Source organism: Natrix helvetica (assembly GCF_964273705.1).
Source record: "Natrix helvetica genome assembly, chromosome: 5".
Classification (NCBI taxonomy): Eukaryota; Metazoa; Chordata; class Lepidosauria; order Squamata; family Natricidae; genus Natrix; species Natrix helvetica.
In genome coordinates, this window is record NC_138551.1 from 84279846 (window position 1) to 84424024 (window position 144179).

The 144179-nt window shown below is 41.3% G+C and overlaps 6 protein-coding genes across 11 annotated transcripts in view; 4 read left to right on the forward strand and 2 right to left on the reverse strand.

Moving 5' to 3' along the window:
• Nucleotides 1-3171, reverse strand: part of CISD1 (CDGSH iron sulfur domain 1) — a gene marked incomplete at its 5' end in the record, with an annotated part of 15490 nt that extends 12319 nt beyond the window's left edge. The window contains 2 exon segments of the mRNA XM_081953543.1: nt 3040-3157; nt 3160-3171. Of these exon segments, the coding sequence (XP_081809669.1) occupies nt 3040-3157; nt 3160-3171 (130 nt within the window).
• Nucleotides 3172-9475: 6304 nt separating this feature from the next.
• UBE2D1 (ubiquitin conjugating enzyme E2 D1) lies at nt 9476-41099 on the forward strand. Of its 2 annotated transcripts, XM_081953542.1 has the most exons (8): nt 9517-9654; nt 29353-29488; nt 31075-31138; nt 31236-31267; nt 34451-34528; nt 36424-36529; nt 39025-39118; nt 40259-41099. In XM_081953542.1, exons 4-8 carry the CDS (start codon nt 31259-31261, stop codon nt 40302-40304), a joined length of 333 nt encoding a protein of 110 aa, XP_081809668.1. In that variant the 5' UTR covers nt 9517-9654; nt 29353-29488; nt 31075-31138; nt 31236-31258; the 3' UTR covers nt 40305-41099. The 2 variants fall into 2 exon arrangements, with proteins under 2 accessions (XP_081809667.1, XP_081809668.1); XM_081953541.1 differs by lacking the exon at nt 29353-29488 and having other exon boundaries at nt 9476-9654.
• A 2868-nt stretch (nt 41100-43967) lies between these two features.
• TFAM (transcription factor A, mitochondrial) lies at nt 43968-55064 on the forward strand. The gene is made up of 7 exons (XM_081956316.1): nt 43968-44339; nt 46303-46436; nt 47860-47930; nt 48330-48479; nt 50437-50532; nt 52699-52755; nt 54586-55064. The coding sequence occupies exons 1-7, from the start codon at nt 44272-44274 to the stop codon at nt 54742-54744; spliced, it is 735 nt and encodes a 244-aa protein (XP_081812442.1). The 5' UTR covers nt 43968-44271; the 3' UTR covers nt 54745-55064.
• Nucleotides 55065-57485: 2421 nt separating this feature from the next.
• On the forward strand, nt 57486-65865 carry DNAJC9 (DnaJ heat shock protein family (Hsp40) member C9). Its single transcript, XM_081956192.1, has 5 exons — nt 57486-57737; nt 61306-61446; nt 62765-63019; nt 63494-63580; nt 64702-65865. The coding sequence occupies exons 1-5, from the start codon at nt 57489-57491 to the stop codon at nt 64810-64812; spliced, it is 843 nt and encodes a 280-aa protein (XP_081812318.1). The 5' UTR covers nt 57486-57488; the 3' UTR covers nt 64813-65865.
• A 1189-nt stretch (nt 65866-67054) lies between these two features.
• On the reverse strand, nt 67055-89529 carry FAM149B1 (family with sequence similarity 149 member B1). 5 transcript variants are annotated; one of them, XM_081956190.1, is made up of 15 exons: nt 89338-89529; nt 87398-87493; nt 86567-86687; nt 85328-85467; nt 83818-83937; nt 80705-80872; nt 79712-79899; nt 78674-78780; nt 76320-76432; nt 72785-73009; nt 72331-72448; nt 71155-71280; nt 69958-70039; nt 69304-69435; nt 67055-68199 (listed from the first exon to the last, which is right to left on the reverse strand). In XM_081956190.1, the coding sequence occupies exons 1-15, from the start codon at nt 89385-89387 to the stop codon at nt 68129-68131; spliced, it is 1857 nt and encodes a 618-aa protein (XP_081812316.1). In that variant the 5' UTR covers nt 89388-89529; the 3' UTR covers nt 67055-68128. The 5 variants fall into 5 exon arrangements, with proteins under 5 accessions (XP_081812316.1, XP_081812315.1, XP_081812313.1 ...); XM_081956189.1 differs by having other exon boundaries at nt 67055-68172; nt 78674-78807; XM_081956187.1 differs by having other exon boundaries at nt 67055-68196; nt 78674-78807.
• Nucleotides 89473-107498, forward strand: ECD (ecdysoneless cell cycle regulator). The gene is made up of 14 exons (XM_081956185.1): nt 89473-89605; nt 90789-91008; nt 92925-93042; nt 93258-93345; nt 93550-93728; nt 94380-94572; nt 95751-95879; nt 97733-97858; nt 99369-99454; nt 102169-102275; nt 104018-104198; nt 105792-105859; nt 106039-106256; nt 107009-107498. Exons 2-14 carry the CDS (start codon nt 90807-90809, stop codon nt 107231-107233), a joined length of 1920 nt encoding a protein of 639 aa, XP_081812311.1. The 5' UTR covers nt 89473-89605; nt 90789-90806; the 3' UTR covers nt 107234-107498.
• Nucleotides 107499-144179: the final 36681 nt, after the last annotated feature.

The window sequence follows — 144179 nt, forward strand, 5'->3', positions numbered from 1 at the left end:
AATCTCAGTCAATGAAACTGCAATTGTACTAGTTATTATGTAAATAATTTTATACCATGCCAGATGTTAGATCTATTGGGGGGGGGGATCAGTGCATGTATATACATCTGAGCTTTTCTCAACCCTATAGCTAATATAGTATTTTGCCTGCACTGAAATCAGTCAAAATGATTATTCCTGGTGGTTTTGCTGAGTTAATGTGTCTCTTATACTGCAAAATGCACTTTATTTATTTCTAATAATTCTTAAAATATTTTTTAAAAAAACATCATTTCTTTCAGCAATGTTTATGTAGAATATGTTACAAAGAATACTTAATCTAGAGCATTACCTCACACTTGTATGGCTTGAAAGGCAAACCCCAAAATAAAGGTTGTTTACAAAATCTCATTTTGCTATAGCAGAATACTGAACATATTTTGATTTTTTTGTCCCATCAAAACATTGGAATTGTTTCTTCCTACTGAAGACAGACATCAGTGGAACATTCTGAGTAGGACTGCTTTGTCCTGAGCTTAAAATAAAGTAGTGCATTTTTCTTTTTCACGCACAACCTTATCACAAGGACATTTTATTTGTTGTTGTTTTTACACAAAGGCAATTACAATTATATCTAAAAAGAATTTAGGCAGGTCCAAAGTTATTTACAGCATGACATCCAAATCTTCATAACTGTTAACAGCACACAATGAAAACTTCTGTTCTGCTTTGCTTTATGTGAGCATTTTTTATTGCTTCACCTTTTGTAAGAGAAGGACTGGCAAAGCCACAGAGAGAAATAAAAAGAGGGATCAGTTTAGTTGTTAAGGAGACACAAGCAAACTAAATACAACCCCTACCCCCTTGAGTGCCATTTACTCTTGTCTAACTCTAACCATTGGACATTAGTTGAGAAGATTCCTGTGCATAAGCTTTTAGCAATAAATCGGTTAATCTGAACCTTCACAGGTAGACCTGCAGGTGTTTGGGTTTTTTGCCCAACATGTTCCTTTGTAGTTCAAAGCATGCTTGATTCATGCTCTCTGACAGATATCTAGCTCAGCCTTAGGGAAAGGTATTCCACCTGAGCAGAGCCGTATAGCATCTGCTTTCAGAACTGGAAAGCAGCCCTTGAACATTTAAATATGCAAGCCTGTCACCCTCAGGGCACATGCAAAGCATCCCTTCCACACAACTGTCAACTGACGGTCCTCATATATTTGGGATAGAGAACTCTGGCAGCAATTAGTATTTCTAAGAAAACTGCTCTGAAGATTGTCTCAAAGACAAAACCATTAAAATAGCATGCCACAGGTTGTCCTTGACTTACAACCATTCATTTAGTGACCAACGTTACAATGGCACTCAAAAAAGTGACTTGTGACTGGTTCCCCTACTCATGATTGCAGCATCCCTATAATCAAGTAATCAAAATTCAGGTGCTTGGCAATAGGCATGTATTTAACAGAATAAGAGTTGGAAGGGACCCTGGAGGTCTTCTAGTCCAACCCCTTGCTCAAGCAGGAGACCCTATACCATTTCAAACATATGACTGTCCAGTCTCTTCTTAAAAGCCTCCAGTAATGGAGCACCCACAACTTCTGAAGGCAAAGCATTCTACTGGTTTATTGCTCTCACTGTCAAGAACTTTCTCCTAAATTTAGGACAGTTGCAACGTCCCGGGGGACATAGGATCACCATCCACGATCTTTCCAGCCAGCTTTTGTCAAAGGGGGGGGGGGGAATTCTCTTGACAACCATATGATTTACTTAACAACTATAATGCTTTGCTTAACAAGGTGCCCCCCCCAAAAAAGTCATAAAATGAAGTACCACTCATTTAATTGCCTTGCTTAGCAACAAAAATGTTGTGCTCAATTATGGCCCTAAGTCAAAAATTACCCATAGCTAGTTAAACATTGATTTATGACCTACCCTTTTCCATTTCTAAGACAACATAGTTCAGAGCAAGTGGGCCATATTACTCAACCAGGTTAAAATTTAGAGGAGAAATGGGCAAAGGTGGTTTGAAAGAGAGCTACTTAATAAAGGATAAAGGAGTATAATAATATTAAAAGAGTGTAATAATAATAATAATAAAGGATAAAGGAGCATAATAATAAAGGATAAAGGAGCATACTAATAATAGATAAAGAAGTATAAAGGATAAAGGAGTATAATAATAATAATAATAATAATAATAATAATAATAATAATAATAATAATAATAGATAAAGGAGTATATAATAATAGGAGTGTAATAATAATAAAGGATAAAGGAGCATAATAATAAAGGAGCATACTAATAATAGATAAAGGAGTATAATAATTATAATAATAAAGGAGTAATGGGCAAAGGTGGTTTGAAAGAGAGCCACTTAAGCATCGCGATCTATTGGAAGGCCTCCACTCTGTTTTGAAAACAAAACCAATCCTGCTTAACGAAACCTCTTATTAATTCGACTCTAGTTTCTTTGTTCTCGGTGTATTATTTTTTTTAAAAGTTTCGACAAGAGAGAGCAGCGGCGGGAAAAAATAAACAAGACCCGGAACAAGGGTGCCACTAGGGAAAAGGGGGCGAGGGCTTCATCCTCCGCTGCAAACCAAGTGGGGAGGCCACAATGCGAGGACGCCAACTCCTGGGAAGGTAAGGAGCGGCGTGTGTGTGTGTGTCGGGGGTAAGAAAAAAAACCTGGGCGACCACAACACAATAGCATCAACACAACAATCTTCAGATGCACCCCTAACACGCAAAGAGGAAAGAGATCGTGTGAAGGTCGCAGAGGAAGCCGGGGTAGGCGTTCTCCGCTCGCTCCGACTGCAGCCGGTCTTTTGTCTTCCGAGGGGGGCAGCCGCGCACATGAGGATGAGCGCGAGAAAGACACGTGTAGCCCGTCACTCCCAGGACGGACGAGGTGCAGCCTTTGGGGAAGAAAGAAAACCGGCCCCCAGAGTTGTCGCCGGGGAGAAAGAACTAGTTTCCCCCCCGCTACCGTCCAGTAAAACGACACGAGGCTGCTTCCTCCTCACACAGACACCGCTTTCCCTGCGCGCTCTTACCCCTCACGGAGCAGTTCGATCCGTGCCCCATCGTCTCCGCCCGGCTCCACAGGCGCGCTACTCTCCAAGCAAAGGACACGCGAGGTTGTGCCCAGAGGGCGAGCTGCGCCTGCGCGCGAGCGTCCCGAACATGGCGGCGAGGGAGGGTCCTCTGCTCTTAAAGGGCCAGCTGAGCCCTAACCAATTGAAAACACTCAAACAAACGCACACATACAGGTGCTAAGCTATGGTTTGTTTGGTCCCCGAATAAACCACAGCAGAGCGCCTTAAAGCAAATTAAACGGTCAACTTTGACTCACTAGAGTACCCCTAAATGACTGCACTGAGGGGCAAAGGAGATGGGTTTTGTTATTTGTTAACTAACATAATAATTACTTTGCATTTTAATCTGATTTTTTTTTTCCAAAAAATTTTATTGGTTTTTTAAAAACATTTACTAGGAAAAGGGTATGTGGAATAATATACAAATTTTGGCAGTTGCAAGTATGGCAGACGCCCCCTCCCTCCAAACTCATAGTATACATCTAGATATAAAACATTAATACATAATCATGTAAAATCAGCATATGGGAATAAAAGTTTTCAATCAACTTATACATTATAACATATTTTCTAAATATAATTTCACTATTACTTTCGGTATGTTTATAGCAATGTGGTTTTCTTATTCATTTTTGTGATCTGAGCTTTCTTGGTATTGCCCCTCCCCCCTCCGCTGGCAGAGCTCCGGCCCCTCCCGTGTCCTGTATAACCGGTGTAGAATCTTCTGCTTTTTCTAGGTTTGCTTTATTTTTTTCCATAAAGGCCTGAGCCTCTATGGGTGTATTAATTCTAATTCTTGTCTCCTCCCAGAATATCAACATCCCTTCAGGCATCAACCATCTAAACCACACCCCTTTCTGGTATAATTTATTCGCCAATTGCGAATAACTTTTCCTTTTCTCCCTAATTTTTTTGGGGATCTGCTTCAAGATGGTTATCTCCCTATCGTGGTATGTCAATGTTTGCCCCCTTTGTACACCCAGAATTGTGTCTCTTGTGCTTTTCCTAAGGAATTTAATATGAACCTCCCTGGGTACATTGTGTGTCCTAGCATATGCTGAATTCACTCTATAGGCCAAATCTATCTCCCACTCCATCTGTTGTTTGTCTTTGTGTATGTATTCAGCTAAGATGTTGGTCATAATGTCCCTTATATTTTCCCCATCTGTTTCTATAACATTTTGAAATCTAAGATAAAAGGACATTCTCTCAAACTCTGTTTTCATTTGTTGAATATCAAGTTCTTTGTTACTCTTCTGTAAAACTTCCACCCCCCCCTCGCCTCCGCCACCCCACCCTCCACAAGGTCCAGTCTCTGCGAGTTCTTATAAATTTGGACTTGATTCTCTTTAATTTCTTCCTTCATTTCCTTTAATTGTTTCTTAATTTCTTCCTGGCCCTGTATAAGTTGTTGAAGCATTTGCAGCAAATCCACCTCTGTGCTCTTAGGTTGCATCATTTCTGTAATCTTTGACTGTGTGGCAGGGCTGGACGTTGCAGATGTCGGTGCAGAAGTAGCAAAGCCAGGTTTTCCAGGTGGTGGTCTTTTTGGAGACATAGTTTATAAAACAGAGAAGTCAGTCAGTGTAGAGACTGGACAGCTGGGGAAGTAGAGCAGGCAGATGAGTTCAGGAGGCAGAAAATCTAAACAAGTGAGAGTTTCTTTGGTCAATCTAGCGTTAAGAAAAGGTTTCCTCTCCAGAAGGTTCAGGAAATAGCAATCCACAAGAGATTCCTCTGGGTAGTACGGAGACAAAGACCGGAAGCCTGAGTTTTAAAGGTGGAGTCAGGTTTCACAGTTCATGAAGACAACGGAAGTGTGCCATCTTGCCCTGCCAGCTTTGGGCTCAGAGGCATAGTAAAATTTCAAAAGTTCACAAAGTTCTCAGGTCATCAACAAGTTATAAAACTAAGTCCAGTGAAAATCACTTTTACAGGGGTGAGGCATCAGTAGTTGGCTCTCCCCCCTCCTCCATCCTCCTAGGGGCAAAAGCAGAATTTTTTCAAGCCGCTTGTCCAAGGGGGGGGTAAAATCCCCCCCCTCTAACCGCACCTCCAGCGAAGCTCCGAGAGTTTAACTTATAATCTTGCTGAAAAGTCCATCAATTCAACAAAAAAGGAATGGAGAAAGGAAGCATCTCACCATACCACCGCTGCTTCCTTCAATTTTACGCTGCCCGATTGGCATGGGGCGAGACGCAGGCGCGCCCTCCGAAACTGCTCCCCGGTGCCTAGAGCAAAGCGGAGAAGCCCCCACCAGCCGCCGCCGGGGCCCTCCACGAGCCGCTCCCTCGGCAGGACGCCTCTTCGGGGCGTCCTGTGCCCCCCCAGAAGCGGGGGAAGCCCACCGGGAGAGCGGGAGCGGGCAAAGACTTACCCGTCGCCGTAGCCGCCGGAACCGGAAGTGCATTTTAATCTGATTTTTATTCTTTCTTTTAAAGTGGTGTTCAAGATTTATTAGCTTTTAACATTCCTAAACTGATAAAGAAGTTGGAGACTAGCTCCTGATAAGAAAAGTTTGTTCCTACAAATTGGGGTCTGGCTTATCTCTTGTGAACCCTAAACAACCTTTCTCCTTACAATTTATTCCCCTTCAGACCTCATTTTAATAAAGGTGTATGCTATTATCCTGTCCAATCAACTTTCCTCTTTCAGATTTTTTTGTTATGTTAACTATAAAAGAGGATGTAAGCTAAAGTTCGTGGTTCCCTCTTTGTGAGGAATCCCTTTTGTCTGAATATTCGGGTAACTTGTAATAAAATGATTTTCCTGTCTCTGTTTGTCTCATTGGAAAATATGCACACCGAGGCACGAGCCTGAAAAAACATATTTGGCCTTCAGCACTCACATAAGATATACCAGTGATGGCTAACCTTTTTGTCATTGCGTGCCAAAAGCGGGGGGAGCACGGGAGGAGCATACACGTGCGTGCCCACACCCATAATTCTATGCACCCGCCCCAGTGCATGCGTGTGCAACCCCCTGTGCTCTACCTCCCCCCCCTGCTTTTGGCACGCGATGACACAGTGGACCAGTTTTTCACCCTCCCCAGGCTCCAGACCCTTTCTAAGAGCCTGGGGAGGGTAAAAAAGGCCTTCCCCACCTGAGGCGCTCCGGAGGCCGAAAACAGTCCATTTGCCAACTTCCAGTCGGACTGGAAAGTCTGTTTTTTGCTCTCCCCAGACTCCAGAGGCTTTCTAGGAGCCTGGGGAGGGCGAAAACGGTCTCCCTCCCCCCGGAGGCCCTCCGAAGGCCAGAAATGGCCCATTTTCGGACTTCCAGTTTGTGCGTTGGGTTGGTTTTTGCCCTCCCAAGACTTCAAGGAAGCCTCCTAAAGCCTCTGGAGGGCAAAAAACGGCCCAATACGCAAACCGGAAGTTCGGCGATGGACTTCCGGGTTGCCTGTTGGGCCATTTTCCTTCCTCCAGAGGCTCCAGGAGGCTTCCCTGAAGCCTCCAGAGGGCGAAAAATGGCCCAACGCACAAACTGGAAGTCAGTTTCTGGACTCCTGGTTCGTGTGTTGGGTTGTTTTTCGCCCTCCGGAGGCTTCAGGGAAGCCTCCAGAGGGCGAAAAACAGCTGGAAATCAAGACCAAAATCAGCTTGTCAGTGCACATGTGCACTGGAGCTGATGGGAACTCCTCGCATGCCCTCAAATGGCTCTGCATGCCACCTGTGGCACGCGTGCTATAGATTCGCCATCGTGGGGATATACTATGGGCTTGTCTTATGTATAGATAAACTTTGATTAAGCATATTCCACAAATGAAAAGAGCCCCTAGTCTGGGTTTAATCAATAGTTTTAGTCATACCTCCTTGAATATGCAGCAAGGATTCACATATGGGGCTAATATCTGGGTTTGGGCAGAATGTTGTGCTAATACTTGGGTTTGGACAGAATTGAGTCAAAATCACCCCAGCAGTACTATTGTAAAAGTGGACAGGAAGGGTTGTGTAAAAGGGGGACAGGAAGGGTTGTGTACATATATCCTCACAATGGCACTCTTTGAGATAACTAGGCTTTAGCACAGATTTGTTATATTTGTTTCATTTGATTTATCATGTAACTACATTTGCTGAATGCTAGTTGAATTTCTCATAATTCTTTAGGATGCTACTAAAGCCAACTGATGAGAAATTGAATTGGCAAACTCCAACTTTCACAAACAAAATGCATAAGGCATTTGAATTAGTCTTTTAATACCAGCTATGCAGGTATAGGGGATGGCAGCAGCTATACTGTAGTTACAATAACCAAAAGGCCATTTGAACATGCTCAACTTCATTTCTCATCGTAACAGCATGTTCCAGCTTTGCCACCTCTTTCCGACCTGAGGATCTACTTGGGATCATAGCAAGTTAATGTTTAATGTCTCATTCTATGGAAGGAATACTGTGCTTGTTGATTTTCCATTTATGAGGAAGTTGCTAAACATGCAGAGTTTCTGCCTTCCTCGGTTATTCCAGCAGGCAAATTGAAAACTCATAATTTAATCTAGAACTATTGTGCTTTAACAGATTGCTTACAAAATTAAACTATAGAATGGTTTTAATGCACACTCATTTGTATTTAAGAGAAGGGATCTATTAATATAGTTTCTCTTCTTTCAGGCTAGAAGAATTAATTAAAGCCATACATAATCACTGAAGATCTTTAAAGTTTTATTTCATCACAGGAATTTGGGCTTTGCTGAGAGACATAATTTTACAGAATATTGCAGATTTTATTAACATGTCATTCTATAAAAGGACAATTTGATATGATAATAATAAATAAATTTCAGACCGAAGATAATTACCGGTAGGTACATATAATGCCCCATTTCCCCCTTTTTCCAAGACAAAATCCAGTTCTCCTTTAGGATTAGACAAAGATTTATAGCTTTTATCTGTTTTTCACTTTAAAATGGTAGAATATTGTCCTGTTAACCATGATCGGAAAGGTTTTCCATAAATGTGACTGTCCACATAAGGCTCTGGGGCTAGAGGTTGCTTGCTCACCTGTGTGACATAAATGAATTCAGAAGTTTTAGTCCCATCCAATTTTAATATGGCGCTTTAGTTTGCAAACTAAAAAAACAACAATCCCACAACATTGTCATAGACTCAAATTAGTTGAAGCTCATCCTCCCCCTCTCCCTTAGCTCGGGTAACCCCCACACAGTAGCAAAAATAACTATTTATTAAGGCTGCATTACTATTAGTCTTCTTATCGTTCCTATCACCTCTCCTCCCACTTATGACTGCAGGACTGTAATTTTGTTGCTTGTACCCTTACGATTTATAGTGATACTGACTGTTTCCTGATTGCTTATTTGTATCCTATGACTATCATTAAGTGTTGTAGCTTATGATTCTTGACGAATGCATCTTGTCTTTTTATGTACACGGAGAGCATATGCACCAAAGACAAATTCCTTGTGTGTCCAATCACACTTGGCCAATAAAGAATTCTTTCTTTTCTGTTCTGTTTTACTCTATTCTATTCGGAAGTTTTAGTCGGATTTTAATATGGCACTTTAATTTGCAAACAAAACAAAACAAAAACCCACAACCTTGACATAGACTCAGTTTAGTTGAAGCTCATCCTCCCCCTTCTCCCAGCCCGCACAGTAGCAGAAATAAATTGAAAAGTTTAAAGAGTAGTTGGGAGAATCATCCAGCTATGACCAAAACAGCATCTCCCACTTCCAAAAGAGAGAAATATCAGTCGACATGAAGCAATGCTGCAATTTGCAGAAATACAAACCCTCGATTCCCTAAAATGGAGAAATGTTAAAGTCTTCTTTAATTTTTTTTCTTCCTCTCCATTTTTTCCTTCCATTTCTTTCCTATTTTCCACTGTTCTCTTTACTTCCCACCCCCCTTACATTTCTATTGTTTCTACTTTGCAAAAGAAAAAGAAACCCACCCTTTTTAAAATGGGGGTGTGCATAAGCACACCATCATGCCTACCGTCCCTGTCCTATGGTCCCCGTTTACTTGTATTCATTCCTTGTTCATGTCCATGTTTGTATTATACCTGCTAATCTACTACATGTCCGGCAAATTTTTAAATAAATAATAATAAAATAATAAAATAAACATTAAGAGTGATAACTGTTCAAGCCTCCCCAGATTGCTCCCATATACCGCAGCGAGCTCATATCACCGGGAATCCTCTTCCACCCTGGCAACGAGACCGGCGCTTCGGATCTAGTTACAACCCTTATCGTAAGTGATGTCAAACTGTCGGGAGAAAACTGAAGAGAACAACTCCAGACAGAGGATGCTACTGCCTCGCCCCCCTCCCTCCCTCCCTCACGCCCAGCTGGAACTACGCGTCCCAGAATGCATCTCGGGGCGGCGGGAGGCGGTGGGCGGAGCGTGCCGTCCTACGAGTAGGAGCGGAAACAAAAGACCCGTCGATTGGGAGCGGAGCGCGGCACCTCGGCTCCGGCCTTAACACGCCCCGCGAGCGCACGCCCGCTCTCCCCCTTCCTGGAGTAGCCGACGCTCTCCTCCTCGCAGCTTCCCCCACGCCACGGTCCGCCCGCATTCTCCGCTGCCCATGGCGCTGAAGCGGATACAGAAGGTGAGCGCGCGCCCGAATGGGCCGGGCAGCAACCCCCCTCCCCTCTCTCTCGTCGGTTGGGAACCGGGTGAACTTGGGCCTTGGGAGGGGAGAGGGGGGAGGGGGGAGGGGGAAGGAAGGCAGTTGAGACTGAGAGGACTGAGGGGAGGGGGGGAACCGCTTTGCGTTTCGGGAAAGGGGCGTCTCTCTGAGTTGGGGCGGGGGGGGGAGAGGACACCGGGACCCGGGCCTACCCGAAAGGACTTGATGAGGGCGAAGAGGTGGGAGGGGAGATCTGAAGGAATGACTACTAAGCCCCCTCCCCGCTCTTTTTTATTTATTTTTATTTATTTTCCCTCTGGGGAGGAGGCAGGTTCTGGCAGTGGATTGGGATCATTTGGTGAATGATAGAAACCTCCCCCCCCCCCGAAAAAAGAAACAAATGCTTTTCTTTTTTAAATATATTTTTTATTTTTTTTTTAAAAAATATACATCTGTATTGTGTGTGAATAGAGTTGGTTCTGAGTGTCATTCATATTAGTCCAATTTATGGTAACAGTAAGTCATCTCTATCCCGTTTATCAAATTTAAGTAATCCTCGTTAGAGTGTATATTTGTTCTCCTTTTCTTCTTTTAAATGTAGTTTTTATTATTTTAAAATATATATATACATCTGTATTGTGTGTGAACAGAGTTGGTTCTGAGTATCATTCATATTAGTCCACATCACAATAGCGGTATTAGTCATCTCTATCCCATTTATCAAATTTAAGTAATCCTTGTTGCGCGTTCTCCTTTTTGACAGGCATCCTTATTTATATTAAATCCTCCAGGGCTTTTTAGGGGGAAGGGTCAGATAAGGAGAGGAAAGGATGCACTGGGGCGCAGTTTTTCACCACCCAGGAGAAAAAGAAAGCTTGTCCATAGAAACCCTTAGCACAGGGGTCTCCAATGTTGGCAACTTTAAGCCTGGCGGACTTCAAGTCCCAGGATTCCCCAGCCAGAGATTTAGAATAAAATAGAATGCTTTATTGGCCAAGTGTGATTAGACACACAAGGAATTTGTCTAATAGAGAAATAAATGTTTGTTTAATAGAGCTCTGCTGGGGTCATTTTCCCTCATGGCTAAACATTGAAGCACCCAGACCTGTCATGGTTCCCTCCATCCCAAGCAATGTTGTTCAGGATGCTTTGCGGTAGAAATCGAACTGTTAGTAACAGGGTTATTTTTAATGTTCCACTGCTGTAGGAAATGTCTTGCCCTTCTTGGGTGTTTTCAAAAGCTGCAACTGCTCCCCACATAAAATTACAGGTAGTCCTTGACGTATAGCAGTTTGCTTAGTGGCCGTTCAAAGTTACAACTGCACTGAAAAAAAGTGACTTATGACCCATTTTTCACAGTTAACGACCTTTCCAGCATCCCCATGATCATGTGATCAAAATTCAGATGCTTGTCAACTGACTCATACTTAGGATTGTGTTGCTGTGTCCCAAGATCACATGATCCCCTTCTGTGACCTGCTGAACGAGCAAAGTCAATGGGGAAGCCAGATTCATTTAACAGCAGGGTTACTATCAACTGCAGTGATTTATTTAACAACTGAGCCAGAAAGGGCGTAAAATGGGACATAAGTCATTGAACAAATGTCTCACTTAAGAACAGAAATTTTGGATTCAATTGTCATAACTCAAGGACTACCTGTAGTTTATTGCTGCCAGATATATTTTTAATTTTGGAAGATTTTCCTAACACTTTTCCTGAGTAAGAGAAAAAAGTTATTTCTGTACAGGCTTTAATTGCGTCTTAGTAAACATACATACCAGACCTGACTGGGTTGAAGTGTGTTATAAGAATGCTTTGCTATTATTTTTCAAGCCTTTTGTGATATTCTTGGAAGTGCATATGGGCAAGCAGTTGGTAGATCCCCCCCCCCCCCCCAACTTGGCAGTTTTCTCTGCCTAGCAGGGCAAGAGTAATTGTGGTTTGGCATAAAAGGATGTGATTATGTGTATTCCACTTAAAGGTGAAGACAGTCTGTCTTACTCCAGAATTGGTTGGAATAATTTGCTTCTGAATGCCTTATTTGTCAAGCAGACTTGCTTGTATCAATTCTTGGGAAATTTCTGGATTTAACTGGATCTTTAAAGAAATGACATCCTTTAAGACTACGCTTGATTAGTGTTAATTTTAAAATGTGAGAGGTTGATTCAGATGTTGTAATTTGTTATTTCTGGTGTTAGATTAGGGAAGATGAGAAGGAACATCTAACGTCTTAGCAAAAAAGAAAATGAAATTGTAATTGATGACATTAGCAATAGGTGTCATTTAATGAAATTTTATTTGCAAAAGTAGGCAAGGAAAAATTGCAGAAAACCATAATTACTGTACTTTGTTCCACCCATGGGCACTTAGTTTCATTGTTTTAATTGTTTTAATTGTTGAGAGATATTTTTCGGTGAACACTGTTCATAAAATCACCCTGTCATCTTCTCTTTCTGGAATTCACAGGGAGAGAGCTTTGAGACAAGTTGACTACCATAGGAAATAATATGCTGGTTTAACCATATCTCATTCTTGCAATTCTTCACTTCATGGGAATAATTTATATAGCCACCTTGACTAGTCAGTTAATTAGAAAGGCAAGGTTTAAACCAAATTACTTTTTAAAAATAAAGTGCTTAGGGCATGTTACAAGTTATATCAAGACTGAAATCCTAAGTGCCTTTAAACAAGCCCTATTATAAGTATATTAAGGATTACACATGTTTACATCTGTCATATATTCTAATTAAGGATAAGCAGCACTGCAACTTCTGAATGAATAATAGGAATTAATTTTTTTTTAAATTGAAGCCTAGACAGGGGATACTGGGATAATTTAATATTATAAAAGATTATTTAGAGATATTGAGACCATCTAGTTGGTGGCATGTTTGTTTGAAAATGTAGGTGTCAGAAGTTTCCCTGCACTTGCCTCTATTTTTCAAGTAGTCCACCAAATGGTTAGAAAGTAGCAGTCAAAGGCCCATTCTGGAAATGTTTCCCATACCCCAGATGTGTTTGGAGTTGCATGGGAAGAAAACATTTTGTCAGAGTAACCAACTTATTTACATACACAAAATGTACTTAAGGATTTGATGTGTGAAACAACTATCCTCTTTTCTGCTTTCAGCATTAACTTTGTGTTTCTAAATGTATATATTTTATATATAGATATTGATGAAAGGTTTGATTTAATATCTGATTGATCCAAAAACTTATAGAAACTGAGACTTTAAATCAGCATCCTGAGATCTTTGGTGCTATGATTTTTGTTATCCTTAGAAACAACCAATACCGGGATTATTGTGTTAACTAAGCAGGTAACATTTAAGAATTGGATAACAGTTGTGTCTTTAAGATAGATAGAAATATTTGTAAGGAATTTCAGCTTTATTGAATCAATTGATCTATCTCCCACTTGATTCATGAAATTTACATCAACTAAATAATGATTGGTAAATGAAAAATATCCTTATACATTATGTTAATTAAATGTGTATTATTGTTGTTGCAAGTGTACTAGTATTTCTTCCAGTCATTGATATGGAAGAATCTCCATATAGATGGTTAGAATTTTGTGAAGATTTGGGGAGAGATTAGAATCTGAGACAGTTCCCATTACCCGTCTGATAATTGGTATTTAACCCATATCTGAAGTTTTCTTTTTTCTTTTTCTTTTTCTTTTTTGGGAGGGAAGTCAATGACTGGACAAATGTCAGCCTTCTTGATCACAAAACTGTAACTGCAGTTTGGCCAGGTATCTGTATATACCATGACTAGCATATTTGAAATTGGTGTGAATCTACTGGAGTTCCTAGCTAAACAGTATATTACTGTTTTTTGGTTAACCATTCAAGTTTTTTTTCTCTTCTATCTTAAAAATATTCCCACCTCCAATAGTTTTATGTATTTCAGCTTTCTGAAATAATCTTTATCATACCAGTTTCAGAGACAACAGCTACATTGATGGATGACAAGTGAGCGGGAACACTGATGCTAGGCAGTGAGAGATATAAATATATGTAAATGAGGAAAATGACTTTGGATTGTGGCATAAACTGACAGATCGAGTATCAGATGTGAAAACAGTTTATGAGTCTGCCAGCACTATAACAGTTTAATTCTTGGACCTGACCTATTACCTGCAGCTTGCCAAAGAGATTCCCCTTTCAAATATTGAAATATATATATTGACATTTCTTTCTTTTCTAGCCCTATCTGAAATGGTATAGATTCCCCTGCTTTAGCAGGGGATTGGACAAGAAGACCTCCAAGGTCCCTTTCTTCTCTATTCTGATTGACTGTTCAAAGAGCATGTTTTTCCATATCTAAGTTTTGGGTTTGAACATACGGTATGTATGTTCAGAATCTGTCTTAAATCTTAGTTTTTCATTTAAACAATTGGGATTTCAAAGACTAAGGCAGAGGTAAGTAGGAGAGGCACTGATGATCAGGGCAGGTTAAGGAGAGTGCACAGGGGTGCTTGAGAGGCATATTGTGGATTGGGAAGGGCGCATAGAGATATGTGAGAGGTGTGGCAATCAAGGTGTATATGTGAGTGATGCATGGGTTGGGGAAGGTTGAGAAGCGTGCATGGGTTGGAGTAAAGGGGTGTGCAGGAGGCGCTGTGTAGATTGGTGAGGGTGCATGGGCGTCTGTGAGTGGTGTTATGCAGGTTGGACAGGCGATGTGAGGTTGTGTGCAGACAGTATCCGAGAGGCACTGTACAACTTTGGGAAGAGGCTTGGGGGTGCAGCATGGATTGAAGAGTGTGCACAGGTGACCTGGGTGAATGCAGAGGGGTTGGGGGAGAGTGGATTAGTGGGAGAGTTGTAGCCCAGCAATTTACAGTCTTTCCTGCCAGCTTCCTTTTTACTTTCTAGGGATGCTGGCATGGAAGGTTGCATGGGGTGTTTAGCAAATGATTGTAAGTGTGAATGGGTTACTAAGCATTCACATTGCAATAATGTGACCACCAAGTGCTGGGATGAATTCCAAAGACTAGTTGTATCTGTCATTTAGTGCCATTATAACTTTAAATAGTCATTGAATAATGATTGTAAGTTGAGGAATACCTATAGCTGCTTTGAGAAGGAGTATTTTGCTTGCAGCAATACCATTTAAGAAGTGTCCCTTTCTTAAACATTTGCAGAACATTCAAAAACCTAACAGAAAAAACACTTCTGCTTCTGATAAAGTCTCAAGGTAGTCCAGAGAGCAAGAGTTCTGGATTTGAATTGCCTCCTATGGTGCTTTAAAGTGGAAACAGAGCCAAGGTTCAAAAAAAATGTCATAGCAATTAAATATTTAATTGACATTGAGGGGTCATGGAGGTTGGAAGCTTAAGGAAAAAAATACTAATACATTTTAATATGTGTTTTGGGAAATCAAATGAGATGGATTCTTTGCAGCATTAGGTTTCAAATATTGCAAACAATATTTATAAATTTATTGAATTATATTTCTATTTAAATATTCTATAAAATTAAAATATGTTAAATAGATTTATACAGCATTCAGATTTCAATTAGGAATTAAACTTGTAGATGTATCTAATATATGTAACAAATGACAGATATTTACTTGAAGCATATATATTCAAGTTGTATTGTACTGCAGACCTCAAAGATCTGAGAGTTTTGTGAATATTCATGAGCTTTTAATGACTTGATTTACTTTTATAGAAATTTGAAGATAATGTGTTATATTAAGTCAGAGAGATTTGTTGATTTCTCCTCACAAAATCAGAAATTCAGGAAAAGAAAAACTAACACAGTTTATAACAGTGAAACCTTAGTTGTTGGCTACACATATCCTGAGTTCTGCTATTAAGTAGCTCAGCTACATAAAATCTTATGGCATAGTTTATTTTATATATATATATGTATATGTATATGTATGTATATATATGTGTATGTATGTATGTATATATATATATATATATATAAAATTAAGACCACAATTTAATGAGCCTTCAAAAGCAGGTATCTGTAAAAAATTTGGAATAATTTATGTCTTCAACATTTACTGAGTAATTCTGGTTGGAAGAGATTATTCAGTTGTAAACTAGGTGTGCATATTTGTACTATTATGACAATTCTTTACATATTTTTATATTTAGAGGTTTTAATTCATACAATTTTTATACTAGTTCATAATTCTAGCCAGTTTATGCACTTTTCTTATTTGCTCTCTTCCATATTCATTTTTTCACTGTTGTCCAATAAGGTACTAAAATTTGTATTTTTAATTATTAAATATACATATTTCAACTCATTTTTATTTACGTACAATTTTGAACGCACTGCTCCACTTCATTAATCCTGAGATGACTCACAATCCTCAGTAAAAATGAAAAAAAAGTTAAAAACCAATTCATAACAGCTAATACCGTACCACTCTAGTGACAACATCTAATTTCAATAGATTAACCTGCCATCTGACACTTTGCAAAATGGCTCTGTCTTTAACATTTCCAGAAAGAAAGAAATATAGTGTTATTCCAGAGTTTAGCAGCTGTTACCAAAAATTCTGTCTCTCATCAACCTCTCAGAGGGAAGATACCCATAATATCCTCTTCCAGATTATTAGCAAATAAGAAGGGCAAGTTGAACTTTAACAAGACAGTCCTGGAGATACCTGAGAGTCAAGTCATACAGAGCTTTATATCCCAAAACCAGCACTTTGAACAACCTGGAAAAGGGCGTTGGTACTTACCTGATACGCCTCTTCTCATAGTCGGAGGAGTATCCAGGATGGGTTGACCTTATCCTCCAGCTGATTGGACTGAATCAGATAAGCTCTTGGGACATGCCCCTGGCCCACCAGGCCCTGCCCAGTTATCAGCGAAGAACTCTATCCGACTCTTTATGCCATCCACTCCAGACCTTAGTATGGTTTCAAACATTTTATTGAAGTATAACTTAAACATACCAGTGCAATAAGCATCATAACACGTGTTACATAACCATGTCAGGGGGGGGGGTCTGGATGCTCCTCCCCCAACTATGAGAAGAGGTGTATCAGGTAAGTACCAATGCCCTTTCTCCATAGTGAGGGGGGAGGAGTATCCAGGATGGGACATACCAAAGCTAGCGCGTCCCTAGGGAGGGTCACATGCTTAGGGCACATGGCCAAACTAAGCCTGGTGGGGAGTGTCCCCTGCCCTCTGAACCGCCTGTAAAACCCTGCGACCAAACGAAGCCGCCGAGGCGAAGGTGTCTAACTTGTAGTTCCTCGCGAAGGGTGAGGGGGAAGACCACGTGGCTGCCCTACATATCTCTGTCCATGACGCCTGGGTAGCCCAGGCCGCAGTGGTGGCCGCAGTTCGTGTGGAGTGTGCTGTGATGGGACTCAGTGGCTGAATGCCCTGAGACTGGTAGGCTGTAGCTATGCAGGTTCTCAACCATCTGCCTATGGTAGTGGAGGTCACCTTCTTGCCCAGAGACCCCGGTTGGAATGAGACAAACAGGGCCTCAGATCTTCTATTCTGCCGGTTTCTTCTGAGGTAGATCCTCAGCCCTTCTTACATCTAACGTGTGCCACTTCCTCTCTAGGGAATGAGAAGGGTCCGGGCAAAAATTGGGCAAAATCAGCTCCTATGCCCTGTGAAAGCACGAACATACCTTAGGTATGAAGGAGGGATCCAACCGCAACACCACTCTATCCTGGTGAAAAATGCAGAGGTCCTCCCTGACAGACAGGGCCTGCATATCCGTCTGGCGGATGTGATGGCCACCAGGAACGCCACCTTAAGGGTTAGAAACTTTAGTGACACTGTTCGCAATGGCTCAAATGGCTCCCCCGTCAGAGCATCCAACACCTTGTGTAAGTCCCAGGAGGGGTACCTATGTACTGTGGGTGGTTTGAGGTTGGACACCCACTTGGCTCCATTGTCCCTGCGCTATCTGATCCTGCAGGTGGGCACCCCACCCGAACAGGCTGGCATCTGTGGTCACCGTCACCCGGTCTGGCGTTCTGAAGACTTCGCCCTTTGTAATCGCAGGGGACGTCCACCAGATCAGTGAGCGGGAGACTTCTGCCGGGAGGAGGACCTTGATCTGGGAACAGCTCCTGCACCTTCGCTGGAAAGGCAAAATGAACCATTGTAGGTCTCTGGTGTGGAGGCGAGCCCACGGAACAATGCCAATGGCGGAGACCATGGTGCCTAGCAGTTTGGACAAGGTGGCTAAGGACACCCTACCTCCCGTGACCACCTTTATAGCTAGCCGTCTTAGGGAGATCTATCTGTTGACAGAAAAACCTTGCCTTCCTCTGAATCTGTCAGAGCCCTTAGGTGGATTAGGCTAGTGGAGGGGTGAAGATGGCTTTTGGCCAGGTTTACGGAGAACCCATGGTCCCTCAGTGCTGTCATGGTTGTATCTAGATCCCTTAGAGCCCCCTCAAAGGAGGATGACTGTATCAGCAGGTCATCCAGGTAACGTTGGATCCTGACCGGGACCTGTCTCAGATGGGCTGCCAGGGCAGTCATTACCTTGGTGAACACTCGGGGGGGTGGATGACAACCTGAAGGGCAAAGCCCAGTATTGGAAATGCTGCCCTAAGTAACAGAACCTGAGATACCTCCGGTGATCCCGCAGGATTGGAATATGTAGGTAGGCCTCTGTGAGGTCTATGGAAGTGAGGAGGTCTCCCTGCCTAATCCCCTCCAGAATGGAGTGGAGTGAGTGCATTTTGAACCACCTATAGCGGATGAAGCGGTTTAACCGTTTCAGGTCCAGAATAGCCCTCCAGCCCTTTGAAGCCTTGGGGATTACGAAGAGGATTGAGTAATACCCCTGACCTTGCTGGTCTAGAGGCATGGCTGGATGGCCTCCTGCATCAATAACCTCCTGGCTGGGTTATTGGAAACCGGGCAGATCCGGAAGAACACTGGGGGACTGGAAAGGAACTCCATGTCTGATGGTGTGTTGTACCCACCTATCAAAGGAGGAGCGGTCCCAGTGATCCGCGAAATACGCTAAGCGCCCCCCAATGGGAGGTGAATCTGGTCTGGCATTAGTATTTGCGGAAGGAGCGCCCCCCGCCGCCTCCGTCACCTCGAAAGGGCCGCTTCTGCTGCTTGCCTTTCTGTGGCCTATCTGGGTATCTTTGCCTGGCAGCGAAAACCCCCTGGTACTGCCTGGCCCCTCAATACCCCGCCTCAGATCCCCTGAAAGAGTCCTGACCACGGAAGGAAGTCCCAAAGTCCTGTCCCTCGGAGTAGGACCGTCTGGGGTAAGGCGTCGCTCTGAACTGACCCTTCTTTGCAGCCGTGAGAAGCACCTTCCGCTTATCCTTGTTCTCTACGAGGTACAGGTCCAGAGCTGTCCCAAAAAGGGTATCTCCTGTGAAGGGAGCTGATGCCAGGCGCCACTTGTGTCGTACATCGGCCTGCCACTGCCTCAGCCACAGCAGTCTACGGGATGCGACGGTAGAAGCGATCGCCCTGGAGGCAAACTTGGCTGCGGACAAGGTGGCGTCCGCCGAAAATTGGATGGCTGCCACCAGTTTGTTGATGTCCTGGTGCACTCTGATCTCAGTGACAGGGATCCATTGCTGCAGCTCCTGCAGCCATAGTAAGGAAGTCCGGTTGAAGAAGGAGGCGGTGGTGGCCATCTTCACCGCCCAGGCCGCTGCTTGATGCCCCTTTTGGAGGGTGAGATCCGCCTTCCTGTCCTCCAACTTCAGAGCCTCTTCTGGTTCCTCTGGGAGGTTAGTTCGGGTGTGCAGTGCCCGTACCGGATCATCGATGGAGGGCTGAGATAGTGCCCCAGCCATGTCCTGATCCACATTGAAAAAGATCTTGTCTGTGGATGTGGGCATAGGACCCGCTGTGGGGGCTGCCCACTGGCGCTTGACTGACTCCAGGAAGGCCTTGGGGGTTGGCACTGTGTCGGTCTCAATGGCCTTCTCATCAAAGATGGTTTCTGCAGAGAACCCCTGAAGCTGAGGTGGTGCTTCTGCTGCTCTGTTTCCAAGCTTGGCTGCTGCCTCGGCCTTGAACAGAAGCAACTTGTACAATGAAAGCTGGAACAACCCGGTGAAGGCTGGCTTAGGAGGGGGCATACCTTTGTCCTTGGCAAGTTTATCTTCCCTGACTTCCCCCTCCTCACAATCCAGGTCGCTGTCCTCCTGCGAGGAGACTGAGGAACTGGAGATGTCTTCCTCCTGGTCTACTAGGCCTTTTGGTGCCCTGGGGGATAGTGCCACCTGGGGCTGCACTTGTGGCTGCTGAAAGGCAGCTGTCATACATTGCTGGAAGGCCCGCATCATTAGGTCCTGAAAGTTGGGGACCCCTGAGGGGGGTTGTTGGCTGGGCATCATGCCCACCTGTGCAGGAGGGAGACCCAGAGGTGGAATTGCTGTGGGCAGGGCTGAACCCAGTTAGGCTGTATGTGGGGGGAATGCCACACCTGAGCGAGACCCCAAAGACCTGATGTGTCAATTGGGATCCTTGCTTGCAATGTGGGTTCCTCCCCTGTGGCTCCGCTTGAGGTAGGGGCTCCAGGGGCCTTCCCCTTCTGCCCCAGGCCTGGGGTGGATTTGTGCCCACTTTCCTTCTTGTAGAGCTGCTCCAGCCTCCTTTGCCTTCGTGTTTCATACTTGGAGGCTTTGGCAGGCTTGTGACCATCCTCTTCCAGCTCTGCCCTGGGGGAAAGGTGCTTTCTCTTTTCCTTAGCCTTTCTTTCCCCCCCCTCCCTGGGCAGCCCTTGGGGTGGTCACTAACCCTGGCTGGTCCTCTGCGCCTCTGGCGGGCCTGCTGTCCATCGCTGCAGGTGCTGGACTCCTGCCGGTCTCCTCCTGGTTGCTGGGCGCCACCATCTTGGAACACGTCCCTGCCGGCTTCAAGATGGCGCCCGTGCCAGGAGACAAAAGGCGCTTCTTTTAAACTTGTACTCTGGCGGCTTGTGCTCCAAGGAGCTGCTGCGCGCCTCCACCGCTGATCTCTTCGTTCCCCTCTGCCTCTCTCTGGTGCTAGGGGCTTGGCTCTGCCCGTGGACTCCCTCCGATGATGTGAGCCACGTGGGCGATGGTGCGGATGCTTCGCAGCGTTTGGGAAGCCCGCGGTTTGCTGCTCAACCCGGTGGGGAGCAGCGGAGCGCTCCAGCGGCTAGTAGAGCTTCCAGCAGCGAGGCTCACCTTCTGGCCGGGGATCCTGCGCCGTTCTCGTCTGCCGGTGTTCCAATCGCGCCCCGCGGCGCTTGGACCATCTGCAGCTCGCGCTCCGGCGCCTGTCTCCCACGCGGCAGGGCTTGCCTATGGAAGGCTTGCGCCCTCTGTTTCTTGATTTCCCGGCCGAAATTCCTTTTCTGAGTGATACTTGTCTCACTCAGATGCCTGGGCAGCTTGCTGACCCAAGGGGGCTTTTGGCTATTTTTTTTTCTTTCCTCTCTGGGAGCTTTCCAGCTCACTGGCGGTCATTGCGATGATTTCTCTTTTTTTCCTTTTCTTAAAACTTTTTCAATTTTCTTGGAGCTCCAGGATGGCAAACCGTCCAGTTGAGGACTGAGTCGATAACTGGGCGGGGCCTGGTGGGCCAGGGGAGTGTCCCAAGAGCTTATTTGACTCAGTCCAATCAGCTGGAGGATAAGGTCAAGCCATCCTGGATACTCCTCTCCCCTCACTATGGAGAACATTTGCAGTACTTGCACAATTGGAGCTGCGTGGGTTTAAAATCTTCCATTTCTCAGTAGATGGGCTGCTGCATTCTCCACAAGGGCAGTTCATGTAAAATGTGTTACAGCAACTCACTCTAAAGGTGATAAGGACTTGAGTTGCTGTCACTAAAGGCATGTAGAGCCCCTTCTGGGGCCTCATTTGAAACTGGTTGAAGACATCTCTGGCAGTGGCTTTAACTGAAGATCCAATAACAGCTGTCAGACTAAGAAGTTTGACTTACAGATCTTCTCTTAATGGAGACTTCAAGACTTCAATCCCTTCCAGAGTCAGTACAACAGTTTTAGACAAATAAACATGTCCATCTTGCTTCAGTCAGTTTCTCCTCATACAGTGTCCTGCAGCTTGGATCAGGACTCTGCTGCATCTCCAGCCAGGGATGGAAACAAGATTTACAGTAGGATATTATCAGCATATTGATAATATATAATCCCAGGCAGCAAATTTCCTCTCCCAGCATCTTCGTATAGATATCTCTTAAAAAGCAAAGGTTAAAGTCAAGCTTCAGGTGAGTCCTGCTGCCAACTTGAATGACCCACTCAGGAAGGAATAGTGATCCTACTCCCAGTCCACACAAGTGGCCCAAAAAGATGCTCTCGTCAATGGTATTGACCAGAGTAAATGATGTAACTTCTGTTCCATCCTGAGGCATGAATGCTGGCCAAAAGGATCCAGGTGATCTGCTATATCTAGGAAACTCTGCAACAGGACTTGGACATCCCAATAAACCAGACTCCATTGTTGAACCCCACATGGAGATTGCAGCTCATTTTTTACCATCGCAGAGCCTCTTATGGTCTATTCAGCCCAGCAACTTAGACACCATTCAGCATCCATAGCTTTGTCTGGAAACTCTTTTCTGAAATTCTGTTTTAAACCTTTAGTCTGGAAAGTAATAGTTCTAGAAATACACAGATAACATAACAAGGTTTTTCAGTGCAATCTCCGCTTGTACTTAGCTGACCGTCGTATTGATTTCAGTGGGCTTTGCTGTTTGACTTCAGGTGTTGATAATAGTGTGGGGTATAATAAAATCAACTGGCAGTCAGGTGGAAAAAGGAACATTTTTGAAATGGGTTATCAATAGCTTTCCTTGTTCAAATTTATGGGGTTTTTTCCTTTATCCATTAGGATATCGCTGTATCTTCCATTAAACTACCTGTTGTTTTGGTTTTGTATTGAGAAGTAAATGTTATATTTTATGTTTTGTTTTGCTAATTGTTAGTATATTATTACATTTATTTGCTACACTCTGTGCTGTTGTTTTTTTTGTTGGTCATTTACCAACTAAATATTATTAAATAATATAATCTCGTAATATCGAAGCTACCTTCTGTGGGTTAGCATATGGCGAGAACTCAGTTTAATAGACTGGTTCATACAATATGTGAATTTGTAAACTGTTCAGAGTTATGTAAGTTTGATGGGTGACTATTAGAATTTAAATAAATAATTGACTCTCTTGGTTTTGTGCCAGGAGGGAACAATCTTAGTAATTTTTTAAAAAATAATTACCAATACCAATAGGAACTCCTGAAACAACTCACAAATGTGTTTTCCAATGTAATAAATAATTAAAAATTAACTTTATGGCTTCACAACAAGGAATTGCAAAAGTATGTGGCCTAAAATAAAGTGATTCCAGAAGCAGTGCCCCCTTTTTCAACATTCCTTCCCTTTGTTCCCAGCTGATAATTACATCAGTTTAGTTTTAAACATTCAAATTGCTTTTGGTTACTACCTTAGAAAGAAAAAAAGTTTTATTGTATATCAGGCCTCTAATGTGGCAGTTACATTTGAGAACTTTTCACTAGTTCTACTGTGTTAGTAGTACACTTGCTTTTAAAAATGATGACTGTGGTGAATTTTTGCAATTTAATATTGACCTGATTTCTTTCTTTTTCTTTTTTTTGAAAAAAAAATTATTGGTTTTTACAAATGTTTTAAGGAAAAGGGTAAATAGGTATAGAAAATTTTGACAGCTACATCATGCGAAAGGTAGTAGTCCCCCCAAATCTCACAACTTTTACAAAAAAGAAAACGAAAACATCAAGATTTGAATAAACATTGGCAGCTTTTGATTTTACATTAAATCATCAATATATTCAATCATCTTTTGTATCAGTTCCAACAATTACATTATAACAACAATTGCAATAATCATTTCAACCTCATTTTTGTGACCTGAGTCTTTTCACTGTTGCATCCTCCCCCCTGTCTGCTGGCAGAGCCACGGCCCCTCCCTCCATATCTTGTGTACTGTCCCCTGTTTCGTCTAGGAGGGCACTGTGTTTTTTAATGAAGGCCTCCGCCTCCACAACTGTATTAATTCTAATTCTGCTGCCCTCCCAGAAAATCAGCATTCCTTCTGGCAATAACCATCTGAACCAAATTCCTTTATTATATACTTTCTTTGCTAAAGAGGAATATTTATTCCTCTTATCTCTTACTTTCTTTGGAATTTGTTTAAGAATGGTTATTTCTTTGTCTTTATATTTTAGTGATCCCACCCTTTGAGCTCCTAAGACCTCATCTCTTGTGGTCTTTCTAAGAAATTTAACATGTATTTCCCTTGGAACGTTGTGTGTTCTAGCATATGCTGAGTTGATCCTATAAATCAAGTCAATATCCCACCATAGCTGTTATTTATCTCTTTTAATGTATTCTGCTAAAATTGGGGTCATGATCTCCTTGAGATCTTCATTCTCTGTTTCTGGCAAGTTTTGAAATCTAAGGAAAAAAGTCATTCTTTCAAATTCCACCTTTATCATGTGATTTTCAAATTCTATATTCCCCTTCTGAATTGTCTTAACCTCTTCCCTCAGCCCAGTTGCGCCCTCCTCCAGCACACCTATTCTCTGTTTATTTTGTGTTGCTTGTTGTTGTGTTTCTCTGAGTTGGTCATTTACGTCTGCCAGTTGTTTTTTCAGTTCACCCTGTCCCTTTATAATAGTTTGAAACATTTGGGCAACAGATAAATCCTTTGAACTCTCTTCAGATGCTTTAGGTTGTAGAAATGAAGCCAATTGTGTCTGTTGAGTAATCGGGCTGGACATAGAGGATGTCGGGGCCGAGGATGCCTTACCAGGCGGTAATTTTTTAGGGCCTATATTAAGTTCAGATATAGCTATAAGTCTGTACAAAGAAATGGCGTCTGTGGAAAAACACGACCGGGAGAGATCATGAGGCAAGCAAGCCCAGAAGAGAACGTTAGTCTTCCTATACAGCTCCAAGCCAAGTGATATGAATCAAATGTTCCGAATCCAAGGGAGATACGTGAAAGGAGAGGCTCCTGGAGGTCTCTAGGGTGCAAAATAGTACAAAGCCAGAAATTCTTTCAAAAGGGAAACTTCATTCATCAAGGCAAAGAAGAAGGAGGAAGTTGGCCATCTTGGCTCAGCCTTCACAGGAGGTCAGAAAGCAACAAGTCAAAAGTTCCCATAAAATAGTTTAAAAGAGTCAACTCAGCAGTCATCTCTTGCAATTGTAGCAAAAAAGTCATTCTCCCATTGCTTAGAGGAAGTGAAAGTAAATTTTAACTCTCTCTCTCCTCAGAGAGAGAGAGGTATTCTGAATGCCGCTTTTCCGAGGGGGGGTGAACCCCCCCTCCAGTCTTAACACTTCCAAAGATTGAAACCAAAATTTTAAAAAAACTGCTGTTTATCAATTGAGTAGATTAAAAAGAGATTGAGGGAGACTTCCCACCTCACCACACTTCAGCTGTAGCATACGATTAGTTGTTTCCTTCCAGGCTCCGCTCGGCGAAGGCGTGCAGCGGCATGACAGCACTGCCGCACACCCTCCACGCTCCCCGGCTCCTGGGGCAAAGTTGGAGACCCCCCTGCAGCCGCCGCTGATCTAGGGGGTCCCAACAAGCCGCCTTACGGCAGGGAGCCCCTCCAAGGCCCCCTGTGCTCCTAAAAGGAGCCCACCGAGAAGACGAGCAGCAGACGTGCACGTCTGTTGCCTTCGGGGACCGGAAGTCATCTCTAATGTTGACCTGATTTCTGACCCACCAAGTCAGAAAATTCACAAAGTAATTCCAACAGAGACTGGTTAAAAGTATAGGTTATCCTTGCTTTAAAGACCATTCACTCAGCAAGTTCAAAGCTAGTGATGCTGAATGAATGGTACTTATACTCAGTCCCCGATGTTATGACTGATCAGCACTTACATCAACCACTTCTACTTGCTATCCCCCCCCTCCAAAAAAACTGTGCCCTTTTGACCACCCTGCCCAGTGGCATACCTTGGAAGTAGCGGCAGTGCTGGTGCTGCTGAAGTAGGGCTTTCAGTACTGTCAGCTAGCCATGGACAACCCCAGGCTTCTGAAACTTCATGAGAAGGCTACACACAATTTGGAGAAAGGTGGACCTTCTCAAGAGATTTTGGAGACCTCAGAAGTCTCTTCCAACACATCATGATAGTGGCACATGCAACCTTTGGAAAAAGGCATGGTGCAGATAGCAGCTGCCTGACATAGGGCCAGGATGGGCACACCTCTCAGCAGTGGGAAGAAGGTGGCAGCTGGGTGCAGCACAGCCAGCAGAGCTCGGGTTGGTGAGGCTTTGTGCTGTGATGCTGGGTGGTTGGCTATGGGCTTGAGCTGGTACTCCTTGATGCCGATAGTGGCGCTTGGGGGCGTGAAGTAGGGGGCTTCTACTTCACTTCTGATGCTGCTGGGTGCCCATCACTGCTAAGAGTACAGAGTGGCCACAGGGAGGTTGAGGTGGGTGGTAGGAATTAAAAAAGAGGCAGTCCCCTTCCTTACCAAAATTTGGGGCTGTAGGAGGCCAAGCTGGGAAGGCTTGGATTCAGGCTAGTCCTTGCCTAATGACCAGTGGGATTCAGTTAATGATGGCAATGGGAGCTGCTGGGATTTCTGTTGCTAAACTGCCCAGTGATGTGACTTGCTTTTCAACTATATCAGCAAGCAATGGAAATATTAACTATTGTTAATAAAGGACTAACTGCTATTTCTGTTTGGTCATGATAGGAAAACAAGCAAGTTGCTTGCTTATTTTATTTCTATAATAACCTTTCTCAGGCAAAAATTCCAAAATAATTTTTCAAAAGGAAAAGTTCTAAAATAATAAAACTAACAATTTTTAAGAACAATAATGAAATTAAAAGTAATATTTATTTAAGAAGCAAAGTAACAAGGCAAACCTAAAAGCAGTCAAGTAGTCTCAGGGATTTTAGCATCAGCATTTTAATTTCTTACGTAGACAAAGGACCATTGACACATACAATTTTCTGTATAATTAAGGATATCTCTGTGTTTCAGTTAAGTAGATTTCTAGGAAGATTTTAGGCTAGTCAGCATTTTAAAGTTCTTTTTATTTCATCTGGAATTGAACATTGTAAAGAGATCAACAAGTTTCCCACTGCCTGCAGTTCAGTACCTTTGTTATATGCCTTGTGCTGTATTCAGTTTCATGACACTTGGAAATTGGACACTTGTGGGTTCTCCTTTGGACTGGTAGTATCAGCACTTTGCATAAATAAGTTATTTTCTCTTCTCCCTGAAACCTGAGCTCTTGGATTTAAAAAGACACTGTACTTGGAAAGATTTTGCCTTTGATTTCTTTGGACAAGTACACACTGAAATGACCTTTCAAGAGTGACATGCAGCTAGTTTTTCAGAATAAAATGAATTGCAAATAACCTTAATAGTTTTTCTAAAAGGTCAGGGGGATTATGAGATGAACAACAAACATTTGGCTTTGTATCAGAATGACTATTCATTTTAATGTAATTTAAAGACTAATAAATGAATGTTGATGACTATGATTGGTTATAACCATTTTAAATGTGATGAAATAGAAGGTCGGTTAAAAATCAGATGTTTGTGGCTAATTTAAATTGTTGAATAATCATAATGCCTGGTTCATAGTAATATTAAGCCAGAAACCATGATTCACAAACCATAATAGCTAGGTTTACACATTGTGCTAATTTAAACTACGTTTTACATTAATATAATGTGAGAAATCCAACTACCATCATGTTTGTAAATAGCCACCCTCTAGAGATGGGATGCCCCAGGAAGAAAAAGAAGTGGAAAACATTTTAGACACCTCAGTTTCCCTAAGAAATACATGGGAAATTCTAAGAAGACCAAAGGAAAAAATTCCAAAGATTTTTTTTCTTCTGAAGTTGATGCTTTTTCAAAAATGTGTACGGTAGAAGGAAGGCTATGTAAGATTATAATAAGATAGACATTCATGGCTATAGTGTATTTAGTTCTTACTGTGTTTAAGAACTGCTATTAGTCCTTAATATCATGATTATAATACTAGTTTTGCTTCAATATTTTTTGCATATTAATTAATTTCAGCTGTTTGTTACATCTGAACGATAGATAATTAAATTAGTTAGTCTACTGCAAAATGATTTATAGTATTGTTATATTTGAGTATTTTAGGCATTTATTTTAAATAAAGATATTTAAACTTCTAAAATTGTAATTATAGTCATCTTTAACTCAAGGTGATTTCATTTCACAAAATGGTTTCATGGATAACTATGTGTATGATATAATGTAAGCCATTATGAAAATACCTTGAAAATATTGATTAGTTGATTAAGTATGAATAGCCTCTTGATAATGAAGCTAGGAATTTTGCAAACTATTTATGATCTAGTCAAAAATTAATACTATTCTGACTATGGAATTCAGTTAGCTTATTCTCTTGAAATAATAACATCAATCACGTTTCCCAATGCAACGTCACTTCCACCCACCCAATTTGGGTGAGCTTCCAGAACAGATGGGTGTGATGAAGATATGAAATCCATCAGTTCCTGTGAGATTCTCCAGTGTAAATAGCATTTGAAAGCGTTAACATTTGGCTTTAATGTATAACCTGAGTATAATTTTAACGTCTGACTACTTAAGGGCATGTATTTTTTAATATTCCAGTTTTAAAGAATCTTCACTAATTCTGGTGGTTAGAATGGTTCTTACCAAGTTTCTATTTGTACCAGTAGTAGTGACTGAAACTCAGTCTTGATGCTTTATAAATAAACTCAAAACTTTACTATGCTATTAATATTTTTCTAAGTTAGTCTTGTCTTTAGGCAAGAATTAATTAACTGCTAAAAATACAGTTCTTAACAATTTGTGTAACTGACAGTGAACCCCACTCCTTACTAGCACTGATGTTACCTAGTTTGGGTAATGAAATGTCTGCCAGAAAATACAGTTTATCACCCAAGACATTGCTTTTGTTTTTATATTGGATTTAAATTTTATTTTATTAAAAGAGATACATTATGCATACTGTATACTATATCTGGAATTGAGGGCCAGAACTGAAATATATAGATCAAACTCATGATTGTCCTGGAGCTGGATTTAATAATAATATGTTTTGCTAGGTACTAATTCCCTGTTCAAGGAAATTGCTTCTGTGACACTATATACATTTCAACACATATTCCAACTATTTGGGCCATCAAATCTAACCCCATGTTTCATGCAGGTATCCAGATTAAAACATCTTTGACAGATAGTTGTCTAACTTCTAATTGAACACATCTAATAAATTGTCTTTCCTCAGTAACTGGATTCACAGTCAAGCTATCGTTACTGATAGAGATTTGTTTTCTAAGATTCAGTTCAAGTCTGCCTTTATGTAATTTAAATCTATTAATTTTGATTCCTGTTACCTTAGAGCTCCCTGAGATCAGATCAAGTCCCAGCCATCTTCTATGTCATCTTTGTAGGTATTTTAGATATTTATGTAGAGTTTAGACATATATTCTCTCAAGTTTCTCTTTTCTGGCTAAATATTCCCAGATATTTAGTCATGGGACATACTTTCTAGATCACCCTGTGTCCTCCCCTACCACCTGTTCCAGTTTCTCTAAATCATTATTGCTACTTAATGTTGAGAATTGCACATAATACTTGAGAGTTGGTAGATTACTTAGAGAAATCTATTTTTCTTACTTACCAAGATAATATTGAATTTTATTTCTGTTTTCTACAGTATTAACCTACCCAATTTTATGCCTGAAAATTTGAGAAGCATTTCCTTCACATCAGAGTCATGAAAAAAAAAATACTGAAGAGTACCAGATTCAGGACTGATTTCATTTCATCACTCCACTTGATATCACTCTCAGGTAGAAGAATTATTGAGCAGGCTTCAGATACATTTCTTGGACCAGCTATGTGCAGTATTCATTGTCTTACTTTAACTGGTAATCTTGCTAAACAGGATAGTTGGGGTTCTTTGTCAAATACGTCAGTTAAATTAAGGTCTAGTCCCTAATTCTACTCAATCCATGATAACTACTGGTAATCACAGTTTTATTTTTAAGGTTGTTTAGATCATCCTTTTTACAATATGGTCTGGAATCTTCCCAAGTACCTTTTTCTCTCTTCTTGAAGATAAAGACAATATTTGTTCTCCAGTTTTCTGGAATTTCATCGTTTCTCCAAGAATTGTCAAAGACATTATGTCACACCTGATAATCAGCATATTCCTTCATACTGTAAAATAGTTTATCTGATTCTGGAGATTTCATCTCACTGCAACTGAGCAGGTGTTCCATGACTACATTTCATCCTGCCCCTTCGTCCTGCTCTTTACACTTGCCAAATGGAACATCTACAAGCATAGGTTCTGCTTTTCCTGTATTAACCTGCTAGCATTTTGCCATTTTCACTTAGCAGGTGTTTCTTTACCTTTTGTTATGAATATAACTTGGGAAGCTCTTGTTATTAATTCATTGATTTTTGCATCCTTCGCCAATATCAGCTCATTTGGAGCTGTAGCTTTTCTGACAATATCTCCGCAATTCTAGGCTGAATAAATTGTGTTTATTTAAAACATATGCAAACCATATCTGTAGCCACCATATAAACTGAGCTGCTTTGCTTTCAAAAATGAAGAAGATGGGCATGAAAAATTGAATCTTTTTAGTCATAGTAAATTCCTTACAAAATTCTTTCACAAACCCCTTTGGCCCAATCATTGGCACCTCTGGAAGCCTGGATTTTCAGGCAGTTGGAGAGCTGATGCATTTATGACTTTATTATGTTAGGATTTTATTATGTAAATACTTTTAATATACTTTATTAGTATAGTATATGGAAGTTCATTTCTGTTGCAATATAAATTTTGAAAAATAATTGAAGTACAACATATATTAATATTTGTATGCTCAGTTAGAATTAAAGTTTTTAGACTTACTGAATCTTTCTATATATTTTGTATGTCTGAAAATCTTATCTTTATCTCCTTGAAACTTGTTAATGAAATTGTGCAATAATCAATAAAGCAATAACTTCAGAACATGGTAATATGAATTATCACTGGCTCTTTCTTTGAGGGTTTTGACTTAATTCATTGCAGAATTCTACTCAGATAAATAATGCTCAACTTTTGTCATAATTCTATTTAATCAGGGTGTTTGGAAGCCTGCATTTATGTCTTTCCACACAGGCTAACAACTTTAAAATTGAAATAATATGGGAGTCATTGATTGTATTAATGATAAATGTATAACGTGCATTAAATATGTGGAGATCACTTATCTCGCAGTAGTGCTCAATACTAATTATTTTAATTCCACTGTGCATTCATTAATTTTTTTAGTTGTAAATTTTGAACATGTTTAATCAAATCAATAAATTGGATCCAAATTTGGATAATTAATCTTGAGTTTGCTTATAACCTTCCAAATGTTTTTTATGTTTCTTACAGGAGCTAAGTGATCTGCAGCGTGATCCACCTGCACATTGTTCAGCTGGACCTGTTGGAGATGACTGTAAGATCTTTATTGTTAATGGCAAAATAGTTTATATATTTCTAATTTATAGTGTCGTCAAATACTTAATAAGAAATAATATTTTTGTGTTTTTCAGTGTTTCACTGGCAAGCAACTATTATGGGACCTGTAAGTATGTAATTTTTATGACTGAGTTCATTTATTTTGTTTACTTTATTAATAATAAACTAAGCTTTAATGCAATTGATTTCTGTATGTATCTCAACCTAAATTCTAATGCATATTGTTTAGGTTTAGCATAGAGTGATGTGCGCATGAAGTCATAAATCTTGGTTAGCTCTAAATAGTAATAGTAAAGTATAGGAATGAGGTGTTGCATCTATTCTGCGCTCCAGCACCTCCTACATTGCCACTTACTGGTTATCAAACATTATACAGTCCTGGACATGCGTAATATTAGGTTGGCCTCTAATAAAACTCATCTGGGATGTGATCCTGGATGAGTGGAGCAGCATGCTATGTATTACTGAGATCCATCTTAGCAAATAAGAAAATGCAAACTAATTTTATATTCTAGGAAGTTGCTATGTGGCTTGTAAAACATTCTGAAGTTTGAGAAGCCATATTGTATAAAATCTTTCTTAAATACCTTTAACGATTAAATAGAAGGAATACCATTTCTCACTGATTAAACAAGGATAACTTCTGATTACAGAACATACATTGATTCTGTTTAACATACAGTACTGTGCAAAAGTGTTAGTTATGTAAAAATGATGTAAATTAAGAATATTTTCAGAAATAGAAGTGTTCGTAGGTGATTTTGATCTATTAACAAAATGGAAAGTAAATGAACAGAAGAGAAATCCAAATCAATATTTGATGATTAAATGACAGAATGTGTTTGTCAGGACTTATTACATACATTTGATGGTGGACTCTGATCTATGAACACTTATATAATAATAAATTTGTTAGTATTGTACATGGTACCATAAGTAAGTAACTAATTGCAGTTACCCTTAACCCAAGGTAAAAAGAGGAAATATGGAAAACAGGTGATGTTCTAGATCTTAGGTGTGAAAATGAAATGGGATAGAAGATATAAAAGAAAACAAAAGAATTGAAGTCTCTTTAGTCTACAACAGAGGTCTTCAAACTTGGCAACTTTAAGACTTGTGGACCTCAACTCCCAGAATTCTCCAGCCAGCTGGCTGGAGAATTCTGGGAGTTGAAGTCCACAAGTCTTAAAGTTGCCAAGTTTGCGGACCCCTGGTCTACAATATCACAAGTTGATTAAACAAATACTCATCTTCCTTGTGGTTAGAGGTGACAGAGCAGAGAGAATTTGTTCCAGGGAAAAGAAGGAGAAACAACAACGTATAATAATAAGTATTGAAGTAGAAGTAGGGAGAGCCAGATTTAAATATATCTTCAGCCTTGGAGTAGATATTTCATAACATTGGTCCAGAAATATTCTCTTAGGCCAGGCTAATTCAAAAGGGGATGCTGTGTACATGAATTTATTATTTTAAGGGCTTATGATATTGCATAATTGTTTTCAACCACTAATTTATTTATAATGCATCTTACTACTTTGTTCCTGGACCTAAGCAGATTAGTTCAATCCTATATTTATTTTTAAGTATATTTTTTATTTCTACATGCATGACTGTTCATGATTGTGAGCAATTTTTAATGATTAGAAATTCATTTTAAATAAATATTTTAAGAATTCATTCATTGTTTTACTGTGTTGACAGACCTTAATGGTTCTGCTCTCCACCTTCTGGTTCAGATTCATAATGATGCAGTTTATATGGCTATAGAATTCTCAATTCAGTCTTAATAATTATTCTTTTGCCAGTCTCTATACTGGCTGAGTCTGGGATTGTAATCAGGGTAACTGTCAGGCCATATATCCTACATCCTGCTATCTGAAGACTATAATTTATGTTATACCCTCGGCTCCATCATGCAGTCAAGGTTGATTGGTTTTTTCCTCAGTAATTACTGTGTCACATCTTAGGGATTTTTCTAGATTCTACCTTCTGAAAAATATTCCTCCTTGAATTATGTCTGGCATCTAAACATTTGAAGTTTAAAAGCCCTTAAAATACTGCTTTTAGCAAAATATTTGTGAAGTCAGAAGAACTTTATCATATTCAGTATAAATGTACATTTTGGTTGTATTGATATTAGGAAATTATATTATATTGCTTTACTGCTAATGTTTTATATTGTGTTATATATTTATTTTGTCTATACTACATTTAGCTGTTATGGCTGCTATTCTGTTACTGCTTTTGCATTAATCTGGAATGATGCAATCCTTCCTGTGTTGCTTTGCCTTTGGTTCTGCATCGTTTGATTGCTTTTCTGTAGTAGGGATAAGAACAGCAGAGTAGATGACTTAACAGTACCAGGGCAGGAGAAGCAGGGAGTTTGTCTGCTAGCTCTGTCAAAAACCTCCTATCAGCCTCTTTTTAAAACAACAAGTAAGAGCAAAGAAGCACAACAGAGAAGTAGGGTAAAAAATAATATGTGGCTCAACCACAGGATTTCGGATAAAGCAGAAAAGGCAAAAACCACCTCCCCCACAGATCAGGCACTGAGATTGCTACATTCATGGGTTTAGCCAACTGTCGGAATTTCCTTTTATCCCTACCTAAGATGTTGAGCTTGTCGATCAGAAGGTCGGCAGTTCAACGGAGTGAGCTCCCGTTACTTGTTCCAGCTTCTGCCAACCTAGCAGTTCGAAAGCATGTAAAAAATACAAATAGAAAAATAGGGACCACTTTGGTGGGAAGGTAACAGCGTTCCGTGCGCCTTCAGCATTTAGTCATGCTGGCCACATGACCACAGAGACGTCTTCAGACAGCTCTGGCTCTTCGACTTTGAAACTGAGATGAGCACCAATTCCTAGAGTTGGGAACGACTAGCACATATGTGGGAGGGAAACCTCTACCTTTACCTTTTTAACCCCACTTTAGGGAGAGCAATTAATGGATGTTTTTACACTAGCAAGAAATCTAGCATCGCTTTCCTTAACATATACTTTAAAGCTGTAAGAAAATCACCATTCGCCAGCCTTCTTACTGAAATAGATTAGAGTTTAGCTGTCAGCATAAAGTGCTGTCTGGACGATTTCTCTCTAAAATGATATAAATATTAAAACAGTGGTCATAATCAAATATTATTTTAGGAAAAAAGATAATCAAGATTTTCTGCATGTTTGGATGAAAATTGGCTTTAAAAAATGACAGCAACCTACAATCTGCACTCCGAATTAAGTAGAAATTTCATGTAAACGATGGCAAGCTTTATTTTTTTATTTTGTTTGTTTTCCAGCCTGACAGTGCTTATCAAGGAGGAGTCTTTTTTCTTACAGTCCATTTTCCAACAGACTACCCATTCAAACCACCAAAGGTAAATGCTTACTTTTAAAAATGCCGTTTGTTCATTTGAATATCAGGGCTTGGCCTTATGTTCTGATGGGGAAATTTGCTGGGCATAGATATTTTATTAAAATAAGAATAGAATAAATAGATAAGAGGAGAGAGCACTTTGAGACAAGCACAAAAGAATTCAAAAAACAAATTAGTTTGCAACATTTTAAATTTGGCATGGCAACTTCAGACGTTCCTGTGCTTTTTTTTTAAAAAAAAATCAATTTTAAATGTACGTCTTTTACAAGAGACTCGAGTTGATAGATATTTGAGGTCCTACCTAAAGAATAGGAAACAGATCCTACTAGCTTGAGGTCAGCTTTTCCACCCTCACATTTAAAAGGATGCAGATTACCAGCTGTCTGCAAGGAATATAAATCCTTCCATTCCCTACTATCCTGTCGGAGCTGAAGAAGCTTCTTGGATAAGAAGCGAAACGTCTTCAAAAGGAAAACATGAAAGTCCAGTTGCCTCCTGAAAAAGCACCTTTGGGACACTCTCACATATGTTTGCATTTTAGAGGAAATCTAATGGCCAATCTCCTATCAGGCAGGAAGGCAGGAATTGATACATTGAACTGAATGTTTTGGCTGTCCAAGAGCAATAGTCTGAACCTACATCTCGTGGCACTCTTGCTAACATAATGTGATTTAAATGTTTCCGTGGATTTGGAAATTAGTCTGATAACATGCTTTGGTAGAAAGCTATATAAAGATCCAAGGGATGGCTTAAAGCTCCAATCATTTTATCTGGTAGTGCATTTTACCCAGATAATTTGGTTATGACTGTTGTTGTATGAACAACAGAGTGAAGAAAAAGTATCGGATTCATTCCCTACTAAATTAGCAGGAGGGAAAAAAACAAAACATCTTCATCACAGAAACTGAATTTCTTGACATTTTTACATAAACATTTTATATTAGGATTGTATGAAATCTCAAAGGGGCACTTTGCTTCAATTGTTAGTTTTAGGCAAAAGATACTTGATTTTAATTGAATTGATTGTATGTGTGTGTGTGTGTGTGTATGTGTGTGTGTATACACACAAACATATAAAATATGTATATATGTGTGTATGTATGTATACACACACACATATTATAACTATTTTACCCAAATGTATAATAAAATACCTTATTTCATTATAATCAGCTATACATATTCTACATCTAAAAGCAACTCATTCATAATTTACAACTAACACCAAGACTTTACTCTATTGAGTAACTAGGGCCATAAATTTATATTTCTAATGTTAAATTGCCCAGCTATGAACTTCAATGTAATAAATATGCAACAAGAATATGGACATCCAAAAATATTAAGATATTAATATCTCAGAATCAAATTAATACACATACTGATTTCTTCTGAGAACATAATTTTAAGACATTGTAAAGATGTGTATTTGAATAAATTCATTACACTTAGATTAATTCATTTTGCCAGATGCAATAACTCTTAAGAGATAATTGGGAGCTACCAGAGTTAGTAATAAAGTGGGTGGCTATATAAATGTTTTAAATTAATAAATTTCACCACTTATGATATCTTAGAGTCTGGAAAAATGAATGAGTATGTGTTTTATGAAAACAAGACCGTGATCAGAATTGGGCAGGAGGATAGCTCTGTCCTTCCAACAATAGGTTTAGCTATTAGATATTACTTAGCATATATAATGACTGACAAACTTTCTTAAAAAAAAACCCATCTAACAAATAGTCTTATTTGTTGATTTGGCATGGAATGGTTCTTTATTGCTCATTCATAAAAGGATTTTTATTTGAAAAAAAGTCTGATGAAACAATAAAATGGAAGTTATCTAGTGTATGTGGTACTAGCTATTGAATTTTATTTTGCACTCTTATGTTGCAGATTGCATTCACTACAAAAATATATCATCCAAACATAAATAGTAATGGAAGTATTTGTCTTGATATCCTGAGGTCACAGTGGTCACCAGCACTGACTGTATCTAAAGGTAATTCTATTTGTGAAGCATACCAACAACATACTGTTTTATGTGCATATTGTATGAAGTTTATATTTTGTGAAAATCCCCTAATTAAGATAATTAAATAACCAAGCCTGAATTTGTTACTATGTATTGGGCGTAAGACTATTGCCGTTGTCTTGGGTGGAGATTTTAAACTATGATCAAAGTTGGTGACAGTAGGGATCAGATTAGAGCTTCAGAGGAAGGAAGCTTGCATAGATTGAGAGCGCTCTTCTGGAAAAAGATCTGAAAATCAGGAGACCATTATATAGTAATTATGAAACTTCACTTAGACAGCAAAACTCATTGTAAAAAGCTTGAGCATATAGCAATTTAAAAAAATCAGTTTGATAGCATATTTTTGCTTGACATTTTTAAATCTGCACACAGCTCACAAACACTTGTGTCTTTTAATAAAATTTGTAAGTTGGACCACATTCCTGAGGTGGGTTTTTTTGCAGCAAAATTCAGTATCAGACAAAAAATAATAATAAAATTAAAAGGGACTTTAACAAATAAGTTTCTGAAGTTTCCAAATCATATTTGATGCCAGAAGCAGTAGGAAAAACTGGAGATAGAGGAATACTGCTCCATGTCATTTGTTCTAGGTTCTGGGGGATTAGTTGGAATAAACATTAGGAAGATCTAACTGAGAGACAAAGCCATAAGCCAGTGATGGCGAAACTATGGCACACGTGCCATGGGTGCACATGGAGCCATTTGTCAGGGCACGCGAGGCGCTGACCTGTCAGCTGGCCAGTACGCATGTGTGCGCTGGCCAGCTGAGTTCACCCTTTTTTAAAGCCATTTTTCGCCCTCCCCAGGCTCCAGAGGCTTTATAGGAGCCTGGGGAGGGCGAAAACAGCCTCCCCCACCCCCTCGGATGCCCTCCGGAGGCATCAGTGAAGCCTCCGGACAGTCCCTGAAGCCTTTGGAGCACTCAAAACGATCCTCTGAGCAAACCAGAAGTGACTTTCGGATTGCTCGGAGGGTCGTTTTGAGCGCTCCGAAGGTGTCAGGGAAGCCTCCGGGCGGTCCCTGAAGCCTTTGGAGTGCTCAAAACGACCCTCCGAGCAAACCGGAAGTGACTTCTGGTTTGCTCGGAGGATCGTTTTGAGTGCTCCAAAGGCTTCAGGGACTGTCCGGAGGCTTCACTGATGCCTCCGGAGGGGGTCCGAGGGGGTGGGGGAGGCTGTTTACGCCCTCCCCAGGCTCATATAAAGCCTCTGGAGCCTGGGGAGGGCGAAAAAAGCATGTAAAAATGGGAGGGGGAGCGCCTGTAGTGCATTGCATTATGGGTGCGGCACGCCTGCACACGACCCCCCTGCGCTTCCCCCACTTATGGCATGCGAGCCAAAAAAGGTTCGCCATCGCTGCCATAAGCTATGACAGTTTAGCCATGTTCTTTATCTACAAGGAAACACATCTTAATTGAATGGAGCAATTCCAGAGTTATTTAAAATCTGCACAACTTTCCAAAATATGCCTCTCAGATAAAAGCGCTGTATTGAATATAGATAAGGCTGCCTTCAGTTTAAATATCTTTTGCCTATGGAAATCTAATTTCAAGTGGCCACTCATATACTGTGTAGAATTTTTCCCCCAACTTCAGTACTATGGATTTTAGATGCCTCACTTATTCTTTAAAAAATACTTAAAGTATTGTAAGTATTGAAGTATCTTAAATACTTAAAATATTTAAAAAAATACTTTCTAATGGCCATATGCATGCTGTTAAAAAAATCAGCTGAGAAGAGGGGGACTAGTCTCACTAGAAGTATAATGTTATTTGTATTTCTCAAACTGCTGTGCTTAAGCAGTTTTTAAAATGTTTGGGAAAGGGAGGCACTCTAGCCAAAAAAAGGCGATACAGAAACAGCCTATTTTAAATTAGTTGCATATTTTAAGATACTTACTCTTGTATTAAGTGTTTTGTTCTTAAAAATGAAAGGATTGCCAAAATCAGTTTCGTTGTTAACTCTTGGTTTTTTCTTTAATTGAAAAGAAGTAAAATGTTTCCCTAAAGCATGTTGTGGCCTAATATAGATATTTGGTATCTACTTGTCCACATTTACTTATGGGACTTGAATTCTAATGGAGTTAACTTGGACCTGCTGCCTTGTTTTTAAGCTTGAGAGTGGGATAAAAGGAGACTATTGCATGCTTATTTTGGTAATAGTTCTTTAAAAAGTAAAGACTGGGGATGCATTGAAATTGTATTGTGCTTTCCCTTAGATTAAGGAAGTGAAATTTCTTTCAGAAGTAGGAAGCACCTCTGGAATTGGGCAGAGTTAAAATTATGTTAGAATATCCAAATATTAATGTGCAGGAGCTAATAAAGCTGAGAACTAGTTTCCTCAAATATTGGAAAACAGGAACTATTGAATTATAAAACAGATGAAAAATGAGTCGCTACTCTTGAGGCCTAATTAGTATCTTACATCATGAAAACACTGATTTTTTTTTTACTTTCCCTCTAGTGCTTTTGTCCATATGCTCTCTACTTTGTGACCCTAATCCAGATGACCCTTTAGTACCAGATATTGCACAAATCTACAAGTCAGACAAGGAAAAGTACGTATAAATATTATTTCAAAAATTGTAAGCCACTAGTTTGTTCTTTTCTGTTTTTTTTTCTTGCACCCCAAAGATTTTGATAAAATCATTTCAGTTATTTTAGTAGACATTTTCCCCCCAATCACGTTACCTTTTGTTTTAAAACCACACTCATGGTTTTCAAGTCCAGTTTCCCTTAATACAGTATATGTTCAACATGTAAGTTGAAGGGGAAAGGATACAGTCTTATCTGATATATTTCTCATACTGGTCTGAACTATGGCTTTAAACTCTGTCCTGGAACTATTGTCTATTATACTTTGGAGTGGTGAGACAATTTTATTGTGTTCTTAATTTTAAAAAGGTAAAGCAAATTGAATGTGCACTTCGATTTACAAAGCTTGGAAAATGTTTCACATGGTAAACTAGCTGGTTTATTTTTAAACATCTCCTTAACTGTCCTAAGATAAGAAGAGGAGAAACGACATGAAAGCACAACGCAATGACAGTACTTCATGGCATTGATTGTCATCCTTTAGTTATTACAGGAGTGAACCTCATGTATTTCTTGCAGTGTGGTACCACATGCTTGCTGATATGTGCCTGTAAAACTCCCTCTTTATCAGAAAAAGTTGCTGCACAAATATTTAATCTATTTAATTCATGTTTTATATCTGAGGCAGCACCACCCCCTTGAGATCATTATGAGTCTGGGGGTTTTTCCCCATCCAATTCCCTGTTTGTCCATGGAGATCATCAACACATTTTGTATTCCAGCTGTTACAAATCAATCCAGTTAAAATGGCTCCTCCAAAACACTTGATTTTTTTATTCCATAATGACCGGACAGGCTGGTACAAACCAATCTTGTGCTCTTTAAATTTCTACAATACCTAACAGATACAGTTTCCCCCCACTAGAATAGAAGATCATGACTATTCTAAGCCAGCATTCCCAGTTGTGTGCCTTCAATGTGTGTTAGAATTACAGCTCCCAGAATCTCTCTGTGTGATTTTTTTCATGAGAATTCTGGATGTTGCAATAGGACTGAAGAAGGCCTTTCTAAGCACTTGTATCTTGTAGTTGATTGTATTTGAAATGTGATAACACAACTGTGAATCATAAGCTTGTATATTTTCACATTTTTTTCCTGGACAGATATAACAGACATGCAAGAGAATGGACACAGAAATATGCAATGTAAACTTTGAAGACATTTTCTTATATACCAGAGTACTGTAAATTTTAGGGTTTTTCAAAATTAGAAGTAAATGGAGCACAGTTTACTGTTTTCAGTGTACCATGAAGCCCTTTTTGATTTTTACCCATATAAGTGTGTTTCTGGAACAAGGAAATTAACTACAGAAATTAACCTGAAGACTGTGACGAGAGTATTTATCCTTTCTGTATGCTTTGCAAAAGACATTTATTATGTTTTTTAAAGATACTTGGACATCTGCATCTCCAGCCTACAAGATTCATAGTGCAGTTGTAGAGCAACCAAACTATTTTTGCTGAAAACTAGGTGGTACATAATAAATATTCTGTGTCTTTGAGATGTCAGTCTTGTAAGTCTGTTTGAATGTCATTCTTTGTTAGCTCATTGTATAATTTGTATTTTTTTACTGTATAGACTATATTTTATTTACCATATATTTCAACTCATTTTAGACTTTCTGCACAGTATTGAAAAATACAACTGCTACTAAATGAGTGAACTATTCCTTCCCAAAGGAATATTCTATAAACTGATAGACTTCTAAAAACAAACTTTGCACTCTAATCTTCAGTATGCTGATTATGGGGAAACACATGGTTTTGATTTTGTTGCATACTTTTATTGCAATGTGAACTAATTGCACTGCTCTGTAGAAAGAAATGTAACTAATTTTGTTCTATTCACAGCTGACTTTTTATCCCATATGGGCAATATAATCTCTGACATGTTAACAAGATTGACTTGAAGCTTTTCCGTATAAATAAAACATGTTTTTTACTACTTGTCTTGGCTGTTCTTTAAATCTAGCACATTCTTTACATGTGCATGCTCTGAAAAGATCAAAATATTGTTCAATATATAAAGTACCATTGGGAATAACTGACCTATGTGCTTGAAAATGCTCCTGAGAGCATTATTGTAGCTTTTAAACAAATTACTTACTCATTGTATTCTATTGATCTAAGCGGATCAAACTTTTATCCAGTATAAACAATGTACCTTCAAGCTTGCAAAGTAGTTTGGAAAATGTGCTTATTATGAAAACAGTTGATTTTAGAAAATCACAAACGCTTCTTCCCCCAGCTGTACAACAATATTTTGATCTGATATTTCTACACACAAACTAATGCTAAAGCCAGTATATGTATACTGCATGTTTGGGAAAAACAGCCTTTGGTTCCTTACAGATAAGTGCATTATTTTTGTAATGTAGATTTTGTGGTACTAAACCAGAATGAAATGCATTTTAATTTGTAGCTGAAATAATTCTTAAAAAAAACCAATTTAGCTAGAAGATTTTGCTGCCATAGAAAAAAGTTAACACTTTATTATCTTAATGCTTTGGGACCCAAAAAGTATTCAAACAAAAGCCCATAATTGGAATGCATCAAAATGTGGCAAACATCCCAGAGGCTATTTTTCTGTTTACTTGGCTTTACTCATAACCTTTTTAGCATTTTAATCTCAGCATTTTTGCATCATGCTAACTGCCTATGAAAAAGTCTTTACTGAGCAATTTATGCATAATAATCAGCTAGGCTTCAGAGTTTTGTTTGTTTATTTTGTTTTACCTCAGTACAATCTAAAGATGGAAGCTTTATAAGATAGCACTGAAACTTCATTGCATTAGTGTCATTGCTTACTGTGAAACAGGCCATCTCTGCAAATAGCCAATACATGTTTCCATGCAGTAAATGAATCCTTTGCTATACTTGAAAAAAAAGGGATGCCATTGCTTGTGAAGCTATTAACATTGTCATCAGCATTTAAAAGTGGTGGTAAAGGACCCTGACTTTCCACATTTTACCTGTATTAAATGTTTAAAATAGGTTTGTCCCAAAATATCCCATATCTCTTCTTATAATAGGCTCTGTGAAATTTGGTAGTTTGATTTGCATGGCTGTTAAGTGAAAGAGTATTTAATCTGCTTTACTGAAATTATATGGAAGATGGTTTGAAATTATTTAGATGTTGTTATGCTTTGAAGTATACTTAATCGGAGGAATTTACTAACCATAATGCAAAATCTTCAGGCTGAGCAAAAGGTGCAAATGAGGTTGCTGCTTATTCTTCATGGGGTTCTATGAAGTACCGTTTAAGTACCACAAATGTCTTCAGTTGACATTTAAAACTGAAGTTCAGAGGCTGGTTTCATCAACTGAACTTCCAGACTAACCTTAAGAACAGTAACATCTTTTAAGCAGACATCTGGACCAGAGATTCAGTTAACTAAAAGGTGTTAAGAATTCTCTGTAATTTTTTTTTTTTTTGCATTTTCTAGAAATTGGTCATTTTCTGTTTTTAAGTGAATCATGATGGTTGGTTTTTATCACCCCCCCACCCCCATCTCAATATTTGCTCAGTCCTGGTGCATCCATTATGGTGGCATAAATGTGTCTGAACTTCAGTCCCTCCACCAAATGCCAGTTTATACTGTACAGTGCCTTAGCGAGGGCACTAACTGAGCCATCCCATTTTCTGTATAATCCTCACTTGGCATTATTGGTATGACTAAAGCAAAGGATCTCTGTATCAGTGAAATTCTTAAAATGTTAATCTTTAGTCATTCTAGTTAATGTTAAATAAGGCGTGCTTTCTAGCTACTTCTGATGTGGTATTTTTCTGCCTGAAGATGTCAGCTGAGGCTTGAATGAAAATAAAATTTTGATTTGAACTTCGAATTTGTAAAGTTGTATTTTTAACCCAGCAGTTTCACCTTTATGAATGAAAAAAAGCAGCGCGGTAATACTGTCCAAATGTCAATTTGATGCTATGAATAAAACTAGAACTTTGGTTATTATATTACACAAATTCAGTAGGGCTGCTTTGAGCAAAGTATTTCCCCAAAGTATTCTTCCAAAGGGGGATATAATGGCTCCTATAATCCGCAGAAATATTGAAAGAATCCTGTGTCCACTTCTTGAACATAATTCACAGAAATAAAAAATATTTACGCTCTTGCATTAAAGAACTAGAAACATAAAGGTACAGAGGCAAACTTAATATTCCATTGTTAATTCACCATTAGCAAAACAAGCAAAAGCCCTCTTCAATGTTTCATGATCTTGAGCAAAATTAGTCAATTTATGCTGCTTTCGAGAGATTATATATATATATATATATAAATATATATATATTTAACATACAGTAAATTTTAGAAGGGTGTACAGCACCAGGAGGCCCAAGTGAAAAAAAATTCTCCAGAAACGAAAGAGCACAAGCTGTTGAAAGACACCACCGTCTACTATGCAGAGTATCATCATTTGTTAAATGGATACACCCCTTGGTCCTCCAAAGGCTCTGGGCGGCTTTCTTGGCACCCATAGCCTTCAATTCCACCCCCACCCCACCCCACCCCCAAGCCTTCATTCCCCTACTGTCGCCGCTTTCAGACAGTAGTACGCATGCGCCATCCTTTCCTTTCCCCACCCAGTTCCGTCTCTGGGAGGACTTGACAGGCATGTGGCCCATTGAGACCGCCTCCATTTTTACCACACTTACTCCGGCGTGGGCGGGAATAAAGTCTCCCTGTTCCCTGATTGGTTTTGCCATAGAGAATGAATTTCCCGCCAAAACGATCGAATGCACGTGTGTCACCAAAGGGCTTTTGGGGGCGGGGTCACGGCTGGCTCCCAACGTTATCCGGGATATCGGCAACAAAACCTACTTCTTTGTCGGTGGCCAATAATAATAATCCCCCGCCTTCTCTTTCCTTTCCATATTGTAGACTTTATGGACTAGGGACATAGAAACCGGAACTTGGCCTAACCCCAAAGAGTATGTCCCTCAACTCTCGGGCTGCCTGGGCGCATGTGCCGAGCGGAGTCCCGCCTCCCTTTATGTCGGCGGTAAAGGAACATCCGGGTTGCCCTTGGGCTGTCTCGGTTGCGCGCGGAGCTTGGGGGGGTGGGAGGGCTGAGGCGCGAGGGTCGCCTAAGGGGAAAAGAGCGCGATGGCGGTAACGCTGCTCGCTCGTCTGATAGCCTCGGTATCCGTGTCTGAGCCACGCGGCGTCCTCAGGTAAAGTAAACCCCGCTTTCCTTCTCCCCCATCGTGTCTCTGCGTCCGTCCCGCTGACCTTCGTTCGGGCTGGTTCTCAAAGGGTCGTAACTCGACGCCGCTTTGAAAAAAAACGACCCTCCCGACCGATTCGGGGTTTCCAACGTCCCCGGCCGTTTGGAGGCCCGTAAAGATGCGGCTCGTACCCACCGCCTCATGGCCACCTTTCTCCGTTGTTTTTCTTATCCTTGGAGGTCGGTTTGTGTGGCTAAGACCTGAGGGGGCCGAAGCACCGACGCCTGTTTCAGAAGCGGAGGTTGGGGGTGCGTGGGATATATAGTAATTCTGTACTAAGAATGGGGGCGGGAGGCACTTTTTAAAAATCACGAGCTTTTTAAGAAGAGCGACTTTATGCTCTCTGGCAGTAAGAATCCTCCCCCTGGATTACAGGAGCAGAACATCCACCAATATAAGACTTGTGCCATTTAGGCTTAGAATAGAGGCAGGAATTAGAAAGGGGGGAATATTATTATGTATATTACAGAATAATAAGAGATGGAAGAGACCTTGGAGGGGTCTTCTAATTGGAAAGTCTTCTAGTCCAACCCCCTGTTTAGGCTGGAAACCCTACACCACTTCAGACAAATGGTCGCCCAATTCCAGACTTCACCTCCCTGCCTTTTCCTAATCTGGACCTCCAGAGAAGAAAGGACCCTATTGAATACAGATTACTATTATTTAAGATAAAATGTGCTAAATTACTGAACTTCTTTTTCTGAGCCCCAGGACTGTTTAGTTTTTCATCCCGTGTCATTTTATTGGGAATCTCTTCATCCGGTTCCTTCCTGCCCTTCTTTTGAATTATAAATAAGCATTTACGTAAAGAAGCTTTTATTAGAGCATGTGTACTGTTTTTAATACACTTAAGGGATTTGAGAAGGGTGTATATATATCTCTATTTAGTATCCAGCTTATTGTTTATGTTTTTTAATTTGTGTTTATAAACTAAGAATGGGTTAAGTGTTTTGGCTAGAGGGCAAAGCCAAAGCACACTAAAGCAGCACCTTGCACCATTCCGATCAATAAGCCAACAAAAACCCACGTTTTCCAACTGTGATTTATACTCTTGTAAAGTTTTTTGCTATAATGGGCACATACTGCTAAGACAGAAATAAGCCATCTGACATATGAGTCCCTGCATATTATGGATTTTGTGGGCTTTAGGTTTCTGTCAGAGGTTGAAAAACAGAAAGATTCTCTTTTGAATTTTGCGCGCTTCCCAGTATTAGCACTCGCGGTGGTAGGAATTTCCAGCTGCTGTGATTCTCCTTCCTGGCTATTTATTGCTTTGCAATTTTTAAATGTTGTAAAATGTGGATTTTCTAGGTTTGATCTGATTTGTGAAGCTTTTTGTATGTTTTTTGCAATTTTAATGCAACATCTGAAAATTGTTTAAAGAGCTCTTCCAGATTGAGAAAGGCTGGCTTAGTGCAGCCTGTGAACTTTTAACGTTGTGATTAATTTTATATAGAATTCAGACAAATGTGTTCTATGTAATATTTATTTCTTACTGTTTGTTTTCCTCCTGTTTTCGCTTTGATGTTCCATAACTACCTTGGAAAAAGTTAAGGTGCAATTTTAAAACCTTGGTGATTTTGTTCTAGGCTTAGGTTAAAATGTTTTAATTAGGACATTGTTTCTAATTTTGTAATTAGGATATGTTATAACTGACTCATTTTTTTGCACTGATGATATAACCAGGGTAATAAAACGTCTGCAAAAAACCCCAATCAAGTTCAGAAAGCACCAAGGACCCTTCATTTCAATCCTGAATTACAAATATTCTCCTTTATTAGTGACTGCTTTTTCTTAGACTCTTCAGTTTGTGCCTTTTTTAAACAATGCCTAGTTTCCCATTATTTATATACTACTGTTACAGTTTAGATGTATTAATAATTGATATTTTTGTTTCTGTCTACCATAGATGTGCTGCCACTCCTTCACTGGAAAAATGTTTTTCAAAATATTTTAGTTCTGACAGTTGTCCAAAGCGTCCTCAGTCAGCATACCTTACTTTTCTAAATAAACAGCGTGACATTTACAAGAAAAAATATCCAGGTAAGTTTGTCTATAAAGTTAAGAAATTAGTTTACTTGATATCTATTTAATTTACTTTTATTGAATTTAGTTGTAATCAGTTCAGAGTTGGGCAGGTTATAAATATTGTAAAAATATTTAAGTTAGTAAACTAAAATAAATTCCACAAAAATCTGTTATATGTTATGCATAGACCATTTCCCCCCTAAAATAAGACCCCTATGCCTCTGCCTGGTTGCTGGACCTGCAGCACCTCCTGCTGCTGGTCTCGCAGGGATTCTTTGCTCTTCTGTCCATGCTGCTCTCAGCTGCCCTGCTGGGCTGCTCCTGCCTGGCTCAGGGTAACTCGGCCCAGATCCCTCCCCTGTGCAAGCTCCGTAACAGCCCTACAGTGGGTTGGGGGGGGGAGATTGCTCCTTTCTCCTTTGCGCCCCAAAACCCCAACTTCCCTAGTTGTTGAGCCCCCAGCCTGTACCCCTCGCTGGAGTAAGATGCAAGGCTGGAGGCCAGACAGGAGCTCCTGCCCACTGAAGTGTGGCTGCATCCCTCCTTGGAGGCCCTGCAGCAAGACAGACAGATGGAAGAAGGAGGGGATGTTGCCCCTTCCTCCTTTGTGCCCTAAAACCCCATTTTCCCTGGCTGCTGAGCTAGCCCAGTGGGACGGGGTTGGTCAGCAAAAGTCTCCAACCTTGCAATCCTGCAGAGGGAAGGCAGAGGTGGCCAGTGAGGCTGTAGAGGCCTCCAGCCTTGCAGTCCTATGCAGGGAAGGTGGAGATTTGCTCTGGAGCTGCAGCAGAGCATTGCACTGAGAGGCCTCCATAGGTAATACTGAGTTACATGTCTTGCTCCAACGAGAAGGCTGCAGGACCGCGATGGAGTTCACGCAGGACAGAGAGTGACACAGCCCAAAGGCAATGGTGGGTGAGGCACTCCGGAGTTTGTAGGTCTGGGCTGAATTGCCCTGCGCCAGACAGGAGCAACCCAGCATGGCAGCCAAGAGCAGCGCAGCCAGGAGAGCGAAGAGCCCCCACAAAGCCAGCAGTGGCAGGTGCAGTAGGCCCAGCAGCTGGGCAGAGGCATGGGGCGGGGAGCCAATTCCAATGCACTACACGGCCTTCTGTCTTTTTTTATTTTTCCAGTAATGACACCATTGGAATCTACTGTTATGATTTTTCCCCCAACAGGACAATCTCCTTAAAAAGCCATTATCCCTTTTTTCTTGTTATGTAAAAGAACTATGAGTGATTGTCATGTTTTCATAGTTAAGAAATATAGTTTGCTCATTAAATCTCGTTTAGATTTCTCAGATAATCGGGGTAAATGTGAATGGTATGGATACTAGTTTGATTTAATGTGCCACTTCTCTGATATACATGTGTCATGTAAACTTTAAATCTTTATAGATTATTATTACTATTATAGTCATATTATTGTTATTATCTAGATCTGAGCAGTCGGCAGTTGATGAAAGAGATAGGGCAGATCTGGAGGGAATTACCACAACATGAAAAAAATGTATGTATAATTTTGTCCTATATTATTTTTTTGCTTAGAAATAGAATGTTTTTTTCATGGAGCATGGTGACTAATGTGGTTAGGATGCTGGGTTGGAGATTAGCAAGCCCACATTCAAGAACTTAGTGCTGCGTTGGAGCAGGGCGATTTCCCATCCTTCGCTCCAGCTTCTGTGAAAGGAGCCCCCAAGTGGGCAATGGTAATGTCACTGGCTAATCCTTTCAACCCAGAAACATTGCTTCCAACATGAGTGCAATTCAGATTAGGAATCATGAATTCTAGAACTGACAAGAAATGCTTCTTGTATTCATAAAAATATAGTATTTCTTTAATATTTGACCTTTCAGTGTTGCTAAATTTGTACATTTTATTGCAAAATTTAGTTTTCTTTATTTTTAGCATTATGAAGCAATTGTGAAACCTGAATGGGATAAATATAAAGAACAAATGGACAAATATAGATCTCAACTAAATCCGGTAGAGGATGCAGCTTTGAAAGAGGAAAAAAGGATAAAGAGGGAAATAAGAAAACAAGCAAAAATAAAGAAGGTTAGTGTTTACTATTTTCATTATCCAAATATTTGAGGACATTGTTGTTGTACAAAATACATTTGTCTTAATTTTGTTTGTTTTCCTTTCAAAATATCTCTAGCTGTGACCCACTGTGTATACTTATGATTTTTTAAAATAAAGAAACCTCTAAATTGTGTTTATCCACACTAACAATAAATGACATGGGTCACACCTTTTGATCAAGATATACAGTATGTCATCAAAGGATATATTTCACATATTAATATCAGAGTTAATTTCTAACTCAAATTATATAGTTGCTCATTCACAATTGTGACTCTGGGCTGTGAACATAGAATTAAAAATCAAACAAAAGTAACCAAAATAATGGTACCAAAAGTCAAGCCCTATTTAACCATATGAAAACTCAGGATCAAATTGATGGACCTTCCCAATTTCCAAGCCTATTATTATTGTTCGTTGCACAGTCAGCCTGATGTTCAGGCTGAATTTAGCATTTGTATTCACCTATTCAGTCCTTCCCAAGGACCTGCTATAGGCAGATGTTGATGTTTGATGGTATCAAAGGATGTAAGCTGTTCCATGTAAAACTGCCTTTTACAATTGACGGTAACTTTCATCAATGCCAATAATAAAAATAATTGTATGTGTGTGTGTAACGCCTCGAGCAATTTCAACCAAACTTGGTACACAGATGACTTACTCTCTGGAAACAAATACTGTGGGGGTAAGATACCTCTAACACTCCTCAGTGTGTGTGTTCTGTACATGCTGCTGTGCCTTAAAACGGCTTCTGTACTGCTATAAAATTCCTTCTACTGTACAGCGCAGTAGAGTTGCCATAGTAAAGGCTTCACAGTACTCCACAAGGGGGCTCCCTCTGGAAAGGGGGGAAATCCAACATTAGAAATTACATTTGGTCCAGGCATTTCCCCCCTATAAATAAATACCCGGGCAATGCCAGGTTATCAGCTAGTTAACTATAAAGCCAGTATGCTTATTTTCAGATTATTCCTTTCTGTTCTTTACAATTTTCTGAATCTTTGCAATAAAATGTCTTTTAATAAAGTGCTTAAAGTGCCTCATAATGGAATGTTGTACTAGTAAAACTGGAGTGTCTAGTACAGTGATGGCGAACCTTTTTTGGCTCGCGTGCCACAAGGGGGAGGAGCGCAGGGGGGTCGAGTGCGGGTGTGCCGCACCCATAATGCAATGCGCGACCCCCCCAGTGCGCATGCGCGCACAACGCGCGACCCCCCCATTTTTACATGCTTTTCTCGCCCTCCCCAGGCTCCAGGGGCTTTATAGGAGCCTGGGGAGGGCGAAAAGAGCCTCCCCGACCCCCTCCGGAGGCTTCAGGGACCGTCCGGAGGCTTCCCTGAAGCCTTCGGAGCGCTTAAAACCACCCTCCGATCAAACCGGAAGTGACTTCCAGGTTGCTCGGAGGGTCATTTTAAGCGCTCCGAAGGCATCAGGGAAGCCTCGGACGGTCCCTGAAGCCTTCGGAATGCTTAAAACGACCCTCCGAGCAACCCGGAAGTCACTTCCGGTTTGATCGGAGGGTGGTTTTAAACGTTCCGAAGGCTTCAGGGACGGTCCCTGAAGCCTCCGGGGGGGGGGGGACACTCTTTTCGCCCTCCTCAGGCTCCTATAAAGCCTCTGGAGCCTGGGGAAGGCAAAAATAGCTTTTAAAATGGTGAACTCAGGTGGCCAGCGCGCACATGCGCGCTGGCCAGCTGACAGGGCAGCACCTCGTGTGCCCTGACAAATGGCTCCGCGTGCCACTTGTGGCACGCGTGCCATAGGTTTGCCATCACTGCTCTAGTAGGACTGGAATTCAGAGCAGGCTCTGAGATACAGGATACTTTTAAATTGCATTAATGTACACAGTCTCTTATTGACTTTCCTTGAATGGGTTCTGTATCATTAAACACATCTGTTTTACAAAAGTCCTGTCCATTTGTTATTGTAGGAATTAACAGCATTTGGGAAACCAAAAAAAAGTCGGAATTCCTTCAATATTTTTGTTTCTGAACATTTCCAAGAAGCCAAAGCCCCCTCAAATAAGGTAAACAAAATGAGATGGCAAGTAACATAAAGAAAAAAGTGCTAAACTTCGTATTACTCCAAATTCCTGAAATGAATTGGTATACTGTACCCCCACTCCCCCAGTGAATAAAATTAATGGTGACAAAAAATAATATACAGATAGTCCTCAAGTTATGAACACAATTGATCACACAAATTTATGTTGCTAGTGAAATATTTGTTAAGGGTGTTTGCCCTATTTTACAACTTTTCTTCCCACAGTTGTTAAAGTGAATCATTGCATTTGTTAAATTAGTAACATGGTTGTTACTATGTCAGAAGGTCGCAAAAGCTGTTCACGTGACCCCAGGTAACTGCAACCGTCATATATATGAACCATTTGCCAAGCCCCCAAATTTTGATAGTGTGACTATGGGAATGCTACAACGGTTGTGTGAAAAATAGTCATAAGTCCCTTTTTTCAGTGCTGTTGTAACTTAGAACGGTCACTAAATGAACTGTTATAAGTTGAAGGCTACCTGTATCACCTAATTTTAATGACTGAGTTTTAATTTTGTTACCCTAGGGGCACCTGGACTGTCTGGGCTTGTGCAGTCAAAGAAGGGACTAAGCCCCTGAATGAGTTTTGGCACAACCCGGGTTTTGCATGATCTGGTTTTAAAACTTTCAGATTTGTTTTAAGGTGATAACTTTCCCCCACGTTTTTCATGTCCTGTAGTTTGAGAATTCTTGACCTAAAGGATATATTATAGGGGGGATAGAAAAGATTTTATTTTATAACATTTTATACATGAAATTTCACAAAAGTGCTGGTCTAAGTTTAAAACATTATATTTCATGCAAAGCACATAAAGAGGCTGTGCCCAATCTGTTAGGCTTCAAGGAAAAGAGAAAAGCCCCCAGAGTTAGGGAGAACTTTTCTGTTCAACACTTAACATTTCTGCCAACTTATTAGCTCTTAATGATAGAAATCATTCAAAATTCACACATCAATTAGAACAGTTAATATACAGGGCAGAATTTATGATGAATTACATGAAATTACTGTTTTGTAGCTAGCAAAATAGAATCACTGTTAAGTACAAATGGGAAGCTGTAAACTAATGAGTTACATACTTGGCTTTGCATGAAGTCCAAAGTAAGAAATTTCTTTTACAACCAAAATTGGAAGATCTTCTGTATCTTAGAATTCATACTGAAATTTAATCTTGTGTCATCAGAAATGGGCAACAACTAATTTTGTTTTAAATCTAATATCTAGAGCTAATCAGTGTAAAATATATGGGTGCACAAAACATTTCACTTTGAAATGTGTCAAGTGCAAAAAAATAAGACGATGATTTCAGCTTAAAGTTGGCTATTTTGAACATTACAGAAAGCTGTGAATTTGAAACATTCTAAAATGCCTGAAATGACTCATTTAAAATTCCCAGATGGTCATGTCAATAATGACCCTTAATAGCCAAAAAGTAAGTTTATTCACTAAAGATTTATTTCTGAGGTCTATCCTTAAGATTTGAAAGCCATACTTTCCACATAAACATACAATGGTTAGACCCAATATACGACATAATACATTAAAAACTAGATTATGTTCAGGGAATTAATAGGATCTTTTTATATTTTGACTGCATCTTGAGTTGGTTTTCAGACAATATCATAGTGACAATTTTATCTCTGAATTTTTTTCTTGCTAATTTTCCTTTTTTAGCAGCTAGTTTAAAGTTTTAGATATTATTTCCAGTTTCAACAATAGGTTATTCTCTGGCTTTGGAAATCTGCAGAGAAGAAACCACTTATTTCTTTAAGCAATGTTAGTGTCCTTTAGTTATTAAATTAGCTAGCAAGTAAGAATTAAGGAAGGTTCTTTATAATTTATCAACTCTTCTTTTGCCATTCCACTTTTCATTCCTGGTTCATCCATAATTCTCAACAAAAATTAATTTTGCTGACTTTGTAATTTTATTAATTGTGAATCATTTAAAATTTATAACTATACTTGTAGATTCTCACAAGTACTATAAATTGACTGAAGAGTATAAAATTAATTATAATGTATTTACCTTGGATCATTTGGTAATCTCATTTTAGAGTAATGCATATTGTCCAATATAAGTACAGAACAAATAAAGTGACTAAGGGATTTCCACATAATTTTAGTGAATTATTCTTTTTTTTCATGTAGGAAAGGTTTAAAATTTTATGTGAAGAATGGAAAAATCTGCCCAGTCCTCAAAAGCAGGTACATCATAAAACTGGTATTGATGCCAAGTTTAACCGTATATCTAAATTAGGAATCTATCATATTTAATTCTGTAGCCAAGAATATTAGAATGTTGATAATTGAATGCCCTATTGTGAAAGGAATTTTTGTCTATTTCATAGCTCTAATTATTGAAACAGAACTGTATATGAACCTAGGGCTATCGGCCTAATGTCTGAATTATGATTTTTTTATCAGATGAAAAAAGATCAGGGAAAATGTATTAGTGAAATGTTTAAATCTGCTCATTCATAAAGCAGCTCCTTGCATGAGATGAAATAAGCTATATCTCATGAAAGTTATGCCATTCCATAAAATTTGTTATTTGAAAAAGGTATACCAGCCACTTTATTTTTGTCTGTCCTAAGAGTAACATGGCTGTCCTACTACAATTCATAGAGAACTGATTTCTTCTCTCCTCTGAATGAAATTATATATGTATACTGATGCACAGGTATGATGGATATCCGGTTTGAAATTCAGCATAGGTCGTTCTCAGCCTACAGTCATTTTGTCATCAATCATTCTTACACCACCATTGAATGAGTGGTAGTTAGGACTGATCATCAGTTCCAGCCATCCAGCACCCCCACAGTCATATGATATTGATTATGACTTGTGATTGGTTGCAATATTCACATGATTACCATTTGCAACCTTCCCTAGAAAATCAGTGGGCAAACTAGCATAGAAGGTCACAAGTTGCTGAGATAAGTCTCCGTACCCTGCACACCTTTTCTTCTCTGTGCTTTTGGTGCACTGTGGCCTCACGCACACTCCTGCGGACTCTCTTGCGCCCTCCCTCATCCGACAGCAACCAGTTACCTGCCTGCTGACATGGGATTTGCAGCTTCCTGCCAGCAAGACATTGTCTTACCTAACAATCATTGGGCTTAGTTTACAACCACTTTAGATAGCGATGGAAATCCCAGTTCCAATTGCCCTTGTAAATTGAGTACTACTTGTACCCCAGACCATAGCTTTCCTCCAAATAACTGGGGAAATGGGTTCAATAATTTCAGGCTAAGACCTGATACTCAAGGGAATCAGATTTTCCTATTGCTTAAAAATACAATTATGAAGCCTCATTTTATTGATTATTAAATAATATACGTAGCTATTTAAAAGGAGCTCTTATATGACCATTAAATTCATCAACAAATTCTTCACCAATGCCTGCTTTGTTCATACAGACAGTACTTTTTTAAAATGCAAGCAGTATCTTAATGGTAGATATTACAAAATTCAATAATATTGAAAAGCTGAAACAATATTTGTAGTTTTGACAACATCTGTTATTTTAAGTTAATAGTATGAGCAAATTTGCCTTAAGGTCCATTTTTTTCACCTTAAGATACTGATTAATGCATAATTCCATTTGCCAAATATGAGGGCTTGTCTGTTTCAAACAGAAAAAAGATCATAGCTAACCAAGCTCTCATCCCCCCCCCTCATAGGAATTTGCATAATTTGTATAAACAGCTCCTATATGTTAAATCCTGTGAAACATTACAGATGACTGAGGTTTTGCATAGAAATGCTTCATTTGTTTTTTGACAATTTGTGCAGAGAAATTCACCATTTTTGGAACCCCATTTCTTTGTAACTGCTTCATACATGAAGCTAAATCATAATGAGGTTCATTTGATTTTGGTTTAGAAAATTATGCAGACGAAGCCATAAAGGTTTGTAAATTTTGGTTTATACCTTTGCACAATTCATATGAATTGCTTTCAATTTGGGATTAATCAAAATGCGGTTAAAGATTGTGACTTAATATGTGTGACTAGCTTATATACTGCTTTACAGGTCTACAGCCAGCTTGCAGAAGATGATAAGATTCGCTACGCAAATGAAATGAGATCATGGGAACAGCAAATGAAAGCAAGTGGGCGTGGAGATGTTCTAAATTATAAATTCACAATGATACGAAAACGAAAAAAGCCTGTAACAGAACCTTTAAGCTGAAAATAAATATTTGGAAAGCAGTATTGTTTCATCAGCAACAAATAAAACCAGTGCAAGAGTAAAGCCATCTGAGGAATAAGTTTAAAAATGTCTTAAGTTATTCCTGACTGCAAGTGAAAATCATTTGTCATTTATTGAGGGTTATTCCCTATAAATACAAGTATTTTAATTTTTTTGTAAACAGTCAAGCATTTATAATCAAGTTTGTGGAAATTTAAGTGATTGCTAATCATGAGAACGGTTGTTTTTTTTTTTTTCAAAAATGTCTAAATAACTATTGGACATAGATTTTTTTTAATTAAAACACCTTGAAGTACAAACTTGTGTCTTGTGATTTAGAGGAATTTAATTGAAATATTTATTGCAGTGAAATATTTATTTATATATATATATATATATATATATATATATATATATATATATATATATATATATATATATATATATATATATATATATATATATATATATATATATATATATATATATATATATATATATATATATATATATTACAAATTTCAATCATGTAATTAAACCATTGGTTCACAAATTTTCAGTAGTATTTTGAAGATGCATTTTAATGTGTCTAGTAACAACACATATGAATATACACATAAAACAATTGCAAAAAATAAAGAACTATAATAAGGTTTATGCAAAATATATTAGTATTGCTGTTTAGATCTGGCAGAGTGATTAGTACTGCAATAGCACTTAGCACTTAGACATATATACCACTTCACAGTGCTTTTCAGCCCTCTAAGAGGTTTTATAGAGTCAGTACATTACCCCCGACAGTCTGGGTCCTCATTTTACCGAAGGATGGAAGGCTGAGTCAATCTTGAGCCTGGTGAAAGTCAAACTGTCTTTTGCCAGTGATCAGCAGAAGTAGCCTGCAGTACTGCATTCTAACCACCACGCCACCACAGCTCTTGTGGCATAGTTTATGTCAGCTGAATGAATCCTAACATATTTCTTCCACTCCAGAATTTTGGAGATATTGGAACAGATTTGAGATTTGGGCTGTTGTGTGGGGGAGAGAAATTCCAATGAATAGAATGAAGGATCATACAATTTGAATGTTGCTGATAGGCCTCTGCCTAGCTAGGTGGAAACAATAGTATTGAATTGAATTCAATTCTTTATTGGCCAAGTGGGATTGGACACACAAGGAATTTGTCTTTGATGCATATGCTCTCAATGTACATAAAAAGACAAGATACATTCGTCAAGAATCATAAAATACAACACTTAATGATAGTCATGAGGTACAAATAATCAGGAAACAATATCAATATAAAGCAAGGATACAAGCAACAAGGTTACAGTTCTGCAGTCATAAGTGGGAGGAGATAGGTGATAGGAACCATGAGAAGACTAATAGTAATGCAGCCTTAGTGAATAATTTGACAGCTTAGGGAATTATTTGTTTAGCAGAGTGATGGCATTCGGGGAAAAACTGTTCTTGTGTCTAGTAGCGTTTTGAGAGCAGGAATTGAAACAGTTTATGTCCAGGATATGTGAGGGGTCTGTAGACATTTTATAGTATAGTATAGTTCATTGTCATTGTACAAAATAAATACAATGAAATTGGTTTCACAACCCTCTTTTTGACTCGTGCAGTGCACAGGTCCTCAATGGAAGGGCGGTTGGTAGTAATTGTTTTTTTCTGCAGTTCTGATTATCCTCTGAAGTCTGTCTGTCTGTCTTGGGTTGCAGAATCAAATGAGACTTACAGAGTTGTAGATGACAGACGCTACAGCAGGGGTGTCAAAACTCAAGACCTGTGGGTCAGTTGCCAAGTGTCTGAATTTTGTTCACGAGACCATAGGGATGCTGCAATGGTCGTAAGTGTGAAAAATGGTTCTAAGTCACTTTTTTTCCATGTGTTGTAACTTCGGTCACTAAATGAACTGCTTTCAGTGCCATTGTAACTTCCAACGGCTCCTAATAAACTTGTAACTGGAGGACTGTGTACTGAATACTTAGGAAATAACTAAGCTGTGATATACAAAGCACCAGCAGGGCTCCCTGGACAGCCCCAGGCTGCAAAGCAGAGCACATCACTCGGGATCCGTTGAATACAGGTAGTCCTCAACTTATAACAGTTCATTTAGTGACCGTTCCAAGTTAACTGACAAAAAATGACTTATGACCGTCATTCACAGTTACAACCTTTGCAAGCATCCCCAGGATCCTGCACTCAAAATTCAGCTGCTTGGCCAACTGGTTCATATTTATGACGGTCGCTGCTGTGGATCCCATGGTTGTGTAAATCCCCTTTTACAATCTTCTGACAAGCGAAGTCAAGGGGGAAGGCAGATTCACTCAACAAGTGTGGCAAGAAAGGCGGTAAAATGGGAAAAACAACACCCACGTAACAAAGGTCTAAAACAGTGTTTCTCAAACTTGGCGACTTTAAGTCCTGTGGACTTCAACTCCCAGAATCCCCCAGCCAGCATAGCAAGTTTGAGAAACACTGGTCTAAAACATACGTTTGGGCTCAGTGGCGGTCGTAAGCCGAGGGCTGTGGCTGGCGCGCGTCTCTACCCATTTTACGGTTTTACGCTTCCCCGGCTCCTTCGGTTTCCTTGACTCCCTTTGTTTGCGACACCGCCTGACCCGCGCCGTAAAGTAAAAGTTGGAGGGAAACGACAGGCGGGAAAGCCGGGCGCCTGCGCGCTGCCGAGCAGGGGGGGGAGGAGGAGGAGGAGAAAGAGGCGGCGGGGCCGCATTGGCGCATGCGCACAAGCGACTCCGAGTCTCTATCGCGGGAAAAAAACACACCACCTAACCACCACCACAACAAGATGGGTTTGCTGGAGTTGTGCCGGGAGGCCTTCGGGGCGGGTGACCTGTACCAGGTGCTGGGCGTGAGGCCTGAGGCGTCGGCCAATGAGATCCGCCGGGGCTACCACAGGGTCTCCCTCCGGGTGCATCCGGACCGCGCTGAGCCGGCGGATAAGGAGCGCTCCACCCGGCATTTCCAGGTAGAGTCCAGCACCCTCCCGGGGCGGTTTATTTTCCCATAGGGCCCCTGGACTGCGGAGAAGGCGGAGGGGGGGGGGGACACGACTAGCAGGGGGATGGGAGACCACCAGGAAATCCCAGACTGGGAAGTTAAACAAGACAGAAAGAGGAAGGATGGAAGGGGGAATAAAAGAGAAAGAAAGAGAGAGAGAGACGAAAGAAAGAAGAAATGAAGAAGAAAGAAAGAAAGAAGAGGAAGGGAGGGAGGGGGCGAGAGAGAGAGAAGAAAGAAAGAAGAAAAAGAAAATGAACTTATGGCCACAATTCAGACTAGCAGGGGGATGGGAGACCACCAGGAAATCCCAGACTGGGAAGTTAAGCCAAACACACACACACAAACACACACAACCCTTGGAAGAAGCAGGGGGAGATTGTTTTGAAGAAAGCTGCAGAAGAAAGGCTTCATTTGGTCGGTCCCTTGAAGTTGAACTCGGGGAAAACTCTTTAAAGAGGTGACACAGCCTTTCTTAATCTCAATGAAAGCTAACTTGGAACGGAGCTGGTGGTTGTTAAGCGAAGGAGACTGGATTGGAAAGTTAACACTCCTTCCCCTTCTGTGCTGAGGACATTTGGAAAAAAGGCAGGTGTAAAATACAAGAAAACCCATGTTAGTTAGCCAGGGCAATTGTACTACAAAACCCAATAATTCCCTCGCCACTGTCAAACTATTCACTAAGGCTGCATTACTATTACTATTAGTCTTCTCATCCTTCCTATCACCCATCTCCCACTTATGACTGCAGGACTGTAATTTTGTTGCTTGTATCCTTATGATTTATGTTGATATTGTTTCCTGATTGCTTATTTGTACCCTATGGCTATATTAAGTGGTGTACCTTTTGATTCTTGATGAATGTATCTTGTCTTTTATGTACACTGAGAGTATAGGCACCAAAGACAAATTCCTTGTGTGTCCAATCACACTTGGCCAATAAAGAATTCTATTCCATTCCATTCTATATTCTATTTTCTATTCTATTCTATTCTCTACTACCGTGATGGCAAACCTATGGCCCGCACAGAGGCCTCTCTGGGCACACGCACTGGCCAGATGGTGTTTGGGTTTCCAGCACACGCATGCGCGCCAGCCAGCTGGTCTTCACAGGCACCAAAGCGCCAGAAAACAGCCAAAAAAAACGGCCTGAAAACTGGCCCAGAAACAGGCTTAAAAATGCCCCCCAAATAGGCTCGCATGTGTCGGCCAGCTGGTCTTCAGGTTTCCGGTGCTCCGGCATGTGCCACAACCAAATGGCCGGTGCGCATGCATGTGCTGGAAACCCGAATACCAGCAGGCCAGCACGTGCATGCCAACTGGTCTTCGGGTTTCTGGACCTACAGCACACACACTCATGCACACGCATTCTGGTTTGGGTGCTTGGTGCCGAAAAGGTTCACTCACTGCTCTATTCTATTCTATTCTATTCTGTATTCTATTCTATACTATTCTCTGTTCTATTGTATTCTCTGTTCTGTTCTATTCTATTTTCTATTCTATTCTGTATTCGATTCTCTATTCTGTTCTTTATTCTATTCTATACTACTCTCTGTTCTATTGTATTATCTGTTCTATTGTATTATCTGTTCTGTTCTGTTCTATTCTCTATTCTATTCTCCATTCTATTTCCTATTCTATTCTATATTGGCGAGGATTGCAAAGGCCATACTGGGTGACCCTCCCGTACCTTAACCTGAGACAGAGAAAACTAGCAAGTGGAAGCCTTTCCAGTCATAGCATCTTGGGGGGTAGTCAGAAAGAGGACACCCATGACAAATATAAGGTAGAGAATATAAATATTGGAAGTGTAAGATAGTGTGACAACAAGCCTGGATGAGATTCTGGAGTATAACTTTTAACTGACATTCTCTGGCTAGCTTTTGGCTTTGTGTCAGTCCAAGGTTGTGACATAAAAGAGATGGACAAAGCATCCCAGATGATGCTCAAATTTGTGGCGGGATATTCTCAGACCCATAAAAGCCACCTTATTTGAATTTGAAATAGGAAGCATGTCATTTAATTTCATTTAGTTTGTCAAACATGTAAAAGATAACAGGTATAAGTATAAACATAAATATGAACACAGTGGGTATGAATTAATGGAGACAGTAGGACAGGGACAGTAGGCACGCTGGTGCGCTTATGCACACCTTGCCTGCCAATTCCCACGAGTTAATTTTAAAGACAAAAGTTTTGGTAACTTGGCTTGCATCCTGTTTTGGACTTCTTATTAGTATTATTAGTATATTCTTATTAGTATTGGTACCTCTGGTTAAGAACTACTGTGCTATAATGATACAGAGGGCTCTGCCTCTCAATCATAAAATAAATGTGGCCATTTATGCCTCCTGACACCCCCCCACCCCCATATAAGAAGCAAGGGGAAATATAAATTGACCTCACCAGGAACTTTTTGCAAGATTCTTATAGTGGCCTGGCCTATCTAATTACAGGACAGTTAGTCCTTGACTTACAGCAGTTTGTTTAGTGACCGTTCAAAGTAACAATGGCACTGAAAAATGTGACTTACGATTGTTACATCCCTATGGTCCTGTGAAGAAAATTCAGGTGGTTGGCAACTGGTTCCTATTTATGACGGTTGCTATGTCCCAAGGTCATATGATCCCCTTTTGCGGCTTTCGGACCAGCAAAGTCAGTGGGGAAGTCAGATTCACTTAACAAGTGAATGCCAACTTATCAGCTGCAATGATTCACTTAAAAACAGTGACAAGAAAGGTCATAAAATGGAGCAAAACTCACTTAACAAATGTTTTACTTAACAGAAATTTTGGGCTCGACTGTGGTTATAAGCCAAGGACTACCTGCATTACTATTCTGTGGTTTTGAGGTTTGGCTTTGAATTTGTAGGCTGCTTAAGAGTTAAACGAAGCACCATAAATGTGCTTGCAGTAAATATATTAAATTGTTATTTTTATAAAAAGCTTTTACATCTAAAGAGCAAACCATCCATATATTTTGAAGAGTCCATTGTTTTGTTTTAAAAAGAGTTTAAAAGTTATTATTTTAAATTCTGCTTACTTAGGGTGACCACAATTACAGATTGATAAGTCTTCAGCAGTAGATTTATTATTAAAAAAATGATGATAATGTAAAATTATTTATTATTTATTTATTGAATTTATATTGCCGCCTATTCACCCATAGCGACTCAAGGCACCATACAGAAAAATCACATTTAAAACAATAAAAACTAACAAAAAGAATCAAATAAATTAATATGGTACTCTATAACAAAATCACCTCCCATCCCCCTGCCCCGGCAACAGCAGATCACACGAGCCATTTAATGGGCTCCATCCTGTTATGGGTTCCCCAGGCCTGCTGGCAGAACCAGGTCTTTATATAATCTTCCAGAAGAGTATTGGAGTGGGGGCCATTCTAATCTCTGGGGTAATGATGTTCCAGAGCGAGGGAGCCACCACGGAGAAGGCCCTAAAATAGGCCCTTTGGAAGAGGGAAAGGGAAGGGAGCAGGCCATTTTGAATTATTAAGGTTTGTCTGTATTCTCCTAGATCCTGGGCAAGGTGTATGCAGTACTAAGTGATGAGGAACAGCGGGCGCTGTATGATCAACAAGGGATCGTGGATGAGGAATCAACAGTGTTGACTCAAGATTGTAACTGGGAAGAATATTGGAGGTTGCTGTTTAAAAAAGTGGGTTTTTTTTAACTGTATATGAACTATATAATTGAATTGCCAGAATTAGTATTTCCAGGATAACATTTTTTATATATTATTATTGTGTAAGTTTTGTATACTACATCGTTTTAACATAGACTTTTATCATAGCTAAAGTCAGTTGCCAAGTTTCTTTTTCTTTTTATCATTACTTCATTGTTCCCAACATGGGCAGCAAACAAACTTAATAAAGAAGGCTTAGTGAACGCTATAATTAAAGAGAAGCAGTTCTGATCATTCTGGAATTTTATATAAACATCAGAAATTATTAATTTTTAAATCCTTTTGCTAAAATGCAAGTAGCTTATACTTTTTTACTCTGAACCCTAAAAATCCTGAAGTTATTAATGAACGTGGGCCTTGCATGTGAATTTCCCAGACTTATAACTCTAGAATCTCCAAATAGAACAGGAAAATATTCAGCTCAAAGCTCCCAGGAGCTGCTGCCAACCAGTGATTACACTGCTGAACTAGAGCCAGCAGTGTGCAGCAGCTGCCAAAAAAGCCAACACAGTTCTAGGCTGCATCAACAGAGGGATAGAATCAAGATCACGTGAAGTGTTAATACCACTTTATAATGCCTTGGTAAGGCCACACTTGGAATACTGCATTCAGTTTTGGTCGCCACGATGTAGAAAAAATGTGCAGAGAAGAGCAACAAAGATGATTAGGGGACTGGAGACTAAAACATATCAAGAACGGTTGCAGGAACTGGGCATGTCTAGTTTAATAGAAAGAAGGGCTAGGGGAGACATGATAGCAGTGTTCTGATATCTCAGGGGCTGCCACAAAGAAGAGGGAGTCAAACTATTCTCCAAAGTACCTGAGGGTAGAGCAAGAAGCAGTGGGTGGAAACTAATCAAGGAGAGAAGCAACTTAGAACTCAGGAGAAATTTCCTGACAGTGAGAACAATTAATCAGTAGAACAACTTGCCTCCAGAAGTTTTGAATACTCCAACACCGGAATTTTGTAAGATGATGTTGAATAATCATTTATCTGCAGTGGTGTAGGGTTTCCTGCCTAGGCAGGGAGTTGGACTAGAAGACCTCCAAGGTCCCTTCCAACTCTGTTATTATATTATATTAATTACATTACATTACATTAATTGCTGATTTTGCTTAAATTGAAACTCTCTTCTCTGGTTCTAGACTCCGCATACAGAATTCCTTCTTATGTCAGAAAGATTTGGTTCAGATGAGCTTGAATGATTAGAAGAGGAAAACAGTGAATGTAGAAAATATTTCTAACTTGAGCTTGTTTAAAAAAAAGTTTTAATTTTTTTTAATCCATTAGATAACTGTAAAAAATATTAAAGATTTTGAAAAGAAATACAAACATTCCACAGAAGAGCTGGAGGATATTAAAACCGCATATGAAGACTTTGAAGGTGACATGGACAAAATCATGGAGTCTGTCCTATGTGTTGATTATACAGATGAACCAAGAATAAGAGAGATTATTCAACATGCCATTGATTCTGGAGAACTTCCATCTTATAAATCTTTTGTAAATGAGTCTAAGAGAAACAGAAATGCAAGAAAAAGGAAGGTACGTTTAACTGGTGACAAGATTTATTAATAAAGCTTGTAACACTAAATATAATTCTAAATGTCTCAGTGTATGCAGCGTACATCATTTATCTTTAGATTATAATCCTCAGGTTTTTAAATCAAGGTAGAATTGTTGAAAGTGACTCATCCCCTTATCTTTTTTTTATCTTATATTCTAGTGATTTTTTCAGAAAACATTTCTAAAGCTATGAACATAATATAAAGTTATAGTCAATGACATGTACAGAATATACATATGTGTTTTTTTGAAGATTACTAAAAACAGTTATTAAGGTTTTGGATTTATTCCTGGGGATTCACTTTACCGTAAATTCATGTGCGGCTTTGGCCAGTTTGACTCAAAGAATGGTTGCTGAGGGAATATTTCCTTAAAAGCTAAATAAATTGCAGTTGGTGATTCCGGTTAGGAAAGAAATGGATAGTTCATTTCAGTATTGTTTTGCTGTTTCAGGCAGAAAAGGAAGCAAAAGAGGCAGAAGAAGCCAGAGAACAAATGGGACTTGGTGAAGGAGATGATGATCTAAAAGTATTAATTCAAGTAAGGTTATGAAAAGACGCTTAAAGATCATGGGGAAAAAATAATTTCTAAACTGATTAAAGAGTTCATAAAATGTCAAAATGAAATTTAGTCCACAGTGACTCACATTGGGACAAAGAATTTTACTTCTCGATAGTAGAATAGAATAACAGAGTTGGAAGGGACCTTGGAGGTCTTCTAGTCCAACCCCCTGCCTAGACAGGAAACTTTGTATCATTTCAGACAAATGGTTGTCCAACATCTTCTTAAAGACTTCCAGTGTTGGGGCATTCACAACTTCTGGAGGCAAGTTGTTCCACTGATTAATTGTTCTGTCAGGAAAATTCTCCTCAGTTCTAAATTGCTTCTCTCCTTGATTAGTTTCCACCCATTGCTAGTATATGGTAGAGGATCTGAATTGAAGTGTAATTTTCCTATACAGAACACAGCAATAATCTCCTGGGAATCTGTTTCTGATCTTTGTAGCATATTTAATTAACAGGCATCTTGATAACAAGTAGCTCGTGGATGTTTTATCATTTTTAAACAGTAGTTTTGATTCTTCCAGCAATCCTATTTTAAATCTGCATATTTTAAATGCTTTTGACGTTGATGCTATTGTACAGTTTCTGAATTATTTTGATAAAATGTACACTTGTACTCGTGTAATGACCCCAATCTGTTCAATGAACTTTGTCATTAAGCAAAATGGTAGCAAAGCAAATCCGTGACTGAGAGAGATACTGCAAAAATTGCTGGTTGCTGCTGACTCCTTCAGATAAAGTTCTCTAGTGCAGGCCTGTCAAACTGGTGGTCCGCCCAGGCTACACTCACCCTGTCTCCGCAGAGGCAAAAAACATCGCGATATATCGCAATACGACCTGCGATGTGAGCGGGTTTGACACGCCTGCTCTAATGCATTATGCCAGCATTATTCTAAATTCAGAGCATACTCTCAGGTGCAAAAATTTAGTGCAAGTGTGTGCATTACTAAGAATTTTGTTTACTGTCATTTATTGCCATATTTGCAAATGGCCACTACCTGAGGTAGTTGCTAAATGAGGAGAAACGGTAATGCTTTTTTATAACCGAAGCTAATATTTTGCTTTTTTAACCAACTTTGTTTTTATTCCATGTAACAGAGTAGAATGGGTAATAGAAAAAAGGAAATGGAAGATTTTGTGGCCCAGATGGAAGCAAAGTATGCAAAGAAATCCAAAAAAGGAGGAAAGAAAGCAACTGCTAAAAAATGACTGGTATTATAAATGATCTTCATTTATCCCTAATTTGCAGCACACTTTCAGCAAATAATTGATGTGAAAGAAACACAGCAGGATTTTAGATACAATTAGCAAATTTCCAGCAAAACAGCTGTGAATGTTTTAGAGGAACAGCTTTTCTGCACACAGAAAACCTGATCAAAAACTTACTATATTTCTGTAAAATAACATTGTTCACCTGTTAAGTTGAATGTAAAACCTTTAAAATTAAAAAAGAGCAAATTGTTAAACTTAAATGTGTTTTCAGAAGTGTATCAGAAACACTAAGTCAAGCTTACAGGTATTTGGAAACACTTAGAAATGATTGTTAAGTCAACTTTCCAGATACAGTAGGTAAGCTATTATCAGGACAGTGCCTTGAGTCCAAAATGATTATCGTTTGTATGCATACATAAGGATTCTATATTTTAAACATTTCTAACAACTCTACAAGTAATTTTAACAGTTGATGTGCATACATAAGGCCTTTATATTTTTGTTGTGGACTTGGACAGTGAGGAGGTTGGGGAGGAACATGGGCCAGTCCTAGTCTGGGGAAGCCTCTGATGGGTGCTCTGCGTCGGAGGCAGAAAGGGGGCCAGGGCTGTCTGACATTTATCAGCTGCCTTCGGAGTTGGAGATGAGCAGGGAAAAGGAACAGCTGTAGCCTGTTCCAGATGTGCATATGCGCAGAGCTGTCAAGAGGAGTGAACAACTAAGGAACAGGGGTCGCCTAGGAAGTAAAGGCACAAGTGGACCCTAATATGGCCCGTCCTTAGGAATAAATAGGAGGAAAAGGGGAGTGGTGTTTGCAGGAAACAATTCGTTTACATATTATTGTGAAGAGTTGCTTATCTGAGTTCGTGTCTCACAAAAGCTCTTTGCCAGATATTTTCATTTTAAGCGTTGTGACTGGAAGTTCGGCCTGGCAACTATCCAAGGACTGATAAGGTCTGTTTTTAAAGGCTTATTGCCGGGACTTTTCTGGATGTGAATGCCAGGAATTCACATTAATCAAATAAAAATGGGTTCTTTTCGGCACAAGGAGTCTGTTTCGTGAGTCTGTTAATCCTGTGTCAGAACAATTTTAAACTTTTCTAACAATTCTACAAGTAATTTTAACGGTGCTGCATGAACTGAAATCTTTACTGGTATTAAATGCAGTGAAATTGAAATCTTGAAGAGAAAGTTTCTTAAAAGCAATTAATATGCAATCGTATCAATGTTTGTGAGGGTTTGAATTCTCTGGATATGTCTGATGTAAAGAGTGGTGGGAATCAATCTTTGAGTATCTTATCTCTCAAATTTCATTCTAGAAGAGACGCTGGCTGTGGCAAACCCATATCCAATCAGTTTGACAGGCTCAAACCTAGGCTGGCCGGGATGGGGAAAGTAATACTTACCTTTCTAATATCTCTTATAACCATGATGGCGAACCTATGGCACAGGTGGCACGCGGAGCCATATTTGCTGGCATGTGAACTGTCAGCTCTGGTGCACATGCGCCAGCTGAGTTTTGGCATTCCGGAGGGCCTGGGAAGGCCATTTTTGCCCTCTCCAGGCCATGCAAACAACACAAAGTGAGGAGGCGAGGCTGGAGGGGGGGGGGAAAGGGAGGGGAGAACATGCCCCGGACACCCCACATGCCCTTACCTAACGGCCGCTTCTGCAACCCTAGCCACTGCGCCCCTTTTCTCACGTTAATGGCCGCTGAAAAAGAGTGGCAGGCTGAGCAACGCGCAACACAGCAGCTATCGTGAGATGACCACGCTCACCACCTCCTGCACCTCAAAAAAAAAGACCTTCCCAAAAATAAGGCCAAGCGCTTATTTCGGGGGTCAAAAGAAAATAAGACCCTGTCTTATTTTCAAGAAAACACGGTGTTTAAAGCTTTTATTGATTTTTGTTATGATTTTTGGTTATTGTCTGATATTGTTTTGTGCTTTTTAACTCTAAGCTGCTCAGTCACATATGTGAGTGGCTATATAATTTTACCAAATAAATAAATTTCTGAGTGACCCCGAGCCGGCGGTTTTCAGCCTACCCTGTTACACAGGATTTGCCTTGAGGTTAAAACGACACAGCATACTTAACCAACCTTGAGCTTTTTGGTGGAAAAAAAAATAGAATGAAAAATTGTAAAGTATTCTGGAAATTCATTTTTCCATTTCCAATTTCTGCCATTTTTGAATCCAGGAGGTGGACCCAACCCTGATATTTAATTTCAACTCAAATATAGTCTAGAAAATGTTTTTATTTGCATACAAAATAGTCTCCATTTTACAACTTAATAAGACCCTTTCTCTATCTTGTTTCTTTTACATCGCTCACATAGGATAAGGGAAAATGCAAAGTTACCTTTATTGTATACATAGCTTCAGCAGTTAATGGCTGGCATTTACTAGTTCATCTTACTAGTTAGTCTTTGTTGAATTATATTAAAATTATGTTAAACATTAAACAAAATATTCAGGCTTGCTATGTTTTTATCTATTTCTAACTTAATACTTCACCGTGCGGGTCTCCTACAAAAGGTAGAACGTGTTCTGTCTTCCCAACGAAAAAACCCTAAACTGTTAAATCTAAGTACCTGGTGGAAAAGTTTCTTAAAAGTTTTCATCAAAATTTTTCATTTACTTAAAAAGGATATTATAGACCGACTACAGTTGAAGAATACACAACTAAAGCCGTGCTTTACAATCTTAGCCAAAGTTAGCATCGTTGAAAAGTGATTAAACATGTATGGATTTAATTGGGAAATAATGGCATCCTGCATTTAAATACATAAATGAATTCATATACTGTATACTGTGTTTAATCCTGGTCACCTTTCAAATACCAACTTTTTCCAAATATGTGAACTAGCAATGACAACCTTTCACGTGTTTAAACATTTAGGGAAACTACTGGAGGTGCAGGCTAAACAATAATTGAATTTAATACCATTATAAATCATATTGCTAAACATATTGCTATTAAGTATCAGCAACCAGCAAGCCTTTGAATCGTAACCAGTATTGCCACTGCATTCTTCAGCCAGATATTTTGGTAACGGAACGTACCAACAACATGATAGCGGAGTTCCTCAGGACACAAACTTTTAGTGCTCCCTCAAAAAAAGAGGGCGACAGTTTCTGCTGGCACAAAATTCTCACACAGCCACGTAGTCTTTGGCAGTTGTTATACAAAAATAAGACTTTTCTAAAGAAAAAAAATTCAAATTCTTCTGTAAACGGATTTGGTATTGCTGTCGTTGAATACTGCTTCTAAAAGCTTCAGTAGAGTCTCCCTCCTCTTGGAGATGGATGGCTTACAATCCCTGTTTATTTCGTGATCCAGCTCGGCTGTGAGTTCCTACAGAACCATATAACCGAAGACCTACTAAGCAACAATGAAATAAGGCTTGAAAGTAACTTTACAATTCCAGTCTACTTTGTTACCTGTAAAAAAAACATCATTATTGCCTGCAAGACATCGAGACAATAAGCCTGTTGTACATTTTTCAAACATGCACCTTTGGCACAAGGGCGCTGTTCTGACGCAGCTCCCCAAACACGACAAACCCTCTAAAGTTAACTCATTCCTTTATTAGAAGCGCCAGCAGCCCCGGCAAAATGTTTCTCTCTCAATGCAGGCTAACAAGTCCGTCAGAAGATGAATAGTTGTCTGCTACATCTATTCATCTCCACCCCCTGCCTTTTATCCCCAGAGCTAGCATGGTGCTTTGCTAGCAGGAGCGTCTGTTCCTTCCCAAGGATCAGCCCAGGGATTTCCACTGCTCTCCTCTGCCTTCTGTGCATACGCACGTCAGGCACTGGACCCAGCTGTTCCTCTTCCTCATCAGCTACCTCCAGACCTGGGGGCTGTTGAGTCTTCATTTGAGGGCTGACGGATGGCCCAGGCGCCTCCTCTGTCTCTCTCTCTCTGCCAACTCCATTCCCTCTTCCCCCCTCGGAGCTCTCAGGTTGCCTTGATGCTGACCCTGACTCCCATGCCACCACCTCCTCTGATTTGGCTGCTGGAGGGACAGGCCACAACAGGAATATCTTGTGTGAACCAAGTTTCTCTGCAAAACTACGCGGTTGCATTGCATCAAGAATTAAAACCAGAACTAGTTGTGATTGGATAAGAATCGTATCAGTTATTAAGGTTCCAGAGACTGAGCCAAGTCTATCTATCTGTAGTTTTTATTCTTAATGTGGCAAAAAACATAACCCAGCAGGATGTTTACAATTTGTCTTTTTTGAAATCACTGTGACACAATCTGGCGGCTCCCCTCTTTTGTTAAACTTGATTGAATAAACTGAATGGGAACAAACCCTGGAGGGTATCCTGAACGAGATTTAGAATGTTATTCCGGCTTAAGAAATAAAACTTTAGGCAAAAACGACAAAACACATTGCAAAAAAAAGATGCCAAATTTTTTTTATGGCTTGCAACCAAACAGATGATGTACATTCTCAAATCGGTTCCTTTACTTCTTACCCAGAGGGGGATGATCATTATCTTCCTCATCTTCATCAAGAAAATGACCAAGAGGCTGGTGGTGGAAAGAATTAATATAGGAAGAGCTAGATATCCCTAAACTGGTACCCATGACACCTACGTTGACAGGATCTGTAAAATAATAAAAGATTTCAGTGTTGAAGTCGGTTTCTGTTGCTCGCTCTATATTTCTAAATCAGTCATTTTTTAAAAGGGTTCAATTATCAACATTGATAGGGTTCCAAATAACTTCCAAAAGTAAATCAGAGTCCAAGGCAAAGTATTGCTCAAAGTTCCAATTTATTAAAGAGAGACATGTTGGCACATCTGGGAAAACCTGGATCTGAAGGCTTCCCGGTTTTCCCACCCAGTTGAAAGTTCAAGATCTTCCTCACACCCACAAGTCCATCACATGGTCCAATCTCCCACTGCCATGCTGGCAGCTTCCACCCATCCAGTTCCGGCCAGGTGCAGGGGTGCAAAGAGAAAGGATGACCTTGGCTTTCTAGGAAGAATTTTGTTATGGCTACATAACATCTAACTCCGTGCAATCCTCCCTCTCATTTTCCAACAATAGAAAATGCATAGTAGAATAGAAAGTGTGGCAGGTCAAAGATCCAAAAGAAATAATGGCTGCAGGCCTAACAAACGTACCTGTACCAGCAGATCCTTTATTATTTCGTGGCTGATTAGCATAATCAATAACAGTGCACGAACGACGATATTGCGATTCTGCCTAAAGGTTCAAATAAAATTATTGCATCAGGTCTTGGATCAAATCGTATAAATCCAAAATATTCAGCACAGTTTTCATGGTTCCAAACCATCCTAAATGCACCTAGTATGGAGCAAAGTCGATCTCCAGGTTACTCTCTGAAGGGAACACATACTGGTATTTCTTTGGAAGCAAACAAATCTCTCTGCTTGATCCGGGACCTTTCCTGTTAAGGTTGCATGCAGAGATATACAAGTCCTCGACTTATAGCGCTTCATTTAGTGACCATTCAAAATTACAACGGAACTGAAAAAAGTGACCTACATGACAGTTTTTTTTCACACTTATGACTTTTGTAGCACCCCAGTGGTCACATGATCAAAACTCAGGTGCTTGGCAACTGACTCATATCTATGACGGCTGTAGTATCCTGTGATCACCGTTTTGAGACCTTCTGACAAGCAAAGTCAACGGGGAAGCTGGATTCACTTAACAGCTGGGGCACAGAAGTCATAGAATGTGGCGAAACTCACCTAGGGAAAATGTCTCACTTAGCAACAGAAACTTTGGGCTCAATTGTGGTCATAGGTCAAGGACGGCCTATACTTCAATTTTAAATTGCACATATTCTCCCTTCAGATCTCTGTTTCAGTTTTTCTGGTTTCAGGCAAAACCAGAAAAGGTCTTTGGGGCCTACTTTCTATATTAAAAGGTAAAGGTTCCCCTTGCACATATGTGCTAGTCGTTTCCAACTCTAGGGGGCAGTGCTCATCTTCATTTCAAGGCCAAAGAGCCAGCGCTGTCCAAAGATGTCTCTGTGATCATGTGGCCGGCATGACTAAACGCCGAAGGCGCACAGAACGCTGTTACCTTCCCACCAACTTTTCTACTTGCATTTTTTACGTGCTTTCGAATTGCTAGGTTGACAGAAGCTGGGGACAAGTAACAGGAGCTCACTCCATTACACGGCACTAGGGATTCGAACCACCGAACTTTCTGATCGACAAGCTCAGCGTCTTAGCCACTTAGCCACCGAGTCCCAACAATCTATACACCTTGCCAATTTCCTGAGTGGTTTCCAAAAGAAAGAACTCTGTGTAATATTCTAGTACGAGTGGAATTTTGTTACACCTTACCCAAAATGCGTGCGACGTGTTAGGCCTGGAAAAACTCTCAGGTAATAAAAATCTCTCATGAACTGGTTGATGGCTGACATCATCTGCTACCGCACTTCGAGCACGGTTAACATTTACCCGGGATTTCTGCAACATGAAGATAAAGAAATAGTTTTATGTTCAAAAGAGCTATTTAAAACATTGGAGAAAAGCATCAAATATATGCAAGTTCTAACTCTCTTGGCTAAAGAGAGGGTTGCATAGGAATATTTAGTGCAGCTTTCCTCCCAATTCCCTAAGTTTGGATTTAACCCCAAATATAGAATTTGATTTGGTTCAGTGATGGCTACAGGTTTAGGAGCCTTATTTAAGAGATATTGTAATTCTACAAGAAGAGAAAAGTTGGAGGTGTTCTGTACACATAATACAAGAAATACAAGCGTTGTCGTGAACCACAACAATCAGCCTTACGGGACCGCTGAGTTGAACGTCACCTAATTCACAAAGAAAGAGCAATATTATTGTTCAGTCTCTAGATCACCTACATCAGGGGTGTCCAAACTTGGGAACTTTAAGACTTGTGGACTTCAACTCCCAGAATTCCCCAGCCAGCCATGCTGGCTGGGGAATTCTGGGAGTTGAAGTCCACAAGTCTTCAAGTTCCCAAGTTTGGACACCCCTGACCTACATCATATAGCTGTGATGGCGAACCTATGGCACAAACTTCCGGTTGGCCCGCTGGACCCATTTTTCGCCCTCCCCAGGTTCCAGAACTTTTCCTGAAATGATCCCATTCCGCCTTCTGGAGGGCCGCGGGGGGGATTTCTGCCCTCCCCAGGCTTCAGGAAAGCCTCCGGAGCCTGAGGTGGGTGGGGGGGCGCACGTGCATGCGCAGGTGGATTGGGCTCATGAGTGTGATAACACGCGTGAACACAATTTTGACACGCCTTTAGAAAAAGGTGAGCCGTCACTGTCCTATAGCATCTCTCATTGATTACACATCCTATTATTTCAGGTTTTCCTTAGCATATTTCAATGAGTGTTTGTAGAAAATAAATTAGCCTGAAAGCCAGTAATGAAAACCTCTAATTTAAAACTCAAAAATAATTTTGAAAATGTTACATCTTTTTTTTTTTTTTAAAATCGGGGATAATCTACAGGGGCATCCGGAAACTAAAAAAAAAGCAGTTGACTTACCGTTTGCTTTTGGGATACTACGTGTTCTGTCCCTTCTATGGTACTAATAGGAGGCAGGAGATTATTTCTGCTTAATGGCATCGGAGAAGTGGATGACAGCTGCTCGTTTGCAGCAGAGCTGGAAGAAAAAAGACAGTTCTTACAAACTCTCAAGTTACATTCATTTCACACACACCCCTTTCCTCTCCCCCTCCCCATTTTTTTCCTGATATTTTCTTGTTCATCTACACCGTTTCCAATTTCTACATATTTTAGTTCCATATCTTTTTTTAAATGATTTTTAAAAGCTTTTATTGATTATTGTTGGTGGTGTTTTGGCTATTTGGTTGTCTGATAACTCTGTACGCCACTCCGAGTCATGTACGTGAAGGTAGGTGGCTCTATGAATTTACCAAATCAGTCAACAAATAATGGTGGAAGGAAGGGATTCAGTTCATCTTGTATGTCAACCTACAGTCGAGTTCCCCTGATGACGTCATCTAAGGGTCGTGGGGTTCCTGAGCGAGAAAGGCTGGCATTGATAGGATGCAGAGTACGTGGTGGGGGATTACGCCTCCTTGCTGACTGTGCACAGTAGGACACAGAAGATGCACTGAGCTCAAGGGGACGATTTGGCCGAACTCTGGTTGACAAGATAGAACTGGATCCTGGTCTCATAAGCATTCTTTCATCATAGTCTCTAAAACCAAGAGAGGGAGAAAAGGCACAAAAATGCAATGAACCATCAATCCACTTTTACAGCATTTGGGTAAATTGTCTAGATATAGGAAGAAAACAATATATCGTTACAAATGATTCATCTTACTGCTCCATAAACAGGGGCCACCAACCCTTGCCTGGACTACTGCAATGCTCTCTACATGGGGCTGCCCTTGAAGAGCACCCGGAGGCTTCAGCTGGACCAGAATGCGGCCGCGCGGGTTATCATGGGGGTACCTAGGTGCTCCCAGGTTACACCCCTTTTAGGCGGCCTGCACTGGTTGCTGGTTGTTTTCTGGGTGCGATTCAAGGTACTAATTATGACCTTTAAAGCACTCTATGGCTTAGGTCAGGGTACCTGCAAGACCACCTACTGCCACCAGTAGCCTCCCACTGTTCAGTGCGATCCCACAGAGTTGGCCTCCTCAGGGTGCCGTCGGCCAGACAGTGTCGGCTAGCGACTCCCAGGGGGAGAGCCTTCTCTGTGGGAGCGCCTTCCCTCTGGAATGAGCTGTCCCCAGTGCTTCGCATAATCCCCGACCTCCGGTCCTTCCGACGCACCCTAAAAAGTTGGCTTTTCCAGCAAGCCAGCCTGGTCTGAACAAAATAAAATAAATGATTGATTTAATTGTTAATTTTAATCTAATTTTTAAAATGTTATTGTTAATATTAATTGGGTTTGTTTTTGGATACTCTAATTTCCTTTTTAACTTTTGTAATATGTGTTTTTTTTAATGTTGTATGCCGCCCTGAGTCCTTTGGGAGAAGGGCGGCATATAAATCCAATAAACAAACAAACCCCCCAGGCCAAGGCCCACTACCGGATTGTGGTCTATTCAGAATTGGGTTGTGTAAGAGCCTGGCCAGAGTGTGTGTGCATGCAGCTCAACTTGTGTGCGTGCCAGCCCCACCACTCGTGCAAGATGAACCGCGTGCATCGCGCCAGCCCACCATTCGCGCAGCCCACTTCCCCTCACATACACACCCCAGCTGGGCCATCAAATCACAAAGGTTGAGGACTGTTGCCATAAAGCATACAGATATAAACGGCTGACAAATATTGGTCCTTTCCCAACTAAGACTGTATTAAAAAAAATAATGTTAATGAAAGACTATTCTGGCTTAACTGCCATGTCATCGAACAACCCTATTAAATAAGACACTTAAAAACAAAAGGATTTTATTGATAAATAGGTAGCTGTTCCTATAAATTGTTTATACAGCCAACAACTGTGAAGTTTGTTCCACAGGTTTGCTTAAGAAAAAGCACTCTGTTCCTAGCCAGGAAGGGGAAAGTATTATTTCCACCAAGACATAATGGACATCTACAAGAATTGAATGGATACCCATTTTCATAATGTTGAGATAAGCTTATTATTTATTATGTCTCATATCTTCTACTTTCGGCTTTGTGAGACTGAATGGTACTGTATTTCCCCAAAAATAAGACGGTCTTATTTTCTTTCGACCCCCCCAAATAAGCACTTGTTTTTGAGGTGCAGGAGGCAGCAAGCGTGGTCACCTCATGGCTGCTGCTGTGTTGTAGTATTTTTGGGCAGGGCTTATTTTTGGGGCAGGGCTTATTTTAGCGCATGCGCTGAAAAGCTCAATTGGACTTATTATCCGGGGAGATCTTATTTTCAGAGAAACAGGGTAGTATACATCGTTTAGGGTTTCTGTACTATGACAGACCAAATAGCAAAGCGTATCTGATGAAGAAGAATGTGTGTAGTTTAGGATTGACATGAGGGGTCCTTGGTACTCTCTGAGCTTGTTTGTTTGTTGTTAATGTCTATGTCAATATTAACAACAACTGTGCAAAAGAGACTATCACCCAGCCCAAAAAGGAACAAAAAGACTCAACCATCTCGCCACCAGCAATCAGCACCCAGATCAGCATAGATTAACTCCAAGGTTAATACATGACCAACGATCAAGTAAACAATTCCCCAATCAAGAAATTGTCAAAGAGTCAACAGCAAACCAACCAACCAACCAACCAAAGAATCTCTAAGGTCGCCCCCACCAACACTGACAGGCAAGCCACTAGAACATAAACTGGCAGAAAACTGCACTCCTTACTAACACTGATTACCATATTTTTCGGACTATAAGAGTATAAGATGCACCAAGATTTTGAAGAGGTAAATAAAAAAAAAAAAAGGTTTTTGCCCTCCCCGGCCCTCAGGAGCAATCTGCAGACCTCCCAAACCCTCTGCACGCCCCATTTTTGTGAAAAACGGGGCATGCAGAAGGTGTGGGAGGCCTGTACAGTGCTCCTGGTGGCTGGAGAGGTTAAAAAATGAGCAAAAGAAGCCCGTTTTCATGAAAACGGGCCCATTTTTTTGCAATGAATAGAGCATAAAGAGAGTTTGGAAGGTCTGCAAAGTGCTACTGGGGGCTTGGAAGGGCAAAATCAGCACCGTTTATATGAAAAAATGGGCCCATTTTTCATTCATTTTTGCCCTCCCCAGTCCCCAGGAGGACTCTGCAGGCCTCCCAAACCCTTTGTGCATCCATTTTTAAAAGAAAAACGGGACGGGCGGGGCGGGGTTTCGGGAGGCCAAAAATGCTGTATTCAGTGTATAAGACGCACCCAGATTTTCACCCTCTTTTGGGGGGGAAGGTGCGTCTTATACTCCGGAAAATACGGTATGTTACCTAGTGAAAAATCTGCAAGAAAACAAGCAGGCTCAGAGAGCACCCAAGGACCCCTCAAACCTGTCTCATCTTGGCTGATCCTAAAGCTAAGCAACATCAGACCAATAGCTGGAGTTTGGAGGGAAGATCAGCAAGAAATGACATCCTAGAAGACAACCCTGCCAACTCCCTTCTCCACCAAGAAAATTGTACCGACACATCCATATAGCCACCAGCAACCAAGCCCAAAGCAAGGGGGTATTTATCTTCACGCCATCTTATAAAATTTTATTTTTGTATCTAAATTTTAGCTCCTGTCCGTTATAAGTATCTAATTTATATTTCAGGATCCTAATTCTACAATGTAATCAGTTGTGCTTTTAAACTACAAGCAACTTACATCCTTACAGGTTTAATATGATCGAATATAAAAAAGGCATTAAAGTTACACACGTTTTAACTAGTTATTTGACTAATTATTTGTAGAAGTATTCTGTAGTTTCCATAGGCTACAAAAGAAAATATATATATTCAAAAGTCAACTCTAAAATATCTGTCGGAACCAAGACTGAACCTTGAATACTTCCGATTCATCTCTATAATCAGAAAGCCAGCTATACGCAGAACCAATAAATTTTGTAAATTCTTACAGTATTTTGTCCATCAAGGGCAAGTTTCTCGGATGTAAGGGAATCCCATGAATTACCATCAAGCCATTCAAATTACGTTGCGGGCCAGCATTTGCACCTTGAGAAACATTTACCTGTAGATTAGAAGAAATTAAATTAGGTCATTAAACAACAGCAGCAATTTAATTTGCAATAGACCATTCCCAATGGCCATTTCTATTAAAAAGGGTAAGAGAAGAGAATGTTATTTTCTGTAATTGTAAAGGAAATGTTCCCAATTATTATGCAATAAGCCACAAAGAGAGAAAATGCTTTAATTTTGGACACAACTAAGCACATGTAACATCAATGACTAATTTTAAGCTCATTTTTTTGTTAGAATATTCATGACTGGGAGAGACATATTAACAGCCAATGAATAGGCATGGCAACTAAGTCAGCCAATGGGAGCTTAAACAGATCTGGGTCTGTGCTGAGAATCAAAACTGAAACTACTCTGTCTGCTCTGAACTCTGATGAAACTAACTTGTTCTCTCCTGTTTCTGTTCTGCTTGTAACTTCTACCACGTTGAAAGAATCTACTATTGGAGAGGGGGAGGAGCCGAAGTCGTGACGAGATGCAACAATACTTTTATCGCCGAGTGGTCCAAACAGACCTAAACCGTCCCGCAGAGACGGTGAACATGAAGACTACGTCTTGCTGATCTCAGGCACAATGGGTGGAAACTAATCAAGGAGAGAAGCAACTTAGAACTGAGGAGAAATTTCCTGACAGTTAGAACAATTAATTAGTGGAACAGCTTGCCTCCAGAAGTTGTGAATGCCCCAACACTGGAAGTCTTTAAGAAGATGTTGGATAGCTATTTGTCTGAAACGGTATAGGGTTTCCTGCCTAGGCAGGGGGTTGGACTAGAAGACCTCCAAGGTCCCTTCCAACTCTACTATTGTATTATATATATGGGTACAACATAAGGAAATGGGATGTAAATTGTAAACAGTGATTTGGAAAGAAGGATTAGAAAACTTTATTAAATATTATGGCTGTTTAGCTAGAATAGGACATAAGGATTCAGTGTTATTGGAGGATTTTAGAAATAATAAATGAAATGCCAGTATGTGGTTATGTATTAAATCTTGGTATATTTTATGATGAAGGACGTTTAAACAATTATAGTCAAATGAAAATGGAGGTATGATGATGGTAACATGTATAAATATCTGAGTTAAAATACTTGAGTTAATATGAATTATGTTTGTTGACTGTGGAAGAGATGCACGTAAGCCTTTTTGTAATCAACTGATACACTTTCTACAGTATGTAAAGAAGGATGTGTTGTGTTTGTTTTGAAAATAAAAAATAAAAAACCTTTTATAAAAAAAGAAAGAATCTACTATTGGTATTGTACATTTATTCACCTGTTATTATGTATATAAAGAAGTTAATGAATCCAGCTGAATCAGTTATCCGTGTGTGCTTTCTGGATTTGATTTTTCCTACAACAAACTCTGACATTTTTTTGTGCCACCTTTGTAAGTAAATATTCATAACAACACTGTTAAATTCTACTCTTTGTAAGTACTGTCAACCCATTCCCAAGCAATGGGCATCGGAGGAGCAACTGGGACTGGCTGGATCTGCCTTTTAAGTACCATACATATGATAAGTTATACAAGAGGATTATATAGAAAATGAAAGGAAGAAAAAAGGAAAGAAACTGAATTAAAACATGAAACAGACTGAACCACTAATACAGTATTGTTACAGAATGTACCTCACTTGCACAGTATGCACAATGAGAATCGGAATATATTTTAAAAACTCAAAGAATATTACTATTAGTCTTCTCATCGTTCCTATCAGCCATCTTCTCCCACTTATGACTGCAGGACTGTAACTTTGTTTCTTGTATCCTTACAATTTATATTGATATTGTTTTCTGATTGCTTATTTGTACCCTATGACTATCATTAAATGTTGTACCTGATGATTCTTGACGAATGTATCTTGTCTTTTTATGTATTTGAGAGCATATGCACCAAAGACAAATTCCTTGTGTGTCCAATGACACTTGGCTAATAAAGAATTATATTCTATTCTATTCTCCTTCTATATTAACTCATTTAAGTTTAAAGTAAAGAAATCACATTCCTTTCTGATCTCCATTAAGCTGAGTAGAATCAACATTAACATCTTCTATGCTTAATCAAAACCTCACACAGTATTTTCAAAGAAATGAATGCTTATGTTCCAACTCCAATCTCAAAATATACGAACATTTGCAGCACGAAGAAAAGACTTCTAAAAGGTGTGATAACATATGACCAACAAAAAAAAAACCATTTTGGAAGGACAATTTATCAATTGTTAAACTTACCAGATTTGAAGAGATAGTGGGCATCTTGGTTTGTGGCATCCGAGGTAATACCAAAGGCAAAGGTTCAAACTGCATAAAAGGACTCCCGGAATCTGTCCGGTTTGCTTCTACAGAAATGACATTCTTCCCATTATCTACCAATATCCCAAACAAATAACAAGAGGCATTATTTGTCCGAAATCCTTATAAGCAAGTTTTTCAGATATTTAAAAAAACCTACAGCCTGATTTCTCTCATAATTGCTTAAAGAGCTACAGCAATACTTGGTTAACACTTGAACATTTATTTAATACTTGATAATTGAACAAGCATCAACAGATTAAAGAAATTAAATGTAGCACAGTATTCTTGCTAAATTTGATTAGGGATCATTCATGCAGTAACTATTTTTATCATTTTTTTTCAAAGCCCACTATTAGGAGAAGCTGCACGCACAGAGCTGCTTGTGAAACGAAATAACAAGATCTGAAGAGTTGTTCCTCATATTTTAAGCATGTGCACTAAATTGAATCTGTGTTTTCTTTCAACTCCCAAACAAATGCTACCCTGCCTTGTGAGCAGAAACATCTTCAAAGGAAAATACGCACACAGTTCTAGTCCAATAATAAAAATTTAGAAGAACAGAATATAAATACAATTAATTTGTCAAGCATAGCCTAAAACCTTACAGTAATACTAAGCATTAGTAGGAGACAAAGCTCCAAATATAGCATCAAAAAGCCCAATGCTATTTTAACACCTGTGTGAACACTATCAAGAGACACGATTTACTCAAACTATCAGGTCCATGACACATTACAAAAGCACATAATTTACTAATGCTATATTAAAATTGTTTTTGGGAAAAGAGTTTTTAGAAGAGACATCCATTTTACCAGCGGTGTCCAAGTTTGGCAACTTGAAGATTTGTGGACTTCAACTCCCAGAATTCCCCAGTCAGCTATACTGGTTTAGGAATTCGGGGACTTGGAAGTCCACAAGTCTTCAAGTTGCCAAGCTTGGTCACCTCTGCATTATACAGACAGCCTAAAAACAAACCTGAGGATGAACCTTCCCAATGTCTGCAGATCAACTGCTCCATGTAGCCCAAGACTTCGCTCCACACATCATCAAATACGAAGGAAAGAACCGCATCTCTCATGCAGCACGACGGTGAGATTGGAGGAAACCCTAATTTCCGTCTGGCTGGTGAAAGTCCCATTTTCCATTCGTGCAATTCTTCTTCCCTTTGAAAAAAGCATGTAAACCTTACAGCTGTTCAATGCTTAAAACTGTTGACCCAACGGCTTCTCACAAAGCTCCATCTTATCTACCGAACTGGGATTTGGAAACAGAAATGGAAAAACAACAACTATTAGAGCTCTTTTCCACGTTGCAGGAGGAACTGATTGAATTCCTGCCTTTATCAGCCTCTGCTCTGTTAAAGCATCTCTGATGGGAGAAGAGCAAGTCAAGCAATCACCAAAGTTATTCACGACGGGCTTTGCTGCTAGAGAATATCTACTGCCCCTTATCATCCAATCAGAACTAAAAAAAAAATCTTATAGGTTTATAATGTTGAGCGCAGTGTATCTTTTTATTGTTACAAAGAAACATAAAATTCTAGATCATTATAAAGTAGGGGTATCAAACTCAAGGCCCGGGAGACGGATCCGGCCCACGGGGTACTTAGATCTGGCCCATGGGGCTACCCCGGAAACAGCAAAGGACCAGCCCCGCAGTGCCTCTGCCAGTGAAAACAGAGCTTGGGAGGGCTGCGGGCAGCCCTAGCAAGCTCTGTTTTCACTGGCGGAGGGTTGCAGGAGGCTGTCGCAGGCAAAAACGGAACTCAGATGCTCGTTTTTGCTGGCAGATCACCCGGCCACCACAGGCACCTCCGACACAAGTGATGTCAAGCTGACCACGCCCACCCTGGCCCCCTGAGGTCAAACACACCCCTGATGCGGCTCTTCATGAAATCAAGTTTGACACACACACACACCCATTATAAAGGCACTAAATATGTTGTTGTGAAATGTATTCAATACCTACACATCTCTGCGGTCAAATGCTAAGTATTCCTCCATTATTCCTTCAGAGACAATCACAGTATCTTCTAGTTCTTCACTCTCAAACATCTTCAGCTCAGACATTTTGGAAAAGTTGTCTTCTTTGCCAAGAGAAATAGAAAGGGGAACCTTTTTGCCCCAGATGGTAAACCTGAACAACAAACAAGGCTTTTTAATGTCAATAATAACATTGGCTTCTTTCTCTTTAAGATCAAACATGCAGAGAATCTGTTGTTTGTTTGTTTGCATTTAAAATGTTTATACCCTGGCTTGGTTTTAGAACAAGGCACTCAAGCGGCTTACAGATTTAAAAATATTGTCTTTGCATACAGTTACAAGTTTAGACTTGATGCAATGGAAAAAAGGAAGAAAAGCAGAAAATTCTATAGAGTGTATCTACTTCCATACAGTGCATCTGCACCGCATGATTAGTTTTAAAAATAAACAAAAGATTGTAGTTCCATAGAGTTTGTAAAACAAAAATCAAGGTACAGGTTGTCCTCATTTAGCAACTGCCTTGGATAGTGACTATTCATAAATGACAGTAACAAATGGTAATAAAGATTTCACTTTCCAACCAATAGCATGCATTTATGATAATAAAAGACTCCAGTGTGAAACTAATTTAAGATCTGGTCAGCTTCAGGCAGCAGAGTCCAAGGGAGAGTTCTAATCAACTAATATTAAGGTAAAAGAGGTGAACTTGCTAATTTGAGGTTATTGGGGAAAAATGGGTCAGGCACAGGACACAGAAAACGTTATCTAAAGGAGATGGCAGCAACTAAGTAGTCTTTGCAGTCTCTCTGTCATGTGGCTTGCTTAGTGACCATGTCACTTAGAGACCGCTTCGCTGGCGCCAACTGCAATCCCTAAATGAGAACTACTTCTACACATAAGCCTGCAGTATTAAGAATTCTGAATGACTAAATCCTGAATGGGATACAAAGAATGGGATCTGTTGATAGTTCATTCTCACGTATGGAAGATCTTATTTCTCCCTTTCTAATTGTACTGGAGAGGGGAAACATAGAAGCAGTCATAATATGAAAATAGAAAAAAATATATGCATAACCAATAAAGGAGAATATCTGTAGCTCAGGGTTGAAATGAGGGGTCCTTGGTGCTCTCTGAGCTTGGTTGTTTTCTTACAGACGTTTGGTTACCCAAACTAGGTAACATCATCAGTGCTAGTAAGGAGTGGGGTTTGCTCTCGGTTTATGTTCTAGTGGTTTGCCCTGTCAGTGTTAGTGACGGGGGTCTTCTTAGGTTGGCCTGTTTACTGTTGGCTTGTTTGACCAACTAAAGCCCTTCAAAACATCCTAAGCAAATCAAAAGTCCCAGAAGAAAAAACAGGAGTCATTGAGAACATACAATGTAATGATTGCAACAGCCACTGCATAGACAAACAGGCAGAAGACTGGTAGAATGCATCCACGAACACCAACTAGCAGTCAGAAGACATGATGAAAACTTTTATTTCAATTGTGACCATTCTAGACCAAGCCAAGTCCAAAAATGTTAGGGAATTTCTAGGAGCTCAGCACTCTGACAAATTAGCCATCAACAGACACATAGACAGAAACAATGTCTACATACTACACAAAAGAGAATAAGCAAATCAAAAAGAGAACAAAAAGACCAAAACACCACCAACAATCAGCACAGATGCACTCCAAGATTAAACATCAGACCAACAATCAAGTAAACAATGCCTCAATCAAGAAACTGTCAAACAAGCCAACAGTAAACAGCCCAACCCAAGAACCTCTAAGACCTCCCTCACTAACACTGAGAGGACAAGCCGCTAGAATATAAACTGAGAGCAAACCCCACTCCTTACTAGCACTGATGATGTTACCTAGTTTGAAACGTCTGCAAGACGTTCAAACGTTCAACAACCAAACTAAAAAACCAAGGACTCCTCACATTCCTAACCATTTTTGAAAATATTTGGCCTTGAAATTGAATACAGATTCAATTTGGACAACTACCACTCTCAAAATACTTTCACCACCTTTAACCCAATTTTATACTCTCCTTTCCTCAAAGGCAGGTTTCTTAATTTATCCAAAAAACATTTGTCCTTCACAGATTGCCCAAATTTTTTGCTCAGATTGAAATAATTAGTCTGAGTCAAAATAACCTGTGGTTACTGTGCTGACCTCTTCATTAATTCATTAGGTTTTATACAGTTTCTATATAACCAAGTATATGATGTTTGATTATCCATTGGCATGGAAACAACTACCACTCTATCAATATTTCAGCTATTATTGTCCAGAGCTCAGATCTAAACAGAAAATTAAGCAGTAGCTTTTTCCCTTTCAGCAGCAACTTGTAAAGAGTAACTGAACTTTTTTTTTCATATAGTTTCTAGTGAAATTATCTCCAATTTAAAAACTTATAATGTAGAAAGTGAGGGACACGGTGGCTCAGTGGCTAAGATGCTGAGTTTGTCGATCAGAAAGGTCGGCACTTCGCCGGTTCGAATCCCTAGTGCCACATAAGGGAGTGAGCTCCCATTACTTCTCCCAGCTTCGGCCAACCTAGCAGCTCGAAAGCATGTAAAAATGCAAGTAGAAAAATAGGGACCACTTTGGTGGGAAGGTAACAGCGTTCTGTGCGCCTTCGGCATTTAGCCATGCTGGCCACATGACCACGGAGACGTCTTCGGACAATGCTGGCTCTTCAGCTTTGAAACAGAGATGAGCACCTCACCCTAGTCAGGAACAACTTGCATATATGTGCAAGGGGAGCCTTTACCATTTAATATAGAAAATAGGCACAAAGACCTTTCTTGTTTTTGTAGAGCCAGACCAATAATGTCAACGCTTCTTAGGAATATAGCTTGTATAGGGAAGAGATGCATTATTGATACTACAGCTGTTTACTTAACAAAACAAAAATAAAAACCCTGGTTTGTATAGAAAACTTCTCAAGATATAAATGGACTGAACGGTTGAATATTCACCTCTTAAAATGAAAATAAGGCTGTAATTTTAAAAAGTTCACTTTCTGCTGCAGATGACAAGGGCTTAGTTGGTCAAAAATAATAACTGTAATCCTTGTGAAGAGTTAGTGATCGCAGGCACTTACTCACTAGGATCTTTCTCTTGCATGGGACTCATGCCTGATGAAGCTAAAGTGCTGCACGCTGAACTAATATACCATCCATAGCCTTCATCACTGGGCACCATTATTTGCTTCCCCACAATCCTGAGGTTAAAGAGAAAATTATGAGATATTAATTGCTTTGAATAAACTTGTTAAACATGATCTGCTCTAAAAAAACACACACATATATTAGGCCTGTGATGGTGAACTTATGGCACGCGTGCCACAGGTGGCACACTGAACCCTCTATGTGGGCACATGTGCCGTCCTCCCAGCCCAGATCCACCGCGCATGTGTGCGCACCTTCCACTGGCCAGATGCTTTTGGGGTCTCTGCTGCGCATGTGGGGGTGGGGCGCATGCTAGAGAAACACGTGCATGAGTGGGGGTGGGCGCACAGGGGGGGTCATGTGCACATGCATGGGGGTTGCATGGGGGTTATGCGCACATGCGTACAGTTGCGCCTTCCTCCCAGCCCAGATCCACCACGCATGCGTGCGCACCTTCCACTGGCCAGATGCTTTTGGGGTCTCTGCTGCGCATGCGGGGGTGGGGCGCATGCTGGAGAAACACGTGCATGAGTGGAAGTGGGCGCACAGGGGGGTCATGTGCACCTGCAGGGGGTTGCATGGGGGTTATGCGTGCATGCGCATGGTTGCACGCACATGTGCGGGGGCCACACATTAATTGCATTATGGGTGCATGCGTGCACGCTTTCGGCATGCAACGACAAAAAGGTTGGCCATCACTGTATTAGGCCAATCCTAGAATACAGTTCAACTATCTGGAATCCTTACTGCATCTCAGACATTAATACAATTAAGTGAGTTCAGAAGTATTTTAAAAGAAAAGTCTTGCATTCTTCTGTCCATAACTCTGTCCCTATTCTACAAGGCTTGAAGTTCTTGGTTTGGATAGTTTAGAACTGTGACGCTTGCGGTCAGACTAAGGTATGGAATACAAAATTGTACCTACTAATGCTTTACCTGTAAACGATTTTTTCAGCTTTAATTGTAATGTCACACATGCAAACAACTGCTTTAAACTTAATGGGAACCGCTCTAAACTCGATCATTAAAAAAATTCCATTTTTGTAACAGAGCTGTCAAAGTCTAGAATATCTTACCGGCTTCGGTGGTCTCAGTCATTAACTTTCACAGTTTTAATTCTAACTTAACCTGTGTGGCTAACCTCACTCCATATTTAAGAGGCCCCCTAAGGGAACGTGCGTAAATGCACTGGCATGCCTATGGCGTACAGACCCTGTCACATTTTGATTTTCATATTTTCTTTACTTGAATTTGTGATTTTTGTCTGACGAATAAAATAAATAAATTAAAATAAGCATGTCCCAAAGACATTCAGCAAATATGCAGGGGTTGAAGTAGGCGAAAGAGTAGATGGCTTACCATACATAAAGGACACCACCCATGTAAACAGAATAGCTCTGTAGTACTCTGAAGTACGTAGTAGTCATATATTTTTGACTATACCTGAGGTGAGGAAACCTTGACATCCATTGTTCACATTCCTCCTCTAGGCTAACATATAAACATGGTTTTTGTTCATAAAGGAGCTCATCAATGTGTCTGAATATTTGCTGAACTTGCCGGGTAGCAGCCTTATCAAATTCCTAGGGGAGGAAAAGGCAAAAAAATTAGTTATGTCACATTAAACATATTCTCAAAAGGCTTTTTACAATATTTTTTTTACAATAGAAAGATAACATTAATATATTATAATACTATGCAAAAAAGACTGATTTAAGAAATGACACTACTTGCTTAGAAAATCCCAAAGAAGATCCTTCCGGGGATATCTATAATAAAGTCAACTAAAATAGATGAGAAAATAAACCAAGGCATCCTAGGCTTAATAGAATCTTCAGGTTTACCAAATTAGAAAAATAATACTCAGGAGGAAAGCGGATGAAAAATAAAACAATTACATTTGGAAATTATAATAATTATCAAGGCCATTAAATTCTGGTTTTGATTTTTTAAAACAAATATTTCTAAATTTGTAGAGGCTCTCTAACAAAGTCATTCGTGAACTCATTCTTCAAGCTCAAAATGAGAAAGCATACAGATTCGTATGAGAGTTTCAACTTATTCAACCAAATGTTATAATTCAGTGGTTCTCAACCGTGGTCCATGGACCCCTGGGGGACTGTGATCTCATTACAGGAGATCTGCAAAGGTTTGAAGAAATGTTATGATTTAATGAACAAGGACACACGTCCAATTTTGCAGCTACAAGATTTTTGGACGAGCAGGCACAAAAACAGCCAAGAAAGTGATTGAAGCCTGGGAAACAAGCCACTCAGTCAATAGGAGTGCTGATTTACCACCAATCTATCAAGTACTTAGAAGGCGAGGGCTGGGCTGCAGAAGCAAAAGACAGCTATTGACTTAAAAGCCAGCCATCAACACACCCTAATCAACATGTAAAATCCATATACAACAGGCACCGTAAATACCACAGAGAACAGCACACATTTTGCTAGAGAGAAATTCCCTGAAGATAGGCTCAAGCAAGAGCCTGAAAGCTCTGAAGACAAAATGTCAGGTCCCAGTGACCAACCCAGGTTGAATCCTGCAATATCTATCAACATTAAGTCTTGGGAGTCCCACGGCCATGGTCTGTGGCCACAAAAGCCATTTAAGGGGATCTGTGGTGAAGAAAAGGTGAAGAACCACTGCTGCAATTTAAAGTTAAAGGACAATACTCACATCGTAGCCCCAAGAAAAAACAGAACTGTCTTCAGTGGAGGTGCCTGTGAAGCTCTGACAAGCAGACCATGAGTTTGCATTGTCTGCTTTATAGTTTGACTCTTTCGTACTTTCAGACTCACTAAAATGCATATTTTGGAGGGAAGAGAAAAACGGTAAAAATCAATCTTGACAGAAAATAATATGCATACTGATGACTTAATTTTTTCAAATGAGTGTGTGTGTGCAAAATGTCAGATGCAAAGAGTCAGGACCACTGGTAAGGTTGCAACACGGAATTCTCCCCCGCCCCCAAACCTATATACCCAAGAATCTGGCCAACTAAAGTTCAGCAGTTAAATTGGCGTCAGAAAAGGATCAATGGAAATCGGGAGGGTTGGACTTGGGAGTGTTTGTGGGAATGCAACTCCGCTCCCCCCACCCCCAGGTCTGCCTGCTCTTTTCCTTCATTATAAATGCGCGCACACAGGTTTTATCTTTGTAATTGCCCAAAGTCACTGATACTGAGTTGGGCAGCCATATAAATTGAATGAAAAAAATGTGTTTCTCATGCTTCTGCTCTCTAATGTGTCTATTTAAAACTGATTTTGCTTTGTACAAACACTCATTGTTGGTTTCCAGAATGGTTGTGCTCTATCATCATGACCAAATACAGTCACTGATTGTTTAGTATGGCTTGTTCCTTTTGATCCTAGCCTCATGTCCAAAACACAGCTTTTCAATATAGCTTTTGAACAGAGGTTTTAAAAAAGGAAAATGGATATAAGAATGCTTCTTTTATAACTTTCTTGTTCCTAACCCTCCACCACAATTAATTATATATCCTAATACCTTGAAATATCTTCTTGACTTTCAGTGGATGGGTAACTGTCATCCAGTGAGTCCGGCAGGGGATGATGTTCTAAGGTATTCTTTGTAAGTCCTCGACTAAAAATAATAAACATGTCATTTGCTGAATTTCTTCAAATCAATAAACAGACAGCATTAAAATCATTAAAATTCTCATTAACGTCAACAGGAAATTCCTAGTTTATGAGCCACAAACCTTTTTGCCAATTATCTCTCTTAAAAGCATCCTGATCAATTCACAACCATAGTTCATGAATCTGAAACAGCTGAGGTTCACTCCAGCTCTGTAGAAAAATCAATCAGCCTATGAAATCTTGACAAGGGAAATTTACTGTAGTCTTACAAGGTCCCAATTTTCCTATTAACTTTTGGTATTTTTCCACATTTGATTTATCCTTAGAATATTTGAACAAGAAGTCAATGGATGTCCCAGCACTGTTGTATAAATGTATATAATGCAGTGTTATTTAATGCCTTGCTGAAATATATTAAAAACAAAGATCTGGTTTAAACAAGGTGGAAATTACAGATAGTCCTCACAACCAATTGTTTAATGATCCATTTAAAGTTACAACAGTACTGAAAAAAGGGACTTATGCTTCGTTTTCACACTTATGATAGTTGGCAACATCACTATAGTCACATGATCAAAATTCAGATGCTTGGAAACTGGCATGTATTTACGACAGTTACAGCATAATGGAGGCAAGTGATCACTATCTGTAAACTTTCCAGCTAGCTTCCGACAAGCAGTCAATGGGGAAGCCAGATTCATTTAACAATTGCATGATTCACTTAACAACTGGAGTGATTCATTTAACATCTGTATAAAATAGGTGGTAAAATGGGGCTAAACTCTATTAGCAACTGCCTTGCTTAGCAACAGATATTTTGGGCCTCATTGTGGTTGCAAATCAAGGACTGCTTGTACTGTACTAGTTTTTATTTAGCATGTGAGAGTCCAGTTACTAATTATGGCTGCACAAACCCAGAGATGACTAGTGAACTCTCTGCTTTTCTTTGCATATTGTGCAAATGCAACAAATGCCTCAACAAATCAAGCCAAGGTCTCTCAATTGGATTTAGTGAAGCTGCTGTGGCCTAGAGGTGGAGCTCTCACCTCACAATCAGGAGGTTGTGAGTTCGATCCTAGGTAGAGGCAGATGTAGGGTCTCCTGCTTGGGCAGGGGGTTGGACTAGATCAGGGGTCAGCAACCCACATGTGGCTCTTTCATCCCTCTGCTGCGGCTCCCTGTCACTCAAAATATGTGTCACAACGGCACACTATTTATTGGGCTTTTCAATCCCCAGTATAAATTTAGCCACGGATAAATCCAAGAAAAGAAAAATTTCAGAAGAAAACAGAAACTTTCATTAATATATATTAATGAAATACTCAGGCACAGGAATCGTTTTGTGGCTCCCAGTGTTTTCTTTTGTGTGGGAAATAATGGGTCCAAATGGCTCTTTGAGTGTTTAAGGTCGACCCTTGGACTAGACGGCCTGTAAGGTCCCTTCCAACTCTGTTAATCTGATCGGATTTATTGATTATTGATTGATTGGAGCACTTCCCAACGAAGCCCAGAGCTCACTCCTCTCACAGGCCCTGGTCCCGGGATTGGACTGACCTCCCGCCCGCCCAAGGATGCGCCCGCTTGTCTCTTAAATAAATCTGCAGCAGAGGCGGGTGCAGTGCTGCCTCGAACCGCTAGGGGGAGCCCTCCTCCGGCAGCCCCTCGAGCCAAAGAACGTGGGAACAACGCAGAGGAATTCAGAGCAAGAGGCGGCGGCAAAGAGAGCCTCGTCAGGCCGCCGCAGGGCTCCCTGGAAGGCAGACCGCTTCTCCGGAAGGGCTGGCAGACGCCTGGGAAAGGCTCCGAGGGACCCGCGCCTCGGGTTTGGCCCACGAGAACGTCACTCACATCCCCTGGACGTCGGGGGGCACCGGCTTCCGGGTGTATCGCGAGATCATCCTCCCGCCTCAGCGACTCATCTCGGTCCTCGTCGGCGCAGCCGGCTGGCCGGCTCGGCCCCGGCCGCCATGGCGACGCCCCCTCCTTCTCCTGCCTCTCCGGCCGAGCGGAAGTCCCTTCTCTATGGTGGCGAGAGTGGGGACGCGCAGGCCCGCGGCGCGCGGCGATGACGTAAGAGGCTTAGGGCGCCCAGGCGGTGGATTTAGGCGGATCTGCGGTGAGTCGTTTGCTTTGGGAGCGGAGCTGGTTCTTCTTGGCGGGCGTCCATTTTTTATCCCCTCTGGTTTATCGGCAACAGTATGAGGATATCCATATTTATCTAGAAAGAGAAAGAGGCGTGGATGTTTAATAAAAGTTTGCCACCAGAAGACGAGAAACAATGGATGGAAACTAATCAAGGAGAGAAGCAACTTGGAACTGAGGAGAAATTTACTGACAGTGAGAAGAATTAATCAGTGGAAAAGCTTGCCTCCATTAGTTTTGGGTGCTCCATCACCGGAGGTTTTTAAGAAGAGACCGGACAGCCACTTGTCTGAAATGGTGTAGGAACTCCTGCTTGAGCTGGGGGCTGGACTAGAAGACCTCTAAGGTCCCTTCCAGCTCTATTCTATTCTGACTTTCCTTTCTCCCTTTGCAAAGACTAAAGCAACTTCAAAGCCAATGAATAAATTATTTATGTAGATCTTTAGTTGAACTGAAAATAGTGCCTGAGAGGAAATCAGAAAGTCAGAACAGAGCTGGAAGGGACCTTTTGGAGGTCTTCTAGTCCAGCCCCCTGCTCAAGCAGGAGATCCTATACCATTTCAGACAAGTGGCTGTCCAGTCTCTTCTTAAAAGCTTCCAGTGATGGAGCACCCAAAACTAATGGAGGCAAGCTTTTCCACTGATTGATTGTTCTAACTGTCAGGAAATTTCGTCTTAGTTCTAGGTTGCTTCTCTCCTTGATTTGTTTCCATCCATTATTTATTGTCTTTTGGTAGTTTGGAAAAGAAGTTGACCCCCCCCCCCCTTCTGTGTGGCAGCCCCTCAAATAGAGAATAGAATAGGAAATGGAATAGGAATAGAATACCAGTCCTTCTTTTCTCTAGAGTAGACTAGCCAAACCCAAATTCTGCAACCATTCTTTATATGTATTAGTCTCCAGGCCTTTAATCATCTTTGTTGCTCTTCTCTGCGCTTTTCCAAAGTCTCAACATCTTTTTTATGATGATGTGACCAAAACTTGATGCAGTATTCCAAGCATTTATAAAAATTGATAAAAAGGATTCTTTTTAGAGGATGATTCATTCTAAGATTGACAAATCAGTTGGGTAGCAAATAGTTCCTTTGTTTCCATACTGGCATTTTAATATTGGGGCAGAGTTTGTAGAAATGGCTTTAAAATCTTTCTCTTTGTAAAGGGGCCTATGTGATGCAGAATGGAGGAGGAGTTAGGTTTTGTGACTGTTGAGGATGCAGTCCATTACCAGTTATTCCTGATACAGGAATCAGAAGACCCAGAACATCATCAGGACATCCTCCAGCAATATATTGAAAAAATACTAGCACATTTTGCCCCTATCCTGGTTTCCTACATCTGGCAAAATGAGTCATTTAATCTAAAGTATAAACCTGCAAAAGGTAAAACAATTGTATCTAATTCTCTTTTTATGCACTGTAACATTATCTTCCCCCTTAAGTAGCTAAAAAGTCATGTTTTGGAAAATGAGAGGGAAAGTGGTATTCTCACTGTGCTAGTGGCAGTGTTCTTCACAGTTTATATTCCCAAGAAACAACATGGTTATTATTGTTTACGTTTCAAATTGAGATAGCTTGAAACTGTTTTAAGGTTTAATAGTCATACAAAGCTTTTTAAATATAAAAAACAGCCTTATGTTAAGTGTTAGATACCAGAATCAGTTACAATGGTTTACACAAAGGTCCTCTGTTCTGGCGGGACAGAGATTCAACCTGATTGGTCGAAGGGTCTGACAGCTCCCTATAAAAGGGCTGCTGTCAGACTGAACCTTCGCTGGATTGTACATAGTTGACTTTTGTTAATAAAGAGCTGTTGCTGCCTAAGCCTGAGTGTGCCTTTCCTTTACCCGATTTAACATTAAGTTTTTATATTATATAGTTATCTGTTGTAAAATTACAAACATGATTAAACCATGGATGGCAAACAGTTTGCCAGCTCCCATTTTTCTGCACCCATAACATCCCCAAATCACATGCCAAAATTGGTGACAAAATTGCCAACTTTCAGTAATGCAGTTTTCCACAGCAAAGCTATCATTTTTGGCAGCATACAAAATTGAGAAAAACGGGAAAAATGTAATATTTCTCCAGTGATTTCAGTGATACATGCTCCTAAACCCTTTGAAGGGCAGTCGGGCAAAAGGATTGCCCATCGTTCAGTTGTTTATCCTAATTGTGAGGAAATTGTACTATTCCTTTCTCTTTCTCTTACCCCTGCTGTTTCCTTGCTTTATCTTGATTACCTTCTTGCCAATCTTTAGTACTGAATACAGGATTTTAAAAAAATATTAATTATTTAAAATAAGTTCTAACAAAGTGTTACCCCCCCCAAAAAAATTAAATGCTTAAAGCAGACAGAGTGTAGTACGAAGGGAAAAAAATGAAGCAGCTGTCATATGGCATGACATGTATATGTGAAAAATTTATAGTTATTCCACTAACAGTTATTTTGACATGATTACAATAAGATAATCCATTTTTTTACAGGTAGTCTTTGTGTTAAAGCTACAATTGGGCCTAAAATTTCTATTGCTAAGACAGACAGTTGTTAAGTGAGTTTTCCCCATGACCTTTCTTGCCATAGTGAATCACTGCAGTTGTTAAGTTAGTAACACAATGGTTAAGTGAATCTGGCTTCCCCATTGACTTTGCTTGTCAGAAAATCGCAAAAGGTGATCACATGACCTGGGACATAGCAATGGTCATAAATATGAACCAGTTTCCAAGCATCTAAATTTTGATCACGTGACCGTGGGGATAAGTGTGAACAATTTTGATCCCATATCATGTGGAGGCTGAAAAATGGACATAAGTCACTCTTTTCAGTGCCATTGTAATTTTGAATGGTCTCTAAACAAACGGTTGTAAGCCAAGGACTACCTGTATTTAAAAGTTGTCAGACTGCTCTGGGAATCTATTTACAGTGTTTGTTAAGACACAAAGAGTAAGTTATTACTCTAAAAATAGCAAAAATTTGCTAATTGTATATGTTTGTCTCACAAATTATTGCTAATTATAGCTAGGGGGATCGGTTTGTGTTGTTTTATTGATTGTACTTTTATTGGCTAACTGATTTAAATCAAATTCTTCTGTCTGTCACTTTGTTATGTTTTTGTATGGATGGATTGAATATTTTAGGCCCAGGCATATGCTGTTTAAATTTTGGTATTAAATTTCATTGCTTTTAATGTTTTATGATCTATCCTGACTTCCTGTAAATTGATAAATAAGATACTGGTTCTAGGATTGACTGCCAATTGGTTTTTTGGAAATAATCTGATAACTTCTGTTCTTTCTAGGAAATCTACCTGCTCATATTGCTGGTCACACAAAGTTCGGAGATAACATTGAAGATGAATGGTTTATTGTTTACCTCATAAAGGAAATTACAAAGGAATTTCCAGAATTATTAGCTAGGTATTTTTATTTGCTGATTACATAGACAATGATTTTAATTGTTCTTTGTAAAGCATCTGCAAAGCATTCTTTGCAGACGCTTTACTGAAATAAAATTTACGGGGAGGATTTTTTCTGTGAATAAAGACTGCATTACAGCATGGTATCCATGTGTATTGAATTAAATTAGGACACACTAATTCCATATTATGAGTGAATACTCTTTATTTGAATAGAGTGGATGATAACGATGGTGAATTCCTTCTGATAGAAGCAGCTGATTACCTTCCAAAATGGTTGAGTCCTGAAAACAGCATCCATCGGGTAAGAGAGTTAAGAATGTCAAATACCTAATAATCTAATTTTTTAGGAATTTATATTGTAATCTTATTTTGAATTTCTTCATTATTTTTTTCTGTGAGATCTGGGAAGACTTTACCCTTACAGTCATAGACTTGATGATAATTTCTGAGAGAATGTCAAAAAACTTTCAGATTTAATAAAATTGTATATGTATCTATTTGTTAGGTATTCTTTCATAGTGGAGAATTATGCATAATTCCATTACCAAAGACTCCTGAAAGGAAGAAATTACTACCTGGAATAAACCCTACAATTCCCCAGGTCCTGAAATTGTTTTCTGGCCATTCTGAGGATTTTGTGGCTTCAAAAGCTATTAAAGCAGCAGTATATAAACGCATCAATGGGTAAGTGACGGAATCTGAATATACATATATACTGCTACAATTGTATATACCAGTGATAGCGAACCTTTTCAGCACTGAGTGTCCAAACCAAAACGTCCATGCATGTGCACTGGTGCGCATGCTAGAGCACCAAAACCTCAAAGATCAGCTGACCGGCACGCACATGCCTGCTTTTTGGGCATTTTCTGGCTGTTTTCAGACCGTTTTTGGGGTGCTTTTCATGCCAAGAATGGCCCGGAAAACGGCCTGTTTTTTGGCCGGTTTTGGCCATTTTTCGGGGCATTTTCAGACTGTTTTCTGCCAGTCTGGCACCCATGAAGACCAGAAACCAGAAGAGCAGCTGGTGACAGACCGCGTGCCCACAGAGAGGGATCTGCGTGCCATATCTGGCATGCGTGCCATAGGTTTGCCATCACGGGTGTATACAATACCCGATATGCTGGTTCAAACACATTCATTTATAGTTGTTATTTTTCTTCCATATTGGAAAGTAACATCATGCAAAATTTTACTGAAACAAAAATAAATAAAATGTTGCAGATTATCCAGTTCTTCCCTTTATATTCTAACCTATAAGAAGAGTTGCCTTTGCCAGGATTATGTTTCTTATTTTTATTTTATTTTTTTCCTCATTGCAATTTTGTGCCATAGGTATCCTGAGAAGATCCAGACCTTTCGTCATCGAGCTCACTGTTATCTTCCAGCAGGCATTGCGGTAATTCTGAGGCAACGCCCTGCGTTAGTGTCGGCAGCAGTCCAAGCTTTTTACCTTCGAGATCCCATTGACTTAAAAGCATGCTGCATTTTCAAAAACTTCCCCCCTGAAACACGTGTGATGGCATCAGTAAGTGCGGATTAAGCTTCTGAGTTAGTCTTCAACTAATTCACCTTATCGCATGTGGTTTACGAATGATTTATTTGGGGGTTTAATTCTGTTCTTTTTAGGGACAAATCTATCCTAACTTGTCTAATCTCCCATCTCTTCTACAAGAGATGGGAGATTAGGCAAGTTAGGTTAGTCTTGTACTGTAGAATTATCATTATACTATAATTACTATATAGTATAATTACAATATAGTATAATTAGTATAATAGAATTATACTATAATTCTATAATCTCTTGCTTGCTCTTTCTTGTATAATTCTTCAAGTAATGTCACAAAGGTGCTTTTTGTGGAGGCAACTGGACTTTCTTGTTTTTTTCTTTTGAAGACGTTTCGCTTCTCAGCCAAGAAGCTTCTTCAGTTCTGACAGAATAGTGGGGAATGGAAGGTTTATATCCTTGCAGATATCTGGCCATTTGCATCCTTTGAAAGGGTTATTGAAGTACTTGGAGGTTTATCAGTGTCCTCAGGGTCACCTGAGTAGTGCTCCTGGTCCAGTGCATTTTTTTCCTCTGGAAATCCATTCCCACACCATTCAAAGGGTGCTCATCCCAAATTGTATAGCTAAAAGTCTGTAGAGATTCTCAGTCATCCAGGTGAGGTTGTCCCAAAGGTGCTTTTTCTGGAGGCAACTGGACTTTCTTATATTTTCTTTGAAGACATTTCGCTTCTCATCCAAGAAGCTTCTTCAGCTCTGACAGGATAATGGGAAACGGAAGGATTTATCTCTCTTGCAGACAGCTGGTGTTTATTAAAAGCGAAACATCTTCAAAGAAAAAATGAAGCCCAGTTTGCCTTAGGAAAAAGCACCTTTGGGACAACCAGGACACGGAGGACTGAAAATCTCTACAGACTTCTTCAAGTCATATTACCAGTAGTTCTCACTTGGCAACTACCTTGGATGGCGGCTATTCACGTAGACCTTTGTGACCAATGCCCTCATTTACAACCCTTGCAGGTCTGTAAAGCAAAGGAGAGCCGAAATAAAATCACAATGTTGCACTTAGCCACTGCTTCACTTAATGTCGGCCCTGACTGTGGTTGCCAAACAAGGACTAACTGTAATAGGCCGAAGCAGATTCAAGTAAGTTTTGAATCTGGAAAGTGAATCTTTAATGAAATATTCTGGTATTTTCAGGTTACTTTGACAAAGTGTCTATATGCACAACTGGTTCAACAGACATTTGTACCAGACAAACGGAGTGGCTACGCGTTACCTCCTCGTTCACACCCTCAATACAAAGCCTATGAATTAGGCATGAAATTGGTAAGTATCTGCCTTGACCCTTGATATTTTTACAACAAAATATTAATTTCAAGATACACACACGTATACACACAAACAATGTAGAGGCACACAAGCAAACACAGGCAATCAAAGAACCAGAATCCATACACAAACTAAATTCATTAAAAAAATACATATAATAGAACTAGATAAGACCAATATGATCACGGCAGTATTCTGCAATTGCATATGTCCCCTTTGGCTGCCAGTCAAATATTATTAAATATATGTAATAGGATTTATTCAGGTAGCCAGGTGCTTCTGGCCTCAAGACGGTAATTGTCATACCGGAGTATCAACGTAAAACCAAGTGTTTTATTAATTTCACTTCCCCTGCTTTGCAAGAGGGAAGAGCTTTGCATGGTTACAATGGCCTGAGGATCTGCCTAAGGGAGGGCATTAATATAGGATCTAGAGAAGTATTTAAAGTGGGTAAGTTATTTTAAGTAATTTGTAAGGAAATCTCTTTTAGTTGGATATAAACATTTGGTTGTTTTAAAATAAAGTGTTTTGTTAGCTAATGTTAAATCAAAATCTTATTAAGATAATGTTCAATTTATCCCATTATTCAGCCTCTTTAAGTTGACAGCAACATACACATCATTCTCTAATACCCTGTTTCCCTGAAAATAAGACCTCCCTGGATAATAAGCGCAATCGGGCTTTTGAGCGCATGCACTAAAATAAGCCCTTTCCCGAAAATAAGCCCTCCCCTACAATATTTAAACACATATGCAGCCGGTCTCTGCCATTTCCAGGAAGGGGGAGGAACATGCCCCACAAGCACCTGCCATCCTTCCAGAATGCCCTCACAGAGGCCACTCCCGCAAATCCTAGCTACCACACCCCTTCTCTTAGTGGTGGCCGCAAAAAGAGCGGCAGGCCCAGCGACACTAGGGCTGGCAAGAGTGTGCCAGAAACAGAGACAGAACTCCTGGCCTCTCTGGGTCAGCTGATCTGCGGGCCAAGGTTAAAAGGCCTCCTGCAACTCAAAAATAATAAGACATCCTTGAAAATAAGGCCAAACGTTTATTTCAGGGATCAAAAAAAAAATAAGACCCTGTCTTATTTTTGAGGAAACACGGTATTCTATATTAATTCTACATCAAAAGAATGTAATAATAACTATAAATTTTCCCCTAAATATAGCAGGGCACCTCCCTTTGCAGTCATTTGGATTTTGACTCTAGTTTTCCCTAATTTATTCCAAATCATATTTTAAGGTATTTCATCTAAAGATTGTTCTCTAGCAGGTGGCAGCCCTAGCTGAGTTTAGTTAATTTTGACAAATAAGCCAGGTTAGACCTAGTTAATATTTGGATATGAGACCACCAGCTAGTTTTAGGGCTGTACATTGGATTAGGACTAAAAAGGAAAAGAAATCCATCGCAGAAAATGGCCACAGTAAACTACTTCTTTGTACTCTGTATAATTGCTAATCAAAGGTGGTGTTTCCACAGAGTGACCAGATATTAAAATACAATACAAAGCAAATGTCTTTACTTTGAAAATGTATTGCAACAATTCTAACATTAAGATGCGATTATTATGAGCTGGGATGGTGCACTGGTTAGAGTGCTGTACTGCAGGCTACTTCTGCTGACTTCTAGCTACCTGCAATTTGGCAGTTCAAATCTCACCAGGCTCAAGGTTGACTCAGCCTTCCATCCTTCTGAGGTGGGTAAAATGAGGACCCAAATTGTTGGGGGCAATAGGCTGATTCTGTAAACCGCTGAGAGCGGGCTGTAAAGCACTTTAAAGCGGTATATAAGTCTAAGTGCTATTGCTATTATACAATATTATACTATTTTTTCCCCCTCTATTGTTCACAGGCTCATGGCTTTGAAATTTTATGCTCAAAGTATAGTTCAGCTTCTCCTGATTCCAAGAAACAAATACTGAATATCCCATTATGGGAAAGCTTTCTCAGAGCTCTCCAGAAGAACAATTATTTTAAGGTGAGATGTGTATTATTTGGAAGAAAACAAACCTGCCTTAGCTCTTCAGTGAAATGGTCTGTTGTTCGTATAATGTTGCCACACTTTAAGCCATAGTCTAAATTTATATTTTAAAAGGAGCAATGTCCACACTACTCTGGGCTGTTAATATAATGGTGGGATATAAATCAAATAAAGAAATATTTATTCATTGCATATTCATAAACAAAATACCTTCATCTTTGCTATTCAAACAGGATAGTTTGCAATTCTCTCAGATGTTAGGATTCATTCTTCTAGGTCCGTGATGGCGAAAGTATGGCATGCGTGCCACAGGTGACATGCGGAGCCGTCTCTGCAGGCACGCAAGCCGTTACCCCAGCTGAGCTGTACCACGCATGCGTGCGCACCTCCCGCCAGCCAGCTGGTTTTTGGGTCTCTGCCATATATGCATGGGGGGTGGGGTGCATGCACTGGAGTCATGTGCACATGCGCAGGGAGGAGCACGGAGGGGTCCTCCCCCACAGCCCGTTTTTGGTCCCAGGAGGTTGCAGGGAGGCCTGCTAGGCCAAAAATGGGGCTCAGGGATGTCCGTGCATGCATGGGGGTGAGGGAAGCACAGGGCACCCATGTGGGGGGTGTCATGCACATTGCATTATGGGGGTGGGGACGTGCACGGCTGTTGCACACACATGTGCTTTTGGCACCCGACAACAAACAGGTTAGCCATCACTGTTCTAAGGTGTTTCTGAGCTTTAAAGGTGATTGTTAGGGGTATAACGAAACCATCCGGCTTCATGGAATGAAGCCATTTTTGGACTGTTTGGATTGTTAAATGTCTGTCTGCTTTCTGTTGACTGTAAGCATACGTGTTATTCCTTATATATGCATACACTCACAAACAAAGTTGGAGAAGTTCCAACTACTGAAATTTTTGATTGAAAGGTATTTTGGAATATTTTTTCCTAATAACCCAGTTCAACCCTTGTTTATATCACGAATGTTTATTAACTCCATTCAATCATGCCTTTGACAGGTTTATATCATTGTGATATGTACCATCACCTTCTTTAAAAAAAAACAATAGTTGGGTTGTAAACATGTCACAACAAAGTAGTAATGATTAGGGTTATGCAAAACCACTGAGTGGTTTGGTTTGACAAAGCTCATTTGTTTTCTTGTTGCAGGCATTTCATTATCAAACTATGCAATATCACTAGCACTGATAATGTTACCTAGTTTGGTAATGAAATGTCTAAAAGCCATCATACTCAGAGAGCATCAAGGACCCCACAGTTCAACCCTAAGCTACAAATGATCTCTTATATGTCTGATTTAATTGCAAACAGAAAAATATGTAGCTTCCTCAGGCCTTTTAGCAGCAAAACAACAACTTTTGTGCTTTTGCAGAAAGTGTTTCACCATCTTGGTATAATATATTGTAATTGTAGGTGAACAGATTTTTGTATATTCCTTTGTGGGTCTCTGACTTAAGAAGCCTACATTGACTATTGTTTTGTTTTTTTCAAAGGGCGAAATAGAAGGGTCAGCTCAGTATCTTCTTCAGTTGCAAATGGCAGAAAACTATTTTCTACAGACTCTAGCAGGCTCAGAAAGGTGAGATAAAGTCGGTTGCATTTTAATTTTCTTGGATTGGTATTGCTAATCTCTGTGAATGATTAAATGTGGAAACATAAGAAAGTATTACTCCTGCTGGCTTAATACACTACCTATGGGTGTTTCTAGATTGTATTGTTATCTGATCAATGTTTCTCCCCCAAAGGAAGATGTGTGGTCTTCTAGAAATCAAGGTAAACAGTAAAAAAAAAAAACACTGACATTTTGAATTTGACTCCGATGCAGAACACAGTTACTTTTGTAACCGTCTGAGAGAAAGCCATACGAAACTCAATTGAGTTTATTCATTTGAAATATAATACTGTATTTGAAAAGATATAGAATTAAAATGAATAAATGTATTAAAGCCATGCTATAATCTGTTATATTTATCTGTTGTGATTTATAAGTCCTGAAACGATTAGAAATGTGGTTCAGAAAGGATATTTTCATAGATAACCCTCAATTGGGACAATGTCCAATCCCAGTCAAAAAGGAACACAGAATACAGAATAACAGAGTTGGAAAGGACCTTGTAGGGCATCTATTCGAGCCCCCTGCTCATACAGGAGACCCTATGCCATTTCTGACAAATGGCAGTCCAGTCTCTTCTTGAAAGCCTGCAGTGATGAAGCTCCTACAACTTCTGAAGGCAACATCTGTTCCATTGGTTGACTGTTCTCACTGTCAGAAAATTTCTCCTTATTTCTAGGTTGAATCTCTCCCTGATCATTTGCCTTCATTGTACCTTGTCAGGCCTCAGGTGCTTTGGAAAATAGGTTGTCCCTCTCCTCTCTGTGACATTTATATTTATAGAGAGGCCATAAAATAATTCTACATCATGTTACAATTACAATCATAGGAGTAATAGTACGTTTATAGCTATAAAAATCCTAAACCTCCTATCTAATTTTATTAATCAGGTTTACACAAAAGAGTCCTACCATCTATCTTTTCTAACTCCTGTTCTCATAACTATTTCAGTCAGTCAGTCTTAGATCTATTGAATTCTATCAATTATTTTAAACTATTCTTGAGCCATGTGGTGGCCTAGAGGTGGAGCTCTCACCTCACAATCAGAAGCAAATATTTCTCTCTGGATGCAATGAGTAATTGCTTGTGAATTCCATGTAGGTGTCAGGAAGGGGATCAGGGCAGTAAATGCTCAGCTATAGGCGCCCTGACCCCACCCTAAAGCAAGGGATTGCAGGGTCACAAAGAAAAATCCTAAGCTATTCTTAGTGTTGTTTTCAGTAACTAATTATAATGTTACTGTGTTTCCCCCAAAATAAGACACGGTCTTATTTTCTTTTGCCCCACGAAATATGGCTTTGGGCTTATTATGGGGGGGGGGGGGGGCTTATTGTTTTGGGGTTGCCGGGCAGCTGCTCCCTTGCAAACTGGCTCCCAAAGAACCAGGCACAGCCACGGGCGAAGCAACCATAAGGTGACCACGCTCACGAGCAGCTGCCTGGCAAACCCCCTCTCCAGCCAGGCAGAGTGCCATTCACTAACCTAGGGGGTATCTCTAAGACGCCAAGGCACGTGGCGCTCTGCCTGCTCCCCAGCTCCCGCAACTTGGCACATTAGGGGTACCCCCTAGGTCAGTGCATGGAGCTCTGCCCGGCTGGAGAGGGGGGTTGCACGAGTGCCTGTTCTGCCCCCAGCAAGCAGGCCTCCCACCCTCACCATGCCCTGGGCCAGCTCTCCCTGCAACCGCCGCCACCGCCACACTCCGAGCATAACTACTTCTCCAGCTTCCAAACTTCAAAACCCAGCTGCTGAGTCTTCTAGCAGCGGCCGCTCTTAGAGTGCACTCTATGGTTGTGGGCAGTCTTCTAGCAGCCAGCTCACAACCATAGAGCGCACTCCTAGAGCGGCCGCTGCTGGAAGGCTCAGCATCCAGGTTTTGGAGTTTGGAAGCTGGAAAAGAAGTTATGCTCGGAGCACAGTGGCGGTGGCACCCTGGCCCTGCAGGGAGATCAGGGAGAAGTGCTCGCGCAACCCCCCTCTCCAGCCAGGCAGAGTTCCATGCACTGACCTAGGGGGTATCCCTAATGTGCCAAGCCGCAGGAGCTGGGGGGCGGGCAGAGTGCCACGTCACTTGACGCCTTAGGGATACCCCCTAGGTCAGTGAATGGCGCTCTGCCCAGCTGGAGAGGGGTTTGCCGGGCGGCTGCTCATGAGCGTGGTCACCTCATGGCTGCTTCACCCCTGAGGCTGTGCCCGGCTCTTTGGGAGGCCGCTCGCAAGGGAGCAGCCGCCCGGCAATTCCCCCCTCCGGCGAGGCAGAATGCCACTCTCCAACCTAGTGGTATCCTGAAGGCTCCAAGCAACGTGAGCGCCTTTCTCCCTCCCCCCCGGCTCCCGTGGCTTGGCGCCTTCGGGATACTGCTAGGTCGGTGAGCAGTGCTCTGTCTGGCCGGAGGGGGGGGGGTTGTCCAGGGGGCTTATTTTCGGGGGTGGGCTTATATTTTTGCCCACCCGAAAAATGTGGCAAGGCATTAGTTTCAGGACAGGTCGTATTTTGGGGGAAACACGGTATAACCCAAATTACAGCATTAGAAACTATAACAACGTTTATAGCAAATTATGATCCTGGTCGTGAAAATGATATTAAGTTTATGATTGGATCAGTTGTGGAAAAGTAATTCTAAACATGGCTGGTTCAATACTTTTCATTCTGTATTTCGGTGTTGTGTTTCTTTTAATAGCTCAGTTGCCGTTAGCCCAGGAGAAGAAATTCTGACGATATTAAAACAAAATTCCTTTAATTTGGAGGATTTGAAAAAGAGCTCAGACGTTCTACCTCCAGAGGATGGTAAGTAGTGGGAGAGGTTTAAAAATAATGATGAGAGTTCCAGAAACATGTAGATGTTTTTTATTTTATTCATTGATTTTTATTTTTCTTCCTCTTTTGGCCATCCTAAAGGAATGAAAATGACATTTCATTAAGTACTTTGAGGCAGGGCCCCCCCAATTCGCAGCCTGGTACTAGGCCGCAGGCTATTAGGAATTGGGACGCGCAAGAAGCAGGCAAGCGCACAAAGCTCCATTCGTGCAAGTGATCCCCACGCCTGCTGCTACCAGTCCACAGAGCCTAAAAGCTTGGGAACAGCTGCCTTAAGGGTATAACCGTATTTTTCAGACTATAAGACGCATCAAGATTTTGAAGAGGTAAATTTTTAAAGAAGGTTTTTGCACTCTGCAAGCCTCCCAAACCCTCTGCATGCCTCATCTTTTGTGAAAGTGCTTCTGGGGGCTGAAAGTGCTTCTGGGGGCTGGGGGGGCAAAAACAAGCAAAAAACGCCCCATTTTTGCTGGTTTTTGCCCTTCCCAGCACCCAGGAACACTTTGCAGGCCTCCCAAACCTCTTCACGTCCATTTTTGTGAAGGGAACGGGGTTTCAGGAGGCCAAAAATTCTGTATTCAGTGTATAAGATGCACTCAGAATTTCACCCTCCTTTTTGGGGGGGAAAGGTGCATCTTATACTCTGAAAAATACGGTAAATACCTTTCTTCTTAGTGAATAATGAGAATAGTGTTTGAAGCGCTACAGCTGAGATTAATCAAACGTATGGGATAGTGATTTTTTTTAAAGTATCTAATTACAATCCCAGGACCATCCTATATTGTAATTGAGAGTTAGTTGCCAAGGACCCACATCATGATTGCATGATTGTGTGGCAGTTTCAGTAGCATATGAGGACCTAATAGTAGGAAACTTGTGTTCAGTATAAGACAGATATGCAAACTCTGGAGAGTATTCTGACGATTCCGAATTTGGCATTTAGCAACATGGCTTCATTCAGACTTATCGTATTTTTCGGAGTATAAGATGCATCTTTTTCTCTCAAAAGAGAGGCTGAAAATCTGGGTGCGTCTTATACACTGAATGCAGCATTTTTTTGCCTCCTGAAACCCCGCCTCTTCACCAAAATGGCCACGCAGAGCCTGTATGAGGCTTTTAGAGAGCTCCTGGGGGCTGGGGAGGGCAGAAAGGAGCAAAAGACGGCCTCTTTTTTGCTCAATTTTACAAAACAAAAAAACAAAAAACCCAGCCCCCCAGGAGCACTCTAAGCTTCCTAAAGGCTATCCATGCCCCCCCTTTTTAAACAAAAAACGGGCCGGTTTTTGCCCCACCCCCACCAGGAGCACTCTGCAAGCTCCCTAAAGACTACTCATGCCTTTGGAGGGGGAAACGGGTTCGTTTTTGCAAAAAATGGGCCGTTTTTGGGAGGTTTGCAGCGTGCAAAAACTCCCCCCCCCCCACTTTCAAAATCTTGCTGAGTCTTATACTCCGGTGCATCTTATACTCCAAAAAATATGGTGTCAGCTCTCTCACAATTTCTGCAAAAAATTAAAAGCTCTTTTGGACATTTCATCTTTTCCTAATATATAGGCAGCTGTTTGCAACTTTCACATATGTTTTCTTTTTTACAGGCAGTATTATTAATTATGTGTTTATTATCTATAAGCCACTCAGAGTCACAGCAGGCAGCTTTATAAATTTGTTTACTAAATAAATAAATCAAAAGCTCACACTACATGCTTCTCTCTTAGATGACACTTGGCTGGAGATTTCTCCAGATGCTCTGGATCAGATTCTGAAGGAGACATCTGGCACAAATAAATCTGCATGTGCCTCAGAGGAAAAGCAGAACTATGACTTGACTGAGGTTGCTGAAAGCATGAAGGCTTTCATATCCAAAGTCTCAACATACGAAGGAGCAGAAATGCCACGGTAGGTTAGTTATATAACATGCTTCCATATAATGTAATAATTTCTGTATGGGTCAATCATTTTCAAATAATGTAAGCCAAATTTGTGAAAAGATCAAATTTGTACAGTATCTGTCAAAAACAATGTTACTTGGTAAAACAACTTTTTAAGTATTCACAAAATCATTGGCATAAATTGCAAATGCAACTTTTCCTTAGTTTCCTGAAACGGAACTTCATTTGAACCTGCAAATTTCTGGCAGAAAATCAGTGGTAAAACTCATTCGACATAACATGTAGAAAATAACCAGAATAAAATAATTTGATACAGAACAGTGGTCCCCAACCTTTCCACCTTGGCAGCCAAACCCGGCGTGGGGGAGTGTGCGAGTAGCAGGTGCACCCACACAGCTCCATTGGTGTAAGCGGTGGGCACACCCTCCACTTACGTGAATGGAGCTTTGTGGGCAGAGGGCACTTGCGCGTGGCAGCACTTGTGTTCACATGCGAAACTCCCCTCATGTGAGTGTGCTTGTGCTTTCAGGCGAAGCTCCATTCACATGACCGAAGACCGAAGACTGCTTGCATGTGAGTGCCCTCCACTCACACGAGTGGAGCTTCACACTTGCCCATCACTTGTGCAACCCAGTTTCGATCAGGCTACAGCCTGGTACTGGGAGAGGGCTTGGGGGCTTCTGATGTAGAAGATCTATACATCTGCCTGATTCAGGCAAATTATATAACAGCAAAGAATTACTGCATGTTTACTTTAATTAAATCTTTAAATATCTCTCTCTCTCTCTATGTATAAAATGTGTGTGTGTTCCAGCATAACTCTGGAACGCCTTGAGCAATTTCAACCAAATTTGGTACACTGATGACTTACCCTCTGGAAACAAATATTGTGGGGGTAAGGCACCCCTCGGGGAGAGATGTTCTGTTAAGATACAGCCTGTTGTGCCTTAAAATGGCTTCTGCCGTACTGCCGTAAAATGGCTTCCACTGTACAGCGCAGGGGAGTTGACATAGTAACGGCTTCACAGTACTCCACAAGGGGGATCCCTCTAGTAAGGGGGAAAATCCAACATTAAAAATTACGCTTGGTCCGGGATTATTTTTGAGGACAAATGTATGGATAAATAAATACCCGGGCAACGCCAGGTTATCAACTAGTAGCAATTAAATAATGTATCTGTTCTAAATGCAAGTTTGCTCAATCCTACTGCCACAATGATAGTGATGATTAACCCTTATTTTTAATTGTGGCTTATATTTAAACATAATATTTAATATTTAAAAATAATATTTATGTGATCAATATTTATTTATAAAAATCTTTTCTCATCTGCATAAGGAAAACATGCTGCAGTTCCATGCTGATTATTTTGTTAGAGGCCTATCTAGACATTCAAAAGAAAAGGGGGGGAATTTTCACCAAATCAAAAGTGCATTTTGATTACTCTGTTCTAGAAAGGAGAGGCAAAGGGGTGAAGAAGTCATTCTGTCCACAGAAATTGCTGCTGATTCTAAAAAATCATTTCTAAAGTCTTCTGCATTATATCATTATTTCGAAAACCAACAATATAAAATATAATGACGAATTCTTAACTTTCAGGTCTTCCGCTAAGGGCCCTGTCAGTTTTGATGTTGACTCCTTCGCAGAGGCTTTGGATAATATCCTGGGTGAGTTGCCTGGATCAGGCCAAGGGGATTAGCAGAATCAAGTGGTTTGAGATTAAAGTTTCCCTTCCATCTGTCCCGGAGTGACACATACGCACTGGTTTTGGATACCTCCCTTTCTCTCTGCCCAAGTATCACTTGCTTTTAGTCTTATTCTGACACCATTACTGTGTTGCTTCTAGGGCCAAATTTAGAGGAGCTGGACTCTGATGACTTAGAAGAAGAAGAAGAATTTGAATTCTTAGATAGCGACGAAGAGAGTGATTTAAAAGCTGATTCTCAAGGAGATACAGCATCTTGGAATGAAACCACCGAAAATCTCCAAACATACATGAATGAAATGGATAACGAATTGTCATCCACTACTATTGGCAGAAGCTTTACCAGTCAGAAGAAAGGGGTACGTTTAAACTTATACCATCTTTCTGGTGACTTAAGAGGTTGCGGCCTGCGGAGCTGGCAGCAGATTCGGACAGCAAGGAGGCTGGGGAGGAACATGGGCCAGTCCTGGAGACTAGGGAAGGCTCTGATGAGGGTTCTGTGTCGGAGGCAGAGAGGGGGGCAGAGTCATATGCCAGTTATCAGCTGCCTTCAGAGGCAAATATCAGTGAGGAAAACGAACAGCTGGAGCCTGTTCCCATTGTGTGCATGCACAAAATTGCCAGACGAAGGGAACAGCTAAAGAACAGGGGTTGACTTGGGAGTAAGGCCACAGGTGGGCGATGAATGGCCCCTCCCAGAGGAAGTAAAAGAGGAGCAAAAGGGGAGTGGAGTTTGCAGGAGACAATTAGTTCACTTAATTGGTTCGTGACTCTCTGAGACTCTTTGCCAAGTTTTGCAGGTATCAGCCTGCCAGCTCCCCAGGCCAGATAAGGTCTGTGACTGTAAATCCTCCCTTGAGGATTTGAATGAGCAGAATTCACAGTAAATTAATAAAAGGAGTTTTTGTCAGAATGAGTTTGCTTCATGCTCTTGGGAAGCCTCAGTCAGAACAGAAGGAATGGCTGTTAGGATTATTATTTTTTTCCTGTAAGTCAGCTATAATATGAAAACACATAGCATTTGAGGGTTTTTTTTTCATTCTAAATGACATCTGAGTCTAGTGTTAACAAAAATGCCTTACATTTTCTTATATTGTTTTATTTAACATAGGAGAGATCTGGTAAAGTATTTCCACATGAAGACCCTAACCCAGATTTGAAAGGCAATCAAAATAAAGAAGATCCTGATACAACACCTGTGGACATTGATGTGAACCTTGTAACTAACTTGTTGGAATCCTATCATGCTCAAGTTGGATTAGCAGGACCTGCTTCTAACATTCTGCAGAGCATGGGAGTGCATTTGCCAGATAATACTGACCAAAAACCTCACTAGCAATTCATTGATGCAATACATTGGTTTCCTCGTTTAAAGGATACATTGCTAAGTAAAAGCATTATTATTTTTTAACAAAAACACCCTTCTCCGAAGATGCTTTTGCAGGCAGATTTGAATCATTTGGAATATCCTTCTCAACGACTTAACCATCTGGTGGAATCTGTTTTCTGAAATAATTGTAAAGCGCCGAGAAAATGGACTCTTGCAAATATTTTTGAAATCCATTTTATATTCATTAAAATACTTGGAATTTTCTTGCAAACATCTTGATTTTTTTTTAAAACAACAATGTCTAATGAACAACTTTTCAGCAATCGGAATATGTTGAAGTAATATACAGGGTGTGATACATATTGTGAGATATATTAAAATGAAGCGATACAGCAAAACAAGTATAAATATAAACAGTTCAACATACAGGGAAGCAAATGAGTGTTTTAAATGCCTGAAACACAATGCTCAGCATTCAAGAAGGGAAAGGTATTAAATATTTTACAGATGCCTCCAAATTAGCAGTATTCCAAATAGCACCATCAGGAAGAGACTGCTTTTTAGCCTTCTGCGCCATTTTTCTTTAAGCGCCAAATTTCCTGTTGTGTGTTAGGGACCCACATTGCATTAATTTTGCAATTAACCATGGCCTCTAATCAAGTGAAGGGTGGTAATATTGGTGTGAAGAAGGTTTTAAAGGAAATTGAAATTGAAGTGAAGGAGGAAATTATTGAGAAATGTGAGCATGGTGTGCATGTTATGGATCTTGCTGCAGATTACAAGAAATAGAAGTCTATGATCTTGACTATTTTGAAGCAGAAAGTTTTGAAGCAGAGGCTATTAAAGCAGCTAACGTTGCAAGGAGAGTGACAATTATAACCAAGCAGAAGCCTCAGGTGCTGGAAGAGGTGGAAAAACTATTGTTAGTATGGTTGAACAAAAAGCAACTTGCAGGTGATAGCATAAGCAAGGTGATCATATGCGAGAAGGCTTGGAAGATATATGGTAATTCTCCATGGTATCGACGGGAGAGTCCAGGATGGGTTATTCTAGCCTGATAGCTCATTGCCTGAATTGAAGGTCTGAAGACATGCCTCCCTGGTAACAGTCCTCAGTCTTTCAATTCAGTCTCAGCTCTCAGGAAGGCTTTTTCTTGAGCTCCAGTTCAGCTAAGTGTGTTTATTATCAAACTTCTCCTTTACTCCCTGGATAGGATTCTAATTAGAGACCTTTGTAAAAGCCCTGGGAGAGGCAGTTTGTTGTGCTGCGCGCTTAGCACCATTGGTGCCTTAGACGGGCTTTCACAGCCTCATTTCCAAGCACCAACAGTTTCTCGCTTGCTTTGACAGCTCTCACCGTTTTACACCATCGGCAAGAGGCAAGGTTTTTATGACTAGTGATAAAGGGCACCTTAGAATTGTCAGCGGATGGGGGTTTCCAGCAGTGATGTCATAGCAGAGCAAGTGAAGGAATGATAGCTCCGTACACTTTGCTCAATTTTTTTGTTGGAGATCCTGAAAAGGACGACGTCAGAGCCGGACGGTGCGACAGGAGAGGGGAAACTCGGGGGATGTTATGGAGATAGGCAATCTCCCAAACGGATGAGAGAAACCCCTTGAAGCCAACGGAAAAGAAATCGGTGCCTATGGCCAATTCAGAGCTATGATGACCGCAAATGAGGAAGAGAATATAAAGCAACAGGATAACATCAGAGAAGGAAACAATGGTAAAAGATTTATAGACAAGCAGGTGAGCTAGAAATTTGAGGCTCATAGGAGTCGAGCTGAGACGCAGCCCAAATTCAGCAGCGATGAGAGAAAGAGCACACAAGGATATCTTTTAGCAGCGGAAAAGATCAGGAGTAAAAAGACAAGAGAGAAGGAGGGAATGACCGTTGGCTTACCTGAATGGTTGTTATCTAGGCACTAAGGGAATGTCCAAGCATGGTTAACTTCAGCTTGCTGCCCAAGGACTGAGTTTAAATTTTTAGTGTAGCCACGCCTCCTGCTCCCTTTGGAGGTCAGTTTGAAAAACGAGGTGAAGTCCAGAAGGATGTCGAAGAAAGTGAACTACTGTGTTTCCCCGAAAATAAGACATGCCCTGCTAATAAGCCCAATCGGGCTTTTCAGAGTATGCACCATAATAAGCCACTCCCCCGAAAATAAGCCCACCCCAAACTATTTTAAGTGCATGTGCAACCGGTCCCCGCCATTACCACCGATTGCTTTATATGCAAACAACCAAGGTGAGGAGGAGAGACCAGAGTGAGGAAAGGGGGGACATGCCACACACACCCCACAGCCCTTGCCGTACCTACCGGTACAGTTTGCCAGGCAAAAAAAGGGCCCACCGCAAAAAGAGCGGCAGGCCAGCAATGCACTTCAAAAAAACCTGTTCCCTCCCATGCAAAAAGAGCCCAACACGCTTAGCACTCTGTTCCCTCCCACACAAAGAGCCTGCCGCAAAAAGAGCGGCAGCGCAAGCAATGTGCTTCAAAAAAACGCTCCCACCCATGCAAAAACAGCCCGTTCCCTCCCACACAAAAAAGAGTGGCAGGCCAGCAATGCGCTTCAAAAAAAACCTGATCCCTCCCGTGCAAAAAGAACCCAATGCGCTTCGCACCCTGTTCTCTACCACACAAAAAGAGCTTGCCGCAAAAAGAGCGGCAGCACAAGCAATGCGCTTCAAATAACCGCTGCTCCCTCCCATGCAATAACAGCCCACCTTTCCCTCCCGCGCAAAAAGAACCTGCCACAAAAAGAGCAGCTGCGCAAGAAATGCGCTTCAAAAAACCCATGTTCCGAACTTCCGGCGGATGCCACCAGGGCAAAGGACGCTCCCTTTAGAGCGTCCGATCTACAGCTGATTGTTTCGCCGATTTCCAGGGGCGAAAATCCTCTGCTCCGAGCAAAGAGGCGGAGGAGAGCTTTTTCGGGCTGGGTTGAGCCCGTTTGGACCCTCCAGGAAGGAGGTAGAAGCGGTGCTCCCCAGGTAGCCCGAGAGGAAGCTCCAACAGCTGGATCCCCCTGCTTTGCAGGGCAAGCTCTGGAAGGCACGTCTCCGTTTACATTGTTGATTGGTGCTGAATTGTAACGGACAGACTGAGACTGAAGCGGTGGCTGCAAGTATTTCTGGGTTTTTTTTTTCTGCTTTCTCTTATTATTCTACAGCTTTATAACAAAGACTTTCACTTTGGGGGGGGAAAAAAACGGAGAACTTTTTCCTTTTAAAATGGCTACTTTTCTTTTTCTGCTTCTTCTCCTTAATTGACTCTTACTGAAACCTTATACAACAGTGCCATCTGGTGGTAGGAATTGAAAAGAAAAGAGGATTTTTTTTTTTTGACTTGCTTGGCGCCTTGGCAAGTTATGGCTGTACAGAGAGGTACCAAGCCTAAGGGCACCTCCTCTCCTTTACAACAATCTCAGTTGTCCTTATTGACACAACCTCAATCTCAATCCCAAAATCCACCACCTGCAGCAATTACCAATAAAGAAATATTGGATACTTTGAACATTAAGTTTGGTAATGTGGAGAAAAATATGTTGGATTTGAAACAACAAATGAGAAGCCAACAGGACCAAATGGATCAAATGAACCAAACTATGGAAGAGATGAGGGATCAGGCAGCTCGGGCTAATCAAGATATTAGAAATGATGTTGCTTCTGCCCTTTCTGGACTGGCTGTAAATTTGGAATTCCTGGATGATGAGGTTAAAGAGACTCAGAAGGATGTTGGAAAATTGGAATACCGGGCAGACAAGTTGGAAGAGAGGGCGGATAGAATTGAGCTTGAGCAGTTGCTATTCCAGTACAAGCAGTTAGAGGCTGTTTTGCGGGTAAGGGGTTTGCCAGAGGATAAAGACAGCGGGAAAGGAGAAGATTTGAGGGTGATTTGCGCGGAGGCTTTTGCCCCCCTTCTATAAGTGGATCCAAAAGAGATTCCGGTTCCGGCGGCAGCGGCGACGGGCAGCTCTTTGCCCGCTCCGGCTCTCCGGTGGGCTTCCCCACTCCTTGGGGGGCACAGGACACCCCACAGAGGGGTCCTGCCGGAGGGGCGGCATCGCGGGGAGCTCCTGCAGCGGCGGCGGCCGGCGGGAGATCTCTCGCGCGCCCAAGGCACCGGGGAGCTAGCTCGGAGGGCGCCTCGCGTTTCTGCGCCTCGCGCCTCGCTAAAGCCGTCTGGAGAATGAAGCAATTGAAGGAAGCAGCTGCGGTGCGGTGAGGTTGCTTCTCTCTTCATGCCCTATTTTGCACGAAGAATTAGTTATAAATTAACTTTAAAATAACTTTCGGAGTATTCTGGAGGCGCGGCTGGAGGGAGGGGGGTTTCCCCCCCCCTTGGACAAGCGGCTAGGAATAATTTTGCTCTCAGCCCCCGGGGAAGGAGGAGGGGGGAGAGCCAATGAATGAAGCCTCACCCAGGCTGAGATGATTTTCTTTTCAACTTAATTTTACTTTCTACTGTGATTTGTGGACTTTTGGAACTTTTTAAAAACTTTGTTATGCCTCTGTGCCCAAAACTGGCAGGGCAAGATGGCACACTTCCGTTGTCTTTATGAATTGTGAAACCTGACTCCACCTTTAAAATTCAGGCTTCCGGTCTTTGTCTCCGTGTCTCCCAGAGGAATCTCTTGTGGATTGGTATTTTTTTGAACTTTCTAGGGGAAACCTTTCATCTATTGCCAGACTTATTAGAGAGATTCTCTTCTGCCTGGTTCTTCTGCTCCCGGACCCCACCTGGCTACCCTTCTTTTCTAACTGTTTATCTTATATATGGACTGAATTTCTAATGTTATAAAGGATGGCATCCAAAAGACCACCTCCTGGGAAACCTGGCTTTGCCACGTCTGCTCCAACATCTGTAACATCCAGTCCAGCTACACAGTCAAAGATAACAGAACTGATGCAACCTAAGACTATAGAGATGGACTTTCAACAAATGCTTCAACAAATTTTACAGGGCCAGGAGGAAATCAAGAAACAGCTAAGGGAAATGAAAGATGAAATTAAAGAAAATCAAGCCCAAATTTATAAGAACTCACAGAGACTGGATCTTGTGGAAGGGGGGGTGGAGGAGGTGAGGGGGGGGGGTGGAAGCTGTGCAGAAAGGGAACAAAGATCTTGACATCCAACAGATGAAATTAGAATTTGAGAGAATGTCCTATTATCTTAGATTTCAAAATGTTATAGAAGAAGATGGGGAAAATATAAGGGACATCATGACAAATATTCTGGCTGATTACACACACAAAGAAAAACAACAGATGGGGTGGGATATAGACCTGGTTTATAGAGTGAACTCAGCTTATGCTAGAACACACAATGTACCCAGGGAGGTTCACATTAAATTCCTTAGAAAAAGCACAAGAGATGAAATTCTGGGTGTACAAAGGGGGCAAGCATTGACATATCATGATATGGAGATAACCATTCTGAAGCAGATCCCTAAGAAGATTAGAGAAAAAAGAAAAAAATATTCGCAATTAGCAAATAAATTATACCAGAAAGGGGTGTGGTTTAGATGGTTGATGCCTGAAGGTATGCTGATATTCTGGGAGGAGACAAGAATTAGAATCAATTCACCCATAGAGGCGCAGGCCTTTATGGAAAAAAACAAAACACTCCTAGAAAAAACACAAGACACTACAACGGACACGCAGGACACGGGAGGGGCCAGAGCTCTGCCAGTGGAGGGAGATGGGGCAATAGCAAGAAGACTCAGATCACAAAAATAAACAAGAAAATCACATTATTATAAATTGACCGAAAGTGAAAATGGAATTATATTTGGATTTTATACTGTAATGTTTAATTTGATTGAATTTAATAATAGAACTAATATGTTGATTGTAATCAATTATATACTAATGCATTATATATAAATGTATACTATGGGTATGGAGGGAGGGGGGCCTCACACATTTTGCAACTGCCAAAATTTGTATACCTGTCCATTTACCCTTTTCCCTATAAATCTTGAAAAACCAATAAAATTTTATTATAAAAAAAAAAAAAAAAATAGAGATAGCAGCCTCGGCACTTGCGTCAGTTGATAAACAGCTTGTGGAGAGACTGGAAGAAGCAGTAGGCTTGGGATTGGAATTTAAAGAACAGAGAATTACCAGAGCAACGGCAAAGAAAATGGAGAAGACTATACAGCAAACTTCGAGTACCTCTGTTGATGTACCTACACAATCAGAAGCCGTGGGAGGAGCAAGGCCTAAGAGATTTCCTACTGATATGAGGGCTATGCTTCAGAAGCTTCAAACTAAGCTTGACGATGGTCAGGCTGCTGACCTGGAATGTTAATGGACTTAATTCCCCACAAAAAAGAAGAAAGGTTTTCTATTATTTGAAACAGCATAAAAATGATGTAATTTGCCTTCAGGAGACGCATATTAAGTCTAGTGATCAAAAATTTTTGGACAATTGGAAATTGGGACAATGTTTTGTAGCCTCAGCTCCTGAAAAAAAGAATGGTTTGGTGCTGTATGTTAATAAAAGCTTGTCAGCTAATTTATTGGAAGCAGATCTGCAAGGGAGATATATTTTAGTGGAACTTATGGTACTGGATCAGAAAATACTACTTGTTGGGATTTATGCCCCTAATCAACAGCAGATGAAGTACTTTAAGGATTTGCAGAGGAGAATATCGGACTTGGACTACAAATCATTTGTTTTTATGGGGGATTGGAATGGGGTTATAGACACACAGATGGATAGATCTGGAGCTTCAACCTCAACTTGTAGAGGGCGGTTGCCTTCAGCTTTTTTTGATCTGAAGGATGAATTGGAATTAATGGATGTCTGGAGGCTCCGCAATGAGAAGGAAAGAGACTATACGTTTTTCTCGGACAGACATCAGTCTTTTTCTAGAATTGATTTTATGTTAATATCAAACGATTTGCTTTCTAGGATTAAAGATGTTAAGATTTTCCCGAGAACTATTTCAGACCACAGCCCGGTGATGATGGAGATACAGGACTTGATGACTCAACGAAGATCTTGGAGGCTTAATGAGGGATTATTTAAATATGATGTGAATGTGTTGGAGTGTAAGAAACAATTGAAAGAATTTTTTGTGCTTAACATGGATAAAGGCACCTCAACAGAGATAGTTTGGGACGCTAGTAAGGCTTATATGAGGGGCATATTGATCTATTTGAATAATAAGATTAAAAGGGATAGAGAAGCTAAATTGAAAGAATTGGAGAAGGAGATTAAGATTAAAGAGAAATTGCTGATATCAAGCCCTCAAGATAGGTCAATTTATACTACTATTAAATTGTTGAAAGGGCAGCTGAACATGTTAGTGGCAGAACGGACTACAATACAGTTGAGATACCTTAAGCATAATACATTCTGTAATGCCAATAAGCCTGGGAGGTGGCTAGCTTATCATCTACGGAAAAGGAGAACTCAAAATATCATAGATAAGGTTGAGGATAAGGGTAAAATGGTTTATCTACAAAAAGATATTCAGAGGGTGTTCGTAGATTTTTATTCTAAGTTATATGCTAAGGATAAGATTACATTATCTGGTATAGTTAATTATTTATGACGGGCTAAAGTTCCACAACTTACATTAGAACAGAAGGAAGGGTTAGACCAGCCAATAACAACTGAGGAGATAAGGGAGGCTATTACTCAATTGAAGACTGGGAAGGAGCCTGGGACGGATGGTCTTACAGCTGTTTACTACAAGACCTTAATGGCAGAGATGGTGGAACCTCTTAAAAAACTTTTCATGGAAGTGATGGTCAATGGAAAGATTCCCCCATCTTGGAAAACAGCTTTTATTTCTCTGATACTTAAAGAAGGTCAGGAGGGATCACAACCAAAGAATTATAGACCTATTTCTTTACTTAATGTAGATTATAAGATATTTGCAAAGGTATTGGCTAATAGATTAATGCCGATACTACAGCAAATTATTCATCCAGACCAGACTGGATTTATATCAGGTAGATTTATGAAGTATAATGTAAGATATGTACTGGACCTTATGGAATATTTAGAAAAGAATAGCCAATACCCAGCGGCTTTGATATTTTTGGATGCTGAAAAAGCTTTTGATCAAGTACACTGGCAATTTTTGATTGAGGTACTGAAGAAGATGGGTATGGGTAGGTATTTTTTACAAGCTATTAGAGCTATATATCAAGAACAGACAGCTCGGTTGATAATAAATAATACTTTAACTACAGATTGTAAAATAGAGAAAGGAACTAGACAAGGATGTCCCCTATCTCCACTTATATTTGTATTAGTATTGGAAATATTGTTGAATAGGATATGTCAATCTACAGAGATTCAAGGTGTTCGGATTAGGCATCATGAATATAAATTGAGAGCTTTTGCTGATGACCTAGTTCTTACTATCTCGAAACCTATACAATCTATTGAACCGTTATTACACGAGATTCTGGATTATGGGGCGGTTTCGGGGTTTAAGGTGAATTATTCTAAGACAAAAATGTTGCTTAAGAATATGTCTAGTACTCAAGCTGAACGACTCCAGCAGTTATCGGGTTTTGAAGTAGTTAAAAAAGTTAAATATCTGGGGGTTTATTTAACAAACTCTAATACAAAACTTTATAAAAATAATTATGAGCTGCTTTGGCATAAGGTTCAACAAGAAATGGCCTCGTGGAGGAAACTGAAGCTGTCTTTCTTAGGAAGGATAGCTGCGGTTAAGATGAATATACTTCCGAGGTTTTTATTTTTGTTTCAGATGATACCAATAATTAAAAGAGAGGCTACTTTGTTAGAGTGGCAAGGGGACATAAATAAGTTTATATGGGATGGGAAAAAACCCAGAGTTAAGTTGAAGATTATACAAGATGTGCGGGAGAGAGGAGGATTGAAAATGCCTAATCTGATGTTGTATTATGATGCAGCTGTCCTGGGAGCAATTAGTAACTGGATAAATATGACGGAGGAGAGAATTCTTAATCTAGAAGGATATGATCTGCTTTATGGTTGACATGCGTATTTAATGTATGGTAAAAAGCAGGATTTTGTTTTTAGAACGCATATATACAGGTCTGCGTTGTTAAGAGTCTGGAAGAAGTATCAGCCAAATATGCAATGTAAGATTCCTGACTTTCATCTACTGCTAGACTGACTAAAGAAATCCCCATCTGTTTGGATCCTCTGCCTTCTGGATTCGCCTGCCTGCTCTACTTCTCCAGCTGCCCAGTCTCTATTTTGACAGACTTCCTTGTTTTAAAAACCATGCCTCCAAAAAGACCACCTCCTGGAAAGCCTGGATTTGCTACTTCTGCCCCAACGTCTGCAACGTCTAGCCCAGCTACACAGTCAAAGATAACAGAACTGATGCAACCCAAGACTACAGAGATAGACTTCCAACAAATGCTTCAACAAATTCTACAGGGCCAGGAGGAAATTAAGAAACAGTTAAGGGAAATGAAAGATGAAATCAAACAGAACCAAGCCCAAATCTTTAAGAACTCACAGAGACTGGACCTTGTGGAGGGTGGGGTGGCGGAGGCGAGGGGGGGGGTAGAGGCTTTACAGAAGGGGAACAAAGAACTTGACATCCAACAAATGAAAATAGAGTTTGAGAGAATGTCCTTTTATCTTAGATTTCAAAATGTAATAGAAGCAGACGGGGAAAACATAAGGGACATTATGACTAATATTTTAGCTGAATACCTACACAAAGATAAACAGCAGATGGATTGGGAGATAGACCTAGCTTATAGAGTGAATTCAGCATATGCCAGAACACATAATGTACCCAGAGAGGTTCACATTAAATTTCTCAGGAAAACCACAAGAGATGAAATACTGGGTGTGCAAAGGGGGCAAACATTGACATACTGTGATAGGGAGATAACCATTCTAAAGCAGATTCCCAAAAAAATTAGGGAAAAAAGGAAAAATTATTCGCAATTGGCGAATAAATTATACCAGAAGGGGGTGTGGTTTAGATGGTTGATGCCTGAAGGTATGCTAATATTCTGGGAGGAGACAAGAATCAGAATTAATACACCCATAGAGGCACAGGCCTTTATGGAAAAAAACAAAGCCAACCTAGAAAAAACAGAAGATACTACAACGGTCATACAGGACACGGGAGGGGCCGGAGCTCTGCCAGCGGGGGGTGAAGGGGCAACACCAAGAAAACTCAGATCACAAAAATAAATAAGGAAATCACAATGTTATAAACAGACCGAAAGTAAATATGAATTTATAACTAGACTATATATTATAATTATATAAATTGATTGAAAATTATTTTTTCTAGAATTAAGATGCTGACTTTTTATGATTATATATTAAGATTTGATATTTTGATGTAACATAGGAGTTTGGAGGGAGGGGGCGTCTGCCACATTTGCAACTGCCAAAATTTGTAATTCCACCTACCCCTTTTCCACATAAATGTTTTTAAAAAAACCAATAAAACTTTTTTGAAAAAAAAAAAAAAAAAGATTCCTGACTGGGTAATACCAAGGCATATGATAGAAAATATTAGTATAACACAGAGGCACGATGAAACTACATATGCTCAACTGTTGGATTGGGTAGATAATCATTGGGAGCTAAAGTTGATAGATGAACTACAAGATAAAAAGATTGTACAGACTTGGTTTCAATATCAACAGTTACAATTTAGGTTTAAGGAAGATATGAGGATAGGTATTGAGAATACGTATGATGAGTTGACTGAGCAAATTAGGGACCAAGGACAATTTCATATTAAAAGAATATATAATATTTTGATAAAGAGAGACTCTGCTTCTGAGTTAGTTAAGGATTGTATGGTAAAGTGGGCACAGAATATAGAGGAACCTATAATGTTAGATACATGGGAGAAGATCTGGATTAGAAATGGGAAGTTTACGCAAGCCCAGAATTTAAGGGAAAATTTTTACAAGATGTTTTATAGATGGCATTTAGATCCAGCTAAGCTGTCTAAAATGTATCCAAATTACAATCCTAAGTGCTGGAGGTGTGATTGTTCAAACGCTTCTTACTTTCATATTTGGTGGTCCTGTAAGAAAGTTAAGGCTTTATGGATTAAAATATGGTGGATAATGCAGAAGAAGATTCTTAAAAGAAAAATTAAATTTGCTCCCCAATTTTTTCTATTGGGCATAGTACCTGACTGCACTGTTGCTGAAACTAAATTAATATTGTATATGATTACAGCAGCTAGACTGCTGATAGCACAATATTGGAAGAAAGCAGAATTATGCTCTATAGAAGAATGGATACTTAAGGTAGCGAATCTTGCCGAAATGGATAAAATTTCTGTATACCTAAAAGATCACTCTTACGATAAGTATACTATAGATTGGTATCCCTGGATTGATTTTGTAAAATTAAGGTACGGTTCAAAGGAAGTGTCTATGGGATTTGGTTGAGAAATGTTTCATAAATATGTAGTAATGGTTTTGGAAAGGAGGTTATGATGGTTTTTCTCCTTTTTTGTCTTTTTTGTATTATCTTGTTCTTATTCTGATATATGCATATTATTATTGGGATATTTGTTTTTCAGATTTGCTGGTAATTATGCTTCTGACTCTATCTGGGAAGTCAGGGGTTGGGTTAGGGAGGGTTAGGGTGGGGAAATGGGGGGGGAGGGGGAGGGGAGGGAGAAAATGTTACTCCTAATAAGATAACCTGTATATGTCTGTTACATAAATAAATAAATGTTTATATAAAAAAAAAAAACATGTTCCCTCCCGCGCAAAAACAGACTGCCGCAAAAAGAGGAGCAGATGAAGCATAGTGCTTCTTGCCCCATTCCCTCCCATGAAAAAAAGAGCCCGTCGCAAAAAGAGGCCAGCAATGTGATCACCCCCTCCCCCGCCTGTTCCCTCTCGCACCTCATTCCCTCCCGAGCAAAAAGAACACCTCCTACCAAGCCCCAATGATTACGGCTGCCTGGCTGTTTCTCTTCCTCAACCTCCCTTTAGTGAGGGGTAGCAGTGGTGGCAGAAGTGAGACGCATGTCTTAGTGCTACCAGAGATTGACAGCTCCGCTGCATTCCTTACAGTTTCGTCCAGGGAAGCCCCATGTAAAAAAAATATGAGTTCAACTAGCAAGGTTCTTTTTACAAGGGGCTTCCATGGACGAAAGAACGCAGCGGAGCTGTCAATCTCCAGTAGCTCTACCTCCCCCCCCCCGCCACCCTCCTCTACATCAGTAAACATTGCTAGAAATGATTCTTTCTGAGACTCCAAACAAATGACAGAATAGGGGGAGGAAACGAAGGCAGAGGAAAGAGAAAAGAAGAGGAAAGGAAGATAATGGGGGGAGGGAAGAAAGGGAAAGGAAGGCAGAGGACAGAGAAAGAAATAGGAAAGAAAGAGAAGGGGAGAGAAAGGGAAAGGACAGGAAACAGAAAGAAACAGGAAAGGAAGAGAATGGGGGGAGGGAAGGGAAGGGAAAGGACAGAAAGAAAAAGGAAAGGAAGAGAATGGGGGGAAGAAAGGGAAAGGAAGACAAAGGACAGAGAAAGGAAGAGAATGGGGGAGAGAAAGAGAAAGGAAGGCAAAAGACAGAGAAAGAAACAGGAAAGGGAGAGAATGGGGGGAGGGAAAGGAAGGCAGAGGAAAGAGAGAGCAACAGAAGAGGAAGGAAGGGAGGGAAAGACACCGATTTGCCACACACAGGGAAACTACAGTCACAAACCCTGAATGCAACCCACACAAAGGGAATCCACAATTGCAAACCCTAAACCCACCCATAGCAAAACCACAATGCCTAATCCCAACCACCAGACCCCCAGGATTTTGCATTAATGGTTTTAATGATCTAAAATGGCTTTTATTTTGACCCCCCCCCCGACAAGATGAGTTCAAAAAGAAAGAGCTACTTGTGCAATTTAAGAAAAGAATCATGGCGGATTCTCGGGGCAAGAATCTGGCAGCTTTCTGCAAAGAGAAGATGTTGGATCTTCGTATGGTCTGAAGATGGAGAGTGGAGTATGGTAACCTCAGCCAACAGGTGCAGGAAGGAAATGGCAAGAAGCGCAAGTGTGGATCCAGTCGGCAACCATTATTTCCAGAACTTGAAGACATCATCTCGGAATGGATCGCTGACAGGAGAGCAAAGGCATTGGTTGTACGCAGGGCTGATATTCAAGCATTTTCCAGGGCGCTGCTCTGGAGAGTCCAAGGAAGGGTTAAATACAGCCAATCTGCCCAGAACTGAATTGAAACTTTAAGCCACGCCTCTGGTGCTGATTATCTTCAGTTTTTTTCAATTCAGCTAGCCCAGTGGACGCGCTTAGAGTTTCTCCAATTCTGAGATAAATTCCTTGGACTCTCAAGAGTTCTTTTAATAAGGAAAATAAGGTAATAAGGAAAGTAATCACGCAGAGCAGGCTGGTGAGTGAAAAATATTGTTTTTAATTGCCGTTCTCACCCTTGGCTCTCCTGGTGTCCAGGGCTTCGCTCAGGCTCCTCAAGGCCACAGGGAGCTGTTGAGGAAAGCACGTGGGTCGGAGTGCCGACGGCAGTGCTGTTGGGGCACCCCTACTGGGGGCCATTTCCCGCTGGGAGCCCGCTGTTGCCATTTGTGCTTCTTGCAAGTCAGATTGCAGCACGAGCTTCCAGGGCAGCCATTTTGGCCATTAGGGCTTTAGAATTTGGCGGGCAAAGCAGCAGTGAGTTCCGGCCGCCATTTTGGATTGCGCAACTTTCAGTTTCGTCGAGTAAAAATTTTTGCCGCAGCTGCCTGAAGCCTGACTCTTTGCAGGAGCCGCTTGGATTCAGACTTGACCGGTGTGACCGGCGACCTGGGCCCCAATCCAATCGTTTAATAGCGGCGTGGGATTGTGGCCTGCTGGGTCGCCCCCTTAGATCTCCTGCAGGCGCTGGGAGCGAATTCTGCTCGCGCAAAAAGCTCCAGGAATTGAATCAGGCCTTGCAGTTCTTGTCTCCTCAGGAGCATCGTGCTGCGGTGGGCTTTGTGGAGGTGGTGAGTGGTGGTCTTCCCATCCCCTGCTATCCTGTCCAGAGATTATTACCATGGCAGATCAGGCCCCTGAAACTTCTGAGGGTGTCTCTTCCAGAGCCCCTGTAAGACAGGCTGGGAAAGCTGCCAGGGAGGCCATTAGAGGGAGTAAGCCTTACTCCAGGCATGGTCCCAAACAAGGCTCAGGCCTAGACAAGGATGCCTTAAGATGCCAGAAGGCCTTAGAAAAGCAGTTCTCCAAGGCCCAACAGCAGGCCCATTCTTCCCTTTCGATGTCTCCTGGGGGGCCCTCCAGGGAACTTCCTCCAGCCCAGGGAGGGCCCATTTCTGATAGTGAGGAGGAAGGCCAGGAATTCTCCCCCACGGCTTCATTTGCCATGGCTACTTCTCCAGGGCCCTCCATGGCTGACCAGGCCGATCTCTTTGCCTGTCCCTCCGATATGGAAGAGGGACCAGCTCCAATGGGACCCTTGGCTCCTCAGCAGCCGATCCCGGGGCCCGCTCAAGGGGTTCGCCCCATTGAGGACCAGGGGCCTAACTTATCTAGTGAAATGCAGGATATTATTAACAGGGCCATTTCCCAGGGCATTGAGGCAGGCATGCAACGGAGGGGCAAGCGCACTCGCAAGACCCACCATTTGCAGCCCCAGGAGGATTCCAGAGAGGTGACTCCTAGTCTTCCACCCCCGTCCCTGCATTCTTCGGTGGCTACCGATGATTCGGACTGGGAGGAGGAGGAGGATATCCTTCCTAGGCAGGAAGCTGAATTCTCTGGGGATGAGTCAGGCCCATCCAAAAAACCGGCCTTTTCAGGCCTATTTAAATTGGACAATTTTAAAACTACTCTAGACAAGGCAAAAATCTCAACGCGTCTGGGGTCAACTCCCCCAGCCCAAGAGGCCGTAGATCCTGAGGACCTATCTGGGGATCTTTTTGAGGAACCTATTTCAGTTCAGGAAATTGTTCCCGTGCCCAAGATGTTCCTCAATTTAGTACAGAGGCAGTGGGCGCAGCCGGCCACCATGGCTACCCCCAGCAGCAATGACAAAAGGCTGTACACGGTGGATGCCAGCCTGGAGGATCTGCTTAAGCTACCTCCAATTGATCCCCCTGTAGCGGCTCTCACTTCCTCCTCTGTTCTCCCTCCTGACCTGTTGGAGGGGCTCAAGGCTGAGGATAAGAGAACCGAGACTGCTTGCCACAAGACTCACCAGGCAGCAGCGTGGGCTATTAAGTCATCCGCTTCTGCCTCCTTTTTCTCCAGGGCAGCTCTCCTGTGGCTAAGGCAGCTGTTGAGAAAGATACCTGCCAAGGACGTTAAAGTGAGGCAGGATATCAATAAGATCATGGCAGCCACAGAGTACACCGCTGATGCCACTCTGTGCTGCTAAATTTGCCTCATGCGCCCTGGCGTCTAATGTGACTTCCAGACGTCTTCTGTGGCTTAGACATTGGAACGTGGACATGCGCTCCAAATGGAAGCTTGTTACTGCCCCCTTTAAAGGCGTCAGGTGGCAGCTCTGTCAACCATCCTTTCAGTTGAGGGCTACTCCTCTCTTGGCCGGAATCCGACCATCCGCAGTTTTCTCAGGGGGGCGACCAACTTGAGACCCCCAGTGGTCCACAGATATCCGTCTTGGGACCTCAACATAGTGCTGAGGTCTCTCATCGGTCCCCCGTTTGAGCCACTTAAAACGGCCAGTCTCAAACACCTCACATTCAAGACAGTCTTTCTGGTTGCTATAACTTCAGCTAGACGCATATCAGAGCTGGCTGCCTTGTCAGTCAGGGAGCACTTGTGTCTCATTTGACAGGACAGAGCGATCCTCAGGTTAGATCCTTCCTTTATCCCGAAGATCAATTCCTGGTTCCATCGGGCACAGGAGGTAGTCCTTCCGGATTTTTGCCCGTACCCTCGTCACCCGAGGGAGAAACGCTGGCACATGCTGGATGTGCGCAGGACTATTCGCAGATACATCAAACGCACGGCCAGTTTTCGGAGATCCGAATCTCTGTTCATATCCTTTCAGCCGGCTTCTCAAGGCAAGAAGGTGTCTTCGTCTACCATCGGCGGATGGCTGAGAGCCTGTATTGCCCTTGCTCATGTTTTGCAGTCCGTTCCTGTGCCTCGCAATATCACGGCACATTCGACTAGGAGCGCCGCCACCACAGCTGCCTGGGCTACACAGGCACCGATTGAGGAAATTTGCAAGGCGGCCACCTGGACTTCACTGTCCCCATTTGTCCGAAATTACAAGCTGGACAGTTTTGCATCAGCGGAGGGGGCTTTTGGGAGGCGTGTTCTTCAGGGCATCCATACCAGCGGAGAGACCCTGATGGCTGAGCCTTCCCGCCCTAGTGACAGTTAGCTTGGGCATGTCCCTTCCTTGGACTCTCCAGAGCAGCGCCCTGGAAAATGACCATTGTCTTACCTGAAGGGTCGTTTTCAGGGCGCTGTGATGGAGAGTCCACCCAGCCCTGGGGTCTTTCTTCCGCTGGTGACTGTGTGAAGTTCCAGTGTCTTGTTGTTCTGTTGTTGTTGTTTTGGACTATTTATTGACTTGTTACATGTTAGACTTCCAGTTGGATTCTCAGTGCGCAACAATTCCACGTCTTCATTGAAAAAATCTGAAGATAATCAGCACCAGAGGCGTGGCTTAAAGTTTCAATTCAGTTCTGGGTAGATTGGCTGTATTTAACCCTTCCTTGGACTCTCCATCGCAGCGCCCTGAAAGCGACCCTTCAGGTAAGACAATGGTCATTTGCCCTTGAAATGGCACCAGTTACAAATTCCACAGGAACAATTTAAAGCCTCTAAACATTGGCTGGATAACTTCTTTCAGTGACATGAACTCTCTCTGAGGAGCTCCACCTCACTGTTCAGGCTGGAAGATGGTGAACTGGTGAAACGGGCTGTGGCTTTCAAGTCATTTCTTGATGGCATTGACTTTGCCAAGTACCAGCTATCGAACATTACTGCAATGGACGAAACAGCGGTGTTCATGGGACAAAGGCCTCAAACCACCATTGGCCAAAGGGGTGCCATGGCCATCTATATTTCTGCCACAGGGTATGAAAGCACCCAGGTAACATGTATCCTGGTCATCAGAATGGATGGTACCAAGGTGGTACCCCTATTAATAAGCAAGGGAAAGAAGGACAAAGTAGAGAGGATTGGAGGGATTTATGTTCTGGAAACAAGAGAAAGCCTGGTGCACCCAGGCAGCAATAAGAAAATGGGTGGAGATAGTTTTGCCACTTGTTCTAAGAGGCGGACAAAGAGGCATGGTCATGTGGGATGTAGCCAGCACACACCGGGCCAAGGAAATGAAAAGATTTCTTGCACAACGCAGGATAGATCAAATAATGATCCCTGCAGGGATGACTGGCTATCTACTGACATTACATTTATGTATTAATAAGCCATTTAAAGACAACCTGCACATCCAAATAAATGACTATATTGAACACCGAATGGTAAGGAACAACAGAGGAAATTTTGTGAAGCCTGGCCTGCCAGAATTGGTAAATTGGGTGAGGAATGCGTGGGACCAAATTTCTGATGAATGTGTGGCGAACACCATAAGAGCAGGGTATATGGACAAAAGGTACTCCTTTAAGGACACTGCTATTGCAAAACATGAGCACTTGGGACCAATGGTGATGAAATAATTGGAGTCACAAGAAGCACAGAATGTAATTCACGATCTGGACAGTTATGATGATGTTGTAGAAGATGACATGAGTACCATACTGGAATAAATTATTGAGTTGAGTTTGAAAATACTGTTGAGTTTGAAAATATTATTGAGTTTGAATAAATTGTTGTACCATACATGAGCATTGTGGTTTCCCTTTGTGTGGGTTGGGATCAAGGTTTGCAACTGGTTTTCCTGTGTGGCAAATGGATATCTTTCCCTCCCCTCCCTCCCTTTTCTGTTTCTTTCTCTGTCCTCTGCCTTCCTTTCCCTTTCTCTCCCCCCCCCCATTCTCTTCCTTTCTTGTTTCTTTCTCTGTCCTTTGCCTTCCTTTCCCTTCCTTTCCCTCCCCCCATTCTCTTCCTTTCCTGTTTCTTTCTCTGTCCTCTAACATACAAAAGAAGGGAAATACAAATTCTGAGACAAATACCAAAAGGAGTTAGAAATCAGAGAAGGCATTACCAGCTCCTCACCTCATAATTAATAAGATGCAACATAATGTTCAGATGGCTCATTCTAGATGGAATCATGATCACTTGGCAGGAAAAAAAAGTTCAAAATAGACACAATATATAAGGCACACGAGTTTTTTGAACATCACTTCACAACTGAGGAAGAACAAGAGAGGGAGGAAGCAGAGAGCAAAAGTCAAGAAGAACAGTTAATAGAAGATAAGGAGGTAGAAAGAGAAGAAAGAAGGAAACAAGAAAGAGAGCAAATAGAATGAGGGCACAAGAACAAGAATAGAGACAAGGATTACAAGAAAATTAAGGTCTATATACAAATAGTGCAATGGAACAAGAAATTAAGTTCCTCTCAATAAATATAAATGGACTGGACTTCCGGCGGATGCCACCAGGGCAAAGGACGCTCCTTTTAGAGCGTCCGATCTACAGCTGATTGTTTCGCCGATTTCCAGGGGCGAAAATCCTCTGCTCCGAGCAAAGAGGCGGAGGAGAGCTTTTTCGGGCTGGGTTGAGCCCGTTTGGACCCTCCAGGAAGGAGGTAGAAGCGGTGCTCCCCAGGTAGCCCGAGAGGAAGCTCCAACAGCTGGATCCCCCTGCTTTGCAGGGCAAGCTCTGGAAGGCACGTCTCCGTTTACATTGTTGATTGGTGCTGAATTGTAACGGACAGACTGAGACTGAAGCGGTGGCTGCAAGTATTTTTGGGTTTTTTTTTCTGCTTTTTCTTATTATTCTACAGCTTTATAACAAAGATTTTCACTTTGGGGGGGAAAAAAACGGAGAACTTTTTCCTTTTAAAATGGCTACTTTTCTTTTTCTGCTTGTTCTCCTTAATTGACTCTTACTGAAACCTTATACAACAGTGCCATCTGGTGGTTGGAATTGAAAAGAAAAGAGGATTTTCCTCTTGGTTTTTTTTTTTTTTTGACTTGCTTGGCGCCTTGGCAAGTTATGGCTGTACAGAGAGGTACCAAGCCTAAGGGCACCTCCTCTCCTTTACAACAATCTCAGTTGTCCTTGTTGGCACAACCTCAATCTCAATCCCAAAATCCACCACCTGCAGCAATTACCAATAAAGAAATATTGGATACTTTGAACATTAAGTTTGGTAATGTGGAGAAAAATATGTTGGATTTGAAACAACAAATGAGAAGCCAACAGGACCAAATGGATCAAATGAACCAAACTATGGAAGAGATGAGGGATCAGGCAGCTAGGGCTAATCAAGATATTAGAAATGATGTTGTTTCTGCCCTTTCTGGACTGGCTGTAAATTTGGAATTCCTGGATGATGTGGTTAAAGAGACTCAGAAGGATGTTGGAAAATTGGAATACCGGGCAGACAAGTTGGAAGAGAGGGCGGATAGAATTGAGCTTGAGCAGTTGCTATTCCAGTACAAGCAGTTAGAGGCTGTTTTGCGGGTAAGGGGTTTGCCAGAGGATAAAGACAGCGGGAAAGGAGAAGATTTGAGGGTGATTTGCGCGGAGGCTTTTGCCCCCCTTCTACAAGTGGATCCAAAAGAGATTCTCCAACAGATTGAGAAAGCTTACAGAGTTAACTCCTGGTATGCAAGACAGCGAAATTTACCAAGAGATGTGGTGGTTCATCTGGAAAGGAGATACCTGCGTAATGAGATTGTACAGGCTGCATATCATCAGAGATGTACTGTGCAAGATCAGGAGGTGAAAGTTTTGAAAGAAATACCATTGAAAATGCTTAGGCTGCGCAAAGAGTTTAAATTTTTGACGGATGAACTGAAGAAACGTAACCTGCAATTTAGATGGGAATTGCCAATTGACGTTACTTTGATTTACTCTGGGAAAAGATATCGATTGGATTCTACTCAGAAGGCTAGAGACTTTTATTCCAAGGTTCTGAATGCTGGTGAGCTAGGATTGGAATCGGAAAAGATCCAGCCTGTTCAGCAGGAGCTAATAGAGATAGCAGCCTCGGCACTTGCGTCAGTTGATAAACAGCTTGTGGAGAGACTGGAAGAAGCAGTAGGCTTGGGATTGGAATTTAAAGAACAGAGAATTACCAGAGCAACGGCAAAGAAAATGGAGAAGACTATACAGCAAACTTCGAGTACCTCTGTTGATGTACCTACACAATCAGAAACCGTGGGAGGAGCAAGGCCTAAGAGATTTCCTACTGATATGAGGGTTATGCTTCAGAAGCTTCAAACTAAGCTTGACGATGGTCAGGCTGCTGACCTGGAATGTTAATGGACTTAATTCCCCACAAAAAAGAAGAAAGGTTTTCTATTATTTGAAACAGCATAAAAATGATGTAATTTGCCTTCAGGAGACGCATATTAAGTCTAGTGATCAAAATTTTTTGGACAATTGGAAATTGGGACAATGTTTTGTAGCCTCAGCTCCTGAAAAAAAGAATGGTTTGGTGCTGTATGTTAATAAAAGCTTGTCAGCTAATTTATTGGAAGCAGATCTGCAAGGGAGATATATTTTAGTGGAACTTATGGTACTGGATCAGAAAATACTACTTGTTGGGATTTATGCCCCTAATCAACAGCAGATGAAGTACTTTAAGGATTTGCAGAGGAGAATATCGGACTTGGACTACAAATCATTTGTTTTTATGGGGGATTGGAATGGGGTTATAGACACACGGATGGATAGATCTGGAGCTTCAACCTCAACTTGTAGAGGGCGGTTGCCTTCAGCTTTTTTTGATCTGAAGGATGAATTGGAATTAATGGATGTCTGGAGGCTCCGCAATGAGAAGGAAAGAGACTATACGTTTTTCTCGGACAGACATCAGTCTTTTTCTAGAATTGATTTTATGTTAATATCAAACGATTTGCTCTCTAGGATTAAAGATGTTAAGATTTTCCCGAGAACTATTTCAGACCACAGCCCGGTGATGATGGAGATACAGGACTTGATGACTCAACGAAGATCTTGGAGGCTTAATGAGGGATTATTTAAATATGATGTGAATGTGTTGGAGTGTAAGAAACAATTGAAAGAATTTTTTGTGCTTAACATGAATAAAGGCACCTCAACAGAGATAGTTTGGGACGCTAGTAAGGCTTATATGAGGGGCATATTGATCTATTTGAATAATAAGATTAAAAGGGATAGAGAAGCTAAACTGAAAGAATTGGAGAAAGAGATTAAGATTAAAGAGAAATTGCTGATATTAAGCCCTCAAGATAGGTCAATTTATACTACTATTAAATTGTTGAAAGGGCAGCTGAACATGTTAGTGGCAGAGCGGACTACAATACAGTTGAGATACCTTAAGCATAATACATTCTGTAATGCCAATAAGCCTGGGAGGTGGCTAGCTTATCATCTACGGAAAAGGAGAACTCAAAATATCATAGATAAGGTTGAGGATAAGGGTAAAATGGTTTATCTACAAAAAGATATTCAGAGGGTGTTCGTAGATTTTTATTCTAAGTTATATGCTAAGGATAAGATTACATTATCTGGTATAGTTAATTATTTAGGACGGGCTAAAATTCCACAACTTACATTAGAACAGAAGGAAGGGTTAGACCAGCCAATAACAACTGAGGAGATAAGGGAGGCTATTACTCAATTGAAGACTGGGAAGGCGCCTGGGACGGATGGTCTTACAGCTGTTTACTACAAGACCTTAATGGCAGAGATGGTGGAACCTCTTAAAAAACTTTTTATGGAAGTGATGGTCAATGGAAAGATTCCCCCATCTTGGAAAACAGCTTTTATTTCTCTGATACTTGAAGAAGGTCAGGAGGGATCACAACCAAAGAATTATAGACCTATTTCTTTACTTAATGTAGATTATAAGATATTTGCAAAGATATTGGCTAATAGATTAATGCCGATACTACAGCAAATTATTCATCCAGACCAGACTGGATTTATATCAGGTAGATTTATGAAGTATAATGTAAGATATGTACTGGACCTTATGGAATATTTAGAAAATAGCCAATACCCAGCGGCTTTGATATTTTTGGATGCTGAAAAAGCTTTTGATCAAGTACACTGGCAATTTTTGATTGAGGTACTGAAGAAGATGGGTATGGGTAGGTATTTTTTACAAGCTATTAGAGCTATATATCAAGAACAGACAGCTCGGTTGATAATAAATAATACTTTAACTACAGATTGTAAAATAGAGAAAGGAACTAGACAAGGATGTCCCCTATCTCCACTTATATTTGTATTAGTATTGGAAATATTGTTGAATAGGATATGTCAATCTACAGAGATTCAAGGTGTTCGGATTAGGCATCATGAATATAAATTGAGAGCTTTTGCTGATGACCTAGTTCTTACTATCTCGAAACCTATACAATCTATTGAACCGTTATTACACGAGATTCTGGATTATGGGGCGGTTTCGGGGTTTAAGGTGAATTATTCTAAGACAAAAATGTTGCTTAAGAATATGTCTAGTACTCAAGCTGAACGACTCCAGCAGTTATCGGGTTTTGAAGTAGTTAAAAAAGTTAAATATCTGGGGGTTTATTTAACAAACTCTAATACAAAACTTTATAAAAATAATTATGAGCTGCTTTGGCATAAGGTTCAACAAGAAATGGCCTCGTGGAGGAAACTGAAGCTGTCTTTCTTAGGAAGGATAGCTGCGGTTAAGATGAATATACTTCCGAGGTTTTTATTTTTGTTTCAGATGATACCAATAATTAAAAGAGAGGCTACTTTGTTAGAGTGGCAAGGGGACATAAATAAGTTTATATGGGATGGGAAAAAACCCAGAGTTAAGTTGAAGATTATACAAGATGTGCGGGAGAGAGGAGGATTGAAAATGCCTAATCTGATGTTGTATTATGATGCAGCTGTCCTGGGAGCAATTAGTAACTGGATAAATATGACGGAGGAGAGAATTCTTAATCTAGAAGGATATGATCTGCTTTATGGTTGGCATGCGTATTTAATGTATGGTAAAAAGCAGGATTTTGTTTTTAGAACGCATACATACAGGTCTGCGTTGTTAAGAGTCTGGAAGAAGTATCAGCCAAATATGCAATGTAAGATTCCTGACTGGGTAATACCAAGGCATATGATAGAAAATATTAGTATAACACAGAGGCACGATGAAACTACATATGCTCAACTGTTGGATTGGGTAGATAATCATTGGGAGCTAAAGTTGATAGATGAACTAAAAGATAAAAAGATTGTACAGACTTGGTTTCAATATCAACAGTTACAATTTAGGTTTAAGGAAGATATGAGGATAGGTATTGAGAATACGTATGATGAGTTGACTGAGCAAATTAGGGACCAAGGACAATTTCATATTAAAAGAATATATAATATTTTGATAAAGAGAGACTCTGCTTCTGAGTTAGTTAAGGATTGTATGGTAAAGTGGGCACAGAATATAGAGGAACCTATAATGTTAGATACATGGGAGAAGATTTGGATTAGAAATGGGAAGTTTACGCAAGCCCAGAATTTAAGGGAAAATTTTTACAAGATGTTTTATAGATGGCATTTAGATCCAGCTAAGCTGTCTAAAATGTATCCAAATTACAATCCTAAGTGCTGGAGGTGTGATTGTTCAAACGCTTCTTACTTTCATATTTGGTGGTCCTGTAAGAAAGTTAAGGCTTTATGGATTAAAATATGGTGGATAATGCAGAAGAAGATTCTTAAAAGAAAAATTAAATTTGCTCCCCAATTTTTTCTATTGGGCATAGCACCTGACTGCACTGTTGCTGAAACTAAATTAATATTGTATATGATTACAGCAGCTAGACTGCTGATAGCACAATATTGGAAGAAAGCAGAATTATGCTCTATAGAAGAATGGATACTTAAGGTAGCGAATCTTGCCGAAATGGATAAAATTTCTGTATACCTAAAAGATCACTCTTACGATAAGTATACTATAGATTGGTATCCCTGGATTGATTTTGTAAAATTAAGGTACGGTTCAAAGGAAGTGTCTATGGGATTTGGTTGAGAAATGTTTCATAAATATGTCGTAATGGTTTTGGAAAGGAGGTTATGATGGTTTTTCTCCTTTTTTGTCTTTTTTGTATTATCTTGTTCTTATTCTGATATATGCATATTATTATTGGGATATTTGTTTTTCAGATTTGCTGGTAACTATGCTTCTGACTCTATCTGGGAAGTCAGGGGTTGGGTTAGGGAGGGTTAGGGTGGGGAAATGGGGGGGTGGGGGGAGGGGGAGGGGAGGGAGAAAATGTTACTCCTAATAAGATAACCTGTATATGTCTGTTACATAAATAAATAAATGTTTATATATAAAAAAAAACGAAACGAATAAATATAAATGGACTAAATTCACGTGAAAAAAGAAGACAAACATTGACAAAATTACAAAAATTGAATATGGACATTGTGTGCCTCCAAGAGGTACACATTAAAAGTTTACAGTAAACTCTTAGAAAACGTAAAATTAGGAATACAGCCGTACACAACAAAAGAAGAGGGGAATTGCAATGTACATTAAAGATTGGCTAAAATCCAAACAAATTTATGCAGACGAGGAGGGGAGAATCTTGATGATGGAAATAGAAACAGAACAAAAAAGAATACTTCTCACGGCAATATATGCACCAAATAAAAACCAAAAAGAATTTTACAGGAAAATACAGAAAAAGATTACAGAAACAGAATACGAGAATATACCGTATTTATCGGCGTATAACACGCACTTTTCCCCCCGAAAAATAGGGGGCAAATGATGTATGCGTGTTATACGCCGATATAATGTTAAGAAGCCATGTTTTTACAGTATTAACAAGTACCGTATACACCATATACACCGCCGATATAATGTACATACTGCACAGCAGCGAGTGGATCAGTAGCAGCGTGTGGAGTGTGAGTAACGGCAATCAGTAGGCAACGGCAAGCCCAGGCAACCCGCGCCTTCCTCACGTCTAATTCTCGCAGCCGTCGGAGCGTAACCACGGTAACGCTCTGCACTGCGAGAGTTTGCAGACTCGCGAGAGTTTGCTGTCTGAGGCAGGAGAACTTGTACCCGTCAGGTATACCACTGCAGTGTGACTCATCCTGACACTCTGACGCTGAAAAAAACTGCATTCATAACCGTACTTACGGTATTTCCCTACTACTGGTATCCCTAATGGATTTAAAACAAAAGCGTGGAGCATATACAGCTGCTTTCAAGTTGAAGGTTGTGGAATATGCCAAGCAACATGGAAATAGGGCTGCAGCAAGGCATTTTGGAGAGCCACCAACAGAATGCACAATATGAGAGTGGCGAAAAATGGAAGAAAAACTCAAGACATTATCAAAAACAAAATGCAATTTTTGCAGCGGTATTGCTAAATGGCCAAAATTAGAAGAACAGGTGAAGGAATTTGTACTTAATCATAGAAAAGCTGGTATTGCTTTATCAACAAAAATGATCATTATTCAAGCAGTGAAAATCAGCAAAGAGTTGCAAATACATGATTTCAAAGGAACAGCATCATGGTGCCAAAGATTCATGAAGAGGTATGAGCTTCGGATGGTGAAAGCAGCAGTGTTCATTGCGATTTTGAAGATAGCAGTGAAGATGAAGAGTTTCTTGGTTTCTCAGATAGCGATTTCTGAGTAAACTTTTGTAAAAACAGAATATCCAAGTTTCTTTGTTAAAACAGTTGCTTTTACTGTCCTTTTACATTATTTACCTTATAAGTGGTAATAATATTAATTAAAAAAAGTTCTGAGCTACCCTTATTTTGCTTCAAAGTTCTTTATTTGAAATTTAAATTTTTTTCCTGAAATTTCCCTCTTAAAATGAAGGTGCGTGTTATACGCCTGTGCATGTTATACGCCGATAAATACGGTATGTTTAAGAGGCGATTTCAACGCAATAAGACATATCAAAAAGATTACAAATGCAGTAAAAGAAACAAGGGGAAAAAACAACATTACCAACCACATTCTTTGAAATGGCGCAGGAACTGAATTTACAAGATGTATGGCAAGAAACAAACACAGAAAAGAAGCAATATTCCTCTATTCCAATCCACATAAATCATGGTCAAGGATAGACATGTTCTGGATTACACAGGGATTGAGAAGAGATACAGAGGAGACTGAAATAATGACTAATACCTGGGCAGACCACAATCCAATAAAAGTAGTATGGAAAGATGGGGGCGGGGGAGAAATGGACAATTAACCAAAGAATATTAAAAGATTAAAAATACATAAAAATGGTAGAAAAAGAAATGAAACTCTTCTACAAAGTAAACAAAAAAGAAGAAACATCACTACAAAACTTGTGGGATACAGCAAAGGCATTCATTAGAGGACTGACAATAACATATTTGACAAGGAAAACCAAAGAAAAGAAACAAAAACGAGAAACACTAGAAAAAGAACTTAAGAAATTAGAAATAGACTTGCAAAAAGATCCACAAAAAAACAAAAATAAAGGAAAAGAGAGAACTGATAAAATACAAATTGAATTTGATGACACAAGAGGAGATGGCCCAGAAAATTAAAACAGCTAAACAAATAGCCGGGAAGATGGTTAGCACACAAACTAAAAAAAGAAAAGGAGAAAAAAATAATACAACTAAAATAAAAAAGAATCATATAACACCAGAGGGAAGAAAAAAATACATAATACAAAACTTCTTTGAAAAACTATACAGTAAAGATAACGTAGTACAAGCCAACATCGAACAAGACATACAAGATGAATTTACAAAAAATTGAGGAGACAAAAAGAGAAATGTTAAATAGAAAAATTACAATGACGGAACTAACGGAGGCAGTGAGGAGACAAAAAACAAGACACTGGGCCCAGACGGAATACCCATAGAATTCTATAAAAAACGTACAACCATGGCTAGAGCCAGGCTTCGATAGGCGTCCAGACCCACTGGGTTGACTGCTTGGCCATTTACCGGGAAGGGGAGAAGTTTGGACTGGACGGAGTACAAGATTCCATTCACTTCGTCTTCATTGTTCGACTGAGGACCGTTACCAGGGAGGCGTGTCTTCAGACCTTCAATTCAGTCAACGAGCTAGCAGGTTAGAATAACCGATCCTGGACTCCCTTCGATCGTCATGAGAAAGGGTGTCTCAAGTAAGACCAATGTCCCTTTGCACCAGAAATACCCTTCTTCTTCAAGTGGAGAAAGTGATGAATTTAAAGCCAGTAAAGGATGGTTAGAAAACTTCCATAAGAGAAGTGGTATTCATAGAGTTGTAAGGCATGGAGAGGCTGCTAGTTCTGATGCTGCTGCTGCGGAAGAGTTTGCGAATGATTTCATTAAATTTGTGGAGGCTGAAGGATATGTCCCGCAACAAGTGTTTAACTGTGATGAGATGGGATTGTTTTGGAAAAAGAAGCCAAAGAGGACTTACATCACACAAGAGGAGTGGCAATCTAAAAAGTAAACTGCTACTCGTCCACCAATACGAGAAGCCTTGTGCATTCAAGCACCACAATGTGAACAAGGCCAGACTGCCCATGATGTGGAGGGCTAATATAAAGGGTTGGGTCATAAGGAGCTTGTTTTTGGAATGGCTGCACGAGACGTTCGCTCCCGCTGCTAGGAAATATCTTTCCAACAATCGTCTGCCTCAAAGGTGCCTTCTTCTGATGGACAATGCACACCCTCCAAGTTTGGTTGATCATATGGACAATGAGTACGACTTCACTGAGGTCAAGTTTTTCCACTCAAACATGACTCCTATTCTGCAGCCCATGGACCAGCAAGTAATTTCCAACTTTAAAAAGCTGTACACTAAGGGACTCTTCACCAGGTGCTTTAATGTGACCGAAGAGATGCCTTTGACCCTAAAGGAGTTCTGGAACAACCATTTTAATATTGTTCATTGCATCAATCTCATCAACAAAGCCTGGGAAGACATCACGTACCAAACCTTGAACTCAATGTGGAAGAAACTTTGACCTGAATGTGTTGCTGAGCTCCCTCTTGTGGAGGAGATCATGTCCATGAGTAAGAGCATGGGTCTTGAAGTTTGACAGTGACAACATCAAGGAACTCGTCAAAAATCATGATGAGGAACCGACAACAGACGAACTCATTGCACTCCAGAATGAGAAATATAAGGTGTTCACTGAGGAGCAGTCATCAGAAGATGATGATGATGAAAGGGAGGTGATTAAAAGTGATGTGTTGAAAGACATCATAGGAAAATAGAATGAGTGCTAGAATTTCTTTGAAAAGCACCACGCCGACAAAACTCTCACGAATAGAGTGTTGAACACGATGAACGATAATGTCATCTCTCATTTCCGAAAAGTTTTGATGCGCAGGAAGAGACAAGTCACATTAGATTGGGTTTTGGTGACTAAACGGTTAAAAAACCAGGAAATCCCTGATCCAGAAATTCCTGAAGATGAAACATTAGAAGATGAAGAAATCGCAAGAGAGAAAACACCTGAAGGAGAATGTCCTTCCATCGCGGAGACGGACTCTCCCGCAAAACAGTAGCCCTCCCCCCCCCGTCTCAGAATCGACTGTAGTTTTCTCTATTGTTCAAAGTTTTCTTAGTGTTATTAAAGGATTTTACTATTACACTGTGAGTTCTATGGCATAATTAACTACTTTTTTGCTTTAAAATCTTTTTTAAAAAATTTATATATAGTTTGTAGGGGTCTGGAATGAATTGATTGCATTTACATACAATCCAATGGGAAAATTAGATTCAGGACACGCCCAAATCTGGTTGCAACCAAGATTATAGAACAAATTGTGGTCGTGACCCAAGGTCCAACTGTACAAGTACTTTCTTTTCAAATGTTACAATTTGCCAATGGATTTTGTGATCTCTCCAGATGACAAAATTCAGGCAGAATCCAAATGGCTTTTTACAGATGCTCAGTTAAATTTACATTACAAGGCTTGTTCTCCTAAGGTTGTCTTTACACATATTCTGAATTGCAATTGTCTAGGAATAACAGGAATCCCCAAACCCTTCAACTCATCACTCCTTCATCCACTCCCAAACATGTTAACATGTTATGAATAGCAGACAAACAATGAAACAGAAAACAATACACTAAACGAAGAATGAACAAGGGAAAAACTACACCCTCACCAACACTGGCAAGGCAAGCTACTGTATATAAACAGAGCAAACCATACACTCACTTGCACTGATGATGTTTCCTAGACAGGTAATGAAATGTTTGCAAGCAAACAACCAAGCTCAGGGAGCACTAAGGATTACCATATTTAGATTTAGTGATCTCTACATTGCATGTTATGGGGGGGGGGGGTTCAATAGCTGGCTAGAAACGATAAGTGATACTTCACAGAAAAAAATCCCCTTCTATTCCTTCTTGTATGTTATAAATGATATTAAATTATTAATAAGAGGTAAATGAATATGGGGTCTTGGTGCTCTCTGAACTTGGTTGTTTTCTTGCAGGTATTTCATTACCCAAACTAGGTAACATCATCAATGCTAGTAAGGGATGGGGTTTGCTCTCACTTTATATTTAGTGGCTTTATACAGAATATAAAAGAATGGTTTTAGAATCACCAATGAGCAGAATCAGTTTCAGCAGCTGAACACAAAGATCAAGCTCAGGTCTGAAAAATAGTAAATGTAGAGATGAGATTCTCTTTACCAGTAGAGTAATATTTCCCTGAACTAATGTCTACTTAATTTTAATTCTACCTTTGATACTAGAAATTTAACTGAAAGAGGTATATTCTCCTGTGCGCTGCTTGGGGAATCCAAGCATGGGTTAACTTTGTCCATTAGCCTAGAGACTGAGTTATGCAAATTAGATGACCACGCCTCCTCTGCCTGGAAGAGTCAGTTTTTTTAACTCAGTCCAGCCTGAAGAGACGTATATCTAATAATTTCTAGACTAATTGACAATGTTAATCAGGATTTCTGGACTTCTCCATGCCTGGATTCTTCATTATTGAATTAATTATTATTATTTAAATTGGAATGGGGCGCGCAAGCGGCAGCCCCGCCGTCGGGACACTCGCCTTTTGAAGCCTGCCGGCAACGATTAACAGCGCTAGGGAAGCGCTGTCCTATAGCCTTCGGCTGCGATTGGGGGCTGGTTCGCCGTCCCTTTAGCCGGATTACCGCGCCCAGGGGTTGGTTTGCCGCTCCGCGCCGCGCTGTTGTGGGAGCGACCCGCCCTGCGGGGCGAGGTCTTTCTCCCGGGCCCTTCGTCGCTAGAAGCCGAGGAATCGCTGCTTTGTGCCCTTCTCGCAGGGAGCTGCAGCCCAAGCCGCAAATTTAAAAGTCCCGCCTAAATAGCGGGCGCCGTCTTGGCTGTCTCCTTCGCGCGCTTTTTGCAAGGGAAGGAAAGGCGGAGCTTCGTTTCCCGCCTAATTAGCGACGCTGCGTCAACGGCTCTCTCCTGTTTCTCTCACTTGTCTAGTTCGCTCGGCTAGAGATTGATCGTTGCAGCTGCCTTTCAGTGCTACTGTTTTCATTCGCTAAGAGCTATTGTGAGGAGATTGAGCTTTTTCATTTCATCCGGCTTTATTATGGCAGAATCTGCTGTCCCGGGAGGTATTGTACAAACCACCAATGTTGCCCAGCCACCAGTTGAGGCAGATATTCCCTCGAGGGCGGGTAGAGCCACGACCAGGGCCTCCACCCATAATTCCCGGGCCTCATCTGCGGCCCCTGACAGGGCCTATAGGCGCAAGGACAGGCCTAAATCAGCAGCCAAGGCCCCTAGAGTGGCCAGTAGCTCGCCTCCTGTGTTAGCCCCTCAGCGGCCTGCCCCACGCTCCCCCCTGCATCCGCCTGGTAATCAGAGTTGGTCTCCGGATCTTCCCTTACCCCAGGCACTGATATCTGAGGAGGGGGAATTAGGGGCCCAATCCCCTCTGGGTCTATCAGAAATTAGCATGGCTTTGGCCCATGAGCTACCCAGTGCAGGGCCTTCTGCCACCTTTACACCCATGGCTGCAGGCCTCAGGCCTGTGGAGGGTCAGGAACTGGGCCTTCCCCCAGATCTATATCGTATGATTTGTGAAGCTATTTCCAAGGGAGTAGATGCAGAGTTGCATCGCAGAACCAACACTCCCAGACTTCCAATAGCACCTAGGGATCCTTCTAACCCCCAGGTTGAACCCCCCTCGCCTTTACCCTCAGAATACAGTGAGGAATCGGCCTTGGTGGAGGAAGGAGAGCTTCTGGATATAGAATTGTCTGATGATGAGGGCCTGCCACTGGACCAACCCTCTTCGGGTTTATTCCGTTCAACACTGTTTAAATCTCTATTATTCAAGGCAAAAGCCACCACTAACATGGGTGGGGCTGCCACCCAAGACAGTACAGCAGTGGGTTTGGATGCCACTGAACACCTGTTTGCAGAGCAAGTTTCAGAGCAAGAGATCATTCCCTTTCCCAAACTATTTAGTGATATTATTCAGAAGCAGTGGGCGCAACCAACAGCAGTTGCACCACCTAGCAATGGGGACAAGAAATTGTATAATTCCACCCCGGAATTGGAAAAGATCCTTCAATTCCCCACTGTAGACGCACCCATTGCAGCCCTAGCCTCTCCAGCCTTAATACCATCGGAGATTTCTGAAGGGTTGAAAGCAGAGGACTGCAAGGCCGAGTTAGTCATTCGTAAGACTCACCAAGCCGCGGCCTGGGCCTTATGCGCTGCTTCTGCGGCGTCTTTTTTCAATAGGACATCCTTAGTCTGGCTCAGACAATTGCAGGGTAGGCTTGCCCCTGAGGACATGCGATTACACCAGGATGTTACCAAGCTAATGGCGGCCCTGGAATTCTCAGCGAATGCTACACTTAACGCGGCAAAATTTGCATCTCGAGCTGTAGTCTCAAATGTAGCCTCTTGTCGCCTGCTGTGGCTTCGCCACTGGCAGGCGGACGTACGTTCCAAGTGGCGTCTTGCTTCCACGCCTTTCAAGGGTGAGGCCTTGTTTGGCCCAGCCCTCGACCCAATCCTCATTGAGACAAGGGACAAGCGTAAGGTTCTCCCGTCCACCAGTAGGCGCACTGACAGAAGGCAGCAGCCCTATAATAGGCGCCAGACATTTCGAGCAGGAGACTCGGGCTTCACCACTGCCCCCTATGTCCCCCAGTATACCAGAAACTTCAATCAGACTCAGGATAGGAGCCAGGACCGTTTTGGGACTAGGGATAGGGGCCGCCAACAGAACCAGTCGCAATTCCAGTCTAGGCGGCCATTTCGCGGGGGCGGTAACCGGTCCTTTCGAAGGTACCGGTGACTCTCCCAGGGAAGGGGCCATAGGCGGACGGCTTCTGGCCTACGCTCATCAATGGGCGGAGACCACATCCGATGCCTGGGCCCTTCAAATCGTGAGGCAGGGCCTCACTCTAGAGTTCCTTTCCCTTCCCCCAAGGCGCTTTATCAGGTGTCCTGTCCCCAGGTGCCAGGAGAAAAGGCGCCTCATGGATGCAGAGATACAGCATCTCTTATCCATCGAGGCCATAGAAATGGTTCCAAAGGGGCAGGAGGGGCTAGGATTTTATTCCATCTTATTCCTAGTACCCAAAAGCTCGGGAGGATGGCGGGCCATCCTCGATTTGAAACGGCTCAATCTATTCATAAAGTACCAAAAGTTCAAGATGCAATCCCTCAAGAGCATCTTAGCATCTATCCGCCACGGCGACTTGATGACATCAGTCGATATCAAGGAAGCGTACCTCCATGTACCAATACATCAAGTGCACAGGAGGTTTCTACGCTTTCACTTCGCCGGCCATTTCCAGTATCGGGCCCTGCCCTTCGGCCTTTCATCGGCCCCTCAAACATTCACCAAACTCCTCGCGGTTGTGGCGGCCTCGCTCTGCAGAGTTCCCATAAGGGTCAACTGCTATCTGGACGATATTCTTCTCCTCTCGCCAACACATGCCCAGGCGCTCCAGGACCTGACGGTCACAATGGACACTCTACAGAATCACGGGTTTGTCCTAAACCTCGCCAAAAGCCACCTGCAGCCGACCACGTCGTTGCTTCATCTGGGCACAGTCATCAATTCCAGGACGTGCGAGGTGTTCCTGTCTCAGGAAAGGCGTCACAGTATTCACGCTCTGGTGAGTCGCATATCATCACAGAGACTCATACCACTAGCCACTCTTTCCCAATTACTCAGGAAGATGATATCATGCATCGATGTCGTTCCCTGGGCCCGGTTCCATTCTCGCCCGCTCCAGTGGTTTTTGCTCCCCTTCCAGAGGGCCCACACCAGCCACACCCAGACCAAGGTTCGCTTGCCACCCAAACCACTCAGGTCTCTCCGGTGGTGGACTTCCTCCAAACTTCTCCAGGGGAGTTCATTCAAGGAACCAGACCGCATCCAAGTAACAACAGATGCCAGCCTATTCAGGTGGGGGGGCTCATGTCCTGGACTGGGTCGTTCAGGGCCGTTGGTCGAGCCAGGAACTAAGAAACAGCATCAATTGGCTAGAGTTGCGGGCCATACGGCTGGCCCTCCTCGAGTTCAGGGACATAGTTTCGAACCGCCACATACTGGTTCTGACAGACAATGTAGCCTCCAAGGCCCATATAAATCGCCAGGGAGGCACCCGATCCAAGGCTCTCATGTTGGAGGCGGAGAGAATACACCATTGGGCGGAAGCCAGACTGTTGTCACTGCGAGCGGAGCACATCTCGGGGGCCTCCAACATACAGGCGGATTGGCTGAGCTGAGCAACCGTGGATCAAACAGAGTGGCGCCTCCATCCCGCCCTCTTCCAGGAACTCTCTCGCCGATTCGGCAAACCGGAGGTGGACCTCTTTGCGCAGCCCAGCAATGCGCAGACACCACGATTTTACACCAGGTATCAGACCCCGGGGGCGGAAGGCACGGATGCTCTCCGCAGTCCTTGGCCGGCCGGCCTCCTTTACGCCTTCCCACCTCTACCGATCCTTCCTTTAGTCATCCAAAAGATACTGACGGAACAAGCGGAAGTACTGCTCGTGGCTCCAATGTGGCCTCGACGCCCCTGGTACGCCGATCTCGTCCATCTGTCGATCGGCCGCCCCTGGAGAATCCCGGACAGCCAGATCCAGGTCAACCAGGGAGCTCTCATCCACCCGAACCCCCAGCTGCTGCAATTAGCTGTGTGGCACGTGAGCGGGCTATTCTGACCGGACTTCACTTCTCCGACGGAGTTATAAACACCATCCAAGCGGCTCGTCAGCCATCCACAACTCGTATTTACGAGGCTACCTGGCAAGCCTTTTGCAGGTGGTGCCGCCGTACTTCTATCGACCCAGTCAGGGCGTCAGTTCCGCAGGTGCTTGAATTCCTGCAAATGGGCCTTGAAAAGGGCTTGGCACCCAACACCCTTCGCCGTCAAGTCGCAGCCCTGTCCACCGTGATCAGTGGCGGCCGTGCCTGCCCGTTGACTCAACACGCACAGGTCAAATCTTTTCTGAAGGGCGCAGCTAACATCAGACCCCAGACTGTTTACCGCTACCCTACCTGAGATCTTCCTTTGGTGCTCAGGGCACTCACATCTGCACCCTTTGAGCCCATCCGCACCATCAGCCTCCGGCTGCTGACACTTAAGACTGCCTTTCTCGTGGCTATCACGTCTGCCAGGAGGGTATCCAAGCTGGCTGCTCTGTCAATACGATCTGACCTGTGCATATTTCATCCAAACAGAGTTGTCCTTCGCCTAGATCCGGCCTTCTTGCCCAAAGTCAACACCTGGTTTCACAGGGCACAAGAACTTATTCTCCCAGACTTCTGTCCGCATCCTTCCCATCCGCAGGAGTGCCAGTGGTATCATCTGGACGTCCGGAGAACTCTCCAACGCTATGTGAAGCACACGGCTGCCTTCCGGAAGTCAGAGGCACTTTTTGTTTCGTTCCAACCTTCCTCCATGGGACTGAAAGTCTCGCCCAACACCATAGGGCGTTGGCTAAATGCATGCATTGCACTCGCTTACGACAGCCAGTCCTGGCAGGTTCCCAGGCGCATCACTCCCCACTCCACCAGGAGCGCAGCTACAACAGCGGCCTGGGCTACTCAAGCGTCAGTCGAGGACATTTGCAGGGCGGCCACCTGGTCGTCAACATCTCCATTTATTAGACACTACAAGGTTGACTCATACGCCTCGGCCGAGGCATCCTTTGGGCGGCGTGTGTTGCAGCAGGTGCTCGCCTCTTCTGCAGGCCCTGACCAGCCTGGCTCCCGCCCTTAGGTTTACTGCTCTGGCATGTCCCATGCTTGGATTCCCCAAGCAGCGCACAGGAGAACGACTGTTGACTTACCTGAACGGTCCTTCTATGTGCGCTGCGAGGGGAATCCAAACCCACCCGCAGCTTCAGCTGGTCCAGGCGCCTTTGGACTCTGACTCTCTGACTGACTTTATTCTGAACGTGACTTATTGATACCTGTCTGACTATAGTCGTAACTGACACTGGATACACATCTCCACACGGCTGACCTTCGTACAAAACTGACTCTTCTAGGCAGAGGAGGCGTGGTCATCTAATTTGCATAACTCAGTCTCTAGGCTAATGGACAAAGTTAACCCATGCTTGGATTCCCCTCGCAGCGCACATAGAAGGACCGTTCAGGTAAGTCAACGGTCGTTTCATGAACTTCACTTTACATTTACATGGCCCAGAATGAGACCATGGATATTCTAATCAGATTTCCTATTGGGAAGGCTGTAGGAGAAGATGGATTAAATGATGAACTATATAAACACGGATTATGCCAGATTTCCATGCTTTAATTATATAAACTTGACATTAATCCATGCTGGATTGGATGTAAGGCTAGTTCAGGGGTGGCGAACACGCGGCTCTCGAGCCGCATGCGGCTCCCGGCCAAAATGAATGCGGCTCTTTGCCTCTTATCATTATTTTGTATACTGTGGCTCTTTGCCAAGTTTGGATTTTGTTATGCTGCTTCTGAGGAAGGACCTCTGAGGAGAGATCTCCGAGCGCGTAGTCCCGCCCCCAGGCTGCGTCATCACGTCTCCCATCCCTCGGAAACAACTGCACGGGCCAGAGAGCGGGGGGACCTGTGTGCAGTGGTGGGTTCCTGCCGGATCGCACCGGATCACGCGCGCTCCCTTTCGGCACTAAACCCGGATCGCGCGCTCCCTTTCGGCGCTAAACCCGGAAGTACGGTCTTGCCCCGCCCCTGGCGACGCGACGACACTTGCCTGCACTCCACCAGCTCGGCTGGGAACGGAGACGTTTCTCTGCTCAGCAATGTCTTCAGTGGAGTGGTGGCAGCCTGGCAGGCTGAGCCTGCGTCCCTTTCAGGCGCTCCGCTCCGCTGAGGAAACGTCTCCGTTCCCAGCCGAGCTGGTGGAGCGCAGGCAAGCGTCGTCGCGTCGCCACGGGTGGGGCAAGACCGTACTTCTGGGTTTAGCGCCGAAAGGGAGCGCGCGATCTGGCGCGATCCGGCAGGAACCCACCACTGCCCGTGTGTCACATGTTGTGTCACATCTTGCCGTTAGCTCTTAATGTGGAGGACGCAGCACACCCTCACCATCACTGCAGGATTTTTACCCTCACTCAAAATGACAAAATGCAAAGCTAAACGAAAATATGAAGATGAACACAGGACATTTTTGGAAGAATGGGAAGATGCTTTCTTCTTTATTGAACGGAATGGGAAAGCGCTGTGTTTAATATGCAATACTATGATATCACATTTCAAGGCTTCAAATCTTCAGTGTCATTTTAGCACTCTCCATGCTAATATTGACAAGGAATTACCCAAAAGTACTGAACTACGCAAGCAAAAATTGAACACCTTGAAAAGCCAGGTAAAAAGACAGTCTCAAATGTTTCAGCAATTAACCAAGCATGGAGAAACTGTGACCCTTGCATCCTATAAAGTGGCGTGGAACATTGCCCGTGCTAAAAACCA

What these genes read in the sequence shown, in the direction of transcription:
- DNAJC9 (XM_081956192.1), top strand. Translation starts at nt 57,489, where the DNA reads ATGCGCACAAGCGACTCCGAGTCTCTATCGCGGGAAAAAAACACACCA. An exon ending in GCTCCACCCGGCATTTCCAG is followed by an intron (nt 57,738 to 61,305) that starts GTAGAGTCCAGC and finishes GTATTCTCCTAG; the next exon opens with ATCCTGGGCAAGGTGTATGC. An exon ending in GGAGGTTGCTGTTTAAAAAA is followed by an intron (nt 61,447 to 62,764) that starts GTGGGTTTTTTT and finishes TTAATCCATTAG; the next exon opens with ATAACTGTAAAAAATATTAA.
- ECD (XM_081956185.1), top strand. Translation starts at nt 90,807, where the DNA reads ATGGAGGAGGAGTTAGGTTTTGTGACTGTTGAGGATGCAGTCCATTAC. An exon ending in ATGAATTAGGCATGAAATTG is followed by an intron (nt 95,880 to 97,732) that starts GTAAGTATCTGC and finishes TATTGTTCACAG; the next exon opens with GCTCATGGCTTTGAAATTTT. An exon ending in TTACCAGTCAGAAGAAAGGG is followed by an intron (nt 106,257 to 107,008) that starts GTACGTTTAAAC and finishes TATTTAACATAG; the next exon opens with GAGAGATCTGGTAAAGTATT.
- TFAM (XM_081956316.1), top strand. Translation starts at nt 44,272, where the DNA reads ATGGCGGTAACGCTGCTCGCTCGTCTGATAGCCTCGGTATCCGTGTCT. An exon ending in TTACAAGAAAAAATATCCAG is followed by an intron (nt 46,437 to 47,859) that starts GTAAGTTTGTCT and finishes GTTATTATCTAG; the next exon opens with ATCTGAGCAGTCGGCAGTTG. An exon ending in AACAAGCAAAAATAAAGAAG is followed by an intron (nt 48,480 to 50,436) that starts GTTAGTGTTTAC and finishes TTGTTATTGTAG; the next exon opens with GAATTAACAGCATTTGGGAA.
- FAM149B1 (XM_081956186.1), bottom strand. Translation starts at nt 89,387, where the DNA reads ATGATCTCGCGATACACCCGGAAGCCGGTGCCCCCCGACGTCCAGGGG. An exon ending in TTGGGAAGGTTCATCCTCAG is followed by an intron (nt 78,808 to 79,711) that starts GTTTGTTTTTAG and finishes GGATATTGGTAG; the next exon opens with ATAATGGGAAGAATGTCATT. An exon ending in GTCATCAGGGGAACTCGACT is followed by an intron (nt 72,449 to 72,784) that starts GTAGGTTGACAT and finishes TTTTTCTTCCAG; the next exon opens with CTCTGCTGCAAACGAGCAGC.
- UBE2D1 (XM_081953541.1), top strand. Translation starts at nt 9,631, where the DNA reads ATGGCGCTGAAGCGGATACAGAAG. An exon ending in TGGACCTGTTGGAGATGACT is followed by an intron (nt 31,139 to 31,235) that starts GTAAGATCTTTA and finishes TGTGTTTTTCAG; the next exon opens with TGTTTCACTGGCAAGCAACT. An exon ending in AAGCAACTATTATGGGACCT is followed by an intron (nt 31,268 to 34,450) that starts GTAAGTATGTAA and finishes TTTGTTTTCCAG; the next exon opens with CCTGACAGTGCTTATCAAGG.